Source organism: Salvelinus namaycush, chromosome 1 (genome assembly GCF_016432855.1).
Source record: "Salvelinus namaycush isolate Seneca chromosome 1, SaNama_1.0, whole genome shotgun sequence".
Lineage (NCBI taxonomy): Eukaryota > Metazoa > Chordata > Actinopteri > Salmoniformes > Salmonidae > Salvelinus > Salvelinus namaycush.
The window spans coordinates 28,944,681-29,062,212 of NC_052307.1; the positions used below are offsets into that span (position 1 = coordinate 28,944,681).

Sequence of the window (117,532 nt, forward strand, 5' to 3'; positions counted from 1 at the left end):
TGTGTGCATCCCTAATACGAGGAAAGTAATCACTTAAATATCTGGGCGCAGGACCATAAATACTCCTGTAAACCAAACCTAGTCTAATCTGGGACACCCTAGCCTCAACAGGCAGCCAGTTTAGTTCCTGAAAGCAGCTCCTGCCTATGTGAGTACGTGGACTCACCTTCAAAACTACCCTGATCAACTTATTCTGGGCTATTTGGAGCTTCCCCTTCATAAGTTTAGAGAAGCCCCCAAACCAGGAAGTACTAGCATAGTCAAAATGGCATTGAATGAGGGCAGTAGCTAGCACTTTCATGGAGTCCTTGTCAAGCAGCTTGGACTTTCTAGCCAAAAACGTAGTCCTGGCATTAACCTTCCCTAGCACCTTATTGGCCATGCTCTCACCTCCCAAGCTTCCATCAAGGATACATCCCAAGTAGTTAACAGAGGTTTTAGTAGTCAGCACCTCACCCCCTAACTCCACTCTGAGTTTGGAATGAGACTAACGTGAGGTAAATAATAATTACAGAGAATTTGATAAAGATAAGTCTTCAGTTTTAATGATGCCAAAGACACGACACTAGCTACAGTACGTCATTTGTTTATATAGAATTTATACAACGCAGATTGTTACCTTTCTGAAGAAAAAAATATATAATGCAAGTTTCAGCGAGAAGCATAGCAACATCAAGGCAACTTTGTAAATGCTAAATGCCAAACCTGCCCATTAGCTGCTGAGTAATTTTTAAGGTGCCAAAATAGAAAATGTTTCAGTAGGCCTATCTTAATGTTGTCTTTGTTTTATGTTTTATGATTGTTTCAGTGCTTGCATTCAACAAGCTTTGGACGAAGGACTTCTAGAGAGCCGCCATCTCCAAAGTTCACTCAAAAAGGCAATAGTTCTGAATTGAGTTTGATTTTTATTTTGTTGTTTTAATCATTTCGTATTGTTCATTCTCTTTTAACCTTCCATTGGTTTAAAGCTCATTGTTCAGTTATCACTTGGCTCATGTACATTTCTGAAGTTGCCCCTTTAAACTCCTACGGTTAACATCCCCATAGTGTTCACATTTCTCATGTAAATGTTGTACCTGCATAAAAAAGATTAAACAAACAATTTATTTGGGAAATATTCAATCTTCCTCTTTTCTTCATTAGTATGCAGATGATTTCAAACATAATATTGTAGCAGTCTGCCTACTGTTTCTTTGTGAAAGATAAAAAAGTAATTTTTCTGTTAAGACATTGAATACACGTTGTTTAGTATATTTTGTATGTTTAGTTCTCTGTGAGAAGCAAGTTAATTTAAAGATATGTGATTTGTTTTATGTAGATAAGATATTTCATTGTTAACACACAAAGTAACTAAAAACCCGATCTAACTTGCATATTCATGAAGAGTTTGCAAAACTTGCATGTTCGGCACAAGTTTCCCAAAATATTTTGCCAGAAGTTCACAAGTTGCTGCAAATTTGCCGCAACAGTTTTCCACAAAACTCATTTGCATGTGAAAATTTGAGTTGGCGGGAAATTGGCCAAAGATTTGCCACAATTGTTTGCCAAAAGCCAAAAGCCATCGTAGATGGTTTGAATCAGGTACAAATCTGACTCCTGGCCATGCGACTTGTGTCTGAACGGTCAAATCTAATTGATTTGCCCTCAATAGTTTATTAAAACTTATTTGGCATATCTTGTTGCTTGCTAGCTACTCTGACAGCTTGACAAGAACATGCGATAGCTAACTAGTTAATCGTTTACAAACAAAGTAGTGAATGTGCTAGAAAGCTAAACAGCTGCCTAGCTAGTTGATTGCTGTGGCTAGCCAAAAATGACTTGTTTTGAAAGTTGGGTCATCTTATCCTTTAAAAGCATTCTTATACTATGATTTTGAACATTCAAAGCAACTTTGAAACGTCCATTGCAGGCATTGCTGTCACTTTAGCTTGCTACATAACTTCTGAGTGATAGGAAACACGAGAACCACCACCAATCAGCCTACACCACTGTGCATGCATGCACCTATCGTTACTATGACAATTAGCGTAGCCATATCAGCAAGTGACTGCTGTCTGAACACACACATTCGATTTGGTCTCTTGTAACTTGCTGTTTGGACAGTCAGTATTCCAAAATGGATTTGAAAAACAAAACTGATTTGAGCATTAAAGCTTGCAGTGTGAACAAGGCTTAATAAGCCTTGACAATGATTTTGAACATGGATTGGGAGATAATCATCAAGTCAAAGCAGAGAAGGGATGTAGATATATACACTGCACACTATTTAAAATAAACATCCCCTCCTTTCATCAGTAACATTCTGCCTTTACACAAAATGTCCTCAGGGTTGGGTAGGTTACTTTCTTAATGTAATACACCCTACTACACTGAACAAAAATATAAACGCAACATGTAAAGTGTTTCATGAGCTGAAATGAAAGATCCCAGAGGTTCGCTCAAAATTTGTGCTCACATTTTATACATCCTTGTTAGTGAGCATTTCTCCTTTGCCAAGATAAACCATCCACCAGACAGGTGTGGCATATCAAGATGCTGATTAAACAGCATGATTATTACACAGGTGCACCTTGTGCTTGGGACAATAAAAGACCACTCTAAAATGTGCACACAACACAATGCCACAGATGTTTCAAGTTGAGGGAGCGTGCAACTGGCATGCTAACTGCAGGAATGTCCACCAGAGCTGTTGCCAGATAATTTAATCTTCATTTCTCTACCATAAGCCGTCTCCAACGTCGTTTTAGAGAATTTGGCAGTACATCCAACCGGCCTCACAACCGCAGACCACATGTACACGCCAGGCAAGGAACATCACATCCGTGTTCTTCACCTGCGGGTATCGTCTGAGACCAGCCAGCTGGACAGCTGATGAAACTGTGTGTTGCCACAACTGAAGAATTTCTTCACAAACTGGCCACTGGCATGCTGGAGAAATGTGCTATTCACGTGTGGGTGAGCGGTTTACTGATATCAACATTGTGAACAGGGTGACCATGGTGGCGGTGGGGTTATGGTTGGGCAGGCATAAGCTACGGACAACGAACACAATTGCATCTTATCAATGGCAATTTTAATGCACAGTGATACCGTGACGAGATCCTGAGGCCCATTGTCGTGCCATTCATCTGCCGCCATCACCTCATGTTTCAGCATCATAATGCACGGCCCCCTGTCGCAAGGACCTGTACACAATTCCTGGAAGCTGAAAATGTCCCAGTTCTTCCATGGCCTGCATACTCACCAGACATGTCAACCATTGAACATGTTTGGGACGCTCTAGATTGACGTGTACGACAGCATGTTCCAGTCCCCGCCAATATCCAGCAACTTCGCACATGCATTGAAGAGGAGTGGGACAACATTCCACAATCAATAGCCGGATCAACTCTATGCGAAGGAGATGTATCGCGCTGCATGAGGCAAATGGTGGTCACACAAATACTGACTGGTTTTCTGATCCACGCCCCTAACTTTTTCCATATGCTATTGGCCCATTGTTTCTGTTGTTGACTCTTTAATTAATATCTCAATAATTTGCAGTTGTTGAAGTCTATCAAACATGTGCGGGTTTGAGCAGTTGTCCGTTAGGACTAAGGAATTGTGGTTCAATCACCGCAAATTAGATTAAGTAATCGAAGCCTCACTCCGTGGTTTTCTTAAATTAAACTTGCTTTTGACAGTATGCATGGAGGAGTTTAAAAGGGAGGAACTCCCTCAAACTTTTATTCCATAGTCTGGGATCTGCACTATGCAGCTGTTACAAGAGCGCATTTCGTACAAACAATGATTGATAGGCAGCTTACACTTCTTCAATTCAACCATTATTGGTTTATACACCTATACATTTGTGAACAGCCATCCACAACAACAACAATCCGTAAGGTGTGATTCACACCATTGCTATGCAATTAGATATCAATAATAGGCTAACATAGCAGGCTTAAAAGAAATACTATATCCCCTACATACTGGTCTTGACCAGAATAAAATAAATGTCAGGGGAGGTTCTTCTACACTGTTCAACTAATCCAGTAGATGTGAAGGAGGAGATAAGATGGAGTGTCGCCTTGTTAAGTCCCGTCACAGGATCTCTTTCCATTTCCCCTGAAAACCGGAACATCCGATTGTTGGGGACTCAGTAGAGGCGTGATAGCCGTACAGTTTTGCCCATAGGCTAAACCACTGTTGCCGACAGCAGTTGCACCATTGGAAGACATAGCTTGAACTGTAGCCTGAAAAAGCCTTTTCTTTCTCTTTTCCCGCGATTAATCATTGATCAAACGTATTTGGTGTGTCATCATATAGTAGTCTCTGACTTGTGGTCAGACTCACTCAGGCCAGACAAACGTATAAACTTCTGCCTTTTTCAATGCTGATTTGAATGTCATTGAGAAAGGTGTTAAAATATTTTTTTTGCAAACATCCTTTCTGAATTTAAAAGTAATCCTTGACCCAGTTTTTCTAAAATTATCTGATCAGATTTCAGCAATCAAAACAAAAAAAATGTGATTCTGATCCTCCCGATAGGGATAATGATTTGGTCATCCAATATGACCTTTAATGAGGATTAAATATAATTGTTAGGATTTCAAAACTCAAGGATTTTAGGATAGATTTGATGCCATGTTGAAGCACCTTTGGGAGCGATTACAGCCTCAAGTCTTCTTGGGTATGACGCTACAAGCTTGACACACCTGTATTTGGGGAGTTTCTCCCATTCTTCTCTGCAGATCCTCTCAAGCTCTGTCAATTTGGATGGGGGAGCGTCACCACACAGCTATTTTCAGGTCTCTCCAGAGATGTGCGATCGTGTTCAAGTCCGAGCTCTGGCTGAGCCTCTCAAGGACATTCAGAGACTTGTCCCGAAGCCACTGCTGCCTAAAGGTTGAACGTACGTATCGCTAGGATCGTAAGAAAATCCATACGTAAATGTTAGGATCGTAATTAAAACCATGCGTGAAACATGAAATGTACAAACCCTATGTTACGACTATGAATGAACATTTACACGTTCAATTCTAACTGTACGTTTCCCTTTACTCGGTTACAGATATTTTTTATAGGTACAAACTTTTGTCAGTAATGTGGCATCTGCAAAGGACATGAACCGAACGTAGCTAGTCAATCAAGCAACTCCAGCCCAGACGTTAGAGTTGCTTTGCAGCTTCCCGGTTTCATTTCCAAAATAAAAGTCTAGAGCTTGTTTTAGAACTGCATTCAATAACAACGTTATACCAGTAGATGGCGTAGTATAGGCTTTGGCCTTCAGCAAATTACTTGTGTGAGAATGATAGACACAGAAGAGCCTTGTTTAGATTCTAGAATCAAATCAAATGTATTTATAAAGCCCGTCTTACATCAGCTGATATCTCAAAGTGCTGTACAGAAACCCAGCCTAAAACCCCAAACAGCAAGCAATGCAGGTGTAGAAGCACGGTGGCTAGGAAAAACTCCCTAGAAAGGCCAGAACCTAGGAAGAAACCTAGAGAGGAACCAGGCTATGAGGGGTGGCCAGTCCTCTTCAGGCTGTGCCGGGTGGAGATTATAACAGAACATGGCCAAGATGTTCAAATATTCATAGATGACCAGCAGGGTCAAATAATAGAAATCACAGTGGTTGTCGAGGGTGCAACAGGTCAGCACCTCAGGAGTAAATGTCAGTTGGCTTTTCATAGCCGATCATTCAGAGTATCTCTACCACGCCTGCTGTCTCTAGAGAGTTGAAAACAGCAGGTCTGGGACAGGTAGCACGTCTGGTGAACAGGTCAGGGTTACATAGGTTGAAACTGGAGCAGCAGCACGGCCAGGTGGACTGGGGACAGCAAGGAGTCATCAGGCCAGGTAGCCCTGAGGCATGGTCCTAGGGCTCAGGTCCTCCGAGAGAGAGAGCGAGCGAGCGAGCGAGCGAGCGAGAGAGAGAGAGAGAGAGAGAGCGAGAGAGAGAGAGAATTAGAGAGAGCATACTTAAATTCACACAGAACACCGGATAAGACAGGAGAAATACTCCAGATATAACAGACTGACCCTAGCCACCTGACACATAAACTACTGCAGCAAAAATACTGGAGGCTGAGACAGGAGGGGTCGGGAGACACTGTGGCCCCGTCCGACGATACCCCCGGACAGGGCCAAACAGGCAGGATTTAACCCCACCCACTTTGCCAAAGCACAGCCCCCACACCACTAGAGGGATATCTTTAACCACCAACTTACCATCCTGAGACAAGGCCGAGTATAGCCCACAAAGATCTCCGCCAAGGCACAACCTAAGGGGGGGCCCAACCCAGACAGGAAGATCACGTCAGTGACTCAACCCAGAATAACTGCCTGAGCTGTAAAATAGAAAGTAAATATCATTTAGGCTAGGCCTATTCCGCTACCTAAATATGGCGTGTTGTTGTGTGTTATTTAATGGACATATAATTGCATAATTTATTTTTATAGCCGCGTGGGGCTACTGTGGTGATCATGTAACCTAATGAATCACACTTTTTTCTAGTATTTGGGAGCATGGACTGTAGGCCTTATATTAGGCATTTTGACTGTTGTATTAGTGAATTCCACTCTGTATGTAGGCTTGTTCTAGCCATTTGCGTTGCACAACCCAATCACACAGAGGCTATATCCATATCAATGAATGAGACAAAACAAAATAAGTCTTGGCTATAACCTGTCCTGAGCGAAATAGCTAAGGGGTCCCGAATGGTCAAGACTATCTATAGCCTATTCTTTTTGCCAGATCGGTTTTCCCTATCAGCCACTGCACGGGCTTCAACTATTTTGTTTAAAATTCATTTAGAGGCTATATTTAGAAGCTAGGGTCTCCTTTTAAGGGGAGCCCTTTAATAAAAAGTTATAAAACACAAATAGAGTTATAAAATTATTCCGCAAAACACCAGTTCCCAAAATGTTAGCATAAATTGCAATGCCTACAAGTTGAAGGCCTATTTTTTATTTGTGTTGGCCTAAATTCAACATCGAATTGTTAAAGTGATAGGCTAAAGAACTTGAGATATTTGATCATTTTGAATACACACACAAATTTCAATAAACAAATGGATGACTGTTCTACTGTCTTTGATTTAGTTCCTATTTCAACTCAGACAAATGACTGAATGGATGACATACTGACTGACTGAACTGAATGAAGGATGAATTAAATGTTCAAATATGTTGGAATGACGAGTTGCACGCATCATGCATGCTGTGCACTTTATTTGGCTAGTAGGCAAATAGGCCTACATTAGGGTATAATGACTCTATGGCTGCATTCCTCTAGAAGGGCATCTTCTGAGGCTGAGCGGTGCTTTTCCAAAGGCGCATGGTGTTGTGGTGCTGCACGGAGATCACAAGCTCTTCAACTGGGCAGCAGTGTAGCGATGGAGGGAATAGCCTATACGGAGACTACCTAAGACCACAGCGACAGAGTTATTGTAAAGTGCCGGACTAAGCTTATGCCAGACTTAGCCTACGTTTAACCAGTGGTGTAAAGTACTTAAGTAAAAATACTTTAAAGTACTACTTAAGTAGTTTTTGGGGGTAGCTGTACTTTACTATTTATATTTTTTACTTCAGTACATTCCGAAATAAAATATTGTACTTTTTACTCCATACATTTTCCCTGACAACCAAAAGTACTCGTTACATTTTGAATGCATAACAGGACAGGAAAATTGTCAAATTCACACACTTATCAAGAGAACACGTGGTCATCCCTACTGCCTCTGGCCTTGTGGACTCACTAAACACAAATGCATCTTTTGTAAATAATCTCTAAGTGTTGGAGTGTGCCCCTGGCTAAAAACAAGAAAATGGTGCTGTCTGCTTTGCTTAATATAAGGAATTTTAAGTAATTTATACTTCTACTTTTACTACTTAAGTATATTTTATCAATTACATTTACTTTTGATACTTAAGTATATATAAAACCAAATACTTTTAGACTTTTACTCAAGTAGTATTTTACTGGCTGACTTTCACTTTTACTTGAGAAACTTTATATTAAGATATCTATACTATAATGGGATGGTGCAATATTGAATTAGTCATATTTTGATAAGGTGCATGCATGGGGATGCCCATGCTTACATTTACATTTTAGTAATTTAGCAGACACTCTTATCCAGAGCGACTTACAGTAGTGAGTGCATACATTTTCATGCTGTAGAGATACACCTAGCGGACTGAAACTTCACTGTTGTAGGCATAATACAGCTAGTGCTATCTAGACTTGCGCTGGCAAACAAATTTTTGCTAAGCACGACACATGGAGGGTTTATCTGATCACACAGTATAGCCCATAGATATCATGTTCATTAATATGTATATGCTACAAACATATTGTAAATATCCACTGTATTAACCGGAAAGAAATGGCATTTCAATTTGCAATAAACACCCACTCAAGGCGACAATGACTGATTATCAGTGGGTTAACAAAATATTGGCTTAGCTGATAGGCATACACTAGATCTATTCAATACAAGGAATACAGAGATATGAGCAGGTGGAACAAGATATCTGTTCAGTGAAATATGTTTGAGTGAGAGTTGGAGAGAATTAAATATCCAGCTCATGACAAAATTGTGCCTTGTCACTGTTGAGCTCAAAGCTCCAGTGGATAGAATCTTTTTTTATGATATGTAATAGCTGCCGGATCTACAGTGGCTTGCGAAAGTATTCACCCCCCTTGGCATTTTTACTATTTTGTTGCCTTACAACCTGGAATTAAAATAGATTTTTGGGGGGGGTTTGTATCATTTGATTTACACAACATGCCTACCACTTTGAAGATGCAAAATATTGTTTTATTGTGAAACAAACAAGAAATAAGACAAAAAACAGAAAAGTTGAGCGTGCATAACTATTCACCCCCTCAAAGTCAATACTTTGTAGAGCCACCTTTTGCAGCAATTACAGCTGCAAGTCTCTTGGGGTATGTCTCTGTAAGCTTGGCACATCTAGCCCCTGGGATTTTTGCCCATTCTTCAAGACAAAACTGCTCCAGCTCCTTCAAGTTGGATGGGTTCCACTGATGTACAGCAATCTTTAAGTCATACCACATATTCTCAATTGGATTGAGGTCTGGGCTTTGACGAGGCCATTTCAAGACATTTAAATGTTTCCCCTTAAACCACTCAAGTGTTGCTTTAGCAGTATGCTTAGGGTCATTGTCCTGCTGGAAGGTGAACCTCCGTCCCAGTCTAAAATCTCTGGAAGACTGAATCAGGTTTCCCTCAAGAATTTCCCTGTATTTGGCACCATCCATCATTCCTTCAATTCTGACCAGTTTCCCAGTCCCTGCCAATGAAAAACATCCCCACAGCATGATGCTGCCACCACCATGCTTCCCTGTAGGGATGGTGTTCTCAGGGTGATGAGAGGTGTTGGGTTTGCGCCAGACAACGCCTTTTCCTTGATGGCCAAAAAGCTCAGTTCTAGTCTCATCTGACCAGAGTACCTTCTTCCATATGTTTGGGGAGTCTCCCACATGACTTTTGGCAAATATCAAACGTGTTTGCTTATTTTTGTCTTTAAGTAATGGCTTTTTTTCTGGCCACTCTTCTGTAAAGCCCAGCTCTGTGGAGTGTACGCCTTAAAGTGGTCCTATGGACAGATACTCCAATCTCCGCTGTGGAGCTTTGCAGATCCTTCAGGGTTATCTTTGGCCTCTTTGTTGCCTCTCTGATTAATGCCCTCCTTACCTGGTCCGTGAGTTTTGGTGGGCGGCCCTCTCTTGGCAGGTTTGTTGTGGTGCCATATTCTTCCCATTTTTTAATAATGGATTTAATGGTGCTCCGTGGGATGTTCAAAGTTTCAGATATTTTTTTATAACCCAACCCTGATCTGTACTTCTCCACAACTTTGTCCCTGATCTGTTTGGCGAGCTCCTTGGTCTTCATGGTGCCGATTGCTTGGTGGTGCCCCTTTCGTCGTGGTGTTGCAGACTCTGGGCCCTTTCAGAACAGGTGTATATATACTCAGATAATGTGACAGATCATGTGACACTTAGATTTCACACAGGTGGGCTTTATTGAACTAATTATGTGACTTCTGAAGGTAATTGGTTGCACCAGATCTTATTTAGAGGCTTCATAGCAAAGGGGGTGAATACATATGCACGCACCACTTTTCCGTTTTGAATTTTTTTTGAATAAGTTCTTTTTTTCATTTCACTTCACCAATTTTGACTATTTGTGTATGTCCATTACATGAAATCTAAATAAAAATCTAATTAAATTACAGGTTGTAATGCAACAAAATAGGAAAACCCCCAAGGGGGATGAATACCTTTACAAGGCACTGTATAATTAATCAGGAGATAAATGTTCTGGTGGCAAGGATGTCTTTGCCAGCAGTTGTCTTCCGTGAAAGAGTTAATAATACCCCTTTGAAAGATTTCTGTTTCTCCCAATCATCTAACTGCAGACATCATCTATCAGGCCCATCATCTCTCAGGCCGTTCTCCAACGCCAGGACACCTCAATTATTTAACTCTATTGCCATCTACTGGTGGTACGAGTTTTTGGTGTTGAATGAAAATGGTTGAATGAACGTTAGCATATTATTATAGCTTGTAGGCTTTGTTGTGGGGATCTTAATGCTTGTGTGTAACTGACACTTTTGATATTCTGGATTCCCCTTTATTGTCTATGCAATTGAAATATAGCTTAAAAGGGAAATAAAAGTATTACCAAAGTGTTTAATTTAGTCTGGGAGATGATGGGCCTGACAGGCTGACCAGACCGGTCACGTCGCATGCGTGAGCATTGCAAAATAAATGTACACATACATGCTATTCAATCATTGCACCCACACTGCTAGCACGCGTCAGCGAGCATCTGCGTGGCCAGGCGCTAAAATAGAAATTGGTTCTATTTGTGACGCTCAACGCGCTGCAAGTCCGTCCTCTGCCATCTTCTCATTGGTTTTTAGGAGCATATACCCACGTGGGTGATTGAAAGATGAATTTAGGTCCACACTCTGGTCGGTTGTAGTAATGCTGTAAAGTTGGTTGCCAACAGCCATATAAAGTCCAAAGAAGAAAAAGAAGCCTGAAAGAAGGAGGAGAGATGACAAGAAACAAATTCAGTTTACCATTTTATCTGTGGATTAATTGTTCGGAGTAGAGGACCTTGTGCATTTAAGGTAAAATAACAACCCAATGTTTATATACCAGGATAAATTAGCTAGCAACAGCAAGCTAGCTAGCTAAATTGCCATAAATGTTTAATGCTTTTTGACCTGTACCCAAATTAATATAATTGGTTCAGAGTTGTTTTTATTTTTTTTTACCTGCTTGTCCTGATCACTTCTGGTGTGGGTGAACAAAATCAACGTGCGCGGATGGCATATGCACTTGTCCAGTTTGGTCAGCATGTGAGAGTCTGGGAGATGATGGGCCTGAGAGATGATGTCTGCAGTTGGACCCCTCTCGTTGCTCCGGCCAGTGTGTAGTTTTGTCAATTACCCACCCCCTAAAACTGGTAGAGGACTTTTCTCAGCACTGACTCTCGTGGAAAAATGAAATGGAAATATCTATAGGCCTATTTGCAATTTAGGACTGTGTTACATGATCACCAAGTTAGTTAGTGCTGACTGTCAACATAGGCTGCAGGCTAGGTTATGATACAATAATATACAGGTCGACCAATTTAATCAATGCAGAATGATTTACTCACCAAAATCCAATGGCATAACCTGACAGTTATTACATTGCATAATATTCAACTATGGTTACATTTTAATCAGGCAGAACCTAATTTGTGCAGCGGTAGCCTACATCCAATCAACGAGGGCTAAAAAAAACGGTGTTTGTCTGGCTGAACACACGCTTGGAAGATCTGAGCCAATCAACCATAGCAAACAATTTTCAAGTGCCCAATCATATTCCAGTATATATACCAGCCTGCTTTCCCAGGAAGTTGATGTGTATGTCAGCTAAGCAGACCTTTAGCTACTTAAGTTATCGTTAGTTTACAAACGATAGTGGATACTTAAAGACTGATACTTTTTATTTAACATTACACATAGCTTGTTGTATGATTTCTAGTCAAGAATGGTGCAATGTGGTGAGTACGCAGACGAAGATGCTAGTATTTTTGCAGTAGCCTAATTATTGAAAATGCTGCCTGTAGTTAGCTAGCAATCCGGCTATGTCTTGTGTATTGGGTGACCTTTTTATTTATTTATTTAAATATATTTAGCCATATAGCTACTCTTACTAGTTGGTTGAATTAATTATTTGGCTACTCATTTAAACACAGCTAGCTATGTTTAACGTTAGTTAAAGAATGCCTCCTAAGTTTTTCGTTTGACATGCACACAACTTACACAGCTATCAAAAATGAAACAATCATACATTTTGTGCAGTGGTGTAAAGTATTTAAGTAAAAATACTTTAAAGTACTACTTAAGTAGTTATTGGTGGTATCTGTACTTTACTTTATATATTTTTTACAACTTTTACTTCACTACATTCCTAAAGAAAATCATTTAATCCATTTCCCTTGACACCCAAAGTACTCGTTACATTTTGAATGCTTAGCAGAAAAGGAAAAGGGTCCAATTCACACGTTTATCAAGGCAACATCCCTGGTCATCCCTACTGCCTCTGATCTGGCAGACTCACTAAACACACATGCTTCGTTTGTAAATTGTGTTGGTGTGCCCCTGGCTATCCGTAAAAAAAAACATTATGGCGCCATCTGGCTTGCTTAATATAAGGAATATGAAAGTATATTTTAAAAGTACAAATAATTAAGTCTATTTTTGCTATTTACTTTTGATACTTAAGTATATTTAAAACTGAGTACTTTTACTCAAGTAGTATTTTACTGAGTGACTTTCACCTATGTGAGTCATTTTCTATTAAGGTATCTTTACTTTTACTCAAGTATGACAACGGGGCATTTTTTTCCACCACTGATTTTGTGTGAACTGCTCCTGATTCTGCCTCTCTCCTACACAGCTGTTCCTCGGCTAGCCCAACTGGAATAGATGGGGAATGTGTCACTTGAGAATGGAGGATACCATCATCAGTGATGATAGCTGCATTAACGGTGTGGTGGCGTTACAGCAGTGGCTGTCTCCTTGTCTCCGGATGGGGACTGCTGCTCTGCCTGCTCCTGTGCTCTCTGGTGGCGCTGTTGGTGGGGGTGGAGGACCAGTGCTGTGCCACTCTAAAGGGGATTGCCCAGTTGCACTGCCAGCTATGGGGTGAACTTCCGCTGTCCAGTCCACCAGCCTCACTGTCCCTTTCACAGCCCTCGATCTCCTGCCCCTAAGGGCCAAGCCCAGTATAGGTATGTGTGAAGTTATCATGAATATATTATACTTCTGGTTGTAAGAACTAAAAACATTGGTCGGTGGTAGTACACTGTTCAAAATAAAACACAGTTGTCACATAATGGGGCTAATTCATTTATGGAGTGCATTGAGGGTGGGGGTAGTGGTGGGAAGATTGATACTAGAGCTCTGATGTGGTTTTCAAAGCACTAAATCAAATCAAATTGTATTTGTCACATGCTTTGTAAACAACAGGTGTAGACTAACAGTGAAATGCTTACTTACAGGTCCTTCCCAACAATGAAGAGAGGAATAAAAGCGATAATACAACTTATAAATGCGCAGTAAGTAACGATAACTTGGCTATATACACGGGGTACCAGTACTGAGTCGATGTGCAGGAGTACAAGGTAATTGAGGAACATGTGCAGTGAGCTCAAAGTATTGGGACAGTAACACGTTCTGTTTTGGCTCTGTACTCCAGCACTTTGGATTTGAAATGAAATAACGACCGAGACTGTATTGGGTGACCCGTTTAGAAATTACAGCCCTTTTTGTACATAGTCCCCACATTTTAGGGGACTGAAAGTATTGGGATAAATTTACTTGTATGTGTATTAAAGTAGTCAAGTTTAGTGTTTGGTCCCATTTCTTGCATGCAATGATTACATGTAGCTTGTGACTACAAACTTGTTGGAGACATTTGCTTTTTTTTGGTTGTTTCAGATTATTTTGTCCCCAATTGTAAATAATGTTTGGTCGCTTATTAAGAATAGATTGTTTCTAGACACTTCTACATTAATGTGGATGCTACCATGTTTATGTTCATACAAATATTTACACATGTTAAGTTTGCTGAAAATAAAGCTGTTGACAGTGAGGATGTTTTTTTTTTTTGTTTTTTTCTGAGTTTACTTCCCCACAGCCAGATTAATTTGTGGAGACCATTTTTATGTCTCTGCGTGCAGTTTGAAGGAAGTTGCTAACTAGCGTTAGTGCAATTCCTAACTATCTTTAACACAATCACAAAGCTAACTTTAACTTACTTCATAGTGCATGCAGACATACAAATGGTATCCATGAATTCATCTGTCTGGGGAAGTAGATAAAGGCCCAAAATCCCAAAGTATCCCTTTAACACACTTCTGACAGCACAGCCTGGTTATGTAATATGTGTGTGTGTGGTTTGCAGAGGCCCAGCTGGAGGCCAAGGCAGCGCTGCAACAGGCTGTGGAGATGAAGACGTGAGGGAAAAGGCCCACAAGTTACTGGTGCATGCGCACGACGTGAACCCGGACTTTGTGGAAGCTCTGACAGCGCTGGGGACCATTCTGGAGGAGGAGAATGATGTTGTCCAAGCAGACCACCTATATACCAAGGCCCTGGCCATCTCACCATGCAACGAGAGGGCCCTGGTTAGCCGTGACCGCACACTCCCCCTGGTGGAGGAGATCGACCAACGCCACTTTGGGGTTATTGACAGTAAAGTAAGCAGGATGATGTCCATCCCAAAGGGTAACTCTGCCCTTAGACGTGTCATGGAGGAAACCTACTACTACCACACAGTGGCTATAGAGGGCAACACACTCACTGTCTGAGATCCGCCACATCATTGAGACTCGCTACGCCGTGCCCGGCAAGAGCCTCCAGGAGCAGAACGAGGTCATTGGTGTGGACGCAGCCATGAAGTACATTAACACCACGCTGCTGTCCCGCGCTGCGGCCATCACTGTCAATGACATCCTGGAGATCCACCGGTGCGTGCTGGGCTACGCAGACCCTGTAGAGGGTGGGCGGCTGCGTACCAGCCAGGTGTTTGTAGGGCACCACATCCCACCCCACCCACAGGACCTGGAGCGCCACATGCAGGAGCTGGTGCAGTGGCTCAACTCTGAGGAGGCCCTGCAGCTGCACCCTGTGGAATCCGCAGCGCTCACCCATTACAAGCTGGTCTATGTGCACCCCTTTGTGGATGGGAACGGGCGCACGTCACGGCTGCTAATGAACCTGGTGCTCATGCAGGCACGCTACCCACCCATCACCGTCCGCAAAGTTCAGAGTACTACACTGCTCTGGACACAGCCAACAAGGGTGATGTCTGACCCTTCATCCGCTTCATAGCCAAATGCACAGAGATCACCCTGGATACCCTGCTGATTGCCACCACTGAGCACACTGTGGGGCTGCCTGGCTCCAGCCACCACCAGGCCTGTCCCAACTGTAAACAAACCATCCCTGTCCATAACAGTGAGGGGACGGGAGTGAGTGGCGCCTGACTGTTTGGCTTTGTATTTCTCTTTATTTAGATTTGCTAATTTGGGGTTAATCTTGCTCTAAGTGTAAAGATATGTCAGTTGATTTATGGATAAATAGCAGCCATGTGTCAATGATAGCATGACCTTGAAAATGATTACTGGGAGAATGCATCTTTACAGAAATTAATATTCACATATCTCATAGTTTGTTTCCTCATACCAGGTAGAGGTGCAGCTGTTTGAACTAATTATTACGTATGTGCTTTGAATAGAAAACATGTTTTCTGCTTCAGATTGTTGTCTGTAAAGGGGTAAGGGTCAAATGTTTATAACATCGAATAAACATAAGGGTCATGAACTTGTTGGCGCACAGACACAAATGGACCCGTTTCCTATAATTCTGAATTTGCATTCCATTCTTCTGAGTTATTTTGATGACTGAATGCGTTACATTAACTGAAGGTGTTACAGTATGTGTACATGTCTGAGAAGATTGAGTTGTGATTCTACTTTGAATTGTCCCCATTATGGACAAGAAATACAGTGCACAGTAGATCACTTGCTGTGTGCTGATGAACAGTGACGATTCAACATGTAAAATGTTCTGTGGTCAGGCGATAGGCAGGCCAACAGTCATGTTATTCTGTCTTGTCATTTTGAGAACATGGTTTGCATCAATGTACTGTACAGTATGACCCAGTTGGATGAGCTACTCTCTTTCACTGAAGCACTTTCATGTATTACCTGTTGAATGTGATTTCCTTAGTTTCAAAACTCAACATCTATTTGAATTGCTTTAATAAACTTAAGGTCAAAAACTGCAACAAAACCACAAGATGACATTTTTACAACACTCAAATGACAAGTGTAAAACTTGGAACAAGCAGTAAATAAAAGAATCACTGAACAAAAGTAGACCAAGTTCAATCTCCTCACAGGGTTGTGTTGACAATTTTGTAAATAAAAAATAAGTTTTACATTTGTGTTCTCGTAATAAAGAAATGTGAACACCGTGACAATGATTTCAAAATTACTACACAATGTACATACATCATATTGGACAAACAGAAAGCAACTTCTAAAGCTCAAACATTTGTAGTCTCTAACTAGATTAGGCCACTGTGGTGATAAAATGTCGCTAGATATAGCTAATAATTCTCAAACATACAAAACTATGGCCAATCACTTGGAGTGTGTGAATTCTGAACACATGACGTTCCCCACTCATCCAAACAGGATTACTGGGCTACAGAATTGTTAATGACCACATTCATTTGAAAGGCAAAGGAGACTTAGGAATTTAGTTCAAACCTTTACATTCCCATGATGTAATTTATTGAACTGATCAAATCTGCCTACAATATGTGGACATGGAGGGCTCTTGCAATCAAAATAGCTGCATAGATTTTCTTTCTCTCAACAATGGTTGATTCACTTGTGGACAAGACTGGTTAGAATGAGATGACAAAAGCCAAGGCCCTTTAGTTTATTCCCTACCCATCTCATAGCTTATTCAATACCTTAGACAGGAATGAGCAAATTGGAAACAATCTCTGGAATAAATGAGAATACACAAAAAAAGTATTCCCTTCTAACCTTTCAAGTAAGACAGCCTAAACATGATAGGCAAGAAAAATGGGGCGTTGGGTTTTAATGACAAGCAGTCAGACAACCTTAAATTACAGTGCCATCAATAATGAAGTCTCAGTAAGAGAATAAAGGATTAAACTAGTCTTAATGTGAGCACAGAACTGGTCAGGAATGACTTCTGGCCAGCGCATATGCAAATTAATTATTTGTACAACTGCAGTTATAGGTCATATTGTGTAAAGCAAAGCATTAGTCATTCACTGCATGGAAACAAATATTGTTGCATGTAGGGCAAACAAAAGATGAGTGGTATGTTGACACCTTAAGTTTCCTTAACACAAAAAAATCTTTCATTGTTGTAATACATATTTACACATACATCTCAATGTCAAGTTCTTGCATATAACTTTTAAAACATGAGTCACAAGCTGGGTTTTTTATATATTTTTTTATCCCTTTCCAAAACAGAACACACGATAAGTATTATTTACATACACATATGATACGTCTTCTATAAAACACCTTTCCCAATTAAAAACAAACTGAAATTGTTAATTAAAATAGGCACTCACACTTGTTCAAAAGGATGTGGTAATATGGGGTCTGGGGCCAGTTGAGCCAGGGAGATAAAGGCTTTCTTACAGAAAGTGACAAGGAAGATGGGGGCCATTGGTGTGGAATAAAGGGGAGTCAAAAATGTACAGCACAATATCTGCCATCTCTTCTCAAGGACACAAGATGGCTTTCCATACAAAGGCAGTTTTTATTATTTTCAGCCCATTTTCACTTTTTGAAAAGCATTTTTGCAAAGTCTGAATTAGACAAGGGCTTGGCTTGTGCTTCAATCCCAGCATCTCCAGATGCGCCACCTGTGGGTTTAGGTGCAGTCCCATTCTCTGCTTTACTTTCTGATCCAGTCTGCCGATTTAGTGAACGAGGGAGTAGTGAGAGCTGGGTGCGCCCTTTTCCCCTCCTGAAAAACAAATCCAAAGGAAATCAGACCTCTCAAATTCAAGTTATTGTTTCACATCTCTTTAGTGGGTGAGAATAGCAGTTTCAAAAAGTAGCTTATGTCTTATGAGTTAGATATAGGAATGAGTACCATGTTAAGGGAAATATCTTTGTCTATTAAATTGTTTTAGGTGCCAGTGTGTGTGAAGAATACATTATTGCTCGATCGTTGGGCAACTTACGATCCATAGACCATAGACCGGGGCATCATGGCTCCCACGGGTCTGCTGAAGCCAGGCTTGTCGGCAGTGTTTCTGCGAGGCGGGTTGCTAATGGCAACAGAGAGTGTGTGTTCCTGTAGTACTGTGCCATCCAACTTCAGCACGGCCTGAGAGGCCTGAGCCTCATCCCCAAACTCCACGTACGCCAGACCCTGCAGACACCACACAGTAACACATTAGACCAGCAAAATCGAATGACCAATGTGTCAATGGAGCTTTTATGTTTGGATTAGAGATTTGACAAATAGAATATTTAATTAAACTGAATTTGTTGAAATCAGTTTTCCATTAAAACCACGTGAATTTACATTGCATTGAATTTACATTGCCGCCAGCAATGGTTTGGGTCTCACGGTGTGTCCCTTTCAGAAGGCTAAGCATTGCACCTCAATTTCACCTCGCAAAGTTCACATTACATTTTCTTTTCATTTAATTTCGCAAAGTATTGCCATAGGAGGCTGCTGTCGCTCGCCTTTCTCTGCCATTTTTCCAACTTCATGACGTAGTGGTGGAGAGTCAACTCCAAAATAATTGACTCCTTGCACATCGACTCCCAACTTCAGTAAAGCAGGGCCTACCATCAATGAACAGGTTAGAATATTGAGATGAGCGAGATGCAACACTTCGCTCTCACACAGTATCTCCGCGTGTGCACGGGTTCACTTCATGCTGTTCTCCGGGTGGTGGTAGCCAATACACCAAAACAAATGAAAAGTTGAGCCTTGCGCTTCAACACTGTGGAAATTGACCTACTATACTGTTCACTTTCTGCATCTACAGAAAAAAAAAACAGTTAGTGCTTTTACTTAATGTTAAGGATCCCAATTTCGTTTAAAATGTTCACACCCCTAGTTGGGGCTCCAGAGTGGCGCAGCGGTCTTAAGGCACTGCATCTCAGTGCTAGAGGCGTCACTACAGACCCTGGTTCGATCTCAGGCTGTATCACAACTGGCTGTGATTGGGAGTCCCATAGGGCAGTGAACAATTGGCCCAGCGTCATCCAGGTTAGGGTTTGGCCGGGATAGGCCGTCATTGTAAATGAGAATTTGTTCTTAACCGACTTGCCTAGTTAAATAATAGTTTGGATGTTTTATTCACATTACAACAAATAAAAGACTCGAGCAAATAACTATTCTTAACATCTGGATAGAGAAAGGATTATGCTTCACCTTGGGTTTGCCTGAGCGGTTGGTGACCAAGCGGATGTCTTTAATGGTGCCATGATCCTTGCACAACTCCTCTAGCTGCTCCTTGGTGCAGGAAAAGGGCAGGCCCGAGATAAAGATCTTGTGTTTCTCTAGGTTTGTGTTGTACTTAAACACCTAGAGGAAGACAAATTAAGTTACTTACTAGCCACATGATGAACCACCATTCCATTCATCCACCTCTAAATGCAAACTAACACATGTGGGTCTCTTACCTTAAAATCAGGGTTCTTGTTTTTATCCACACAGGGTGATACGAACATGGGCCTGCCTTCCACCTCTTGCCGGTCCATCTTCAGGGCCTCGAGCACAGACGCCTTGCCCTCAAACTGTACGTAGCAGTACCCTCTGAAGCCCTTGGCAGCATAGACGGGGCGCACCGACTGGACAGGACCACAGGGCTCAAACAACTTCTTCAGCCTCTTCTCTGGATCGTCCATGGTGAAGGCCAGGTTACTGATAAACACACTGCAGTCGTCCTTGCGTAGCTCGGGGTCGTCTTCCTGGGTCTTCCATACGGTGGCTGGTGCCACCTGCTGGCCCCTCTTAGCACCAGGGGGTTCCTGTCTGCGGCCGGGGGGGGCTCTCCTCCCAAACAGCCCACTCTCTGTCCCAATTAACCCAGCACCACCGCCTCCCCCCCTGAAGCCTTGGTCGCTCTCCCCTCTGTGCCTCTTTGGAGGTTGCTCTGTCGCACAGAGGTGACAAAGATTGAGCAAACACACAGGATAACTTCTATACATGCCACTTTATTAGCATAAGTGGAGACCAAGCAATAATATTCCTATGTTAAATAAAGGTATGATCTTCATGCTTCTCCTTACCCGATTCCTCTCCCCACTCATCCTCGTAATTCTTGTCCTCTGCCTTCCTCTTGTCACCAGGCCTGCTGCCTTTCTGGCCCTTCTTCTGGTTCTTCTTGTCTGCCTTGGCCCTCCGTCGCTGTTCAGTCTTCTCCTCCTCCTGTCGAGCCACATGGGCCTCTTTCTCTGTCACCTGAGAGGGACAGGGATGACGTTATGAACCTGACAGTTCCAGTCCTCAGGAACCTGATTTGTGTCACAGTTTTGCCCCAGCTAACACACCTGAATCCAATAATCAACTAATCATGATCTTCAGTTTAGAATGCATGTTGATTAATCAGCTGTGTTTGCTAGGGATGGAGAAAAAGTGTGACACGAATCAGCCCCCCCGAGGAGTGGAGTTGCCCACCCCTGTGTTACAGCCTGAATTTAAAATGTAGTAAATTTAGATGTTTTGTGTCACTGGTCTACGCACAATGCCCCATTAAGTGGAATTTAGCTTTTCAAAATGTTTACAAAGAAGAAAAATGGAAAAGAGTTAAGTTTGCAACCTCTTATGGCAAACCTAAAGCACATTTTTACTCCTGAACTGATTAACAAGTCACATAATCTGTTGCGTGCAATAAGTGTTTAACATGCTTTCTGAATGACTACCTCATCTCTGTACCCCACACATATCATTAATTATCTGTAAGGTCCCTCAGTCAAGCAGTGAATGTTAAACACTGATTCAACCACAAAGACCAGGGAGGTTTTCCAATGCCTCGCAAAGAAGGGAACCTATTGGTAGATGGGTAAATATAAAAAAAGCAGACATTGAATATCCCTTTGAGCATGGTGATGTTATTAATTAGACTTTGGATGGTGTATCAATACACCCAGTCACTACAAATATACAGGTGTCCTTCCTAACTCAGTTGCCAGAGAGGAAGGAAACTGCTCAGGGATTTCACCGAGGCCAATGGTTACTTTAAAACAGTTTGAGTTTAATGGCTGTAATAGGAGAAAACTGAGGATGGATCAACAACATTGTAGTTACTCCACAATACTAAATTAATTGAGAGTGAAAAGGAAGCCTGTACACAATAAAAAATATTCCAAAACATGCATCCTGTTTGCAACAAGGCACAACAAAATGTGGCAAAGCAATTAACACTTTGTATTCAGGACAAAAAGTTATGTTGGAGGCAAATCCAACAACACATTACTCTCCATATTTTCAAGCATAGTGGTGGCTGCATCATGTTATGGGTATGCTTGTAATTGTTAAGGACTGGGGAGTTTTCTAGCAATGCTCAACAACCAATTTGACAGAGCTTAAAGAATAATGGGCAAATGTTTCACAATCAAGGTGTGGAAAGCTCTTACAGACTTACCCACAAAGACCTACATCTGTAATCGCTGCAAACGGTGCTTCTACAAAGTATTGACCCAGGGGTGTGAATACTTATGTAAATGAGATATTTCTGTATTTCATTTTCAATAAATTTCCCCCAAAAAACAAAACATGTTTTTACTTTGTCATTATGGGGTATTGTGTGTAGATGGGTGAAAAAATAAATCAATTTCGAATTCAGGCTGTGCCCCAACAAAATGTGGAATAAGTCAAGGGGTATGAATACTTTCTGAAGGCACTATGTCCACAGGCATAACTAGCAGCAGTGTTGTTTTGAGTGTTGCTGTGTCATCCTACCTTGGACCTCTGCTCATTGACTCTGTTCAGCCGTGTCTCAGTCTTCTGCACCGCTGCATCCCAGTCCTCCAGAGAACCTGGAGGTGACACAGAACACACTGCAATGAAACATTCACCTTACTCTCAGACTAAGGTTTACCATTACAGTGTTGTGTTTTCAACAAATAAGCCAATCCATCCCATTAACTGACACTCCAGATACCTGTCCACTTATTGAGGGGATTTGATTAAGCCGACTCGGGAGCACGGTTGGTGAGAGTTTGCATCCGTGAAAAGTGATTACATTCATTTTGGAACCAGGCTGCCTCCCGGGCCTGACCTGGGTGCCACGCTATGGCCGACGGCGAAGTCGGCGCAAAACAAAAGTGACACAAGTTAAGTACGTGGAGTAATGAGTAGGATTCTGTGTTTTCACATGCTAAAGTGATTGTTTGATAAAAACGCTTTCTGCCTTCCCAATGAAAACTAGTTTGAAAATACTAAAATATATTTGAATGGAAAATAGATGTTTCTGAACCATGAATCATGCTGCCTTGTTTTACAATATGACCAAGAGGCACAAAGTACGGCAAATTCGCACCTCCCTTGCCGGCTTTGCGGTCACGTGACGGGCCATAGTCCAGTGCAACCCAGACCAGCTTAATCGAATCCCCTCATTCATGACATTTCCATCACGTTGACTTACCCTCAACCCTCTCAAAGGTGAGCAGGACCTCGCACACATGCTCTGGGTAGTCGGAGGTACACTGGACAGCCCTGTGGAGGGCTTTCCTGCAGTGGAGAGCGTCTCCGTACGACCTGCAAGAGTCAGAAAAGATCGCACACAAAATCAGCATCAGATTTGTCACTGATAAATCAATATCGCTAACCTTTAAATCAACAGTTTATAGGTGACGACTAAAGAGTGACCTCACTGACCTCTCCAGGTTATAGTACTCCAACCACATGTTGGCGAATTTGGCGTTCCCTTTTGTCATGATGCTGTCCCACAGTTCTCTGGCCTTCTGCATGTTCTTACAATGCAAGGCCTGGTCAAAGAGAGGAAAGAGGTGGTATAAAAATCACATTTTAATTTGTATTGATGCTGTTTTTGCACTGATAGAAGCAAGTGAACACAAAACGAGTGTCATAATCTTCACCCTTACCTCTATCTTTGCCCAGACCTGCATGATAGTACAAGAGGGGTCTCCACTTTCACTAAACCCTTAAAAGGAGCAAGACATGGTGGTGAGTCTCCAACACAAACACACAAAGACAGATGAACAGCACACAGGTCTACTTACTCTCTTCCACATCCTGTTTCATATAGTCCAGAGACCGGGTGAAGGCTGCCCGCAGCTCCTCCAGCTCTCTGCTCGACTCTGGAAACACATAATGCCATTATCAATAGGGGACTTCTTTCATGTATACACTTGTCTCCACTAATAAGATCGTATTACTTATGTTACTTTGCATTACCCAATTTTAAGGTGCTTTCACCTTTGCTGAAATCGACGCGCCGCCTCAGGTAATCGAGGTACACTTCCCAGATATTCACATAATCTGTGGCTTGTATGAAACCAGCATTCAGGGCCTTTTCAAAAACATCTGTGGAAGGAAAAAGAGATGATCTTCATAATTCCAGTCTCATGGGCAAAACAACTCCTGTAACCAAGTTCACCTATTTTCATTGAAACATACATTAAACAAATGTCTTAAAATATTTGTTTACATCCACTCCACGCATAACAGATATCAGTGCTGCCACCATAACCCTCCTGTGGTCCACTGGTTACCTGAGATAGTGTGGTGGTCGGCCCCATGCCTCTCCAGGGCCAGCAGGTAGTTCTTCCACAGGCCCATTGTCCAGGAGCAGTTCCTGACCGCACGGTCGTGAGAGGACAGGACGAGGTCTTTGATCTTCAGTTGGCGGTCCTGAGGTAACAGCAATTTGATTCAGTAGAGTATCCGCATATTATTTTTGATGATATTATATTGATTCTATGTCTCCAAGTATCGAGAGATATATATTAGTACTAGTCAAAAGTTGACACCTACTCATTCAAGGGTTTTTGTTTATTTACTATTTTCTACATTGTAGAATAGTATCCAAAAAAGGTATTACACAAATCAAAATATATTTGAGATTCTTCAAAGTAGCCACCCTTTGCCTTGATGACAGCTTTGCACTCTTGGCATTCTCTCAACCAGCTTCACCTGGAATGCTTTTCCAACAGTCTTGAAGGAGTTCCCACATATGCTGAGCACTTGTTGGCTGCTTTTCCTTCACTCTGTGGTCCAACTCATCCCAAACCATATCAATTGGGTTGAGGTCGAGTGATTGTGGAGGCCAGGTCATCTGATGCAGCACTCCATCACTATCCTTCCTGGTCAAATAGCCCTAACACTGCCTGGAGGTGTGTTGGGTCATTGTCCTGTTGAAAAACAAATATAGTCCCACTAAGCCCAAACCAGATGGGATGGTGTATCGCTGCAGAATGCTGTGGTAGCCATGCTGGTTAAGAGTGCCTTGAATTCTAAATAAATCACTGACAGTGTTACCAACAAAGCACCCCCACACCATCACATCTACTCCTCTAGGCTTCTCGGTGGGAAACTCACATGCGGAGATCATCCGTTCACCTACTCTGCGGCTCACAAAGACACGGCGGTTGGAACCAAATATCTCAAATTTGGACTCATTAGACCAAAGGGCAGATTTCCACCGGTCTAATGACCATTGCTTGTGTTTCTTGGCCCAAGCTAGTCTCTTATTTTTATTGGTGTCCTTTAGTAGTGGTTTCTTTGCAGCAATTTGACCATGAAGGACTGATTCACACAGTCTCCTCTGAACAGTTGATGTTATTTGAACTCTGTGAAGCCTTTATTTGGGCTTTAATCTGCAGTGCAGATAACTCTAATTAACTTATCCTCTGCAGCAGAGGTAACTCTGGGTCTTCCTTTCCTGTGGTGGTCCTCATGAGAGCCAGTTTCATCATAGCGCTTGATGGTTTTTGCAACTGCGCTTGAATAAACTTTCAAAGTTCTTGAAATTTTCTGGATTGGCTGACCTTCAATGTCTAAAAGTAATGATGGACTGTAATTTCTCTTTGCTTATTTGACCTGTTCTTGCCATAATATGGACTTCTGTATACCATCACTAGCTTGTCACAACACAACGGATTTGCTCAAATGCATTAAGGAAAGAAATTCCACAAGTTAACTTTTAAAAAGGCACACCTGTTAATTGAAATGCATTCCAGGTGACTACCTCATAAAGCTGGTTGAGAGAATGCCAAGAGTGTGCAAAGCTGTCATCAAGGCAAGGGTGGCTACCTTGAAGAATCTCAAATATAAACTATATTTTGATTTGTTTCACACTTTTTTGGTTACTACATGATTCCATATGTGTTATTTCATCGTTTTGATGTCTTCACTATCATTCAACAATGTAGAAAATAGTAAAAATAAAGAAAAACCCTGGAATGGGGTGGTGTCTAAACGTTTGACTGGTACTGTATATATAACCAAATAATCACACTCACTACTTCCCAACTATATAACACAATAGTCAGATTCATTACTTACCAACAACAGCTGCAGATTCCAATAAAACTAATGTTACATCACGTTTTGAAGTTCACTTTCCTTGCTTTGTCTAACACTATCATGACTCTAGCAAAGAAATTGTGAGTGCAGTATTTATTTAGTTTTATATTCATAGCACAAACAATTGTTAGCAAGTTTCACACACTGACATTAGCAACGAGGGAAAAGGCCTGCCCCAGCAAGTGCAGTGGGGGGTTGCCTAGCAACACATGTCTGAGGGAGTCAATGTCTGTACTGCACAACAAATTCCAATGATTTGTGAAGATGTATAGCACGGCAGCTAAAATGGCTTTGAAAAATAAAGATTTCAGCTAATAGGGAGAAGTATCTAACAAAATAACTACATTATGGCATTCACTGATCCTAAACTATTTACCTCTAATAGAAATGTTGATACATTTGTGGGAAAAAGTCTTTAATTCTTAGCTGCAGTAGCCAAGACGAATGCCAGCTGAATTTTTGTAGAGCCGTCTTTCTGTATACTATCAACAGTAGCCTATTGCTAATTTTCAACTATGTTCGCTATTGAAAGTGAACTTTTGTAAATCACTTTCCCTCAAAATAAACAAGCTCAGCGAGTGGATTGATTAGTTTTTTTTGCTAGTCTGGACAGCCCGCATGTGAATTATATTTTACATTTACAATTTAGTCTGATGCTCTTATCCAGAGTGACTTAAGATAGCTAAGTGGGACAGCCACATCTCAGTCATAGTCATCAGCAAAGTCAGTGCTAGTAGGGGGACAAAAGTAAAGGGTTAGTCTTAGTTTACGAAGGTTCTTAGTTCTCAGTTCTTTTTGGGGGGGGGGGTTATTGAATGATTGATTTATCGACTCACCCATGTACTGCTCAATAAAATGTGACTTGCATCAAGTGTGGTGGTGCTTGAATGAACAGCCAATCATATTGCTCAAATATAGCATGAGTTTTCCACGTGTAATCTCAATGCGGTACACCAGCAGTTTTCTATTGGACTTCTACAAGGCATGTAAAAGTCGAACTGGAACACCAAATGCACTGAGAAGTTACTGGCCCGGTTGGCAAATGACTACAGACTTGATCCTCTCAGTCAGTATATGAAGTGAGACACATTTGATAGACGAATCGAAAGTAACAAATTCTAGTACCAAAATGTTTTTTCATGTTATAGTATCAAAAAAGTACCCACGTTTCCGTACACCGTGCAACACTATTGACAAGGAACTCAAAGACAGGAAATCTTCTATAATTTCTACCTGGGTGATATTAAGGACGTTTTTGTTAGGTAGGTGCAACCATGGGATAGCAGAAAGGTTTCACTACGGCAGCTACTGATATTCCACACCTCTGTAGATGTGTTGCTGGTGTAGGTGTTTTCACAACACTGCACACAGAATAATATACTGCCAAACTCCATTAGGCAGTGTCATGATTTGATTAATGTGTGGAAGCATATAATTCAGTTAAATCACACTTCCAATGTAATCAATTCCCTGAGTATATGCAGGAGACGACTAGATTTAATCACAGCACTTCTACCGCATATAGCTACCTTGATGGCTTTCTTTATTTCCTTAAATTATATTAGTTGCTGAGCCTGGGTTCCTATGTGAGACACAGCAAGTGCCAAAACTGGGCTTCTTAAAGAGAGCCTAATGGATTACAGGTTAGGAACCATATGATTAAAAGTAGTTTTTTTCTTCAAACTAGTAAAACGCCAAGGCTCTGATGAATTACTCTATGTCTGTGTTTGCTATCGCAGCATCTAATTACCATCCCATTAAAGATATTCAAAGGCCCATGAATACATTTCAGGAGCTGCTGGAGAGAGAGGGAGACGGCTGGCTGTGAGTAATTAAAATGGGGGGGGGGGGGGCACTCACCAGGTATTTGGTGTACTTTGCCCACATGTCTGGTACCAGGCAGTTTTCTGACAATGCCCGCTCAAAGATGATTTGGATCCGTGCTGGGTCACCCTCCTTTTGCTCATAGTCAATGTAAGTCTGATACTCTGCCAGCTTGGGCGGCTCGGCTATCATCTGAAACACAAATGTTGGCATGTTAAAGGCATTGAGCAGACAACCATGTCTAGAATACAGACTCACACAGACTCCACAGAGATTTCACACATAGAAAAAAGCTTTGCTTAAGCACATAATACATAACTTTACTACTAATCTACTGCTACTTTCTAGGCAGTGTAATCGAATTGAATGCTTAAAATCCATTAAATCCTTCCAAAACAAACAGTATGGTACAAATGTCCAGACTAGAATACAATCTAGGTAAGTACCAGAGTCTCCTCATAAGGCTTGCTCTTCTCCATTTGTTTCAGGGCCCTCTTGTACTTCTGGGAGACTGTATCAGACACCCCCTGGTCAGACCACTCCTCATACTCTGCATATGTTCCGTCCATGTCTGCAAAAGAGCACAGTTATCATTAGGAGAAACCTTTCACACTCAACCCCTGAATATGCATACAACAGCCAGCCACATTCTAAGTGTGGCTAAGAATGAAGGTGATTATATAAAAAGCATCCTGTGCGTTTATTACAATGACTTGAATGGAGACACACCAAAAGTTCCAAATCTCATTTATTGGGATATTGGCTTTTGAAATGTTCAGAGTTCTTCCTCATTTGACCAATAACACACAGCCATGTAAATGCTTGACCGGTTTTCTTTCTCTTTGTGCCATCATCTTGTGGGGGTACAAAACACTGACTGACAGGCCATAGATAAGGAGGGATTATACACTGAGCTTTGGCACAGGTCATAGAAGAGAGAGATGGGTTTAGCCGTTCCAGAAATGCCTCCGGTGGCCGTTCAGCCGTATCAGAAAAAAGGCAGCAGACAATGCCAGACCATTTATCTCTTGGCCAGTCCTGCACTTGGATGAAAGGTTGGTCAGGGACCACATTACTGGGCCTGGTGAGGATGAGTGCTTTCTCTGTAAACCTCTGTTTAGTCTTTGAAAAGCCACATAGTAAGAGAAAGCAACACACCACAACTCTCCTGACATTGCACTGGCTCTCCACATCTCTGTCCTGAAAAGGTCTTTGCAATGGGTACCTCCCAAGTCTGCCATGATGGACTCTTAAGGACATGCTATTCCATCCAACCGAATCCTCTCCCCTCTGTACAGCACCACCCCCAGAGACGAGCCTTACCCATTAAGGGGATGGACAGCTGGCGGCGGAACAGAGTGTGGATGCGCTCGAGCTGAGTGTTCAGAAGCTCCTGCTGCTCGCAGGTGGGAACGCTGCCAGGGGGCGGCTGAGGAGAAAGCAGGGAGAAAACAGATTCAAAATCCAGCAGAGACTGGTTTGTGTAATATCAGATTGAGTTCAAATAATGCGTTTTTTGTTTCTGCCTAATACTCAGAAATAAGAAAAACGTACCATCATTCATTTAGCAGATGTTCTTATACAAAACACTAGTGATTGGGAAATCGATAGTTACATAGCGGCATATAATTTTAGGCGATAAATCATCATATCGTATTGACAATATCGCAATAATTATTGCACTAGTTTGCTGTACGTGCACCAAAACACAAGTATTTTTCCTTCATAGCTTGTTCTCCATCTTCTTTTCAAATAGGGAGGCAATTTGTTTTCGGCAATTTTATTTCCATGACTGATCAAAACTTGTTTTCTCATGGCTCTCTTGTCCTTCTGCAGCAGACATATGGTCAGCAATATGTTTGGAACATCAAATCACAGTATCGAATCGCAATACATATAGAATCGTGAGAACCGCAATACATATCAGCACCTAAGTACCGTGATAATAACGTATAGCAATTCCAAGCCCTACAAAACAGCCTAAGAAATAAAGACATGGGGAGGTATAGAGAAATGAGTAGCATGTTGCAGCTACTTGAGATCATTATTCTTCAGGGGAGCTCACCTGAACAGTTGCCAGTATGGCATTCTCAAACTCCCTGTAGGCCTCCCACACGGTCGCTCCCTTGGTCATGTGCAGCCCCACGGCTGTCAGGGCTCTCTCGAAGATGGACCTCACCTTCTCCATCCCACCAGGCAGTCCCATGCCCCCGATAGAGTATTGGGCATATTCCAGCCAGATTTCAGGGCCTGAAGGCCACACAAGAATTGCAATGTTTAGTTTACAATAACATCACATCATATAGAATCGTAACACCAGCCAATGAGTGGGGGCAGAACTCACAGATATAATCTTTCACAGCCGTCTCAAAGAGCTCATAGACTTTCTCCCGGTTCGGCTCCTCTTCTGTTAGGTGGATCTCATCCTTGAGCCAGTCCAGCCAAATCTCTGCAGGAGAGGACAAGTCAGCTTTGCATACAGTTCACAACAACATTCAGTATGTTCAAAACAATGAAACCATCACAACTTTCCACAGGAATGTGTTGAAACAGTAAACCTTGTTCCAAATGATTAAATCATCATCCATAAAAGGCCAATCAAATCACAACAAAAAGAGCAGCAGACCTATTTTCAACAAGTCTTAAATGCTGACTAGACCTGGCGTGCGCGTACGCCATCGCGCGCAAGTTGATTTTAATCCACCCACTCCAGACATGATCAGGACACGCAGGTTGAAATATCAAAAAGAACTCTGAACCAACTATATTAATTTGGGGACAGGTTGAAAAAACAAACAATTATGGCAATTTAGCTAGCTTGCTGTTGCTAGCTGATTTGTTATGGGATATAAACATTGAACTGTTATTTTACCTGAAATGCACAAGTTCCTCTACTCCGACAACTAATCCACAGACAAGTGTAAATCGAGTTAGAGAGATTACTAGAAACTTCTTTCAGGTTTCTTTTTCTGACTTTATATGGCGGTTGGCAACCAACTTTAAGGTGCATTACTGGAGTGTGGACCTCAGCTCATCTTTCAATCAACAGTATATGCTTCTAAAAACCAATGAGGAAATGGGATGGGCGGGCCTTGCAGTGTGTCACTCGTCACAAATAGAACCAAGTTATATTTTAGCGCCTGGCTAAGCAGACGCTTGTGAGCAGTGTGGGTGCAATGATTGAATAACATATGTGTACATTTACTTTGCAACACTCGCTCATGTGACGGGTGGTGTGGTCAGCACATTAGATGTAATCCAGTCTACTACATGAAGCACTTCAGCTCAATAATAGAAGTAGTAATGCACAAAGCTGTCTGCAACACCGCATCTCCAGAGGGCATCAGACAACAACCAACCTTCAGTGAGTGGGAAGAGCTCACTCATCTTCTGCCTTGCCTTACGCAGCCGAGGCAGCTCCCCCTCCTGCCTCAGGAGTTTTATGAGGTCCACATGACAGTTGTAATCAAAAGCATTGATGGACAGCTGAAAGTTACAGAGTATAGAGTCAGACCAACAGCCATTGGGGTGCATTTACAAAGTGTATTTGGTAAGCAAACAAACTTACAACGTAACTAACTAAACAAGACTCCACCACTTAATTGTGTAGTAAGTATTGTTTGTGCAATCAACCAAATACTGTTCAATTTTGTTGCTGACTGTCTAACTAGCTGCAGCTCGCAAAAAAGGGCGCGTGTTTACAGCTGCTGCAACCACGTTGTCGTTGGGGAAATCAACTTCGCAGAAAGCATGGATTTGCTGGCTATCTCGCTAACGCTAATGTAACTAGCTAGCTAACTCCCTAGAAATCCGTATTCGATATTTACTAAATTCTTAACTATTATATTATTGTGGCTAGGTAACATGCTAGCAAGTTATATATTGAGTCACCATTAGCTAGTATAGTAACGTTACATAGTCAACGTTACTCCAACGACGCTAGCTGGCTAATAGTAGCATGTGAACTACCGTTAGCTCGCTAGCTAGCTTTCGTTCTTTTCAATGTAAGCGGTGCAAGTCTGCAAACAAGCCAACTTGCTGTTTGTGATGTGGATTGCTTTCAAATCTCAATGTAACCGACAACGTTGTTGACAAACGTTAGATAAATGGCTAGCTAGGTTTCCATTAATTTCTCAAACAAAGCTAGAGTAAGTTAGCTTAGCTAGCTAAATTTGCTAACGTACCTGCTCCTCCAAACGCTGAATTTCGGCTTCAGTCTCTTTTTCGTCTTCTGATGAATCGTCTATTTCATCGTCGGAATTTTCAATTCCCAAACCCTCCTCTTCATCTGAATCCATTTCATTTTCCATCCCTGCCTCTTCCTCCATCTCTTGCAACTGAGTTTCCTCTGCGTCCCCCGTTGCTGCCATGTTGGAACTTTGTCTGCCTGGTAACAGTCAGTGATAGCTTTCCAAGGTGAGAAGGGTGCAACTGCATCCCGTAATTCGGGGCGTTCCTGCATGTGGGCATTCCTGCACCTGCAGGAACCCCTCTTTATAAACTCAGCAAAAAAGAAACGTCCCTTTTTCAGGACCCTGTCTTTCAAATATAATTAGTAAAAATCCAACTAACTTCACAGATCTTCATTGTAAAGGGTTTAAACACTGTTTTCACTGTTTAATGAACATGCACCTGTGGAATGGTTGTTAACAGGGGCGGTTCTAGACCATTTCAACTGGGGGCCAAGCTGGGGCCAGTTGTACTGTTAGAGGGGCCAGTTACATTAGACGTTATTGTTGTAATATCGTTTTCTTCACTGCATTGCAGGCATTAGCAGGCAAAAGACCATGTTCATAATCATCATTGTTGCCACTGTCTAATAACGGATTTAAAAAAAGAACGATAGCAAAAAAAACATGTAAAAATACCAAAATTGGGTCCAAAATTGTTGTCACAGGAGCACCCCCCCCCCCCCAGAACCGCTAGTGGCCGTTAAGACACTAACAGCTTACAGACAGTAGGCAATTAAGGTCACAGTTATGAAAACTTAGGACACTAAAGAGGCCTTTCTACTGACTCTGAGAAACACCAAAAGAAAGATGCCCAGGGTCCCTGCTCATCTGCCGGAACGTGCCTTAGGCATGCTGCAAGGAGGCATGCAGATGTGGCCAGGGCAATAAACTGCAACGTCCTTACTGTGAGACGCCTAAGACAGCGCTACAGGGAGACAGGACGGACAGCTGATCGTCCTCGCAGTGGCAGACCACGTGTAACAACACCTGCACAGGATCGGTACATCCAAACATCACACCTGCGGGACAGGTACAGGATGGCAACAACTGCCCGAGTTACACCAGGAACGCACAATCCCTCCATCAGTGCTCAGACTGTCCGCAATAGGCTGAGAGAGGCTGGACTGAGGGCATGTAGGCCTATTGTAAGGCAGGACATCACCGGCAACAACATCGCCTATGGGCACAAACCCACCATTGCTGGACCAGACAGGACTGGCAAAAGTGCTCTTCACTGACGAGTCGCGGTTTTGTCTCACCATCGGTGATGGTCGGATTCACGTTTATCGTCGAAGGAATGAGCGTTACACCGAGGCCTGCACTCTGGAGCGGGATCGATTTGGAGGTGGAGGGTCCATTATGGTCTGGGGCGGTGTGTCACAGCATCATCGGACTGAGCTTGTTGTCATTGCAGGCAATCTCAACGCTGCGCATTACAGGGAAGACATCCTCCTCCTTCATGTGGTACCCTTCCTGCAGGCTCATCCTGACATGACCCTCCAGCATGACAATGCCACCAGCCATACTGCTCGTTCTGTGCATTATTTCCTGCAAGACAGGAATGTCAGTGTTCCATTGAGCACGTCTGGGACCTGCTGGATCGGAGGGTGAGGGCTAGGGCCATTGCCCCCCAGAAATGTCCGGGAACTTGCAGGTGCCTTGGTGGAAGAGTGGGGTAACATCTCACAGCAAGAACTGGCAAATCTGGTGCAGTACTTAATGCAGCTGGTGGCCACACCAGATACTGACTGTTACTTTTGATTTTGACCCCCCTTTGTTCAGGGACACATTATTCCATTTCTGTTAGTCACATGTCTGTGGAACTTGTTCAGTTTAGGTCTCAGTTGTTGAATCTTGTTATGTTCATACACATATTTACACATGTTAAGTTTGCTGAAAATAAACGCAGTTGACAGTGAGGACGTTTCTTTTTTTGCTGAGTTTACTTCTATTGGTAAATTTTTAAGTTACTACTCCAGTACATAGGCAGAAGGGCTCCAATACAGTCAATGACAGTAATGCACCATAACATTGAATACCAACCGCATATAAACCCCACAGAAGAGGTGGGGGCAACAATGTAGCTAGCTATACTTTGTACACACCGGTAGAGTGTCCTTTGCCCTTGCCTGTCGGGCACTGTTTTCCCGCAGTTCTGTTAAATATGGCAAGGGAAGGTGTTAAGCAGGAGGGAGTGAAGGAAACTGAGTGCTACCTTAGCCAGCTAGTCCTAAGGAGGACACCGGTACATGGAAGGCAGGGGCGACACCGTATTCTACCCTTACAAAAAAGATTGCAGTAAGTGCAGTCGACTGGTATTTTGGATGCAGTAATTGCAGAATAACTGCAGTTATACTGCACTGTAACTGCAGTTACACTGCAAAATTACTGCAGTAAAAAAAACATTTTGGATGCAGTATTTGCAGTATACTGCACTCTAACTACAGTTATACTACAGTGTACTGCAGTTATACTGCACACTGACTGCAATTTTTTTCCGTAAGGGTAGCTAGTTAACTAGCAAGCTAACTAGCACACAGTGTAGCCTCCACCTCCCACCTGCTGTGTACCGGAGAAGTTAGCGGTAGGCGACACTGGTAGACAGTGTACTTCGCTCCTGCCTGTTGGGCAAGGTTTTTTCCAGTACAAAGCAGGCCGAAGGCAGAGGCGAAACCGTGTGCTAGCTAACTAGTAAGCAAGCTAGTTAGCACATAGTGTCACTTCCACCTACTGTGCTAGCAGTAGACAGTGTCCTTCGCCCCTACCTGTCGGCCACTGTTTTTCCCGCAGTTCTGTTAACAACGGTTAGCAGGTGTTCAGCAGACGGGATCGAAGGACACTGTCTACCGGTGAAAAACTCATAATACTTTTATTTCCCTTTTGACCCACATTCAAAAGTGTCACACAAGCATGAAGATGTTGTGCTCGAGGGGGGCGTTCATGCAGGAACCAATGGGATGCTCGAGGGGGGGGGGTTCCTGCAGATGCAGGAATGCCCACATGCAGGAACACCGTGAATTGCGGGCTGCAGTTGTTCACTATTGTCCAAGGTAGAGCCTGGCAAGTGAACACACCCCCAGATTCTATGCAAAATTCAAAACGTCATGTAATCTGGTACCTTGCCAAAATATCAGACTTCATAGCTTAGGTGCTCTAATGTGTATTGGTCAGATAGATAGCGAGACTGAGGGGCATCTTCGTGAAGGTATGGTGGTTGAGTGAGGCTCTTTACATTGAAGATTCCCTTCGACGCTTGCTTTCATGAACCAGAGACTTCCAAAATCCCTGGTTTTGATGGATGAGTATAGGGAGTGATGGATGAGTATAGGCAGTGTGGTTTCCACTGTGTAGGTATCCAGCTCTGTCTCTGGCTTTGTGGTGAAGCTGAGGTGAGAAACTTTCTCATTAGGCTGCAGGACCCGTGGACAGATAGACATGACAGATAAGGTGAGGAGCATGCAATGTGTGAGATGTGCTGGCTCAGCATACACCAGGTCAGTGGCCATCTTTAGCCTTCCATTAAGTAGCCACCGGTACAGGATGTCACACTCATCCTGTGGCTGAGGCGGAGCTCCTGCAGCCCAGAGAGGGCCCAGAGTAGGTGGTCCACAATACAGGGCTGGTTCCAGGCCACAGAGAGGACAGATGTGGTGAGAGAGATGGAGATGGGCAGGGACTCAAAGAAGACCATCAGCCCTGGGCGAGGACAGCAGCAGCCCTCGGGGCAGGGGGATGTCACAAGGCAGGCCAGGGGAGACACACACAGCAGTATGAGACCATAGAGGCGCCACGGCATAGCTCATTAGGAGGAGTGGGGGAAGAGAAGGAGAGGGAGGAGAAAGGACAAGGCAACGTGGAGACAAGCACCAGCTGCAATCTACCTACTAATGACTACTAAATCCTTTGGATAAAAACTACAGCAGCATGCACTGCACTGTCATTGTAAATCTCTAAGAAATAGTCTTAAATTCAGATACACAACCTGTAACTACTACCGTACTTAATAAACCATAATTGACCATTCTTCCAAGGCTCTGTTTCATCCGCTCTTCCCAAGAAGTTGGCCAGCCAAGACGGCTATGATCGATCCATTGTGTGACTGGCTCTCCAGAAACCACCGTCTTTGAGAATTTCAAGCAGCCGCCCATCAAAGTTTGACGATGCCCTTAAGATGCTCTATTACCTGTTTTTTATCCTCTTCATTAATTCATTTTCAAGGGCAGAGAAACAACACTGAAGTCTCATAATAACATAAGAGAGGTAGAACCATGAAAATAGAAACACAGCAATTGTCTCTTTCAGGAGCAGACCTCCCTCAGGTAGCATCCCCTCTACGATTAACATCCAGGTCATAGGACATCCTCCAGCATCCTGCCACTCTGAGAAGCTGCACTAAATGAAGCCAAGCCAGACAGACGCTTTGGGTGGTCATGTCATTTGGCTGTGTGCCTTCCGTTTTCCCGGTAGAAAGAGTGAGAGTGCAGGAGTAGTATATTGCAGAATTATTTAGCACCTTGTTGAGAAAGAGGGAATCTGACCCTGGTGCGAGGCTCCCTCGGGGCTCCATATTTCAGGCTCTACAAGGTTTGCACTTGCTTTTGGGCTGTTCTGCCTTCTTCTTTGATGTTTGCTCTTCAGTAACTTGGCTCTGAATAACTGGGATCAAACTTCCATTTTTCACTTTGAAAACAAATTGGTATTTGTCAATCATTCACCCCCTTTCTGTGGTAAGATATTTTATGATCATTAAATCAAACGTTTAAGATGGTAATCGATTCTTTCTCTGTTTTAACTATGTTCTTTTCAAATAAAGATGGAAATCGATACTTCATCTCTACGTTTTAACTGTGTTCTGTCTGGCAATGTAAAAAGCCGGTGCTTACAATACTTAAAACATTCACAGGAGGGCAGCATTTGCCTATCTTTAAGAATCCCTGGTACAAAATCATATACAGTAGAAGTGATCTGACTTGATCTGAGCTTGTGTGTACAAATCAGTGTCTTGTATTCAAATACACTCATGTTCCATTTCAATGCAAAGTACATAATGTAGCTGGATTGACAGCTGTTGAAATATTGTTTGAATCTTGTAAGGAAGCTAGGGGGCAAGACATCAAGGCTCTGGTCCCTTTCACTGGCTTTGTGTTTGGGCATGACATTACATGGTGGTGCCAGCCTCCTTGAACTGGCAAATCACCAATGTGGATATGCAGGTGACACTACGGACACATTTCCCATGTAATGTGTGAGTGGACAGAGTATTTCAAAGTTTGTCACCAACATATTTAGAGTATATATAATATGAACAAACATACAACTGTAGGCACATCTGTCAATGCAGACAAAGTACATGCAGTGATGTGCATGTCACTATAATTGTCCTTTTGCTTTTTTAAATTTGAGAACAGACATAAACCAGAAAGCTTTTCTTCAAACATATTCTTGGGTAGAAATAAATGAAAATGAGGAGCTCCAAAGTTGTATTTAATGTACATGCAGTATGCCTCATCCCTTTCTTCAAAGGCTGTTTTTACACACCCTGTGACCAAACATGCCAACACTACCATTCAGAGATGGCCAAACTCCATATGGCAATTTATACTGAACAAAAATATATACGCAACATGCAACAATTAAAAATGTTCTACTTTAGTTCATATAAGATAATCAATTTAAATAAATAAATTAGGCCTTAATCTATGGATTTCACATGACTGGGCAGGGGTACAGCCATGGGTGGGCCTTGGAGGGCATAGGCCCACCCACTTGGCAGCCAGGTCCAGCCAATCAGAATTAGTTTTTCCCCACAAAAGGGTTTTATTACAGACAGAAATACTCCTCAGTACCCCCTCCACCTCCCCTCAGACGATTTCCAGGTGAAGAAGCCGGATGTGGAGGTCCTGGGCTGCCATGGTTACACGTAGTCTGCGGTTGTGAGGCCAGTTGAACGTATTACCAAATTCTCTAAAACGACATTGGAGGCAGCTTATGGTAGAGAAATGAACATTAAATTATCTGGCAACAGCTCTGGTGGACATTCCTGCAGTCAGAATGCCAATTTCACGCTCCCTCAAAACTTGAGACATCTGTGGCATTGTGTTGTGACAAAACTGCACATTTTAAAGTGGCCATTTATTGTCCCCAGCACAAGGTGCACCTGTGTAAAGCTTCTTGATATGCCACACCTGTCAGGTAGATGGATTAGCTTGGCAAAAGAGAAATGCTCACTAACAGGGATGTGAAAAATGTGTGTACAAAATATGAGAGAAATAAGCTTTTTGTGCATATGGAAAATTTCAAGGATTTTTTTATTTCAGCTCATGAAACATGGGACCAACGCTTTAGAGGTTGCGTTTATATTTTTGTTCAGTGTATGTTTTAGAAACACTTAATGAACATGGTGAAATCTCACACTCAATGCAAGTCTTTTACACAATTTCCAGAAAAACAAATATCAACAAAATCTCTATTGAAACTGGACAAAAATAAAATAAGATCCATTACCAAACAAAATGACCATAATGTACAGCAGAGCTGAGGGTCACTGTAAAACAATCCTTAAAGGGATTCAGGAGAATTTGGGGATTTTAATTTACTTGAGTAATGTAAGTCAATTTTTAATAAAAACTTCCACTGACCTTTGTAACCACATACTCGCACCTGCAAATCACAGTTGTTTTGATGTTCGGAAAAATAGATAATGTAATACAAAAACAAAAGCAGCTCTACCGTCTATCCATATAGCATTAGCAAATTCTCTTCAATATTAATCCACAAAGCACCCAGTGTGACGTGTATATAATTGTAACATTTCTAATGAAGTAAAAGAGAAAAAGAAGTCCATTGCTAAAAGAAAATACATTTTCTCACATCAATCATTTACTGTGTTGAAATCAACTGGCCAGGTTATCACCATAGAGTTAGCAAACAGAAATAAGCTTGGCTTTCTATCGTTCACAGAAGATAACTTTCTTTTTTCTGTGTGATCTACATCTCTTTAGTTAAGCTTAACTGAGCAGTACAATTTCCCAACAGTAATAACATGCAAACATCCTATAAACACTGTCTTGGTATATGTTTTGATATGTCGCTTTGAAAGCTATCAATTGATGAACAAATCTCATATTTCACAATGACTTTTCTACAACAAGGAAAGTATAGGAGGAATAAATTATCAGATATATCAAAAAGGAGTCAGGGCTGAAATTCATTATGTTTTTAAGGCCTGATAGTATGCTCTTTAGACCTAATTGTACAGTATCTGTATGCTAAAAGGTATCCACAAGGTCAGATTCCACATACAAGTTTGGCACACTGCAGCGGACATACCCAGGGAGTTCCCTCCGCACAAGAAAAGGTTTCTCTCTCCTTTTTTTGCTAGTTTACATGGTTGGAGCCCCAACCTATACTTAGTGGTTGGCCTTCCTCAGGTGGCAGGTGCAGACCATAGGCTGGCTGGTGCTGGGGCTGGAGCATTGCTGCACCTCCTCAGCCTTCTGCCCTTTGTGCTTAGGCTCCACTCTCCGCGTCTCCTTCTCCTCTACATCCTTCACTTTCTGGACCTCCTTCGGTTTGGGCTCCTTGCCCACCTTTTCCCCCACCAGCGCAGCAGAAGGGGTGCGCAGATTCTTGGGGGTTCCCTGGATCTGGACCCTCCTGGCTGAGTCAGGCCCGCCGCACACCCTAGTCTGGACCTCACTGGAGGATTTGACTCCTTCCGCCGTGTGGTCCATGTACTTGCTGGGTGAGTTGGCAGGGAGTTTGTAGGCCTCCAACTTGCGCTTTTGGCTCATGGTAGCGGCACAGCAGATGATGAAGATCATGACAATGAGGAGGGAGGTGACCACAATGATGATCAGCATATTATCCTGGAGGAAGTCCACCACCCGGGTGACCATAAAGTCCTTGAGGCGGATCATGGTGGTGGTGATGGTGTTGGTGATGGTGCTGACCAGGGTGGGGGCTAGGGTAGTGGTGGGGGAGACAGGGGAGACATCAACGGGGCCGACATCGACGGTGGGGGCGACATCGGCAGTGGGGGAGACATCGACGGTGGGGGAGACATCGACGGTGGGGGAGACATCGACGGTGGGGGAGACAGGGTGGTGGGGGCTATCAACGGGGAATATAAGATCCGGCTCCCCTCCGTCACCACTGCCATCCATGGAAATGCTGTAGACCATTGGCACATGCCTGGCACAGCCATGGCCCCAGAGCATAACCAGACTCACACATGACAGGTGAAGAATCAAGTGGTGCCTCATCTTTCCTTCAGAATCCTGTAAAGACAAGAGGGAGACTTTCAATAGAACCTTTCTCAAAATTGCAGATGGTTTAGAAATGTTTTGATTTCAGGAAGATAGGCTTTCATTTTCTGCATCTGTATTACAGCAGCTACTGTAGGCCTACAACAAGCCTCCTTTCCTCTCTACTAAGAATGCAGGGGCAGTTGGGTTTCTAGTATTAGTATGAAGAAACATTCATCTAATGGTCTGATACAGTGTGATGAGGGATTTTGTGTCATAACTCGGAACAAAGTAGAATTAGCTCTGGTGTTGTGGATTTTCCCAATGACCAGATTAATATTTTTTATTTCTTTATTTTATTTCACCTTTATTTAACCAGGTCAGCCAGCTGAGAAAAAGTTCTCATTTACAACTGCGACCTGGCCAACATAAAGCAAAGCAGTGTGACACAAACACAGAGTTACACATGGAATAAACAAACGTACAGTCAATAACACAATAGAAAAAATCTATATACAGTGTGTGCAAATGTAGTAAGATTAGGGAGGTAAGGTAATAAATAGGTTATAGTGGCGAAATAATTACAATTTAGCATTAACACTGGAGTGAGATGTGCAGAAGATGATGTGCAAGTAGAGATACTGGGGTGCAAAGGAGCAAAAAAAGAAATAACAATATGGGGATAAGGTAGTTGGGTGGGCTATTTACAGATGGGCTGTGTACAGGTGCAATGATCTGTAAGCTGCTCTGACAGCTGATGCTTAAAGTTAGTGAGAGAGATATGAGTCTCCAGATTCAGTGATTTTTGCAGTTCGTTCCAGACATTGGCAGCAGAGAACTGGAAGGAAAGGCAGCCAAAGCAGGAGTTGGCTTTGGGGGTGACCAGTGAAATGTACCTGCTGGAGAGCGTGCTACGGGGGGGTGCTGCTATGGTGACCAGTGAGCTGAGATAAGGCGGAGCTTTACCTAGCAAAGACTTATAGCTGACCGGGAGCCAGTGTGTTTGGCGATGAATATGAAGCGAGGGCCAGCCAACGAGAGCATACAGGTCGCAGTGGTGGGTAGTATATGAGGCTTTGGTGACAAAACGGATGGCACTGTGATAGACTACATCCAATTTGCTGAGTAGAGTGTTGGAGGCTATTTTGTAAATGACATAGCCGAAGTCGAGGATCGGTAGGATGGTCAGTTTTACGAGGGTATGTTTAGTAGCATAAGTGAGGGAGGCTTTGTTTGCGAAATAGGAAGCTGATTCTAGATGCTTAATGTGAGTCTGGAAGGAGAGTTTACAGTCTAACCAGACACCTAGGTATTTGTAGTTGTCCACATATTCTAAGTCAGAACCGTCCAGAGTAGTGATGCTAGACGGGCGGGCGGGTGCGGGCAGCGATCGGTTGAAGAGCATGCATTTAGTTTTACTTGCATTTAAGAGCAGTTGGAGGCCATTGAAGCGTTGTATGGCATTGAAACTCGTCTGGAGGTTTGTTAACACAGTGTCCAAAGAAGGACCAGAAGTATACAGAATGGTGTCGTCTGCGTAGAGGTGGATCAAAGAATCACCAGCAGCAAGAGCAGAATCTAAGTTTAATCACTACAGAACATCCACAATATTTCTCCCATTTTACATCTTGTATTACATCTATTTTAACTGTCTGTAGTCATTACTTATTTGGGGTGGAGTCCGTCAGTTTGGTTGAGGTTTTAATTTGCATAGAGAAGAGAGGCCACCCATCCACCACACCAAAGAGGGGAGGAAGCTATATATGCCACAGGGACCAGGGAGGCGTGGGAGACTTGTGACTGTGGCCTCTATATTTACACTGGGCTGCAGCAGGCTAACGACAGGTTACAGGCAAGGATCTGATGGGTTATTTCTGCTCATATGGAAGCCTGCATTCAGCCTGCCTTAGGAACGTGTGGACTTACAGTATGCTCTACAGACAAAGAATCAAAGTGTCTAGAGCATCTAATGCAGTTCAAATTCAGTCTCAACATTACCTCGCAGTCCAAGCTCTCTCTAAATGTAATGTCTTTCTGCCTCTCTCCCCCTCTCTCTCTTTAGCTCTGGTGAAATGATAATAAGAATATTTAGAGACTTGAAAATCAACTATTGAAGTGTTTAAAAAGGCATAGAACGGAGCTGAACTCAAATCTGTAACTCAGCACCTTCACTGTGTCTGGAAATACATGTAGTGTAATTACTACTCACTCATGACGATGACTGGCTTCTAATCAGCCGCTTGTTACAATCAACCTCTGCTTCCTTACTCCTTCCTATAAATGCTGTGCCCATATGTGATTGTGTGGTCATCAATATGCATGTACAGTAAACCACAGTCATACTAAAATGGATGGTTATCTTGATCTCCCCACCCATGCATGTGTAGTCAGGGTGGCTACAGAGCCATATGCACTCTGACTGGACCATGGTATTAACCAGCCATAATTACATCTTCAGGAATAGTCATAATTTCTATAATCACTGTAGGCCCTCCACTGAAAGACCATCTAAAGAGAACCATCCTGAATTCCTCTCTCCATCTTCACCTACAAGCTACAGGAACAACAAATAAAACAACTGTATTGGTCATGTACAAAGTTTACAGCATGTATAAAAGGTGCGGCGAATTAAATGCTTGTGTGCCTGTTCCATCAACATTGCAGTTCAATGATCAATATCAATAATACGAGTCAAATACAAAATAACAAGTAATAGAAGAGGTAGTGTCGTAGTAATAGCCTTGTATGTACACGGTATGATATACAGTATAGATACAATAGGATAATATACACTGAATGTGCTGTCAATTATGACTGTATTTACAACTATAAAGTGGGTAGTATCTTGGTCGCGCAGTTGGATAAATAGCATACAATAGAACAGCAGAGTTGACTGTGTGTGCTTGTATGTAAGGGTTGGATGTGTGGATGTATATATAATCTCTAGGGTGCAGGTCGTCTCTTCGTGCTAATAGTCACTAAGGTGCAGGTCTGTGCCGGGAGACAGCTAGGGTTACCAATCACTTGTGTGATTGTGACTTTTTCCCCTGTAATTATTAAGACCAGCTCTTTGTGACATGCACCATAACATCTCGTTAAAGGTTCTATTCGCTCCAGGTCTTGACTTCTCTAACTTTGATATATATATATATATATATGAGGAACTTTATGTTTATCATGTTCACGCTACACTTTTCTTAAAACATTTTCTGATGTCTTCACTTAAAAAGGAAGTCCACAACTGTTAGATGACAAACGAAAAGGCATGTAAATGCAAAAAGAAAACATCTCCTCCTTGTCAGTCTCTAAACCTTAAATTGACAGGTTTGTCATCACTGTACAGTCTACAGCAATCAAAACAACTTGATTCTTGTTATACATGTTCTAACCATGAATTAAACTGAACAAAAATGTAAAAGGTCAGTACTTACAGATTGTATGTCTGGCTGGTGTCTCCTCTGGACTGAATGGTACTGGGATTCTAAACAGCAGAGAAGGGGAGAGGGAGCGCAAGAGAGAGAGAGAGAGCAGAGAAGGAAATTGAGGGAAAAAGAGAGAGAGCATCCAAGTTTCCACCCTTCTCCTATAACTTGAAGTATACTGAAAGTTATTTCTCCAGTTCTAAAAAACAAAAGCCTGCTGATTGCAGAAAGATGTCCATCCCTCTACATTTCCATCTTCTCCTGCTACCTCCCCCAAATCCTCCTCTCCTTGCAGAGGGACATTGGTGGATGCTCACACACTTTGGTGGATGCTTTGGTCAGTCTAGAAAGGGGGGACAGTTAGGGGCTGCCATACTGAATATATTTTCCTTGTCTGCTCCTAAACATTACATATGATGGGAGATATTGATGAGGGGGACTGGGACATCTTTGTCCACTACAAATAGATACGTCTAATTATTCACAATCCCTGATTCACTGGTTCATGTGGCAATCCTGTAAGTTGAGCAATGAGGTCAAATACAAAATGAGGCTGAAGTGTTGTCGATGTTAGTGCAGGACGAAAGCACTGGAGCAGCAGCACAATATGTGCAGGACTTTATTATCAAAAGATGAAAATAAAACACTTCCCCCTTACCTTTACTCATAGTTGAATCAGTATTCTCTAAAATGGAAAATAACACATTCTTTGTACATTTTGAAGGTTAGTGGGTATTTTAGTTCTCCACAGGGCGAGTCCCTAGGTTTCTCTGCCTCCCACGGAGTCCTCTAATTACGTGTTCCAGATTACAGCCCGTCTCCACACGGCCTACAGGACCAGCTCACAGGCAGAGGGCCCGTCTTTCATCATATCACACACACAAATCTAACGTATAAACTTTATGGTCTGCTATAAACACGTGCCTCAGAACTCACATCCCTGCTGGCGCTGCAGGGCTTTTGTTCTGCCTACGGCTGTTTGGAGCACCTCGTGGCTCAGCCTTGCCATAATAAGATTTGAAATCATAGGTTGAACAACTCAGTTTGACAGAAGTTTTTTTTCTCCCTCTATTGATGTATTTTTTGAAGGTTTTGTTCAGTAAGTACAGGAAAGGTCAGGTGTACACATGTTTGGCCATAGTGATAGATTTGTATTTCTCAGAGTAATGCTGAAAGTTAATGCTTTTTCTGTATGAGAACAAAACATTTGCTATGTAGTTGACAGACTCAAAGCTCTAGTGTTATATATTGTGAGTTTGACTAGTGTTACAAACCTCCGTCAAGGTCTGGGATGGAGCTGTTGAGAGTGAGGTTGTCCCCATCCTCTGCTGGACATCAGGGTTACGTTGCTTTTGGGACGTCTGGATCTCCCCTGGCCTCAATCAGTAGTACTGGTGGGGACCATTGCACACCATCTCTGTGCTCTGCCCCTGTAGCTGCTGGCCCGTGTCTGTACCTGCTGCCCCTCAGCTTGGTCAGGATGACGGTGCTAACAATGAACGTCATTACAGCAGCCAGCACAGCGATGGTGATCAGGCACTGAGACCTACCAGTCACTGGACGTCCTGGAGGATTTGGACATCCATTCTGTGGAGGAGTTGATGGCAGTGGTAGGGTAGGGGGTTGGATGCAGGGCTGTTGAGATGGGGGTTCGTTTACCGCTCACAGTGGTGTGGGCGATCTCAGTCTCATGGCCCGTCTCAAAGGTTTCAGTTCTCATTGTTTGCTGGGCAACGGAGACAGTTGTGTTTTCTAGCAGGTCTTTGGTGAGGGCTACAAGGGGCGTTGTTTGATGTGGTAGCTCGGACAGGTTTGGGGTCTATGGGTTGCTACCTCCCTGTGGCTAGGTAGATATTTTGAGACAGCCTTGCTTGAGAAGCAGCAGTAAAACAAGAGCTGGACATCTCCCGGGCCTTGGGGGAAATATAGTGGAAATCTGTAAAGTGAAACGACAACAGCAAATATTGAGACTGAGTTGTACAATTGTTTCCTTGCACACAGACGTTCATCACAAGCACCAAACTTTAAGAGGCATAGATGTGCCCAATTCAAACCATGTTATGAGAAAATGATTAACTTGTTATTCTGTAATATATTGTGATACATTACAGAACACTGCCAAGCACAATTACCCAATACTTGCAATATGCATTTGCTTCATATTTAAGCTCATGTGTTGCTCATCAACATTACACCACTTGAGCCTCTTTAAAGAGATCCATTTCCTTCACAAAGAATATCAGTGACTGAAATAATCATCTGATACAACCATATGTCAATCTACCCAATCAGTGATGTTGCAATGTTCCCTCAGCATTTCAGACAAAACCAAAGAAATCAATAAGTGGAGACTGTAGTAACTATATATATATATTTTTTTTTTTACACTGACAAATGAGGAATGTGGGGTATGGTTTCATACATAGGTTTCAGACACAACGAAAGCAAGAATCTCCTGATAAAGAATAACAAGTCTGAGAGAACACTAAATACCTTGGCACATCTCAGATATTGCTTGTTTGAAGATGGCCAAGTCATGTTTGTTTTTTGCAGTCCTCTGCCTCACTCATGAACTCGACACCAGATGACAAACTTCTTTTCATTTCTTTATTAATTTTTCTGATAATGAGTTGTTGATACTTGAAGCAGGAAAAATTAACAAAAATGTTGAACAGACCTCCACAAGAGGCTGAATTCTTGTTTGTTTTTCTTCTGTAATTCATTTAGGTCTTTTTGTATCTATAATACCTGTGACAGAATGGAGATTCTGTTCTGTCATGATGCATTATGGCAAGGACAGGGAACGCAGACAAGAGGAAACATTTAAAACCCACCATAACCAAACACCAGCTCAAAAACAAAACAATTAAGAAAAAGTACAAAGAAAAATACAATTACATGGTCATGTTATTTACAAAGCTTTCAATCATATTCTAGGCCTTTATTTCAAAACATCACATACATCTCTACATATTTCGCCAACCTACAGAGTCCCTTTGAATCGCTATTCACTAATATTCCAAACATCACAGCTCTCACTGCCTCGAGTGGTCCAAGGAGGCTCAGTAGAAGCACTGATGTACATACAGGACACAAGGCCCAAGACAACCTCCCCTGGCCCTGGCCAATCCATATCTCTACAGCACAGTAGAACACCTTGGAGTCATTCTCAACCCCAATAAAATATTCCACAACACCAGACGGTGCATATTCTGTGTCCAATTGCATCCATGGTTATAATCTTAGATACTTGGATTCCAAGATGGATTGATGAAAATGTACATTTCTCAGTGCTTTCTATGCCTTTCTAGCCACTCAGGCAGCCCATTCACTCCCTATCCTGCTAAATAACTCACACCATTCTCAAACCCTGTCTTCCATAAGCACTTCCTGTGCACACCTCTGCGGCACTTTCTGATCTATTCAGTGGTAACAAACTTTAAAGGCTAACATTGAACCTTAACCCACCCCGTCTGGAAAATAAACAACAAAAATAGCAACAGAACCTACTGTATTATCGTAGTTGGCAACACCATCAAATATTCAGATGATCCAAACGACTCCTTGTTCCTCTGATTCTCTAGTGATGTGACAGAGTATTTAAGGGTAGCTATTTAAAATTCTGCTAAGGAAGTACATAGTGGGATATCTGCAATGGGAGAGCCGGAGAAGGAAGCAAGGCTAAAACATACAGTATTTAAATTACTAGCATCATCACCACACCATCTAATTCTGTTATCATCGGCCAGAACCTTGGTCACACCCTACGGTGAATCCATTTCATATATAAAATCCCTCTCACATTCCCTATCTGGGAAAACAAAAAGCTCCAACAAGGACAAAGTAATACGAGGCACATATTCACACATCCTGAAAGCCTTGCCTCTCCACGTTACATCTTGTCGTCCATTGTTAACAAACAGAGGTTCAACGCAGGATCAAATTGTTTTAGTTTCAGACACACCCATCACTCACTCTGGTCGGCTGTACTGATATGGGCCAATGAGATGGTGAATAGTGAGCATCCTAGCACACGGACCCTGAACACAAGGGCATGGTTCAACATTGGGGTTTATGACTGCACAAACGACACACAAACACCTCAGAGGCAGAACAAGTCTGATATACTACTAAAAGCCTGTGGAAATGTTAACCAGCGACATAACCCACAATTCCATTGGTCCTTCTCTGGGCAGCACACAGGTCATTGGCACACGAACCCGTACAAAAGAAGCACCCCAGGTGACTGCATGTCATGAGTCAGTAGCACTGTGACTTACAGTGCAGAGCTTACAGTACATACATACCATCTGTGTCACAGGGAGGGGGGACATACTGACAAACAAACAGTGGCAAACTATGACAAATTTCTGTTTCATAAGACTGGAACTAACAATGTTGATGGCAGTGGTCACCTAAATGATTGAAAGGGATTTTTGGATTGGGGCATGTGCATTGTAAACTCCAAACAAGAAACCAGTTTAAGGTGAAATCTAAGGCTACGAGAAGTACAGGTGACATCTAACCTGTCATTTGTATCTAGTTCACTAATACCCTTTCTGTTCCTGTGACACAAAATAGATGGAGATGATGAAAACGGTGTTCAAGTCGTTTACTGTGATAGATGCATACATACGTTATAGAAGGTATCAAATGATATGAAAGGACTTTGTTTGCTGCTTGCTTAGTAAGACAAGCTAGAGATCAAAAGATAGAGAATGAACAGTGGAGCATTTCTCTCTTGAGTAGAATATCTATTGCATGCATTAACTCTGGTCAGGAGATGTTAGCAAGTGTACAGACAGTGGTCCCGTTACGATGTAGTCCACTAAGAGGGGAGGGTAAGGGTTGAGTTTCAGGAAGAAAAAAAGAAGAAAAAAAGGGAACCGTCACAACACTTACAGCATGAATCATGTCACCACTTCTGTTGTCTTTGATATCTAACAGCTCTATGATACATCAGGATCAATTTCTCTGAGTGTTTGGTGGTCTGTCAGTCAGTTTCTCATTGATGTCTTTTACAGTATTTGATTGATTGTTGAAATCCCTCTCCTTGCATTACCAGCTTATTGCATTGTCCCTTAGAGTTCGGATTTTGAATCTTCCCAGAAAACAAAAGAAAAAATATATACCGTCAAGGAGGTGTGTAAACAAAACTCCTTTAAAATTTGGCAAGATAACAAGTTGGGGTATGGGGGAGACAAAATACTGATACCTACATATAAAAACATTTTGGTTTACCCAAATAGGAACTGTTCACATTGGAATTTTCAAGGTCACAATCTTAAAAAGGAATTTGTAAGAATTTTCATACAAACAAAACTAAACTGCCACTTATTAAAAGGAAAGGAAAGGTTTGCCATATTCCATCTGTTTTATCTGAGGGTTAGGGGCTGGCTAAGAAAAAAGTTACATCTCGGAATGTTGCTTGGGATCGTTACTAGGCAGGTTTCAGGCAGAACACTGTCATCTAGATTGCCAGTGACATGTCCCGCCCACCTCCCCGCCAACGGATCGTCCTGAATTGTGTCGGGGCGAGGGGAGGGTCCTTAAATGGCGATCTTGGACATCTGCTCCTCGAGTTGGATGATTCGCTTCTCCTGACTGCTGACCAGGTCCTTGAGAGATTTGATTTCTTTCAAGATCTCTTCCAGCTTGCCTTCGTTTTTCTGAGGAATACAGAGACAGGAGCAAGGCATAAGATACCTTTTCTGGAGAGGTTTGTGCCAGTCCCCCTAACCCCCCGCCGGTTAGGTTTGGTACATTGTCATCTAAAAACAAACATACACTGTTTATATCCACTGAATTTCCCCAGATCCTTATTAAATCCTCACATCAGAGTCTATCCCTGCTGTCTGCTCTGCAGGCAGGCTATGCTGCAGGCAGGGCTCTAGTACCCTGTGGCACCCTGGGGGTTAACATGGCGTGCCTGCCCAGTCTGCTATGATTACAGGCCAGAGCTGCAGATAGAAGCTGAGGCCAGGGCTGGGTCCCACACGGGCGTCTGTGTTGTGGACGAGGTAGGGCAGGACGCCCAGAGGCAAAGTGCCCAGAGCACTCTGCCTCTGGGCAGGGGGGGACAATTTCTAGTAACCACCTTATGAAGCCAGGCAGCCGCCCCCTTCTAAATCACACCCTGCCAACATAGTGCCCATAGAGTTTATTTTCATCCTGCATTAAGGCAGGGCTAGTGTCAAACGCATGTTAGTTTGCAATTTTGTCATGTAAAAACTGTCACACTGGCATTTTCCAGCCCTAAAGCCATGTTCAGCAATTTACCAGTCTTCTATCAGCTCGCTTACACTCAGATGGATGGGGTAGAAATTATCCAAAGTGCTAATTTCAGGCAGCGCTGATAAGGATATTTATGACCAACCAAAAGCTGGTTTTAGCAGTAACGCAGTTGGTTATGTCATGAAATGTGACAGTGGAAACGCATCCTATCCAGGCGTGACGCACACTGCCCATATGAACATGGAACAAGAGTAGCTTAATGTGCTTTTGGTGCCTGTTTACTTCGTATGTAGAAACATTAAAAAAAACATGTTTTCCCCACCATTTTGTTTTATTTGATTATAAACCAAGTATAGCCTCCCTTCTCAATGAAGGCTTTTTCTTTGTCTGCCCAATGCAATCGCGAAAAAGTCAAGACTGAAAAAGTCAAGATTCACCTTCCTGGAATTATGGTGACAACATCTGTGGCGCGCTTGTGATGCAACTTCTGGAGATGTGTGAATGCGATCTGACCTCCAAGATGGTTCTGATCATGTTCATAAAACATCATATTTGGGAGCAGTATAACGGTGAGTGGACATTCTCCCTTTCTCTTTGTCCAGCGACTGAAAAGTTTGGATGTGTGTAAAACCCTCCATAGTCTGCGTTGTTTTAATATTATATGACCATGGGAAGCAATGATGGTGCCTGTTAGTGTATTTAGACATAGCCTATTTAAAAACAAGTTTGTTAATTTTGTTTAGAATTTGATTCAAATGTTCTCTTTTTAGTGAATTTAATATCTTGCTTATTGACAACATTTGGCACATCCATGCTCAGCCATAATGCAATTTACATTATTCTATGCATTTATTTCCACATTGTTCTAAGTAATTGCGTAGCTTCAATGTGGACTGCAAACAGGTTCAATTTAACATATTTAGCAAAGATGGGATAGGTCTACATTGTTATTTTGTTTCTGTAAGCTGTTTAACAAACTATAAATGGACTAACATTGTAATTTGAGTTGATTCCAAGGCAATACATAAAAAAACATAAATACACAACTTGAAGCAACCACACTATTTAGCCATGGAGCACGTCCTGATTTGCCAGTGAGGGACCAAGCCTCGACACACCTTTAACTTGTTTATTCATCAAAACCCAGCCCTTTCGCGCCACAGCCGGTAATTGTGCTTGTGAAACACCCCCGGACCTATAGTGCTACCGCCCAGCGCTTAGATTGACCATTGCATTAGGCAGTGGTGTAAAGTACTTTAAAATATTTTTACTTAAGTCGTTTTTTGGAGTATCTGTACATTACTTCTACTTCACTACATTCTTAAAAATTAGGTACTTTTTACTCCATACATTTTCCCTGACACACAAAAGTACTCATTACATTTTGAATGCTTAGCAGGACAGAAAAGGTCCAATTCACACACTTACCAAGAGAACATCCCTGGTCATCTCTACTAGAGGCGGACTCACTGAACACAAATGCTTTGATTCAGACTGATCTGAGGGTTGGAGTGTGCTCCTGGCTATCCACAAATTTTAAAAAACAATTGTGCCATCTGGTTTGCTTAATAAGGAATTTTAAATGATTTATACTTTGATATTGAAGTACATTTTTGCAATTCCATTTACCCTTGATACTTAAGTATATTTCTAACCAAGTAGTTTTTACTGGGTGACTTTCACTTTTATTTTTATTATTTCACCTTTATTTAACCAGGTAGGCTAGTTGAGAACAAGTTCTCATTTACTTTCACTTGAGTCATTTCCTATTAAGGTATTTTTTACTTTTACTCAAGTATGACAATTGGGTATTTTTTCCACCACTGGCATTAGGTTTGTTAAAATAGAGCCTTCCATGTTCCATGGCCTTAGCTGCAATGTGCCAAGGCCAGGGCTAAACTAAAGGCCATTAATGACTGCGTTTCAGTGGTGAAGGACGGGGTAGGCATGGTGATCATCAGACTAGTCCTGAGAAAGCACTGTAATCATACAGATGTAGATACATACTGTAGTGTTGGTATACTGATCCAGTCTGGTGTCAACTTTCACTCAAATCACATTGCACATACAGAAGAATATCCTGGCATCTGGTGAGTAGTACTTTGTTCACTGAATTGTATGCACACAAGAGATTGTAACAGTCTCTAGCATACAACCCAGGCATAGTCCTCCCAAGAGAGACAGCAGTACTCACTATGGATGGAGTGGATGAGGCAGACTTGTTGACTGTGCCCGTGTTCTCCGCATTCTTGCTCAGCTTGTTGTCCAGGATGTTCTTCTTGACCACCTTGAGGTCGCGGTTCTTGCCAGGGACGTAACCGTTCTTCAAGGAAATGAGGATGGGCTCGCCGTTCCTCCCCTCGAACCAATCCTCCGCCTCAATGGCACAGTCTGGTCCTGCCGTGTCTGGGTACAGGTCATCCTGGAACAGGTCAGACTGCAGGGAGAGAGAAAGAGGGGTATAGAGACGGCTGTTAGAGAACACTGGACCAAATGCATATAATAGAGCCTGGCCTCAAAACAGAGTTTGAGTTAAATGTGGCATTGATTGTTGAAATCATTCGTATATTGAGTGTCTCTAGATCAGAATGAAGAAGCTCACCTTTCTTGGCACAGTCATAATGATCGGTTCACACTTCCTTTCGTGCAGTTTATAAAACCTGTCAACATAGAAGTACAAAGAAGCATATTATCCACAACATCATATAACAGACCGGTCTAATATCCTTTCACACACTGCAGCCCAGCCCAATGCACTTCTACTTCCATGACACTGGCAATACTCTCAGGGCAGCCTCAGTAAACATGGAGCTGTATAAAGGCATGGTACATGATTCTGATTGGCAGGGCCTGAGGTAAACAGATGAGAGCTCCCCTTCAACATCTGGTTCTGTACTGCCTCCTGGTGGACATAGCTGGCCAATAGCTTCACATCACAAGTCAGGTCTTCCTCTTAGACCCTCATCATAGACCCAGCCAAGCACCAAAACACCTGGTTCAACTAATCAACTAGACATTGCTGAAATGAATCAGGGGTGTGCCCGTCAAAGCATAATAACCAGATGAGCAGCCCTAAAATGGCTGATCTGTTTCTTTATCCAGCGAGCCGTACCTGGCGATCTCACACTTGTTGACATCCAGGCCTCTCTTGGGCATATATCCCATTCCCCTCTGGGGCTCCTTGGTGGTGAAGGTGCTGAGGTAGTGGACAAATGGGGCTTCGTCCGTGATCTCAAAGTAGCGAATGCTGCTGTCACCCTACAAACCACAGAAACAAGATAACAGCCTTCTGTGTTGGGAACAGTACAACGTTTTAGTAGTGCCTTTACGGCTAACACTTCATCATGCCTAACTTCATGGATCAGAGGCTTGTTGTAAGTTACATGCACAGCAGATCAAATGGATGTGTATGTAATATTTGCCGGAGAAACTCCACTCACCTTACCACACAGGTAAACCACATTGGTATCTGGGTCATAGAAGGGCAAGAGGACTCCATTGCTGGTGTCCATCTCATGCACTGAGATCGCCTCATCCATAGCTTGCTGTAAATGAAACATCGACATAGTCAGTTACTGAGCAGTGCAATAAAATCTTTAAAATCAGGGGCTGCGTCCCAAATGCCACCCTATTCCCTATATAGTGCCCCTATGGGCCCTGGTCAAAAGTAGTCCACTATAAAGGGAATACAGTGTCATTTGGGACGAAGCCCAGGAGTAGTGATGGTGAGGAGGACGAGGTGACCCACCGGGTTCCACAGGGCTAGCTGTCTCTCACTCATACGGCTGAAGCCTGTGGTGAACACGTTCCCGTCCGACAGGAAGATGGCCCTCATGGGCCGCGCCCCCTCGTGTGCCTTCTCCTTCTCCTGTGACAGAGGGTCAACAGTCAACATACTGAGGATACATCCTAAATCATCTCCTCAAAGAGATCCCTTTCAAATTAGGAAAAGAGTAGTCTCCCTAGGCAGATGGGTCGCCTCCCACAATGTTTCCAATGTTCCAGCATACACGTCAGCACGTACTGTAATAAAACGTCAGTTTGGCATAGAGGAACCCACATCCCAACACAAAATAGTAGCTAGCAAGATGGAGATTACGGAGGTTATTTTTTAATGAGTGCATTTTGAAAGTGTCTTGTTCGAATCAACTACCTTCACTAAAACCACCGCAAAAGGTTTTGCCTGCTAACTTTAGTTTCGTATCACGACATTCTGGCAGGACTCACCCCAGAATTGTTCTCGCTCTCTCAAAGTTACCAAAAGAGTCCGTCATATCTACCAGACCCTAGTCACTGCTGTTGCCTAGGCCTGGGTTTACTAAACTAGGAAATGGTAACAAGTTGTTGAGATGAGTGGAAACATTAGTAAGATTGCAAAATTCCAGTAACTTTCCCAAAATGTCCAGGTTTATCAGAATTCCCAGTAGGATTCCCGGATTTCCTACTTATTCCGTCCTGATTCCAGGAATATTCCAACCGGGATTTCAGGAAACGCTGGGAATTTGATCACCCTATAGAGCAGCAGGTTTGTTAGTGAAAAGTCCTGTCAGTGGTAGAGTTGAATACCGGTAAGCGGTATCCCGGGACTTCCCGACCAACTCCTTCCAGTTTCCCTCGAAAAATTATCGCAGTCCCGTGGACCAATAATCTCAAATGTTTATGCCGCACTAATGCAAAAATACAACATTTGCACTTGCGAATAACTGCATGAACCAGACATATCAAGTCTCTGGCTTCATACATCAGAATAGTCATCACAACTCTAGCACCCCTTTTGAATTGAACGAAACCTTCCATACATATTTGCCCATTATAGAAGAAGTGCTTGGGAAAGTGACTTCTTGGACCTGATTTCCCCACGATACCATGGGACGTCACTGAAAAATATAAACAGTTGAGATTGATAACATTTCAATTCAAATCAAAATGTTATTTGTCATCTGCTCCGAATACACCGGGTTTAGACTTTACCGTGAAATGCTTGCTTACGAGCCCTTCCCAACAATGCAGAATAAAACATATATAATAAAAATGAAAAATAGTAACAAGGAATAATACACAAGAATGGAGCCATCTACAGGGAGTACCAGATCAATGTGCAGGGGAACAAAGTATCTGAGGTAGATACTGTATGTACATGAAGGCAGGGTAAAGTGGCTAGGCATCAGGATACATAAGAGTCAAATATAGAACACATTAGCAGCTGCATATGATTAGTGTTAGTAAAAAAAAAAACACACGCACAAACACACTTTTTTTATTGAGGAACACAAAGAAAGTACAAATAAAGTAAAAGAACCAAAAATGATCTGTCAGTTACAGCACACATCATACGTTCACCTTTGACAGCCCACATTCTCTCCAACAAGGGTGTAGGGAGCCGGTCCGGTTTGATTTCAGTTGAGGTGTTATGAAGAAACATAACATTCTTCCAACAGAATTCTCTCCATGACCTTGAGTTGGTAGAGCTTTGTTGAGTCTCATATGTTTAACCATGTTTCATCAGTTCTTTCAATGTTAAGTTCCTCCTCCCATTTCTGTTTAATATAGTTTGTAGATTTTTATTTGAGGATTGAATACCCAAGTAAAAATTGGAAATGTTTTTTTTTTGATACTCCAAGTTGTATGAGTTAGTGAATACTTGGATTAATTTTTGAGGTGCTCGAGGGTCAATCACTTTTATCTCCCTTAAGAAATAGTGTCAAACTTGTAGGCATCTGTAAAAATCTTGTTTATCTAAGCCAAGTTTTTTTTTCTTAGGTCCTGGAAGTTATCTAGGTCCCCATTCCTTATAAATGTACTGAATGATGATGCCTTTCTGCGTCCACTGTTTAAATCTGCTGTCCTGACTTGCAGGGATGAAGCTGGGGTCGTATACGGGCCAACTCAGCAGTTTGACCTCTCTGTCTAAATGAAGTTGCTTAACTACCCTAAACCATGTCTTAAGATAAATTAATCCACTGATTTTGTCTATTGTATATTTCTATTACCCAAAACTGACTGTATGGGTGTCTCTGTATGGGTGTCTCTGTATGGGTGTCTCTGTATGGGTGTCTCTGTATGGGTGTCTCTGTCAAAGTACTCTCCACGTCTTTCCATTTGGATTCGTATTCTGAATTGCAAACACACCAGAGGTCTCAATTGGGCTGACACAAAATAATCGTCTTTTAGGTTTGGTAAGGCCATACCCCCATAGTTTTTTGGTAATTGTAATGTTGTGCATCTAATTCTTGATCTCTTACTGTTCCAGATAAACCTTGATATCCGTTTATCCCTAAACTGTTTAGGTGGGATTTCTATGGGCAGTGACTGGAACAAATACAGTAACCTTGGCAGGATGTTCATTTTGATTGTTTCAATTCTACTACTAAGATCCAAGGGAAGTGAATTCCACCTGTCCAGGTCATCATAGATTGTCTTGTTGATGTGATCGTTATTCATGTCATAAAGTTTGGGTGTATCTTTTGGTAAATTTATGCCAAGATATTTAATGGATGAAGAGGTTCAGTGGAAGTTATACCTCCTCTTCAGCTCTTCCTGTGGGGTAGAATTATATACTAGGGTCTTGTGTACATTTAGCACACACAAACATTTGGAACATATTCAGGGTCAAACATCCATCAATCTTGGTACACATGAGCCTGGGTCTTTAAGGAATTACAGAACATCAGCATACATGCATATCTTATGTTCTGTATGTGTGTGTTCTGTGTAGGTGTGCATATGTAGTGTATGTAACTGTGTGTGTGTATATATAGCCTTGCGAGTGTGTGTATATATAGCCTTGCGAGTGTGTGTATATATAGCCTTGCAAGTGTGTGTATATATAGCCTTGCAAGTGTGTGTATATATAGCCTTGCAAGTGTGTGTATATATAGCCTTGCAAGTGTGTGTATATATAGCCTTGCGAGTGTGTATATTTAGTCTTGCGAGTGTGTGTAGTGTCTGTACAACTTTTAGGATCCGAGGGCCCATGCCAAATCTTTTCAGCCTCCTTAGGGGGAAGAGGCGCTGCCGTGCCCTCTTCACGACTGTGCGGATGTGTGTGGACCATGTTAATTAAGTCCTTAGTAAGCTTACAAACATGGGTTGTCAAACTATTTTAGCCTTAAACGTCAATTATCTAAATGTCTGAACTTTCATATTGGCATTTGTTGTAGCTTAGAACCTATTTTACATCTGAGGTTTTTGTGTTGTGTCCAACATCAGTTGAGACACAGCATACTCTTTAATAAAGGGTGGGCATCATGATTGGCTGATAAATGTACTAAAATGGGAATAACATTGAAATTTCAACATTCAAATGTTTTTTTTAAGATAATTTACGTTAAAAAGGTAAAACAATTACATATTTTTGTATAAAAAAATGTAATTCAAGAAATTATCAAATAGCTTTTAAAATGACAAACGCAACTGTTAATCTTTTCCAGCGATGAGGACATGGATGTCTCATGGTATGGTATGCAAAATGGGTCAACTTTGAGCACCTCTCTCTCCTGAATGTTTTAGCATTCAGGTCTAAAGTCACTGACCACTTCTTCCATGGGCAAACATATATGGAAAGTTGTTTAAATCAAAAGGGATGCTGTCAAAAAGTGATTGAATTCAAATGTACTTACCCAATAACGAAAGCGAGTGAACGAATCTTAACTAATCAGATTCGTGGGATTTGATCAATCGTGGCGCTATCCATGGCGCTGAATCTCCACTACTAGGCCTATTCACTTGTTTGTTTAGAGGAGAATTGGATATGTTCCCTGTGACAAAGTCACCACAATAAGCGGGTTGGGCCGACCAACCAGTGCTCCCACACATTGGCTAACCGGGCTGTCTGCATTGTGTCCCGCCACCCACCAACCCCTCTTTTACGCTACTGCTACTCTCTGTTCATCATATATGCAGTCACTTTAACCATATGTACATGTACATACTACCTCAAATCAGCCTGACTAACCGATGTCTGTATGTAGCTTCGCTACTTTTATAGCCTCGCTACTGTTTATAGCCTGTCTTTTTACTGTTGTTTTATTTCTTTACCTACCTATTGTTCACCTAATACCTTTTTTGCACTATTGGTTAGAGCCTGTAAGTAAGCATTTCACTGTAAGGTAATTCACTGTAATACCGGTTGTATTCGGCGCACGTGACAAATTAACTTTGATTTGGTTATCATAAAGTAAAAACAGCCACAATCTTCCGAAATTCCCCTGATAGCCAGGTGCAAGGGAGCGAAAAGGGCCAACTGGCTGACATCTTTCAGTCAAAGGTACACTAACTCAAAATGTAGTTTTCACTAGGTTGTAGGGTAATAACCTCAATATTTTAGGCCTTCATTTAAACTAGGCTACAACAACTGAGTTGATTAAATTGTGACAAATAGCCTACAACAAGAAGCCTTTAGATTCTAGTCTATATTTCACCAATGACTGTGGTATAATCATTTTCGCTGGTATTATATGCCTTTAAATTTCCTTTATGAACGGGAATACCGGGTTGGATCCAGGACGGTTGCAATTTTCTCAACAATTTTTTGGGGTAAAATACTCAAACCTAGTCAGTGGTGCTCACCCCTACAATCTCTTCCTTGCGGGGGTCGATGACGCGGATGGTCTTGTCCTTGCAGGCGGTGCAGATGAGGCTGCCATTGCGGTTCCAGCAGGCGCTGAAGATGACGTCAGGGTGCATGTCCTCCAACTGGATCATGGCCTCGCCCGTCCCCACGTTCCAGATGATGACCAGGTTGTCACAGCCTGAGAAGAGAGGAACACACACATTTAATATACACACATTAATATACACATACTACACAAAAGAAAAAGGACAACGCCAAATAGCACTGATATGACAAGATAATACCATCTACAAGTCGTAGCTCATTCTGGTTTTGTTTTGACATGGAGGATAAAAACAGGGTAAACGGTCATTTTAAAGTCAATGAGGACAGATGTGCGTTGATCAGGCATCAGTGTTTAGGGGAAATGACGCAAGCTCACAGCAGGTTGCCCACTTCTCTCAGAGCGAGGAGAAGATTAGAGGGGGCAGAGAGCAAGGGGGCCGGTGACGCCACAGATTACAACCACAAAAGCAGAGGCACAGAGGCTGAACCAGAACTATAAATGATAACATGTAAGATGTCCACCTCACACAAGTCATCCAGTCATGACATGTTACGAGAAGGGTTTTAAAATGGACAGGAGGACGCCACTCACCAGCACTGAGCAGGACGTTGCGTGCCGTGGGGTGCCATGTGATGATGCCAACCCTTTTGGAGTGTCCCTCCAGGACCACCACAGGCTCAGACAAGCCGGTAACCAGCCCGTTCTCAGGGATCTGCCACACCTGCAGACAGACACGGGTCAAAGGTCAGGACCAGGACATAGCTAGGGTCATCATAGGATCATATACTGAGGTCAGACATATGGTTGCAGTTTCCCTGCTGTTAGCCTGTGTCATGAAGCTCTAAAATGCTGGACCACAGAAAGCAGTACATTCACATGAACTAACTTGTCTTTTAGATTGGCATCACTGTGACATGAAGTCAGTAGATCACACTTACAACCAAGAGACTGAAGGGGGAAACAGAGACCCAAGGTTACTCATCATATTGATGTTTTCAAATCAGAGTTTATTGGTCATGTACACAGATTTGCAGATGTTATTGCAGGTGCAGCGAAATGCTTCTGTTTCTAACTTCAACAGTGCAGTAATAATACCTAGCCATACACACACATCTAAAAAGTTTAAATAAAGAAATATCAGAAAGAACAATGCCAGAGTCCGGAATATATAAATAAATATAATGGTGTATGTAGACAGTCTATGAATAGAAAAGGTGTGTATAGCAGTTCTATAGGATGAGCCATGACCACAACACAGTACATACATATAAAGTGGGTAAAACAAATGTGACCAGTGTTCAATGACTCGATGTACATAAGGAAGCAGTCTATAAGGTTCAGGGCAGGGTACTGGGCGGTGGGCAGCTAGAACAGTGACTAAGGTTCAGGGCAGGGTACTGGGCGGTGGGCAGCTAGAACAGTGACTAAGGTTCAGGGCAGGGTACTGGGCGGTAGGCAGCTAGAACAGTGACTAAGGTTCAGGGCAGGGTACTGGGTGGTAGGCAGCTAGAACAGTGACTAAGGTTCAGGGCAGGGTACTGGGTGGTAGGCAGCTAGAACAGTGACTAAGGTTCAGGGCAGGGTACTGGGCGGTGGGCAGCTAGAACAGTGACTAAGGTTCAGGGCAGGGTACTGGGCGGAGGCCGCCTAGAACAGTGACTAAGGTTCAGGGCAGGGTACTGGGTGGAGGCCGGCTAGAACAGTGACTAAGGCTCAGGGCAGGGTACTGGGCGGAGGCCGCCTAGAACAGTGACTAAGGTTCAGGGCAGGGTACTGGGCGGTAGGCAGCTAGAACAGTGACTAAGGTTCAGGGCAGGGTACTGGGTGGAGGCCGGCTAGAACAGTGACTAAGGTTCAGGGCAGGGTACCGGGTCGTAGGCAGCTAGAACAGTGACTAAAGTTCAGGGCAGGGTACTGGGCGGAGGCCGGCTAGTGGTGACTAACAGTCTGATGGCTTGGAAATAGAAGCTGTTTCTCAGTTTCTTGGTCCTAGTTTTGATGTACAGTATCATCGTTCTAGAATGGTAGCGGGTGAACAGGCCGTGGCTCGGGTGGCTGAGGTCCTTAATGATCTTCTTGGCCTTCCTGTGACACTGGTGCTGTAGATGTCCTGGAGGGCAGGGAGTGTGCCCCTGATGATGCGTTGGGCTGACCGTACCACCCTCTGGAGAGCCCTGCGGTTGCGGACGGTGCCGTACCAGGTGGTGATACAACCCATAGGATGTTCTCAATGATGCATCTGTTGAAGTTCGTGAGGGTCTTAGGGGCCAAGACAAATTTCTTTGGCCTTCTGAGGATGAAGGGGTGCCGTTGCACCTTCTTCACCACACCGTCTCTGTGAAGGGACCATTTCAGGTCCAGTGATGTGCACGGCGACGAACTTGAGGCTTGTGACCCGCTCCACTGCGGCCCCGTCGATGTGGATGTGCCCTCTCTCTCCGTGTTGTCGCCTGTAGTCCACGATCAGCTCCTTTGTTTTGTTGATGTTGAGGGAGATGGGTAAGGTGGAGGAGATAATGGTCCTGAACTAGCACCTCAAAGTACTTCATGACGACAAAAGTGAGTGCTACGGGGCGATAGTCATTTAATTCAGTTACGTTTTATGTACATAGTGAGTAGCTTACTTCCTAGTGAGAATACAGCCAGGAGAGACTACTCAAATATGGTAAACATTGCAGAATCAGAAAATGTACCTACGGAAATGAAGACTAAAGTTTAAAATCATTATCTCTACGAACCCTGACAGCAGTAGACAGACAGTATGAAGGCAGTAGTCACACCGCTGCACTGCTACACTATCAGAGCTCCTACTCTCGCTGCAAAAGGTTACTATGGATACAGAAATCTCAGAAACACAGTTCATCACAGCACTTAATCTAAAGTCAACATTACTTTTAGAGAACCTATTCAGAGTGCCTTTCTAGCCGCAAATGTTCTGAAGAGGAACCTTTGACGGTTCAACTTCTGTAAATACACTTGGAACACCGTTCAGAGAGTTGCATGGGGAAGCCAATGCCTACAGGTGGGGAAGTGATAGAAGCATACCTAAGAACATAGCACACACTCTGATCACTGCCATTCACAGCCCAAATAAGGACATATAGTATAGCACCAGCCTCAAACAAGTTAGTGACCTCAGCCCTATAAAAAGGCTAAATCATTCCCCACATCTCTCTGGGTCTAATCTAATCCAGACTAGAGTGCAAACCCTGCTTGCACGTACCCTTCGCTACCCTATCACCGTCTAATTCTGCACCCATCCCTACGCTGTCAGTGTCTGGCCTTTCACAATCAAAACTGGTCCTCTGTCAGTTGGAGTCGGTGTATACACTGTACATATGCAGGTAAAGTGTAAACAAACATTATTGTACTACTCCACTGAGAAGGACAGTCTCTGCTGAGGCGTGTGACTGTAAACCTTACCATGACCGTGCAGTCCTCCGAGCCGCTGGCGATGACCTGGTCATTGTGGGGGCACCAGTCGATGTCCAGTACAGGGCCCGTGTGACCACACACTGTGGGGTAGGCCTTGTCAATGCGGCCCGACTGTGGAGAACACACACAGAGACATGAGATTAAAACACCAGAAACACTGAGGTGTATGATCCACGGGGATCTGAGGAAACAACCTGATCTCAGCTGAACTGGAACCATGAAATCACAGGGTTAGAGTGACCAATCAGAGACTATGTACAAACCAATTGGCACTCCAATCACACAGAGACACAGACACAGAGAGAGACAGACACAGAGAGAGACAGACACAGAGAGAGAAAGAAAGAGAGAGACAGAGAGAAACAACATTCACATTCTCCCTCTTAGAAAATGAGTTTCCCCATCATTCAAACCTTGGGCAGAATCATTGTTAGACAAATACAACTGTGGCGTAGCCTGAAAAGGGGGGGGGGGGCATGGGGGACTGAATTCTCAACCTCCACAAAAGAGGGAGAATGAGAGATGGCGCGGATGTGAAGAAACCATGCATAGCCCTGTGACTGTGTTGCTGTGTGAAGGAGGCCAGTGACTGAGGCGAGGAAAACAGGAATACCCCTCCAACCAAAAGAAGCGGCGCTCCATCAGGTACAAACCAGACATTTTGACTAGGGCTGAGCATTGCCAGGGACCTCATGATACGATACTTAGGTGCCAATATGTAGTGATTCTCACAGTCGCTGTCCACGGTTCTGAAAAAAAACTTTAGCGAGCCCTAGAATTAGCACCTTTACCTATGTCGCTATGTGCATACTAGCAAAGTTAACCAGCCTATTGGGATTAAGACCATTTCTGACCATTGTTCCAAATGGTCAGAAAAAAATATTGTAATCTAACAGCAACTGTTTGGCACATAATACACACAACACTCGCTCATATATCCTCCTTTTTATTAATCTTCAGTCGTTTCCACAACTAAGTCAAATGTCTTCCACAGATCTGACTTCCACTTTCCCGCCTGAGCAACCAGTAAACATTCCCCCGTTTCAAGTTTTTTTCCACATCCTCCGCATCCATTTGCGGTCGACATTACCGTGTTCATTGTTTGTTATAACCAATTTATTGATGTGATTATGATATGGCCTGACCTATAGCCTATTGGTCACATGCATGCAATGTTTACATGTTTCACAAAGAGAGCAAGGGTTGAGGGAATAGGTCATGTTTTTCGTAAACAAATGAGGGATTTCGGTAACAAAACTTTTCAGAAATATGATAGAAACTAAAATCGCCAAATTGATGATGCTGCTTCAGCACGTACAGCGCAATAAACACTTGCTTTTCTCTGGTGCCTTTTTGCTGCAGTAGGGAGGAGAGCGAGACAACATGCACCAGTCAAAGGCACTCAGTCTTTTTTTCTTTTTAACAGTGTGGCCATCGGGGTCATTCTTGATTCATTTGTGTGTATTAATTATTTAAATCAAACAAACAGTGTGCTTAAAGCATCAGACAGGCTCAGTGCATATGTAGTTAATTTTATTGAAACACTTAGGGTGTGTGTCTATAGTGCACTCGAAAAGTATTCAGACCCCTTGACTTATTCCACTGTTACGTTACAGCCTTAATCTAAAATTGATTAAATTGTCCCCCCTCAATCTACACACAATACCCCATAATGACAAAACAAAAACCTGTCTTTAGTATTCAGACCCTTGACTCAGTACTTTGTTGAAGCACCTTTGGCAGCGATTACAGCCTCGAGTCTTCTTGGGTGTGACATTACAATATTATGGCACACCTACATTTGGGGAGTTTCTCCCATTCTTCTCCGCAGATCCTCTCAAGCTCTGTCAGGTTGGATGGGGCGCACAGCTATTTTCAGGTCTCTCCTGAGATTTTCGATCGGGTTCAAGTCTGGGCTGTGAGTCTTGGTAATTCCATACTTCCATTTAAGAATGATAGAGGCCACTGTGTTCTTGGGGACCTTCAATGCTGCATACATTTTTTAGTACCCTTCCCCAGATCTGTGCCCTGACACAATCCTGTCTCAAAGCTCTACAGACAATTCCTGCCCTGTCAACTGTGCCTTTCCAAATCATGTCCATCAATTGAATTTACCACAGGTGGTCTCCAATCAAGTTGTAGAAACATCTCAAGGATGATCAATGGAAACAGGATGCACCTGATCATGATAAGTTCCTTTTTATTTTTAATACATTTGGTAAGATTTCTAAAAACCTGTTTTTGCTTTGTCATTATGGGTTAGTGTGTAAATTGACGAGGACTTAAAAAAAAAAAAGTAATACATTTTAGAATAAGGCTGTAACATAAAAATGTGGAGAAAGTCAAGGGGTCTGAATACTTTCCGGGAGCACTGTATATGGAAAAATGTATTTAAACATTTCGACAAATCGATTGGTCTAAAGAACAGGACGACTCTTGGTTGAACAATATTTATTTTTAGTTGGGAACAGCCCTAAAATGAAGGCATGTTGTTGGTAATAACGTCCTCATAGACATGCCAGCAGATGCTTCGTTTCTGCTCTTTAAAAGGAAACCCTGAGATAACCTTGAATCTGAGCCCTTATATAAACACCCTTATACAACAGGCCAGATGACCAGAAACAACCAGCTGTCATACAACACACACAACAAAAGGAGCCAGACAAACAGAAGGCTTTCCTGGCCACCCAGCTGACTTTGACTACATCAGCCTAGCCTGGGAGGGCGGGTTCTATCTTGACCTCTGACCCCAAGTGATTGGAGGATCCGGTGCTCGCCACAGTGTGAAGTCTGAGTAGCGTGAGCTCTGAAAATGCTGTGGAGGTTAGGGTTGGATTTGGGAGACTGACACGCCCTTTTCTTTGCTCCCGTTTGTAGAATCCCCAGCTGGACCACCATAGGGCCTGACAGTCAGATGATGTCACAGGCAGAGAGAGCCCTGCTGTAATGGCTGCAGCCCTATTTAAAGTACAATGGATTGCCTCATGAATATCACTCACTGCCCACAGCCATTCTAGCACCATGACAACAATGATTTCAGAGGGGCTAAATATAAGTGCTACATATTCACGGGAAGAGAGGAGCTTTCCAGTTCTCTGTAGACATTAGACAATTCTTACAGGCCCTGTTTTTAGTTATATACTAGAGCCTTTAGTTTAACGTCAAAAGTCAAGACGAATGTTTAGAATGACCATTCAGATAAGTTAAGAGTGTGAAGTCAAAACAAACAGATTCAAGTATGAAGAAGCTCTGTCCTCATGGAGCTGTACTAGAGGCGGAAGTAGACAGAGAGAGGTTACAAACAATGAGTGGGCGGTCTAGGCCCTATGTCTAAACGCTTGTGTAATAGCAGGCAGTAGACAGGCCACTAGGACTCAGACAGCCATTCCATACCAGGATATGAGTCAGTATGTTGTCGGAGGACTCCACCATCCTTTCCCTGCCTACTGTGCCACTGAGGAAAACAAAGGACTGGCCAGTTCAACTCTGCTGCTCACATGTCCCAATACAGTCCTGTTGTTGATATTACTAAGCAACATGACTGACTCACTGTCCGATTTGGCAAGGACTAGATTATATGACAGTGGGTAGTTTTGTTAAACTGGCCTATATAAATAAATATATATTAACTCCGTTAGTCACAGGCATTATTAAGGTTTCTCAAATAAAGGAACCATATGAGCCTATTAGGTTAAAACGTGATTACAAGTGGTCAGTGTGTCACAGTAGTTCAACCACTAATTTGGAGAAAGGGATTTTATGTTGGGAGTGCCAGAGATGGACATAATGGGGACAAATCACCTAGTCCATAGATGACGGACAGTCCTCCCTACAGCTCAGAGTCCCTCACAACCTCACCTGACTGACAGAGTTGGGCTATGACACATACTCAAACTCCAAGCTCAGCGACCAAAGTCCAGTCTACGGGAGTTTGCCATACATGCGTCTAAAATTTCAAGACCTCCATGCCTCGCCTTGTCCAGAGAACACTCCCGGAAATAATACAACAGAATACTCCGCACCTGTTCTGGGCCTGTGAGTAACATGCTGACTAGACCGGGAAACACGCGTCCAGACGCAGTCAGGACACGCAGGTTGAAATATCAAAACGAACTCTGAACCAACTAGATTCATTTGGGGACAGGTCGAAACATGAAACCTGCTGATGCTAGCTAATTTGTCCTGGGATAAACATTTAGTTGTTATTATATCAAATGTACAAGGTACATTTTTTCCTGGATCTTCATCGAATTTTGACCCATTGAGTCACAAAATCGTGTGTTCCCTACTCTGACAATTAATCCACAGATAAAAAGGTAAACCGAGTTAGTTTCTAGTAATCTCTCCTTCTTTGGGCTTCATATGGCAGTTGGCAACCAACTTTAGGACCTCCGTTCATCTTTCAAATCACCCACGTGGGTATATGCGCCTAAAAACCAAACGAGGAGATGAGAGGCGGGACTAGGCGCATCAAGCAGACTCTCGTTGACACGCGTGGGCAGTTTGGATGAAATTATTGAATAACGTGTACATTTATTGTGCAACGCGGGCGGTGTGGTCAGCATGTCAGGGATACGCTTCTCTGAATACTTAGCCAGAGAGGAAGGAAGACAAGCAGAGCAGGGAGGGAGTCGGTTGTGGAATCAGAGAAAGGTTGGCATGGTTCCAAGCAAAGTGGCCCATATTGCAGCAGTGGCCTGAAAGTGGTTCTCAAATTCCCCTTGGTGGGGGGGTGGCCTGTAAGCAGCAGGATGTGCAGCAACAAAAGCCAGAACTCCAGTGTGGAGGGACGTAGGCTGCTGGGGTGTGTGAGGGAAAAGGGCTGTCTAAACCTCTATCAGCAGAGGACCAGGAGTGACAGAGGGATATAGGCTAGGCCTATACAAGGACACTGCTCAGTACATCCATTTCTTCTTTCCTGCTTAGGCCTTGCCCAGGTAGACAATATAATGTAGACGCAGAAAGTAAACAGCCTAGCGGGTCATTCATGTTGAGCTGCAGATTTCCAGTAGTTTATTTGACCTTTATTTTAGCACGGAACCCCATTGAGACCAAGGTCTCATTTTTGCAAGAGAGCCCTGCAGCTGCCAGTAGATCTGATTGTTTATTTACAGGAACAACGGTATGGAGATGGCAGACTATGACCTGGGTGTGTGCAGTAGATTGGCCTATATGTGCTGACTGTGAATGACAAAACACTGCTATATTATACAGTAGTATCCAATAAGTGCTGTAGTTCTGCCTACCTGGCTCACTGGTATTTCCTGCTTGAAATAGTCATGTTGTGTCCTCCAGTTGCCTGCCGGGTCCACAGACCCCAGAGAGATTAAGGCTGTGCCCCAAATGGCACCCTATTCCCTATAGTGCACTACTTGTTTTGGCCAGAGCCCTATGGGCCCTAGATATGGGATAGGGTGCCATGTGCACAGGGTCTGGGGAGAACATCACCACTCTACTCCAGACTCATATTCCTCAGAACATTTCACATATAAACTCTGGCTGTTAGACATCTCACACCCGTGTTCAAATTATACACTTTTGTCAACACTCTTTTGTTGCTCTTTACCAAAAAAAACACAGCAGTACAGTACAGGCTCTCACCCAACCAACATAATCATCTACATGGTTGGCTTGTGAAGAGAGGACATTGAGCCCAGCAGCAGTGATGGCAGCCCTGTGTGTTCGGTATCTGTGAGTGTACTGGAGTGCGAGTTAGCCGGGCCAAACTTGCTCTAGGACTGCAGTAGGCCTGTTACCACCACAGTTCACAGGGTTGCTTGCAGGCCTGTTACCGTCCCCAGGTTTACAGGATTGCTTGTAGGCCTGTTAAACCCCCCGGGTTCACAGGGCTGCCGACAGTGCCGTCCAGCGGGCCTGAGAGCCTGTCATTCCAGACATTCCACACCTCAGCCACAGGCAGCTCTGGTATGGCTGTGACTAATGAGAGCGAGAGGGACCAGGGGTGTTAATCTTGTTTGTGTCTGCTATACACAATAAGGAATTCCACGGTCCGAGGGAAGTACATGAGGATCTCGCTTCAAGCCTGAATAAATATTATTTGATAGCGTTGTGATTATCTACATAAGGCTGGATAACGGGGAGGTCACGGATGGTTAGGAAAGAACTGGCAATCAACAGATCACAGCCAAAAATGTTTCAACATTTCTAAGGCAGGTACGGGCACCACCATGCTGCCTTTTTTGATAAGAGCACAACACATACACGTAGGCTCTCTTACTCTTTACACCACGACTGTTCAACGCATAATGAAAAACAGGCTTAGAGTAAACAAATCAACCTCCTAAATTCTAAGTACTACTCAAGTAGTTGGTTTTAGGTATCTACTTCACTATTTATATTTTTGACAACTCTGTACTTTTTACTCCATACATTTTCCTCTGACACCCAAAAGTACTCGCTACATTTTGATTGCTTAGCAGGACAGGAAAATTGTCAGATTTACACACGTATCAAGAGAACATCCCTGGTCATCCCTACTGCGTCTGATCTGGCGGACTCACTAAACACATGCTTGATCTGAAAATTGTGTCTGAGGGTGAGAGCGTGCCCCTGGCTATCCGTAAATACAAAATAAAAATGGTGGCGTCTGGTTTGCTTAATATAATGATTTTGAAACTATTTACACTTAAGTACATTTAAAACCAAATACTTTTACTCAAGCAGTATTTTACTGGGTGACTCACTTTTACTTGAGTCTTTTTCTATTACGGTATCTTTACTTTTACTCATGTATGACAATTGGATACTTTTCCCACCACTGCTAAATTCAGGTTAACAGGTAACTACACTACATTATCATTGAGATAATAAGGAGCAGTAAGGAGGACTGGCCTGTGGCAACCTACCTTGGCAGGTACAGTATCAAAGACACAGCCAGCCCTGAATCTTATTACACTGTCATAATATTTACCCCCATGTCATCCAGTAACCACAGCAACTATGTGCAACTGGAAACAGTCCGGAGAGGAAGGTGCAAGGTGAGCACTTGCCAAAGTTGAAGTTAAGGTGAGTGGATAGGCGCTGATAGAGAGAATAGTGCTCTAAGCTAGAGACCAGGCAGAGTTGTAAGAATCCCTACATTTAGGAACACAGTGAACAGCCCCTTTACATGCCTGCCTGTTAAAGTGACATCACATAACACTTCCACGACACAAGGAACACAGAGTTACTCCTGAAATAGACCAAACCCGCAGAGCAAGGAACGGTTAGCCAAGACCGCTGATCATCATCTCCATGGCAACCAGCCCGGTGGGAGAGACAGGAGACAGGGAAGGAGTGTGCTTCATGTAGACGATGTGGGAGTGGAGATATTTGACAGCCTGTTGAGCAAAACACCGACATGAGTAGAACGGGGCTGAATAGCGCAGTCAATCTTGATGCGAAATTGAGGCAACCCATCAAATAAAGCCTAGGCTAGATTGAATTAAGCATTCAAGACTAATCTCAGTCCCTAACGGTCTACACGTGTTTTGATGTTAATGACCAGAACACCCAGGGACCTGGACTAGGCTCTGTGCTCTATAATATCCTGTGAGAAAACGTGTGTCAAGCAAGCAGACCTGTTGCGTAGCAACAAGTGAAGCTGCACAAAATGTGCTTGAACCTCATAACAAGATACACATTTTTTATGGACAATGACACCAAAAATAACACTTTCAATAACTAAATCAAAGAGAGGCGTCACGCACAAGCGCATCCTTACAAGCAGAACATGTGACGCGTGTAAAAGCCCTCCTAGAGCATGCTTCCCTCAGAGCACCATGGATATTTTTACTTTTCCACTTCCCTTTGTGAGTTTATGGCCTTGAAAGCACAGCTGAGTCTACAGCCTGCAGACCAGTCAGACCCCGGGCTGGTCTCCATGATTTACTGCAGCACAGAGGGGAGGGTACAGTACAGTCAGGCTGGACACCACAGTTGGGCCCTCTCTCTGCTCTGACTAAATGGCTGGAAGTCTGCTCCAGCTTTAACACAGTAATGGAGGGGTAAAGCAGAGGACAGCTGGCCAGGCATGAGTGACGGCAGGGTAGGAGCCAAGACCAACATGTGGTTGCCCAGTCCCAGTCAGGTTGGGAGAGAGCCTGCAGGTACACAGAGAGAGGGAGTGAGAGAGAGAAACTGGACATCTATTGCTTATGGAAAGTGTTTGTCATAGAGATCAAAAGAGGAACGACTCCTGGGCCCACCATTCTTACAAAGCCCACTAACAAAAATATTTACAGCAGTGGTCACCAACCGGTCGATTGCGATCTTTAAGGCATTCCTAGTTGATCACCTACCGCTGTTGGTGGTACCGCTGCTAGGTGCACTCAGAAGTCCTGTGCACCGGGTAGGCAAACAAAGTGTTCCCATTTTTAACCATTACATTTGTCTGAAAAGACCAAATCTGCCTACACGGCGGACCGGGAGATGTGTGGCTAAATCGAGAGCGCCTACTGCACTGGCCAATCGGATAGCTCAAATCACCGTGCCTACCTACAGTTTCCACGACCCCGGCCACAGCAAATGTTGATACTAGCCGACGTGAGATTTCTTAACTTTTAAACCCATGACCAGAGAAAGACTCAAAGAATACAGCTAAGAGCTGTTTTTATGAGTGAGTTCATGTCCACGTTTAATTCAGCACGGTCACTGTTTTTATTCAACACTACTACAAAATATAACACGCTTCTCTACTTGCAATGAATGAGTAGCCAAGTGTATCGATAGCCCTGTGTTTTTAATATTAGCAGCTTGTTCTGCCTATTTTAAGTTCGAGGAGTATTTTGTCAAAGTATCTGGTCAAAGGAACAATGTGAATTTGTGCCCGAGGCAGATGCTACTTGAGTTTCACCATAAGGTGGAAGACTGTCCCCTCGCTCTGGTCTGTCTCACCGGAGGAAAGGAGAGAGCATGGACCGTGAGAGACGGACCCTCTGCTGCTCTCACCCTCTCTCCGCTGAGACTAATGCCATGTTCAAAACAACTGGGAACTCTGAAATCTCCGACTTCCCATTTCAGTGCGTTAAAGAAAACTGGGAGCTCGAAAAAAATATGTTTTTAACTGTCATCCAATTCGGAAACTCTTACTAATAATACAAATTTGCAACAAGCAAGCATAGTCCTAAACCTTCGATTAGAAAACCAATGACACTAATAGTCCCTACTAACCAACAGAACATGGCAATGAGACACCACTTGATTCAAGAATCTCTCATCTAGGTCCCTCTCACCTCACCAGCCTATCCCTGAAATCAGAGAACTGGCAATGCTAGCAGCCAATGGAAAGGCAGAGAGGAAATGGTCCTGGTAGGCCGTCATGCGGGGAGCAGTGAATGGCCATATATGGTCAAATCTGCAGTCAGCAGGACAGCGGCAGCAGTGGTGACAGCAGTAGCAGAATAGGGATCCTGGAATAAAGATTGAGCAGTGGGGGGAAGACCCTTATAATACCACCCTTTGCATGTGTAAGACTTAGGGTGTGTGTGTGTGTGTGTGTGTGTGTGTGTGTGTGTGTGTGTGTGTGTGTGTGTGTGTGTGTGTGAAAAAGTACTTATGTGTGAGCACAGTCCACACACCCAGGGATTTCTGATGCTAAAAGATTGATGATTGGTCCAAACAGAACATGGTCAAATATGAGTGTTTGAACCACTGGTTTAGAACATGAGCCCATATACAAAGGAGTGCCCATATTGTAGTTTTAGCCCAAAAGATTACCAGAATGGACAGATTAAACCTATTGCCTCAATACGTCTGAATAACTGTCTTTTAACAGTTCTAGTCCGAATGGGCCTGGCTGGGAGTAGGCCTGGGACAAAGGCCCGGAGCAGCTGGCTGCCCACACAGACTGGGAACAGCACAGCACGGGCAGATGGGCCAGCCAGCCGCACGGTCACATGGGCTATAGTGTGAGTAGGTGTGTGACCCAGCAAAAGAGCAGAGAAGGCAGTGTGTGTGTCGGACAGATACACGTAGAGACATTGATCTGAACCCTGCAATGAGGCTGAGAGGTTACAGGCTACCTCTGAACATCATGGTGTGTAGGGGTTGAGTCCCAGCCCAACAGCCATTTACAACCCTGAAACTGCAGTGTTTATATTAATGCAGTCTAACTTCTCTGTTGGCAGAGTAATATTTTCCACACTGCCATAGAGATTCGTGTTCTCTAAGCTTATATGGAGATAGCAGCCAGATGGATCCGTCCTTTCTCTAAAAGATTACTGTCCCGTTTCATTTTGACATATTGTGGAAACAAAAGCCACAAGCCAAATATTTCAAAACACAAAATGGCAATTTGAAACAATATTAACTCTTCTTACTTAGCGTTTCAGAGCATGGCCTGTTGATAGGACATTAAAAGAAAATCTCCCACACGATTCCAAGGAGATTAGTCCATGCAGCTGTAACAGTGTTACTTCCGTCCCTCTCCTCGCCCCAACCTGGGCTCGAACCAAGGACCCTCAACACATCAAACTGCCTCCCACAAAGCATCGTTACCTATCGCTGCACAAAAGATGCTGCCCTTGCAGACCAAGGTAAACAACTACTTCGAGGTCTAAGAGCGAGTGACGTTACCGATTAAAACGATACTAGCGCGCACCGCTAACTAGCTAGCCATTTCACACCAGTTACACTGCCAGCCAGTATCTAGGCAGATCTGAAAACAAGAGTTATTTTTTTACACATAGCCTGAGGAAATTACCCTTTAATCTGCGCATAAAGCCATCACGCTCTCCGTCCACTTTTAATCCACCAGTCAAAGCAGACGATGTTCTGCCAACACACACTTACTGTACAAAGTCAGAGACAAGCCCACAGCAGAATCATCTGTCAGAAGACAGAGAATCAGAAGCAGATCTGGGACCTGGGAGTGGGACAGGCAGGCGGAAGCTGTATTGTAAAGCTGTGTCAAAGCCAGAGTCAGATGACAAGGCCCACTGCCTTGCTCACAGACCTGTCAACATCACAGACAGACAGACACATAAATCACTTGCTGTATGTCACACAGGGTATATCAAGCCCTGGTTGGCTGGCTGACACTGGGGCACTGCTGGACCAGAAAAATAGTAACACCACCAAGCAGTGTGTTTGCGCGCATGTTTGTGTGTGTGCGTGTATGTCTGGTGCAGCCAGACATATACTAAACACTAATGACAATGTAATAACACCTAATGGGGTTACTGCGGGACATTCCAGACCAGAGTGCCCCCCCCCCCCTACCCCCGTTGGGTTCAACGAGTGTCTGACCTAAGTGGTCTGAGCTCTTCAAGGACCCTTATATGGAGGTGAGCAGCACAGGGAGGTTCCGTCCCCAGAGGCCTTTGGTTCAGTTTGTGTTGTACACAACGCTATGATAAATGAGATAGCCAGCCAGCCTATGTGAGGTTTCCTAACCCTCAACTCAGGGAGAGCTGACAATCATCCCAGTGGTACAGACACTAACATTGTTCTCCCTGTATGCAAAACAGACATTTTCACTGGAAAACCACCTTGCTGCTACAAAAGGGCAAAGCTGAAAGCAAAAGCTTGTCTGGATGGCCTTTGGTGTCCATGTGGAGTACCCTAGCTTCCAAAGGCACTGTAACACTCCCCGCCCTGTCCTCCTTGGTCCCCATGTATGCATTCATATTGTGTCCATGTCTCAGACGTCATCTCCTCCTCATCCTGCTTGTATCAAATATCTGACGCCAGTTTGGATGCTTTCCTCTGAAAATACCCTAACACCCCTTAAGTAATATGATCCTCTTACATCATCGCCACTTTAACGACACTATGACACGTGTCATCCCGCCACGGAGGACGTAGGCGAAAGCCAACAGGCAAAAAGAAGAATAAAGGTGGATGATAGCTGCTAAAGCATCCTACGGTACTGTTTTGTCCCTCCCTGAGCAAAGACGATAAATGAGATATGAGAATGAACTGTGAATCTTTTAAGACTGGGTCATTTAGAGTCCCGTCATTAAAGCTGAACTGCCTCTGGGCTGACAGGAGCTTCTTTCTGTTCAAAATGTAGAAGAGGTGAAAAAAAGACTTGTCACTATTAAGAGAATGAGTTGATACAAAGACAGCACTAATAGACCCCTTTCCAGTACGCTTACGTCACGCACGACTCTTGGCTGCAGTAAGAAAGCCATCTCTGCCCATTCAACATAGACTAGATTTACGTTATTACTCCTAAACAAAAATCACTTTTTGGGGTCTCATACGCTTACAATGAAGCTCTGATTCTTGCTTGAACAGTCTAAGATTATAATTTGCTTGTGATCTTTGCAAAATAAATGATGGCTGCAGCAGTTGTTAGCTAGAATGCTAACGCTCACTGACATAGGCTGTAGCAAAAGCTAGCCAAAGAGCCATTTGACTGGGTGAAGTGTATATTTTTTTATTTAACTAGGCAAGTCAGTTAAGAACAAATTCTTATTTTCAATGACAGCCTAGGAACAGTGGGTTAACTGCCTTGTTCAGGGGCAGAACGACAGATTTTTACCTTGTCAGCTCGGGGATTCGATCTTGCAACCTTTCGGTTACTAGTCCAACGCTCTAACCACTAGGCAACCTGCCGCCCCACAAGTATAATTCAGTTGGTTTACGATGACAAACATTATATTAAGCAGGACATTCATACGCACCTTAAAATCCAAAAGTAGTTGGAAACACACTCATAAGCAACATGTACAGAGGCTGTTTTTTGCTGGCGTTCTACAAGAACTCCCCTGTGTTCTGCCACCAACTTGCACGCATCCCCCTCGTGCGGCAATGTTTGTAAACACAGAAATGTCTCTATAGGATCTTCCCCAGAATATAGAGTTTTGTACCAAAGTGTCAGTCTCCCACATCTGGGCCAGTCAGTCTGTAGTCTCTCTCCGCTGACCACCACAAGCAGGTACTGCTGCCTGCACTGCTTAGCAACCCAGCCTGTCAAAATCCATCTTCATCTCACCCACTCAGCCAGGCCACCAGAGACCACAGTCACGCAGCTAGAAATCCCCCCGTCCTCCCTGTCCTCAACCACAGCCTGAAACATGCCTCCGTGATGCTGCTACTTCTTCCTCATGAATGATTAAGGAAAATATGACCGCACACAAAAAGTTGTGTTTGTAAACTGCATGGTTGGAATTTGTAGGTGGCCAATGTGTGATTTCCCCTGGGTGTGTGAGTGTCTATGTCAGCAGTAAATTGTGCTGTGTGTGACATGCCTGGTTGTTCCCGGCAGACAGGGCGTGTTGAAACCCAGGGAGCGTTGAAAGCCTGGCCCAGGCCAAAGTGTGTGGGATGGAGCAGGGTTGAAGTATGTTTCAAAGCCACAGACAGTGAGGATAGGTCAAACTAGGCCATAGTCCAAATCTGTTCAGGCAGCAAGTGCACATGCCCATATGTGTCACGTTCCTGACCTGTTTTCTGTTGTTTTTGTATTTGTTTAGTATGGTCAGGGCGTGAGTTGGGGTGGGCAGTCTATGTTATTTGTTTCTTGTTTAGGTTCATGGTTAATTAGCCTTATATGGTTCTCAATCAGGGGCAGGTGTTTGACGTTTCCTCTGATTGAGAACCATATTAAGGTAGGCTGTTCTCACTGTTTGTTTGTGGGTGATTGTCTTCCGTGTCAGTGTTTGTACCACACGGGACTGTTTCGTTTTGTCTAGTCTGTTCCTGTTCGTGCGTACTTCGTTTTATGTAAGTTCTCATGTTCAGGTCGGTCTACGTCGTTTTTGTTATTTTGTAATTTATTCAAGTGTACTTCGTGTTTCGTCTTGTCTAAATAAATTCATCATGTATTCATCACCCGCTGCATTTTGGTCCGATCCTTGCTCCTCCTCGTCCGAGGAGGAGAACGACTTAGACGCCCGTTACAATATGAATGTAGAAACCCTCTGTCGCTTGACATAAGTTTCCTTGTGAAACCCACTGATAGATCCACACAATGCAGTGTTTATAGTCAATAATCCCAGACTCACCTTGTGAAGAGGGAGGACCAGGAAGGCCCCGCCTCCGCTGGCCTCTATGATGATGGCGACAAACTTGGGGTTGACGGCGCAGAACGAGCTGTCCCATGTGACCCTCGACACTCTGATGTCGTCGTAGCACTGGTCATTCTTCAGCGCCTGGCCGAAGACATGACGGAATTTGCTCGCTCGCACGACTCGCCTGAACATATCTGGGCAGTGGACGGAAGGGGGGGTTAGAGAGAAAGTTGGGGTTTAGATTCAGTGGTCACAGTCAAGGATATAAAAGACAAAACCAAGCAAATTATTTTAGGATAAGAATCTAGGCCTATAAAATCTAATCACATGAAATGGAAATTCTTTCCCCTGGTTACTCTGAGCCCCATTCCCCTCCCAGATATGAGGCTCAGCCTCATATGCATCCAATACTGCACCCTAATCTCTAGGGATGGCAATTGCCAGGGACCTCCAGATATGATATCATCACGATACTTAGGTGCCGATACAATATGTATTGCGATTCTATACTGTAATTTTATTAAGATTCCATGTTCCAAACATATTACTCATATACTGCAGATGGACAAAGGGGAGCCATAAAAAAAGTTTTGATCAGTTATGGAAATAAATAAATAAAAGTGCTGAAAACAAACTGACTCCCTATTTCAAAAGAAGATGGAGAACAAGCTATGAAGGAAAAATACTGGAGTTTTGGTGCAGGTACAGCCAACTAGCGCAAAAATAATATTGTGATAGTCAAAACGAGACACGATAAAGTAAAAAAACGAGACACGATAAAGTAAAAAAATGATATCCCGATATGTAACCGTATTGATCCCACCCCCATGATTACTATTCTCCATGGGCCCTGGTCAAAAGTAGTGCACTATATAGAGAAAAGGGTGCAATTTGGGACGGAAACTAATGTAATGTTCTCCAGCAGCATTACAGTACAGACAGAGGAACCATGTGGCAGATCAGACTAACACTCCTTCCCCATTCCTCTGTCATACGACCAGGCTGACATTCAGCAGACACGAGCCAGCGTGGGAAAGTTAGAGTTGAGCAATGAGCATAACTGTATCATTCCTTTGATCCACCACCAGAAATACAAGAACTACGCCTACATTGGCTGTTGTGTACTTCCTCATACACTGGCAACGAGGAACCAGATAATTAGGATAAACTTGCAGAGCGCTGAGAGTAGGGCTGGGCGATAAATTCAAATTCCATGTTTTAGCGCGATGTTCCAAATGTCTATCGCAAGAACAATTTTCTTTCCTTTTTCATTTTTACGTGTATGTATTTTTGGTCTCGTCTCCTTCACCCCTTCTGTAAACTTTAACCACACAGGTTAAAGTGTAATCACAGTCTAATAAAACCAAGAGATAAGTCTTGGCTTGACAGGGATTAAAGGGCATCTTCAACCTCTCAGATACAGTGGCGTGAAAAAAAGGGTTTGCCCCCTTTCTGATTCTCTATTTTTGATACTGAATGTTATCAGATCTTCAACCAAAACCTAATATTAGATAAAGGGAATGAGTTTACAAATAACATGTATTTTATTTCATGAACAAAGTTGACCAACACCCAATATCCGTGTGTGAAAAAGTAATTGCCCCTTACACTAGGGCTGGGCGATATACCGTATTTTACTATACACCGGTATTTATGCACGAACTGGTTTGGGTTTTTACCTTGCCTTCTATAACGGTATTTGAATGTTTGGTTTGTTAAATGTGATACGCTGTGTGTAACATCCATTTTTATAGTTTACTCAGTCATCCCTCTCCGCGCTCTCTCTCCATGCCGCTTTCCACAGACCTAGACCCACCCCGTCACTCAAGAAGCACATTTGTTGTTGCTTGACCACGAGACACTGTCGTTCAGTCTGCATGGTCAATACAGCACATACAACAATGCTGATGACAACGATGTTGTTTCCACTGTGATCTAAATATAAATCCACAAGTGTTCTATAATTACAATATTAGTTTGTGTTTCTTACATTTGCAAACAGCTAGTTTGTATTTTCTTAGCAAGTTAAGCTAAATCGTGTTAGCCACTAATGCTAATCACTAGTTAGCTGGCTAGCTATACTAGCTAATAAAAAGTACTGAGTCAGAGCAAACGTAGCTAGCTAATACAGCCTGATACCAGTACTGGTGGAGGCTTAAATCAGCATGTCGTTTGTGCAACAGTATCTTCTAAATCAAAGAGGAATAGACAAAGCATGAATATGTTGGCTATATGAATAAAGATTTAATGTAGCCAAAGATTATAGGGTCCCCTAAGACACTGTTAACTAACCTCCAGACGAGCTTCAATGCCATACAACTCTCCTTCCGTGGCCTCCAACTGCTCTTAAATGCAAGTAAAACTAAATGCATGCTCTTCAACCGATCGCTGCCCGCACCTGCCCGCCCGTCCAGCATCAATACTCTGGACGGTTCTGACTTAGAATATGTGGACAACTACAAATACCTAGGTGTCTGGTTAGACTGTAAACTCTCCTTCCAGACTCACATTAAGCATCTCCAATCCAAATTTAAATCTAGAATAAACCTACTTCTCAGCAAAGCATCCTTCACTTATGCTGCCAAACATACCCTCGTAAAACTGACCATCCTACCGATCCTCGCCCATGTCATTTACAAAATAGCTTCCAACACTCTACTCAACAAATTGGATGCAGTCTATCACAGTGCCATCCGTTTTGTCACCAAAGCCCTATATACTACCCACCACTGCGACCTGTACTCTCTCGTTGGCTGGCCCTTGCTTCATAAGTGTCGCCAAACCCACTGGCTCCAGGTCATCTACAAGTCTCCGCTAGGTAAAGCCCCGCCTTATCTCAGCTCACTGGTCACCATTGCAGCACCCACCCGTAGCACGCGCTCCAGCAGGTATATCTCACTGGTCACCCCCAAAGCCAACTCCTGCTTTGACTGCCTTTCCTTCCAGTTCTCTGCTGCCAATGACTGGAATGAACTGCAAAAATCACCGAAGCTGGAGACTCATATCACCCTCACTAACTTTAAGCACCAGCTGTCAGAGCAGCTCACAGATCACTGCACATAGCCCACCTGTAAATAGCCCATCCAACTACCTCATCCCCATACTGTATTTCTCTCTACTTGCACATTCATCATTCCAATGTTTAATTGCTATATTGTAATTACTTCGCCACCATGGCCTATTTATTGCCTTACCTCTCTTATTCTACCTCATTTGCACACACTGTATATAGACTTTCTATTGTATTATTGACTGTACGTTTGTTTATTCCATGTGTAACTCTATGTTGTTGTATGTGTCGAACTGCTTTGCTTTATCTTGGCCAGGTCGCAGTTGTAAATGAGAACTTGCTCTCAACTAGCTTACCTGGTTAAATAAAGGTAGAAAAAAAAAATGTAAACCCTGAACATCACTTTGGATCCTACCCTGTCACAATAACTCATCCATGGCATTTTCATTCATTGTCATGTCAAACACTGTATTCAAAGTGCCCACTATTATTTATATTCTAAATATAGCATTATAATAAACATTCTATTTCCATGATTCCAAAAGCTCACCCAAGTGTTTTGATCGAAATCACAATTGCAACATTTGGTTAAAGGCATAGTATTTTTGCCCAAATCGTGGCAGTGTGGAAATTATCTCAAATGAGCGCAGAAAATGCAGAAATTAATGGAAACGCAGGAAATTATTTTAGGTTGAAGTTGAATTGAACAGTATAAAACATTCCAAATGGATAAAGACCCATTGAAAAAAATGTAGAATAGGGTCACGCACTACTCAAAGAAAATTTAGAACTTTTATTAATCAAAAACATCAAATAAACATCAAATACCATCATAAATTTGAAAAATACCATATGATATTTTGGCCATATCGCCCAGCCCTACCTTACGCTCAATAACTGGTTGCACCACCTTTAGCTGCAACGACCGCAACCAAATACTTCCTGTAGTTGTTGCTCAGTCTCACATTGCTGTGGAGCAATTTTGGCCCACTCTTGCATGCAGAACTGTTCTCACTTAGCAACATGTGGGTTTTCAAGCATGAACTTCTCGTTTCAAGTTATGCCACAACATCTCAATTGGGATCGCTGTGGAGGAAGTGTGATGGTTTGGGGACGCTTTGCTGCCTCAGGATCTGGATGACTTGCCTGAATAAAAGGAACAATTAATTCAGCTCTGTATCAGAGAATTCTACAGGAGAACATCAGGCCGTCGCTGAGTGGAAGCAGTTCTGCATGTAGAGGTGATTTAAATTGATGAATGACGATGGATTAATCTAGTCAGCAACCAGGAAACCAGACCCACACCAAGACCCTCCTCCTGCCACTCAACAACAGAGACAAAATATTGCTTTTTGCCCCCCACACGGACAACAAGCAGTTTCAACTCGATATTTGCGTTTGAGCTGACATAAAATTGGTCGTACGAACACAGAAACACATTAAGACATTTTACTGTAATAGAGGAGAACTTAGCCTTTGTAATAATACCATTTATGTTTCAACTCCCAAATGTACAAGCAAGCTGACCCTACGGAGTATCAATGAACATGATTGTGGAAAATGAATGCTTAGTTTGTCACGAGCAGCACTGCGGTTAGTGATCAAAGAAAATGTTGTCACATGCTCCGAATACAACAGGTGTCGACATTACCGTGAAATGCTTACTTTACAAGCCGTTAACGAACAGTGCAGAGTGAGGAAATATTTGCTAAAAGAAACTAAAGTTTTAAAAAAGTAACACAAAATAACAATAACAAGGCTATACACAGGGGGTACCGGTATCAAGTCAATGTACAGGGGTACGGGTTAGTCAAGGTAGTAGAGGGCATATGTAGAGTGTAGTGCTACGGGTCGAGTGAGTGTAGAGTTAATTGCTACGGGTTGGTAGTCATTTAGGCAGGTTACCTTGGCATTCTTGGGCACTGGGACTATGGTGGTTTGCTTGAAACATGTTGGTATTACAGACTCGGTCAGGGAGAGGTTGAAAATGTCAGTGAAGACACTTGTCAGTTGGTCAGCGCATGCTCCGAGTACGCATCCTGATAATCCGCCTGGCCCTGCGGCCTTGTGAATGTTTACCTGTTTAAAAGGTCTTACATCAGCTATGGAGAGTGTGATCACACAGTCGTCCGTAACAGCTGGTGCTCTCATGCTTGCGTCAGTGTTGCTTGCCTCGAAGCGCACATAGAAGTTATTTAGCTCATCTGGTAGGCTCATGTCATTGGTTGTGACGCGGCTGGGCTTCCCTTTGTAATCCGTAATAGTTTGCAAGCCCTGTCACATCCGACGAGCATCAGAGCCAGTGTAGTACGGTTCAATCTTAGTCCTGTATTGACGCGTCGCCTGTTTGATGGTTCGTCGGAGGTCATAGCGGGATTTATTATAAGTGTCCGGATTAGTGTCACGCTCCTTGAAAGCGGCAGCTTTACCCTCTAGCTCAGTGCGATGTTGCCTGTAATCGTCATCAAAGCACTTAATGATGAAGCCGTTGACTGGAGGTGGTATACTCCTCAATGCCATCAGATGAATCCCAGAACATATTCCAGTCTGTGCTAGAAAAACAAACTTGTAGCTTAGCATCTACGCCATCTAACTACTTCCGTATTAAGCGAGTCACTGGTATTCCCTGCTTTGGTTTTTGCTTGTAAGCCGAAATCAGGAGGATAGAATGATGGTCAGATTTGTTAAATGTAGGGTGAGCTTTGCACACGTTACTGCATGTGGAGTAAAGGTGGTCTAGAGTTATTTTTTTTCTGGTTGCACATGTAACATGCTGGTAGAAACTCAGTAATTAGGCTTGTTCGTGAATAAAGTTATTTTTGAACGGATCTTTTCGGTGAACGTTGGGAACTGAATCACATACATACAGCTACTAGTGTTTTTGTGGCTCAAAATAACAAATTACCTGCAAATAAATAAAAACAAATCTAAAGAGGGTGAATCCTCATTGCAGAAATCAATAGTGGGGAGAGTGCGTCATTCTGCTCCACACTCAGAGCGATCTATTCATTTATCCATGTAAAAATGTATTTGAATGTGGATTTCACGATCTGATATAATGGAAGACCCCTTTTGGGGCTTTACATTGGAGATTAGCACATTTTCCTTGGTTCTAGATTGATTTTAAGCATTTTGAACGAGGAGCCATTTGGGAGCCTAATGAGCCGCAACGGAGGCTCACCGAAGACTAGGAAAGCCCATCACTAATTGCGGTACCAGGTACCGCTGGCAGCATTTTAGCCACAGACTTATGTACCTAGCTGTCTAGTCTGTTTTATATACTGAACAAAAATATGAAACTCAACATGTGAAGTGTTGGTCCCATGTTTCATGAGCTGAAATAAAATATACCAGACATTTTTCATAGGCACAAAAAGGGTGAGCTAAGGAGTATTTCTGTCAGTATTAAAGCCCTTTTGTGGGGAAAAACTCATTCTGATTGGCTGGGCCTGGCTCCCCAGTTTCTGCACCCCTGAGAAATCCATAGATGAGGACCTAATTAATGAATTTCTATTGACGGAATTCCTTATATGAACTGTTACTCATTCGAAACTTTGAAATTGTTGCGTTTATATTGTTGTTCAGTGTAAATGTGCAATGAGCATAAAATAAGCATTTGTGTAACAAATTGGCAACATTCTCATTCATGTAGCTGGTTCAGCTGAAATTCTCACCCAGTAATTAAATATGTTAGCAGATGAGGGAGCTTTGGAAAAAACACCTTTTCAAAAGTCAAATCTGAGCTGCCAATAAGCAGCAGCCTCCAAAAGTGTGACGATAACCTATTACCAGGCAAAAGTAAATGGGCCACGTTGTCTTAGTTTTTAACTAGGCCTACAGTTCCTTTTGAAACAGAAAAGTGAATGCTGCCATCACTCCATCATTGACTGCAAAGAAAACAAAACCCACTGCTTGCAGACAGGTGTGATACTGCAGTGTGGATCTGTTCTCCTGGTTGCTGATTAGATTAAGTCATCGTTGAAATTCATCAATTTAAAATCACCTCTAGACCCGATTTGGCAACTAAACACTGACTTAACTTCAACAGATCAAATACGGTGTTGCTGAGGCAACCAGGTAAGGGAGGAGAAACTAGGTCCTACACGATAGAGCCAAATCACTTCTCCGGGACATCTGTAACGTCTACATCTTTGTAGTTTTAGTTTAATAGCCTTCGGAGTTAGAGTCTCACTTAACTGACCTCCCTGAACTTCAGATCTGTGTATTCTAGCTCTGATCTGCTGATATGATGCAAGACTGCCTGGCCACACCAGGCTATCTACAATTCACACACTTTACTACCCATTCTAATTCACTTGCGAAGAAGGGCATGTGGTGGTGGTGTGTCTGTCAGGCAGGAAGTTATTGATGTGGATGGGAGTGGCACACTGACACAGGCAGATATGCAACACTACTCTACTGATAATAACCCTTGTGGAATACAAGCCCAGATCATGGTGTAGGTTAGGTTAGACTTAACCTCCCATCACCAGCCTCAACATGCTACAGGCACACAGCTCACGTATGCCCCCCATGCTGGAGCTAAAAGAGGGAAGAACCTTGGCAGTAGGGCAACCAACAGTGTATACATTAACAAATCAACCACCATTTCCTCTTGTCCAGTCCCTAGTCCACAGAGTCATAACCAACTAGAGGTCCACCGATTAATTAGGGCCGATTTCAAGTTTTCATAACAATCGGAAATCGGTATTTATGGACGCCGATTTAGCCGATTTTTTTTACACCTTTATTTAACTAGGCAAGTCAGTTAAGAACACATTCTTATTTTCAATGACGGCCTAGGAACGGTGGGTTAACTGCCTTGTTCAGGGGCAGAACGACAGATTTTTACCTTGTCAGCTATGGGATTCAATCTTGCAACCTTACGGTTAACTAGTCCAACGCTCTAACCACCTGCCTCACGAGGAGCCTGCCTGTTACGAGAATGCAGTAAGCAGCCAAGGTAAGTTTCTAGCTAGCATTAAACTCATCTTATAAAAAACAATCAATCACTACACATGGTTGACGATATTACTAGTTTATCTAGCGTGTCCTGCGTTGCATATAATCGATGCGGTGCGCATTCGAGAAAAAGGACTGTCGTTGCTCCAACGTGTACCTAACCATAAACATCAATGCCTTTCTTAAAATCAATACACAGAAGTATATATTTTTAAACCTGCATATTTAGCTAAAATAAATCCAGGTTAGCAGGCAATATTAACCAGGTGAAATTGTGTCACTTCTCTTGCGTTCATTGCACGCAGAGTCAGGGTATATGCAACAGTTTGGGCCGCCTGGCTCATTGCGAACTAATTTGCCAGAAGTGCAATGTAACAGGAATATTTAGACTTATGGATGCCACCGTTAGATAAAATACGGAACGGTTCCATATTTCACTGAAAGAATAAACGTCTTGTTTTCGAGATGGTAGTTTCCGGATTCGACCATATTAATGACCTAAGGCTCGTATTTCTGTGTGTTATTATGTAATAATTAAGTCTATGATTTGATAGAGCAGTCTGACTGAGCGATGGTAGGCACCAACATGCTCGTAAGCATTCATTCAAACAGCACTTTCGTGCGTTTTGCCAGCAGCTCTTCGCAATGCTTCAAGCATTGCGCTGTTTATGACTTCAAGCCTATCAACTCCCGAGATTAGGCTAGTGTAACCGATGTGAAATGGCTAGCTAGTTAGTGGGGTGCGCGCTAATAGCGTTTCAAACGTCACTCGCACTGAGACTTGGAGTAGTTGTTCCCCTTGCTCTGCATGGGTAACGCTGCTTCGAGGGTGGCTGTTGTCGATGTGTTCCTGGTTCGAGCCCAGGTAGGAACGAGGAGATGGACGGAAGCTATACTGTTACACTGGCAATACTAAAGTGCCTATAAGAACATCCAATAGTCAAAGGTATATGAAATACAAATCGTATAGAGAGAAATAGTCCTATAATAACTACAACCAAAAACTTCTTACCTGGGAATATTGAAGACTCATGTTAAAAGGAACCACCAGCTTTCATATGTTCTCATGTTCTTACCAAGGAACTTAAACGTTCGCTTTTTTACATGGCACATATTGCACTTTTACTTTCTTCTCCAACACTTTGTTTTTGCATTACTTAAACCAAATTGAACATGTTTCATTATTTATTTGAGGCTAAATTGATGTATTATACTCAGTTAAAATACGTGTTCATTCAGTATTGTTGTAATTGTCATTATTACAAATAATTGTTATATATAATATTATTTATATATTTTTTTTTCTTCTTCTCTCAATCGGCCGATTAATCGGTATCTGCTTTTTTTTGGTCCTCCAATAATCGGTATCGGCGTTGAAAAATCATAATCGGTCGACCTCTATAACCAACACAAACAGAAGCACCTTCTCCTGTTAACTTCTTATGGCTGCAAGCCCGACGTCGGTACACTTATGACAACAGCCAGCTCAAGTGCAGGGCGCGAAATTCAAAATATATTTTTCATCCCCTCTGTTCTCATGCTTAAGGCTCAGCCGAGGCCACCCTTTTAGGGAATAGTAGGTTAAAGATATTCTCCGATACTTTTGTATACTTTTTAGCCAGTAGTTCTGAAAGTAGAGCCCACGAGCCAAAAGTGTGCACCACGTCATTGCGCGCTCTCTGGCACTACTGTGTGTGATTCTTATTATCTGTCACTCAAATGTTGAGGGGCCGAAGCTCATTGGCTAAACTAAATTGCTAGGGGGCTGGCCCACGTCGGGGTAAAGGTAGGGGAAAAGCAGCTTCCAGAAAACAGGCGCTTTTAAAGTAGGGATTTCGTGGCTAATTGAGGTAAGGCAGTAATTCTGCTCAGAGATTAGCCATGCATGAACTAAACATTGATACATCCAGCCCAAAGCAGGAGGTTTAAAAAAAAAAAAATAAAAAAAAAAAACTTACGTCACCAAAGGTACCAGAGCATGTCTAATAGTAACACACACAAAACAAACCCTTTGAGATACTGTTCTGGGATACTGAGCAGAGCAAGGAGGACGATATAAGGAGGGTTATCATGCATGGATAGATAACATGATGCTTCAGCTTTTTCCACAGAAAACTCTCGGTGAAAAGTGATGCCATAACAGCGAGTGAGAGAAATACCATAACAGCTGTATGGAGCAATATGGCCACAACACAACACTTAGGCTAACGCTTCAAGATTTGTTCCATGCTCCTCTATGTCTTTTCACACAATATGATTGTGTACTGCTGATATATAAACTGATTGAGTGAAAGAGAAAAGAAAACAGGTAATGTAAACAATCAAGCGTATTGTCCTGCCAAAAGCATAAACACACTGTAATGAGTGAGATCGGACAGGCATTAAGCCAACTGGGAGCTGTAGGGAATTAGCACAGAATTTAGACAGAAACTTGGATAGAAAAAATGCCTAAAATGTCCTTAATGACGTTTTGGCATGGCGGCCATGTCAGCCTGCGCAGTTTGAGCCCTCTTGGTGTGGTCTGAAGGTTGCCTAATACCCATCAGCTTTAGGTTCAGTCACAGCGGGCAGTTTTCCCCTTTTTCACACCGTCATGCCGATCTAGACCGTACTGTACTAGCGCAGTAGGCCTACAGCTCCTCGAACCAAGCTGAGGACATACAAGACCCCAGTCTCGTATGTCCTCATTATCCAAGACTGAGGGAACACAGAGAGGAAACAGCCTGCTTACAGCAGACCAGTAGAGAGCATTGCAACAACCTGTATGAGTTTCCATCAAGCTGCCTGAACCTGCAGATTCCATACGGACAGCTTGCGATCCAATGCAGATCACACACACGCCAACTCCAGAAATAACACTATCTTAAGAAGGTATGATAAAGGAAGACATGTAGACGCCAGACATTTTAGTCCTCTATGGTGCCAAGATGTCAGTGTGGTAGAAATTAAGCACAAAACAGCTTTATTCAGGAACAACCCGTGGCGTCCATGTTTAAAGCTTTTGTTTAAACCGGGTTTGATGGCACCATATGGTCCCTTGGCTGAAGGAAGCCAACTCTAGAATGGGGAGGCAATCATTGACTGGTAGTCCACTGAACAGCAGAGCTCACCAGGGTCCTGGCTCAGTCAGAGCAGAGCCCGGTTGGTCCCCACAGTGTGTGAGGGACCATGGCTAAACAGTCAACTAAAATCAGTCTCGTTAGAGCGCATAGATGCCGAGTGGGTACATTTGATACCCGTTCCATTACGACAGAGGTACAGTTAAATAAATAAAGTCAACAGGGTTCCTCTCCGTCTGCAGTGATTCATCTGCTGCTAACAGACAACACATTCCAGGTCTACTACACATCATACACAGATGGATGAGTAGGATGAAGCGATGCATGGATAATGAGCGTTTTGTTCCTGCAGTGACAGGACCTCCACCAGCAGAGCAGCCCCAGCTACCCTCCTGCTCATCACAGGCCTCGTCTGTCCAACCCAATGAACTATAGACCCCCCTCATAGTCAGACAAACATCCTGCTGTTCCAGTTTGGTCTCCACACTGGTCTGCCTGACCTGAATGCATAATGACCACAATCTCCATCCCTGGCGAGGAGCAATTCATGCTGGGACATTCTGCTATGTGTTACGGCCCCTGCATCAGGGGTCAATGCAGGGCCATGGCTACAGATATTGGCAGTTGGCAGATATGCTGCGAGCTAGGGGAGGCTGGGACATCTTTGACTGAGACAGCGAGAGCGAAAGCGCGAGCGAGGGTGGAGAAGCGTTTTCTCAGTTCAGTAAGGATGTGCTTGACAGGCTGGCTCTGTTTGGCCAAATGAACCAGTTGTCAGCTTTAGCCTAATTTGTGAGTCAGCCATCCCTATAGTTGAGACTTGGTCGAGACTGAACGCCCTGCCAAGTCACAGCAAGGTCTCCAGGCCATGTTTACAAACACTGAGACGCTGCTTAGCAACATCAGTAAAATACCAGCCAAGGAATGTTTAAAAACGTAACACATGAGAGAAGGTGCAGCCATAGACAAATAGCACAGTGAATTAAACCGTATGTCCATGAGTAGTATTTGAAGGCAAGCTGCTGTCAGATCAGTTCTGTTGAACAGGTATTATATCACATAGAGCGGAATGCACAACTTCATGCCATGAATTAGGCCTCACACTTTTCTCCAAACAAAAAGACAGGGAACGTTTTGATAAAAAGGCTATTTGACCTCTAAAACTAAGAAGAAAAAAAAGTTGTTTCATGGCATTATGCAAACTTCTCCACACGTAAAAGAAAACATTGAAGGGGCTACATTAGGCTACTGCTCTGAGGACAACAGAGAGCCGGACTGGCAGTAGATTTGACTGGTGTGATATACAGTACCAAAGTTTGGACACACCTACTCATTCAAGGGTTTTTCTTTATTTTTACCATTTTCTACATTATGTAATAGTGAAGACTTCAAAACTATGAAAAATACATTTGGAATCATGTAATAACCCAAAAAGTGTTAAGCAAATCAAAATATATTTTATATTTGAGATTCTTCAAACAGCCACCCTTTGCCTTGATGACAGCTTTGCACACAGCTTGGCATTCTCTCAACCAGCTTCACGAGGAATGCTTTTCCAACAGTCTTGGCGTTCCAAAATACGCGGAGCACTTGTTGGCTGCTTTTAATTCACTCCGTGGTTCAACTCATCTCAAACCATCTCAATTTGGTTGAGGTCGGGGGATTGTGGATGCCAGGTCATCTGATGCAGCACTCCATCACTCTCCTTCTTGGTCAAATAGCCCTTACAAAGCCTGGAGGTGTGTTGGGTCATTGTCCTGTTGAAAAACAAAATGATAAGCCCAAACCAGATGGGATGGCGTATCGCTGCAGAATGCTGTGGTAGCCATGCTGGTTAAGTGTGCCTTGAACTCTAAATAAATCAGACAGTGTCACCAGCAAAGCACCCCCACACCATAACACCACCTCCTCTATGCTTCATGATGAGAAATACACATGCGGAGATCATCCGTTCACCCACGCCGTGTCACAAAGACAACGACGGTCGGTTGGAACCAAAACTCTCAAATTTGGACTCCAGACCAAAGGACAGATTTCCACCGGTCTAATGTCCATTGCTCATGTTTCTTGGCCCAAGCAAGTCTCTTCTTATTATTGGTGTCCTTTAGTAGTGGTTTCTTTGCAGCAATTCGACCATGAAGGCCTGATTCACACAGTCTCCTCTGAACAGTTGAGATGTGTCTGTTATTTGAATTCTGAAGCATTTATTAGCAATTTCTGAGGCTGGTAACTCTGCAGCAGAGGTAACTCTGGGTCTTCCATTCCTGTGGCGGTCCTCATGAGAGCCAGGGTCATCATTGCGCTTGATGGTTTTTGCGACTGCACTTGAAGAAACTTTCCAAATTTAAATTTTCCGTATTGACTGACCTTCATGTCATAAAGTAATGATGGACTGTATTTTCTCGTTGCTTATTTCAGCTGTTCTTGCCATAATATGGACCTGGTCTGTTACCAAATAGGGCTATGTTCTGTACACCCCCCTACATCGTCACAACACAACTGATTGGCTCAAACACATTGAGGAAAGAAATTCCACAAATTAACATTTAAGGCACACTGGGATTTTACAACTGTGGTATGTGACAGTGATAGCCAAGTGTGCGGGGGAGGTTAGGTGTGTAACAGAGCTCGGTCAGACAGTCTTGCATGACGGAACGCCGTAGCCTGGCTATCCTATCCTCTACAGGAGGATATCACATACTTCCTGCTCCACAAAGCATCCTCAGTCACCACTGGTGGTGAATAGATTAAATCAACCAGTTTCCAGGCTGGACCTGCACTACTGTATTCAGTCCTAAAGGGGTCTCATTGAATGCATACGTCAATGTTCACAAATACAATAGAGCACCAACATGAGTAGAGGTACTGATGCTTGATAGGTTAAAGTGATCCTTTGGGATTTTGGCAATGAGGCCCTAAACTTCCTCATACTGGACAGACATAAAAGTGGTATCAACGAGTTCATCAGACTCTGGGGAAGTAGATAAAGAGCCTCATTGCCAAAATCCCAAAGGATCCCTGTAAAGGTTAGCCAGGGCTGGGTTCTCCGATAGCGATGGAACATAGGCTTACGAGTGTTTAATTGATGCATCGTTCCTACAATGGCAGAAGATATAACATGTTTCCCAAAACACCACGCGGACAGAACCTTCGCTAAGTGCATCGTTGAAGTATGTGTCAAAACTGATAGGATTGAAAGATAAAGCTGATCCGAGAGCAGCGCTCTCTATTAAAATATTGCTTTAACATTATAACTATTCCACAATACTGATGACAGATCAGCTCCGAGCTGCATCAAGCTAACTAGTGGCAAGAGCCGACCAGAGTCTGGGCCTCATCTGCCTAGTAACCCCACCAGCTGGGCGACAGAGGGTTGTTACCAATCTGAGTCTCAGCCATGTGTCAGTTCCTGAGGGTGCCTTGTCATTCCCTCTACTGTCTCCTGGGTCATGTGGTTCACTGATCGTAGAACAGGCCAGTCAGATCACAGGGGAGGGGTCGACCTGCCCGTCTCCTTGACACCCAGCAGGGCTGAGACTGATGTTGAGAGACAGAAAGGAGGACCACCAAGGATCACACCATGGCTTTGGCTGCCACTGATAGGCCAGGACCCTCAGCCTAAGGAAATGATTAGCAGGAAATGGAACCAGTGTGACTTTTTTGAATCCTTCCCTGCATACCACTACTCCCCCCACACACACAGAGAGAGTTTGAGGGATAACCTGTATTGATTTCAGTTAAAGCTGCAAAAAATCTGAATTTCCTGGTTGCTCAAATTTTAATAGTTTGCGACTAAACAAGCTGTCGTTGTGTAGAGAATCATTGTGCCATCTAAACCGCTGTGAAATATATTTTCTATTACCCAAAATATTGTATTTTCAGTTTGAAGCTGGTGTCTAAAACAGAAAGTAAAAGACAAAAACCAAACTTAACGGGAAGAATAGAAATAGTGTGCATAGAACAGATCCGCTTCTTAAACTTGCTTTCAATGAGAATGACAGATCTATAACTCTGATTTTTATGTGAATTTGATCAGGTCGCCCAAAAAGTTACATATTGCAGATTAATGTTGCACAGCTCTTTCTGAGTGGTAAACTGAATGGGTTACATGCCAGAACACACCTGATATTTTATCTGTTTCCAGTTACTTCCTTACAGATATGATAACTAAGAGTTTCACACTTCTCTTACCTGTCCATGCAGGCCCCCTGTCCTGTGTCAGTGTCACACAAAGTGCCTTATGAACCAGGGAAAAGAATGCACACAGAGAGAACTGGCAAAATGTCACCGACAGACATGGCAGCTCTGCTTCTAGCTTCTAAGAAACTTTGTAGTGTTTTGGGGGGGGGGGGGTTGTGAATTGTTAGATATTACTGCACTGTTGGAGCTAGGAGCACAAGCATTTCGCTACACCCGCAACAACATCTGCTAAATATATGTGTATGTGACCAGCAAAATTTGATTTGACCGAGCATAGCATGTGAAGTAAAATCAGTTATAACTGAAAAACAGCCTATTCCCCCTTTCCTTGAGAGCACAGAGTTAGAGGACTCCTCTCCCCTCCACCAAACAGTCAAAGAGGAGTGCTGGGGAGTGGGGACTGCTGCCTTCTATTAAACCAAGGCACATTGTTATGCTCTGACATAAGGCTGGGAAGCAGTTACTGAAAAGAGGTGAAGAGAGTCAAAAAGAGGAGCGCGAGACCTTGTAGTTGCCCGGAGAGAACGCCTTTTATTTCCCTTGCAGCTCAGTCACAATCTAACACCATACATGGTTATGTTCATGCATCACAATTAGGCCTACTACTACAGGTTGTTTTCTGCATAGAAATTCTCGGGCAGGCAGCCTATTGTCTGAACAGTAAAACTAATTTGGGATGGAATAAGGTTCCATTTAAACTTAAGACTAAAGCCAGACAGGTCCATTTGATATTTTCTACATCTATTTATTTTGAAATAAGATCATCTTTGAGAACTAACAAGTCACCAAAATAAAAGCAAGACGAGAATTTAAAATCCCTATTTATTTTTTTTACAATGTTTGAGTCACTCAGCATACGGCATGGCATAATGTATTATTGCAGGAAATAGGCTTTAAAACGGCTAAATTTTGTCACTGCGGCTAAAAGGAGAGCCTCAAATTTCCAGTCAGTGATTGCACCATTGGCCACGCCCATGGTCACACCCCTATCACACCCCATTTTGATGCAGAAGAAAACCTGGTTCTAACAGCATGGTTACCTCATTCTGTCTACGGTTATCAGTGCCAAAACTGGTTTGTCAATAAGAAGCCTGCCCCACTAATACGGCCCAACCCAGACAATGTTCCACAGGGATCGCTGCAAAACAATACAAACAAGGAAATAGAGACAGTATCAGTCTGAGGTAAAGGTTGGTTTACTGATCAATCTGAATCCTGAGTAAAGGGAAATTGTACACAGACAGGGAAATGAGGAGGAAGGGCCGTATCCTGTTTGATCCCAATCCCCCCACCCACACTGACAGATCAGGTCAGCATCCTCTCTGCTTTAAAGTCCCATCATGCCTCTCCCTCTACCTGTGAGAGACACTGACAATATAAGACAAGGGACTTTAAAAAGTACATGGTACAGTACATGGGGTATTGGCAGGAGGTCAACCAAAGCTAAGGTGAACAATGTCAATCCAAATAGAATTCACAATTTTCTTTCAACATACCGTCACTACATAGTGGTTACTTGGGAACCAGACCGGTGCTGATGTTATCAAGCACTCAATTTCATAGCTCACTGCAGGGATCCCAGCAAGATTTGACCAGGAAATCCCAACAACACACACAGGCTCTATGTGAAGAAGCGAGGGGTAAAGTCAGCCAAGGAAAAAGATCAGAATTAGAAAAGGATCAAATATGATGGAACCACTTCATAACACACATCATCAAAATTTGAATCTGTTCAATCACTAGGCTATATTCACATTTCACAACACACCTTGGTACTGATTCAAACTCAAGAGAAAAACTTGCCAAAAGTGGCCAATAAAATAGGACACATAAACAGAGGAAGAAAAAGAGCAATGACCATGTTTTTCAAACACCTGACATGTCAGAATTTAACCAGCAATGTGTGTGTTCTTTACAAGTTATGAAAGATGTTCCATTTGGTAATTTTGTCAATTGAAAGCTATTTGCCCAGAGGATACTAGTGATTTACAAAGTTAAGCAGAGAGCTTATTTTGTTGACAGATAATAGGCCTCGCTTCCTCAACTGACAGGACGAGTTAAACGGCTATGACATCTCAAGGAAAGCAATGTCACAACCTATTTGATGATGAAATGCATAATAACTACACCACATGCTATAGCTGTATGGTATTTGTTTGCCATCTGTTTGTCAGTGAGTGCACATTAAGTATCCCTAATTAAATAACTTACCAACAATTAACCACATAGCCACCACACTGGAGTGGAGGCCCCTCTCTTGCCACAGAGTCTGCCATCTATGTTGTCCCAATGCTTTTCTTTCTGTACCATCACCTCAATGCTCTCCATGTACTTTTGCCACACAAAACGCATGGAGAGATACCAAACATGAAATCCCTTTCCTGTAACCAAAGCCACAGTGAACCACTGTAATCAAATTCCATCTACATTCCACCGCTTTTCTTAAATGAGATAAGGAGCTGCTTTTTCACCCCTCTCTGCCCCTGGGTGACCATGTGGCCTGTGCTCTGCTTGTTGTAAAATACCATGCGGGTACAATGTCTGCAGCGCAGTTCAATGGAATGTTGAATTATTTTACAAAACATGGGTCTGGGAGGACAAAGGCCAAGAATAATGTATCCTGCAAAATACAGACAAAGCCAGTGCAAAAAGACAAAACACTGGAACTGATCCACTCATTTCCCTACCTATCTAGGCTTGGACGAATCAGACATTCAAACGGCACATCAAATGTCAAGTAAGGACAAGGCAGCATTCGCCATTTCACCTTGTTTTTAAACTGGAACGTCAGAATCTGATACAGGATCTTGCCAGGGTCTAGCCTAAACTATAACAATGAAAGATGTAAAACGTCTCAAATGAAGGCCTTCGTCTAAGCATGTACTAATCCCACTTCATTCCAAGACTTGAGAGCCCATGCCACCAATCCTATAAAGCTACTTAAATCAGGACAGGCTTTAGACAGACCACCTAGGCCTAGGTTAAATGTTCCCATCACAGCACAGGATTTTAAAGTGCAAGGTTCTGTTGTGTTACATCCGCCAAGACAATGAACCCCAGTAAATGAGGTCAAAACATAAAAATAAGCTGTGGGCAATAGTTGTGATGAAACAATCATTATTTTGACCAGAAGAATACACCACAGAAATCATGCTGAATGGTGTGCTCATCCAATCCGTGCATGATCCTGGTCACTTACCAAATAAGTCACATCTACAGTGCATCCAGAAAGTACTCACACCCCTTGACTTTTCCCACGTGTGTTAGAGTATTATGTATAGATTGTTGAATCCCACCTAAGTCAAAGTGAAAGAAACATTAACTTTTTGTTTCTTTTTTTACATCTTGATTACATGTTAGAATCATCTTTGGCAGCAATTACAGCTGTGTGAGTCTTTCTGGGTATGTCTTTAAGAGATGTGCACACCTGGATTGTACAATATTTGCACATTATTTTTTAAATTCTTCAAGTCCTGTCAAGTTGGTTGTTGATCATTGCTAGACAGGCATTTAAGTCTTGGCATAGATTTAAGCAGATTTAATTCAAAACCGTAACTAGGCCACTCAAACTTTCAACGTCATCTTGGTAAGCAACTCCAGTGTGTATTTGGACTTGTGTTTTAGGTTATTGCCCTGCTGAAAGGTGAATGGCTCCCAGTGTCTGTTGGAAAGCAGACAACCAGGTTTGACCTGTGCTTAGCTCTATTCAGTTTTAACTCCCTTGGTGATGACAAGCATACCCATAACATGATGCAGCCACCACCATGCTTATAAATATGAAGAGCGGTACTCAGAGATGTGTTGTGTTGGATTTTCCCCAAACATTACACTTTGTATTCAGAGCATAGCTGATTTCTTTGCCACATTTTTTGCAGTTTAACTTTAGTGCTGTTTTGCAAACAGGAATATTTGTATTCTGTACAGGCTTCCTTTACACTCTCACTTAGGTTAGTATTGTGGAGTAACTACAATGCTGTTGGTCCATCCTCAGTTTCTCTCCTATCACAGCCTTTATAATACTATGTAACCGTTTTAAAAACACCATTGGCCTCATGGTGAAATCCTTGAGCGGTTTCCTTCCTCTCTGGCAACCGAGTTAGGAAGGACACCTGTATCTTTGTAGTGACTGGGTGTATTGCTACACCATCCAAAGTGTAATTAATAACTTCACCATGCTCAAAGGGCTATTCAATGTCTGCTTTTACCAATAGGTGCCCTTCTTTGCGAGGTATTCGAAAACCTCCCTGGTCTTTGTGGTTGAATCTGTGTTTGAAATTCACTGCTAAACTGAGGGACCTTAAAGATAATTGCATGTGTGGGGTACAGAAATTAGGTAGTCGTTCAAAAAATCCATACTACTTATTCTGACTAAAGAAAAATGTATTCTTAACATATGTAGGGGTTGAATACTTAACATTGCAGCTTTTCATTTTTAATTGTAAAAACATAATTCCACTTTTACATTATGGGGTATTGTGTGAAGACCAGTGACAAAACATCTCAATTTAATCAATTTTAAATTCAGGCAGTAAAAACAAAATGTGGAAAAAGTCAGGGAGTGTGAATACTTTATGAAGGCACTGTAGAGACAGACACATCACATGATATTTTGCCATCACCCTCAAGTTCAACAAATCTCAGAGCAGGTTTGGCAGCACACAGAAGAGGGCAAAGGAAATGCAGCGGACAAAAATACCATTATGCTGCTTTTAGACGAGGGACGCAAAAACCATCATACCAGTCGGTATAGCAGGACAAGAAAGCAAGAAAGAGGGTGACGGCAAAAGCAAGCCAGCACAACTGTATGCATTGCTATGGTGATTTCAGTAAACAAACAGTGCAAATCAACATCCAGTACAAAACAACGTTATGGCAGATGGCAAAAGTTGAAATATTTGAACTGGCGGCAAGTCCCGTCTACCGTGGCAGCTGACGACATTCACCACCAGCCTCAACGGCATTTACCACGTGCTCTCATGAAAACAATGACATCCGGTTCGCCGTCTATCTCATACCATCTAAACGCAGCATTACAATTGGCATCCCACAAAACAGGAGGAGGATACTATTAGCAAGTCACCAACACCTTTCCATGATGGGTCATGTTTACGGCACCAAGGTCCAAGTGCCTAAACAAAGAGACCGTCTCCATCCTATTTTAAACACTTATGTAAAACTCCTGCTGGCTATGCTGTTAATCACTGAATGGGATACATTTATCATATGCCTGTGTGAGGGTTAGGAGTTACAAAAACTGCTTGTCATAGTGCATCATGACTGAATCATTAATGATGTTGGGTATGATAATCTCATCTTTAAATCTTTAGTAATGTTGTATACAAAATCTCTGAAAGTCATATCTAAACATACCCTATGTTTTTTAAAATCATATTTGTACTTTAAATCCATGATTAGACCAGCTTTTGTCTGTTTTGCTTCTTTTTTTTTTATCTTTTTTTTTTACAAATTGCCTAGTCTGTTTATTTCAACAAGTGTTATTTCTGTATATAAAACATGCCCGTTTGGTTTAAAAACATCTGCATAAAATAAATGTGTTAGTCCACAAATGAACAACCAGCAAGAACTCTGAGCACAGAGCAGGTGTGCATGATGATTTGACAACTCCACAGGGCAGAAAAAAATTGGCTGAATAAACCACCAAATGTAATGTATAGGGCTGTAGGCTTAGTTAGTTGCTTATGTGTACTCCAAATCGTTATCAAAATCCTATTTAAAGTTGAAGACTTTAATTTTCCTGTAGAGGAGTCGTCATAACCTCGTCACCTTGGGGATATGGACTCAGCTGCACTTTGCACAAAGAACCTGACACTAACTTAATGTAGAACATGGTTAACAGAGCTTTGAATTCTAAGTTACCAAGACAGAATTGCTACCTGAAAATGTGTGTGCTCTTGTGTTCTCGTGAATTTCTTAAGGACCTTCATCTTGGAATCCATTCATACAAATGCGGTTGGAGAAGAGGGGTGTTAGAGGACTCAACGTCGCCAACCCCACTCTCCACGAATCCCAAACCACCCCCCGCCCCTACCAAATCACTCAGAGGGCCATTCGTTGTCACGTGTTGCTGACGAAACTCAACAGGGTGGTGACTTCCAGAGAGTGGCAAGGGGATCAATAAACCAATCAGCTTCGGGGGACATCGTGACTTGAATGGTGCAATTAATGTTCCACTTTTAAATAATAAAACAAGTATGGCATTTTAATTAACAAATTGCTTAAACTCCAACCACATCGTGGTGCATGTCGGGATAGCACTTAGCTCTGAAGCCTACAGCCTTGATAGCTTGGCGGAAGAGGCTATCGGAGGGTCTAATTATTACCCTCGATAATGTTCACTCACTCAGCTTTGGGACACTTGTGCATTATGGTGGAGGCGCACATGAATGCGCAAATGGAAGGGAAAGGGAGTGATTTGGGATCCAGTACCTCTCCCTGCTGCATCCTCTGTAGCCTAACACTTACTTGCATCGCACGCTTAATTTCCCTCCGCATTCTGACCCACTTCCTCTCCCAGCTGAGCTATAGGAGGCAGGGGAGAGACTTCTAAGGAAACGACGGTGTGATCTGAGGGGCCAGCCAGCCCGAGGTTGATGTGTCCTGACATCCAGACCAAACATGACCGTGGTGTTAACATGCGCCCCTCAGGTCCGACTGACAGCTAGCAATGGCCAGTCCTGCACCCATGACTCACACTCAATCTCTCCAATGGAAGGGAACTCCCAAGCTACTTATGAACAAAACTAATTGAATAAAAGTGTGTTGAGGATCAAGGCTAATAATTTATAGGCAAGTCAGTTTGTTCTGAAAACCAAAATCCAGTAAAAATCTAATTGGCCTGTTAAAGGTCAAAATGCTACTTTAACAGACTGAAAAGTGTAAATGCTGATAAAAGCTATGGCTGTTCAACACATCTAGCCAAGTCACACAAGTAGGTTGGCATTATACATGGACATTCATGGTGACCCATCACCGCCCGCCGCTGCTAGAAGGCAAGCAATAGAGGCATGTTTATGGGGATCAGATACAAAAGGGGGATGCATAACGTCTTTATGGTCTCACTAAAATATCTCTTTCTCCACTTAATTTGACCCAATCGGTCGTTGAAACATAGCTGCGTCGGTAGCGCAGCTGTGCTTTGCCTTGACCCCCCTTCCCTTTTGCTGAGCATTATTCAGCTGCAACTAACGTTAGGCTTGCTAGTACATTATTCATTCTCCCTTGGTCCTCCTGACTACACCAAACAAATTCTAATTACAGAATATTATTTTTCCAGACATAACATAAGACAAGTCTCATCTCAAGAAAGCGCCGTCAGAATTACATTTATCGTTATTAAGCCTATTCCTCTAACTATTTAAAATAAATAGTGGTGCAATCATTGCAACTATGTTCTTAAATTATCGACACTTCTGCGGGTATAATGCGCTTCGGTCAGGGAATTATTTTATCAGTGGACAAAATACTTTGATTTGATTGTGCTCAAAATTGTTGCAAACACACCAAATGACATTGTGAGCTGAACGCTGAATGAACCTCGACTCTCTGAATCAAGACTTTCCAGTTACCTAAATATTCTCCCATTTCGTTCAGTTTGAGGCTAAATTAAATTACCGTCTTCATCCTCTTTTTAGTGGAACCGCAGGTTAGTTTGATTCATCAGATACGATGACGTTGTCGTGGCTAATATACCCCACCCCAACTGGCTGCTCGACTGACCATTCATTCCGCATGGAGGCTATCATAAATATTAGAGAAACAAGGTAGCTAACTAGCAGACATCACCTAACTTAGCTAGGTAGAAAACTCCTTGACGTTGAAAACGTGGCGATCCTAATTCAGCTAGCCAATGTTAACTGTACTAGCTAGCTAACGTTAGCTTTCTTAACTGAACCCAAGCAATTGCCTCGCTAACGTCACTTAACTAAAGCGTAAACGGCACAGTTGAATACAATCAACCAAGCATGAATGTCGCTTACTGTGTGTACAATATTAGTAAAGATAACGCAACAAGACGTACCTTCCAGATCAAAGAAAAAATAATATCCCTGACTGTTGAATTATCTAAAATAGGACTGCCGACGTTTATCCAGCTGAAGCCGCTGACAACTCGCCTGTGCTCTCTTTTCCACTGTCACTGCTGCTCCGGATACAACGCCCTCCCCCTATCCCCCTATCCCCGCCTCAGTTATGGCATGCCCAGGCATTTTTGGACAAGAGCACCCACGGTGGTGTCATAATACCCATAAAACCTAGCGGTCAAACTGGGAAATGGGGCCAATCGTTTTTCCCTTAGAGAATTTTAGAAACACTTAACATAAGGTCTGTGCTTCGTGTAAGCTTACCCTGGCATGACGTTTTGATAACCATATAAAATCTCTCTCGGACAAGGTGACTTTTATCAATATATTCAGCTCTTTTTACTCTCAGATTTGAAAATCTAATTAGCATCGAAGTAGACCTCATGCAAGACTACAAATCCCTGCAAACTCTTGCACGTCATCTCTAGCTGACACCTTTGCTAATTGGTAGTGTCAATTTTAAACTTGTACAAGCCATTTCAAATAATTGTCAATGTAAAGAAATGCATTACTAAATTTAGTTGATAGTTGATCCAGAGATTCTTACATTTACCTCGATTCGCCAGTCTCGTCCAGATCATAATGACAAATGTAGTTCTTTATGATAGCCACATTAGCAGCTAATTAGCGTTTCATTTTTGGAGGGTAAATGCAGGCGAATAAATTGAAAAGTCACTTTGTCCTAGAGAGATTTACACAGTTATCAAAACGTCACTCCAGGGTAAGCCTCCAGGAAACACAGCCCTTATTTTAAGTGTTAATAAATTCCCCTATGGGAAAAATGTATGGTGTAAAAACGATTGGAACTATTTCCTTGTTTGACTGCTATGTTTTATGGGTTTTATGACTCATACTGTGGTACTCTATAGGTGAGCAGCAGCCAAAGCCACCAATCATTGTTAGAGCTGGGTCTGGTATAATTAAGCAGTAAGGCCGGAGGGGGTGTGGTATATGGCCAATATGCCACGGTTAAGGGCTGTTCTTATACTCAACGCAGAGTGCCTGGATACAGCCCTTAGCCGTGGTATATTGGCCATATATCACAAACCCCCGAGGTGCCTTATTGCTATTATAAACTGTTTACTGACGTAATTAAAGCAGTAAAAATAACTTTTGTCATACCCGTGGTATACGGTCTGATATACCACGGCTCTCAGCCAATCAGCATTCAGGGCTTGAACCACCCAGTTTATAATAATACATACAGCATATGTATTGTTTCAGTGTGATAAATGTTAACGCCTGCCAATATCAAACTTGTGGAGCAAAAACCATTGCATAATCCCCCCTCTCTGTTCTTTTAATGGCAGACGTTAAACAATTTAAAGACATGGGAGTGGTTGGTGAACTGTAGCTATGCAAATGTCATCCAGACTCATGGTGTGTTACTATAACAGCTACCTCTGCAGCTGTTGACAAAATATTATTTTAGGCATTTTAGCTATTAGATTTAATAGATCATGAATTGAAGATCGAAATTGGGGAGAAAAAGAGTTGTCCAAAAAACAAAAATGGACCTCAGGACTTTTTTTCTAGTTGCCACAAGATGGCATCATTTTACAAAGCCACATTTAGCGGAATAAGCCACATCCTACAAATATTACAAATAGCAGCTTTATCCTATCAGCACACCAAATGTTTACCCGAGCCACGTTGCTTAGGGCCACTAGATGAAGGTAGATCTGAGGGTATTGGGATACATCGCATAACTAAGTAAAAAATATATAAACAAATTATTTATATACAGTACCAGTTAAGCGTTTGGACACACCTGCTCATTCAAGGATTTTCTTTATTTTACTATTTTCTACATTCTAGAATAATAGTGAATACATCAAAACTATGAAATAACACATGGAAAGTGTAAAACAAATCAATGTTTTACATTTGAGATTCTTCAAAGTAGCCATCCTTTGCTTTGATGACAGCTTTGCACAATCTTGGCATTCTCTCAACCAGCTTCATGAAGTAGACACCTGGAATGTATTTCAAGTAACAGGTGTGCCTTGTTAAAAAGTTAATTTGTGGAATTTCTTTCCTTAATGCATTTGAGCCAATCAGTTGTGTTGTGACAAGGTAGGGGTGGTATACAGAAGATAGGGCTATTTGGTAAAATAGCAAGTCCATATTATGGCAAGAACAGCTCAAATAAGCAAAGAGAAACAACAGTCCATCATTACTTTAAGACATTTAGGTCAGTCAATACGGAAAATTTCAAGAACTTTGAAAGTTTCTTCAAGTGCAGTCGCAAAAACCATCAAGCGCTATGATGAAACTGCCTCTCATGAGGACCGCCACAGAAAAGGAAGACCCAGAGTTACCTCTGCTGCAGAGGATAAGTTCATTAGAGTTACCAGCCTCAGAAATTGCAGCCCAAATAAATGCTTCAGAGTACAAGTAACAGACATCTCTACAACTGCTCAGAGGACAGCGTGAAATCAGGTCTTCATCTTAAGATTACGCCGACAGAGGGCTGCCTCGCTTCTAGTCCTTAGCAAACTTTGCCAAATTGTGTTTTTTAATGTATTATTTCTTACATTGTTAGCCCAGAAAACCTTAAGTGTTATTACATACAGCCGGGAATAACTATTGGATATCAGAGCGACGTCAACTTACCAGCACTACGACCAGGAATACGACTTTCCCGAAGCGAATCCTTTGTCCGAACCACCCAGGGCATTTGAACTGATTCCAGAGGCTGACCCAAAACATCGCCGCCGGAGAAGAGGCAAACGGCTTGGTCTTCTGGTAAGACTTCAGAGGTGCGTACAACACCCACCGCTTCTGAGTATATTAATTGATAATGTCCTGTCTCTAGATAAAAAGGTAGACAAAATTAGGGCAAGGGTTGCTTTCCAGAGAGACATCAGGGATCGTAACATACTCTGTTTCACAGAAACATGGCTCTCGGGATATGCTGTCGGAGCCGGTACAGCCACCTCTATTCTTCATGCGTCGCACCGGCAGGAATAAGCATCTCTCCGGGAAGAAGAAGGGCGGGGGTGTATGTTTCATATTTAACGTCTCATGATGTAATTGTAACAACATACAGGAACTCAAGACCTTTTCTTCACCTGACCTAGAATTCCTCACAATCAAATGCTGACCGTATTATCTACCAAGGGAATTCTCCTTGGTTATTGTCAGAGCCGTGTATATCCCCCTCAAGCCGATACCCTGACGTTCCTCAAGGAACTTCACTGAACTTTATGCAAACTGGAAACCATATATCCCGAGGCTGTATTTATTGTAGTTGGGGATTTTAACAAAGCAAACTTGAGAACAAGGCTACCTAAATTCTATCAGCATTTTGACTGTAGTACTCGCGCTGGTAAAACACTGGATCACTGCTACTCTAAATTTCGCAATGCATACAAGGCCCTCCTTTTGGCAAATCTGACCACTCCATTTTTGTTCCTCCCTTCCTATAGGCAAAAACTCTAACAGGATGTACCCGTGCCAAGGGATATTCAACCCTGGTCTGGCCAATCGGAATCCAAACATTTAAGATGTTTTGACTAATATTGACGTATACGCTGATTTGGTGAGTGAGTTTATAAGGAAGTGTATTGGAGATGTTGTACCTACTGTGACTATTAAAACTTACCCTAACCAGAAACCGTGGATAGATGGCGGTATTCACGCAAAAATGAAAGCGCGACCCACCACATTTACTCATGGAAAGGTCCATGGGAATATGACCGAATACAAACAGTGTAGTTAGTCCCTCCGCAAAGCAATCAAACAAGCGAAATGTCAGTATAGAGACAGTGGAGTCACAATTCAACAGCTCAGACACAAGACGTATGGGGCTGGGTCTACAGATAATCACGTACTCCAAAAGGAAAATCAGCCACATCACGCACACCGACGTCTTGCTTCCAGACAAACTAAAACACCTTCTTTGCCCGCTTTGAGGATAATACAGTGCCACCGACGCGGCCCACTAACAGGGACTGTAGGCTCTCCTTCTCCGTGGCCGACGTGAGTAAGACATTTAAACGTGTTAACCGTCGCAAGGCTGCCGGCGCAGACGGCGCCCCTAGCCATGTCCTCAGAGCATGCACAGACCAGCTGGCTGGTGTGTTTACGGACATATTCAATCAATCCCTATCCCAGTCTGCTGTCCCCACATGCTTGAAGATGGCCACCATTGTTCCTGTACCCAAGAAGGCAAAGGTAACTGAACTAAATGACTATTGCCCCGTAGCATTCACTTCTGTCATCATGAAGAGCTTTGAGAGACTAGTCAAGGATCATATCACCTTACCAGTCACCCTAGACCCACTTCAATTTGCTTACCGCCCCAATAGGTACACAGACGATGCAATCGCCATCACTCTGCCCTATCCCATCTGGACAAGAGCAATACCCATGTAAGAATGCTGTTCATTGACTACAGCTCAGCATTCAACAGGCCCTTGGTCTCAACCCCACCCTGTGCAATTGGGTCCTGGACTTCCTGATGGGTCGCCCCCAGGTGGTGAAGGTAGGAAACACCTCCACTTGACTGATCCTCAACACTGGGACCCCACAAGGGTGTGTGCTCAGCCCCGTCCTGTACTCCCTGTTCACCCATGACTGCGTGGCCATGTACACCTCCAACTCAATCATCAAGTTTGCAGATGACAACAGTAGTGGACTTGATTACCAACAACAGCGAGATAGCCTACAGGGAGAAGGTGAGAGCAGTCGGAGTGTGGTGTCAGGAAAACAACCTCTCACTCAACGTCAACAAAACAAAGGAGATGATTGTGGACTTCAGGAAACAGCAGAGGGAGCACCCCTCTATCCACATCAACAGGACAGCAGTGGAGAAGGTGGAAAGTTATGTTCCTCGGCGTACACATCACAGACAAACTGAAATGGTCCACCCACACAGGCAGTGTGGTGAAGAAGGCGGAACAGCGCCTCTTCAACCTCAGGAGGCTGAAGAAATTTGGCTTGTCACCTAAAACCCTCACAAACTTTTACAGATACACAATTGAGAGCATCCTTTTGGGCTGTACTTAAAAAAATATTTTACCTTTATTTAACCAGGTAGGCTAGTTGAGAACAAGTTCTCATTTACAACTGCAACCTGGCCAAGATAAAGCAAAGTAGTTCGACACATACAACAGAGTTACACATGGAATAAACAAACATACAGTCAAAAATACAGTAGAAAAGTCTATATACAGTGTGTGCAAATGAGGTAAGATGGAGGGAGGTAAGGCAATAAATAGGCCATGGTGGCAAAGTAATTACAAAATAGCAATTAAACACTGGAATGGTAGATGTGCAGAAGATGAATGTGCAAGTAGAGATACTGGGGTGCAAAGGAGCAAGATAAATAAATACAGTATGGGGATGAGGTAGTTGGATGGGCTATTTACAGGTGAGCTACGCGCAGGTGCAGTGATCTGTGAGCTGCTCTGACAGCTGGTGCTTAAAGCTAGTGAGGGAGATATGAGTCTCCAGCTTCAGTGACTTTTGCAGTTCATTCCAGTTATTGGCAGCAGAGAACTGGAAGGAAAGGCGGCCAAAGGAAGTATTGGCTTTGGGGGTGACCAGTGAGATATACCTGCTGGAGTGCGTGCTACGGGTGGGTGCTGCTATGGTGACTAGTGAGCTGAGATAAGGCGGGGCTTTACCTTGCAAATACTTGTAGATGACCTGGAGCCAGTGGGTTTGGCGACGAGTATGAAGCGAGGGCCAGCCAACGAGAGCGTACAGGTCGCAGTGGTGGGTAGTATATGGGGTTTTAATAACAAAACGGATGGCACTGTGATAGACTACATCCAATTTGCGTAGAGTAGAGTGTTGGAGGCTATTTTGTAAATGACATCGCCGAAGTCGAGGAACGGTAAGATGGTCAGTTTTATGAGGGTATGTTTGGCAGCATAAGTGAAGGATGCTTTGTTGAGAAATAGGAAGCCGATTATAGATTATTTTTGGATTGGAGATGCTTAATGTGAGTCTGGAAGGAGAGTTTACAGTCTAACCAGACACCTAGGTATTTGTAGTTGTCCACATATTCTAAGTCAGAACCGTAAAGAGTAGTGAGGCTGGACGGGCGGGCAGGTGCGGGCAGCGATCGGTTGAAGAGCATGCATTTAGTTTTACTTGCATTTAAGAGCAGTTGGAGGCCACGGAAGGAGAGTTGTATAGCATTGAAGCTCGTCTGGAGGTTAGTTTACACAGTGTCCAAAGAAGGGCCAGAAGTATACAGAATGGTGTCGTCTGCGTAGTGGATCAGAGAATCACCAGCAGCAAGAGCGACATTATTGATGTTTCCAGAGAAGAGAGTCGGCCCGAGAATTTAACCCTGTGGCACCCCCATAGAGACTGCCAGAGGTACGGACAACAGGCCCTCTGATTTGACACACTGAACTCCATCAGAGAAGTAGTTGGTGAACCAGGCAAGGTAATCATTTGAGAAACCAAGGCTGTTGAGTCTGCCGACAAGAATGTGGTGATTGACAGAGTCGAAAGCCTTGGCCAGGTCGATTAATATGGCTGCACAGTATTGTCTCTTATTGATGGTGGCTATGATATCGTTTTAGACCATGAGCGTGGCTGAGGTGCACCCATGACCAGCTCTGAAACCAGATTGCATAGCAGAGAAGGTACGGTGGGATTCAAAATGGTCGGTAATATGTTTGTTAACTTGGCTTTCGAATACCTTAGAAAGGCAGGGTAGGATAGATATAGGTCTGTAGCAGTTTGGGTCTAGAGTGTCTCCCTCTTTGAAGAGGGGGATGACCGCAGCTGCTTTCCAATCTTTGGGAATCTCAGATGATACGAAAGAGAGGTTGAACAGGCTAGTAATAGGGGTTGCAACAATTTCGGCAGATCATTTTAGAAAGAGGGTCCAGATTGTCTAGCCCGGTTGATTTGTAGGGGTCCAGATTTTGCAGCTCTTTTAGAACATCAGCTATTTCGATTTGGGTGAAGAAGAAATGGGGGAGGCTTGGGCGAGTTGCTGTGGGGGGTGCAGGGCTTTTAAACTTCTTCCATTTTCTAATAATTGCACCAACAGTTGTTGCCTTCTCACCAAGCTGCTTGCCTATTGTCCTGTAGCCCATCCCAGCCTTGTGCAGGTCTACAATTTTATCCCTGATGTCCTTACACAGCTCTCTGGTCTTGGCCATTGTGGAGAGGTTGGAGTCTGTTTGATTGAGTGTGTGGACAGGTGTCTTTTATACAGGTAACGAGTTCAAACAGGTGCAGTTAACACAGGTAATGAGTGGAGAACAGGAGGGCTTCTTAAAGAAAAACTAACAGGTCTGTGAGAGCCCGAATTCTTACTGGTTGGTAGGTTGTCATACAATGTGATTTTCTGGATTTTTGTTTTAGATTCCGTCTCTCACAGTTGAAGTGTACCTATGATAAAAATTACAGACCTCTACATGCTTTGTAAGTAGGAAAACCTGCAAAATCGGCAGTGTATCAAATACTTGTTCTCCCCACTGTATGTATGTATGTATGTATGTATGTATGTATGTATGTATGTATGTATGTATGTATGTATGTATGTATGTGTATATACACATACCATCTATTGCATCTTGCCTATGCCGCTCTGTCATTGCTCATCCATATATTCTTATTCCATTAATTTACTTAGATTTGTATGGATTAGGTAGTTCTTGTGGAATTGTTAGATATTGCTGCACTGTCAGAACTAGAAGCACTTCGCTACACTCACAATAACATCTGCTAACCATGTGTAAGTGACCAATAACATTTGATTTGATGGGCGAATTGCTGCAAAGAAGCCACTACTAAAAGGTCACCAATAAGAAGAAGAGACTTGCTTGGGCCAAGAAAAACGATGAGTCCAAATTTGAGATTTTCGGTTCCAACCACTGTCTTAAATTCAAGGCACACTTAACCAGCATGGCTACCACAACGATACGCCATCCCATCTGGTTTGCGTTTAGTGGGACTATCATTTGTTTTTCAACAGGATAATGACCGAAAACACTCCTCTAGGCTGTGTAAAGGCTATTTGACCAAGAAGGAGAGTGCTGGAGTGCTGTATCAGATGACCTGGCCTCCACAATCACCCAACCTAAAACCAATTGAGATGGTTTGGGATGAGTTGGACCGCAGAGTGAAGAAAAAGCAGCCAATAAGTGCTCAGCATATACAGTTGAAGTTGGAAGTTTACATACACAGGTTGGAGTCATTAAAACTCGTTTTTTAACCACTCCACAAATTTCTTAACAAAATATAGTTTTGGCAAGTCGGTTAGGACATCTACTTTGTGCATGACACAAGTCATTTTTCCAACAATTGTTTACAGACAGATTATTTCACTGTCTCACAATTCCAGTGGGTCAGAAGTTTACATACACTAAGTTGACTGTGCCTTTAAACAGCTTGGAAAATTCTAGAAAATTATTTAATGGTTTAAGAAGCTTCTGATAGGCTAATTGACATCATTTGAATCAATTGTGTGTACCTGTGGATGTATTTCAAGGCCTACCTTCAAACTCAGTGCCTATTTGCTTGACATCATGGGAAAATCAGAATAAATCAGCCAAGACCTCCGGAAAAAAATTGTAGAGTCTGGTTCATCCTTGGGAGCAATTGCCAAACGCCTGAAGGTACCACGTTCATCTGTACAAACAATAGTACGCAAGTATAAACACCATGGGACCACACAGCCGTCATACCGCTCAGGAAGGAGACACGTTCTGTCTCCTAGAGATGAACGTACTGTGGTGCGAAAAGTGCAAATCAATCCCAGAACAACAGCAAAGGAGCTTGTGAAGATGCTGGAGGAAACAGGTACAAAAGTATCTATATCCACAGTAAAGCGTGTCCTATATCGACAAACTTAAAGGCCGCTCAGCAAGGAAGAAGCCACTGCTCCAAAACCGCCACAAAAAAGCCAGACTACGGTTTGCAACTGCACATGGGGACAAAGATTGTACTTTTTGGAGAAATGTCCTCTGGTCTGATGAAACGAAAATAGAACTGTTTGGCCATAATGACCATCATTATGTTTGGAGGAAAAAGGGGGAGGCTTGCAAGCCGAAGAACACCATCCCAACCGTGAAGCACGAGGGTGACAGCATCATGTTGTGGGAGTGCTTTGCTGCAGGAGGGACTGGTGCACTTCACAAAATAGATGGCATCATGAGGAAAGAAAATTATGTGGATATATTGAAGCAACATCTCAAGACATCAGTCAGGAAGTTAAAGCTTGGTCACAAATGAGTCTTCCAAATGGACAATGACCCCAAGCATACTTCCAAAGTTGTGGCAAAATGGCTTTAGGACAACAAAGTCAAGGTATTGGAGTGGCCATCACAAAGCCCTGACCTCAATCCTATATCAAATTTGTAGGCAGAACTGAAAAAGCGTGTGCGAGCAAGGAGGCTTAGAAACCTGCCTCAGTTACACCAGCTCTGTCAGGAGGAATGGACCAAAATTCACCCATTATTGTGGGAAGCTTGTGGAAGGCTACCTGAAACGTTTGACCCAAGTTAAACAATTTAAAAAGGCAATGCTACCAAATACTAATTGAGTGTATGTAAACTTCTGACCCACTGGGAATGTGATGAAAGAAATAAAAGCTGAATTAAATCATTCTCTCTACTATTATTCTGACATTTTGCATTCTTAAAATAAAGTGTTGATTCTAACTTACCTATGACAGGGAATTTTTACTAGGATTAAATGTCAGGAACTGTGAAAAACTGAGTTTAAATGTATTTGGCTATGGTGTATGTAAACTTCCGACTTCAACTGTATATGGGAACTCCTTCAAGACTGTTGGAAAAGCATTCCTCATGAAGCTGGTTGAGAGAATGCCAAGCTGTGTGCAAAGCTGTCAAGGCAAAGGGTGGCTACTTTAAAATATATTTTGATTTGTGCAACAATTTTTTGGTTAGTAGATGATTCCATGTGTTATTTCATAACTTTGATGTCTTCACTCTTATTCTACAATGTAGAAAATATATATGTATATATTTTTTAAACCCTTGAATGAGTAGGTGTGTCCAAACTTTTGACTGGTACTGTATATATTGGACTTATGGATCAGAAAAGCCTGTGATTACCAAATACTTTCAGCATAGAAATCATTCAAATATATAGTGGTGTAAAGTACTTAAGTAAAAATACTTTAAAAGTACTACTTAAGTAATTTTTGGGGATATCTGTACTTTACTATTTATATTTTTGGCACCTTTTTACTTAACTACATTCCTTAAGAAAATAATGTACTTTTTACTCCCTGACATCCAAAAGTACATATTACATTTTTAATGCTTAGCAGGACAGGAAAATGGTCCAATTCACATACTTATCAAGAGAACATCCATGGGCATCCCTACTGCCTCTGATCTGGCGTACTCACTAAACACAAATGCTTTGTTTGTAAATTGTTGGTGTGCTCCTGCTTATCCGTAAATTAAAATAACAAGAAAATTGTGCTATCTGGTTTACATAATATAAGGAATGTGAAATGATTTGTACTTTTATTTTGATACAGAAGTATATTTAAAACCAAATACTTTCAGTAGTATTTTACTGGCTGACTTTCACCTTTACTTGAGTCATTTTCTTTTAAAAAGGTATCTTTACTTTTACTCAAGTATGACAATTGGGTACCTTTTCCACCACGGTACATTTCTCATTCATCCACATGGTTCCATAATATCTTTCTTCATCCCCACTTACAATAGGCTGTCACATAATGCACATTTCAGATGATAACTTGTAAAGCTCCTACCTTTTCTCACAGATGGTTTCCTCTCCAGTGCCTTCTCTGGGGACTTCTTGGGGAAGTCAAAAGCCGCCAACATTTGAGCCACCTTCACAGACTGGGCTTGCTCCGAAACCCAATCAGGCTTTGCTGCCAATGGCTTTGTCAAATCTGGATGCTTCAGCTTTTCTTGTAGTAGAATGTTCTCCTTTATGAGTTCAGAAACAGGCCTCGATTTAGGAGTATCCTGGTGTTTGTCACACTCTGAGGCAGTTTCGTCGTTGTCCTGGGTAGACTTTTCATCATAATGTACTGCAGTGGTGCGCTCTGTGACTTGCTGTGACACAGGCTCTGTTTTTAAAGTCTCATTTTGAGACTGAAGCGTCTCATCCATACTCCCTTGGCTTTCTTCTGATAGAGCCATCCCAGTTCCTACTGAGGCCGGGGTAGCCTCTATCACTACAACTGGGATGTCTGTTATTTGACGAGGGTCCTTATTGGTCTTAGCCTCCTCCATAGAATCATCATGCAAGGCCTCTGAGGTGCATAGGCTAGGTGTTGTCTTCCCCGCAGTGATATTTTCTGTTTGTGATGGAGGAATCTCAGTGACAGGGATAGTGCTGGGTGATTCATCCATTTTGTGCAAAGGCAGGGGCTCTGTGGTTTGATCATCCTCTTTGTTGCAGGATGTAGACTCTGTAGACTCAGTGATGACCTCAGACATTGAGGAAGATGCAAGTTTTTCTGCGATGACAACACTCCTAGAGGAGGGCCTGCCCTCAACAGGTGGACTCTGTGAGCTCTCTGGTGACTGCGTTTCAGTTGGGCGTGTATTTTCCATCGTCTTCTCCTCGTTTTGGGGCGAGGAAACTGTTGTTGCCGAGTCCTGCTCTGAACCTTTACAGTCAGCCTCATCCATTGGTGTGGATGTCCCCACTTCTCGTTCAGTGACAGATTCAGTCTCTAAAAGTGAAGCTGGTAGACAGATTATATCTGTGGAGTCCTGAGCAGTTTTCCCTGCCTGCTCACTCTTTGTCAGACTTTGTGGATGATCCTCCTCATGGCAGGGCTTGGTGTTAACTTCTGCTCCAGGGGGTCTCTCTGTTGCACATACAGAGGATGATGACGACATGGTTTCTTCCTCAACATCGCACTGTAATTCAGGGATATTCTTATCTGATGGAGCTGTCTTTGCAACATCAGCAGATGATTTTGGTGTTGTTTTCATTACGACATGTTTTGGTGTTGTTTCCTTCACGGCAGGTTTTGGTTTTGTTTCCTTCACTGCTGATATTGGTGTTGATATGGCCCCTGTCTCAACACCCTGTGGATAAGGCTTTGTCTCAGATGTTTTCAGCTGGTCATGGTCGTCAGACTGGTCCCTTGACACAGAGACCACCTTTCTAACTTTGGAGAGATCTGGAGACGCCTCATTTTTGTTTCTTTTCAGTAGCTTCTCCAAAATAGAGCTTGGCCCTACTACAGGCACCATGGGCAAGTCTTCTTTGTCCCCTTGATTGGGAGGGTCAATTGTAGGGGATCCTGCCCTGTCCAGCTCACTTTGTTTGTAATTATCATTCCGGCCAGACTGGAATGAGATGTCACATCTTGCTGCCTCTGACGCTTTATTCTCTTTCTCAATGTCACCCTTGTTTTCATCGTCATGTGGCTTTACCTTTCCCACTGTTGGATGGTCATGGTTCAAGGTCCCACCCACAACTGACAGACACTTTTTCCCTTTGGTCTTTTTCAATGATGATTGATGTTTAGTCTTATAGGGACCCGTCAGTTCTCTCAAACCGCCTACAGCTCCATCAGTGCACTTGGTGTCTTCATCCTCAACTGCCTCGGAGGTTCCATTTTTAATTTCCTGGTCTTTCTGAACAGGCAACTTCTTTCTTCCTCCCTCTTGTTCGACGTTATCAGTAGTTCCCGTATTAGTCCCACCCTTGCCAACTTCTACAGAACCCTCCTTCTTGTATTCCATGGTGGCCTCACCCATTGAAACTGTGGCATCAGTTTTCTCCACAGCTGTATTATACATCTGCCCAGTAACTTCCCCTAAAGCAGAGCAGAGGTTTTCTTCCTGGTTTTTCTGATGTGGCGCTGTTCTCTCATCTCGACGATACATCTTAGCAGTTTTACCCTCCTTCTTCTCCTTATCCCTCACGTTTTGGGTGGATTGTCTGGGTATTCTGGCCTTCTCCTTACTCTGTGTGTGACTCTCTGGGCTCTGGCTATTGTCCGGATCCTGTGGAGTCAGTAGAGCAGTCCTGCCTCCCTCCTCTCCTCCAGCCCCTTCCTCTCTCATCTCCCCCTCCGTGGAAGGACTCACCCTTTTCTGAGTGCTAAGGTTTTTCTCTGCCGAAGGTATTATTGGCTCCCTGCCTGGGCCTTCATCCAGATTCTCAGGGGCTGCTTTCCCTGGATCCTCCCCGGCGTTACCGGCCTCCTCACGGGGTGTTCCTCCCTCCATGGCACCGCCTGTGTCCCCACTTGCATCCCCCAGGTCGATGCAGGGCCCCCTCTCCTCCGCTTCTCCACCGCTGACCTGTTTATCTTCCTCCACCTTATCTTGATTCTGCCCCATGCTAGTCTGTGGAGAAAGACAAGCCATTACCATCCTCACTCTTATGTAGCAGTCTACAACTGGCTTTGGCATGCCAGTCCACCACCGTTTATCTAACTGTAGACACTGTGCCCTGCTCTCCCACTGTGCCCTGCTCTCCCTGTCTCTCCCACAACCACTTTATTTCACAGCGGAGTGTATGAATAAATACATGTCCCACTGAGAACAGGCAGAGGTGGAAACATCAGCTGGAAACATGAGGTAGAGACAGGAAAATGAGCAGTGTAATTAGATATCAGGCACAAAGCCAGATTCATTTACTGTGAAATAGCTCAAATCTGACTATGTGTAGACACAGTGCAGACATTATATACCACTATGACATTATGTGAGCTAAAGGAGAGCAGAAAGTCACACTAAACAGAAGTAATTTACATGGTCTGCTCTGGCTAAGCGTCTTATGACCACAATCACTCTAGATTGTTCATGTTCTTGCAATGTTAACCCGTATTGGGTCAACTTAAGAAAAATACATTGGAGTCACAAGATTTAACTGAAACCTCCCTCATTTTCCCTCTGAGGATGATCATGTCAGCAGTCAGCACGTAGGACCTTAGCCAGGATTGTCAAATTCTGATATATGTAAATGTGGAGGTAGGACATTAGTGAATGAAACAGCAGCCTAACAAAGTGATTAGATAATCCTGAAATAATATTTAATAGTAGGGTGAACAGAATGCAGGATATAGCCCTTTGATTCCAGGCTCTTAGATGGTCAGAGGGAAACCTGATTCGACTGCAGATGAAGCCCAGGCACATAAGGCCATTCGATATCTAAAGCCACAATGAAAATAATCCCTCTCTCTCTTTGGGAGTTTATGACGTTTTTGATAAAGTTGCTAGAGACTATTGTCTGCCTTTTCTGAACAAAATGTCTTTCCCAAGATTGGATTAAGTTATTTTTGTTCGATTATTGCAATTCAACCAATCACCGGATATTTGCTCTCACTAACAGTAGTTGACCTATTCTATAAATGAACGCCGGAAATCCAATACTGTATTTCACATATTTTAAAGCAGGATTTTCATACAATAACTTACTGCTTATACATTTTGCTTTTCTCTTTGTTATTCCAGTATTCCATCCATTGTTCTTTAGCAGGCTGTTGTAGGGGTATTATCAATCTTAAAAAGTATATCTGGTGTTTGTTTCTTGTGTTTAGCTAATGTTTTTAGTTGTTTGCACATGAGTACGTCCAATAGCTACCATTGCTACCCATAAGTGATCTAGGCCTCCACTCCTGTTGCTAGACTATGTCAGTTTGTCCACCATGTTACAGAGCTAATTTTCTCACACTGAACTGCAGGGGTAAGCAGAGAAAATAATGAAGCACAATGGACAGAGCTCTAGAACAAGAGTCTGTTTCCTGTCAATGCCCCCTTTCTCTTCTCTCCCTGTCTATCACTGCTGTGGCTGCTGCTTCCTTATCGTATGACTGCTGAACATTTACCAGACAGACAGAGACATGACTGGGTGAGAACATCTTATCTAACATTCACTCGCTGTGTAGAAATACAAACATGTTGAAAAAACATTGAATTCTCTGTGCGTGTATGCATGCAATTTGAAATGAAAATTACAGAACAATATATTAAAATGTTGAAATACATGTTTACATTACATGGTATATACATTATATATATATCACTCAGCTCTAAGTCCAGTGTTAGAGTATTGTAGCTGAAATGAAGATAAGTGTAGCCTACCATCATTTTTCCTCTAGAGAGAGAAGGTTTCAGACTTGATAGTTTCTATAGCATTGGCACTGTACATCAAACTCACTATGGAGTCACAGCTAAACTGAACTCCTGTAGACTGTATAAAATAATTTCTGTGTTAAAAAAAACGTTCCTTACATCACACTCCAGTCATGTGAACACTGATTACTACAAAGGCTCACCCTAAAAATACCCTCAGCTCAGACCCCTGAGAGTCCTGCAGGCCCCATTAGCACCATGAGGAGGACCCCTGCCTCAATGCAGCCCATCGCTGGCTACAACTACCCCATTGTCCTGCACCCTTCAGCCGTAGCGCCCAAGGCAGATCACTTGATCGCCTTGTGTTCTGCTGCTCCAATACACCCTGAATAAAGGGAAGTCAAACCAACAACAAGCCAGGAAGCACATGCAAAAAAAGTTATTCTAGTCTTACAGTAGCATCCTGAATAAAGGCAGTTTACAGTAGGCTACCCATTCCCAGCACTCTGGTAAGCTGACTGGTGCAAGCTGGACTCAGGGGTAGCATAGTACATTTAAATCACAAACACTCTAATTAGTATGATATGTTACATTTCGTATGGTATGTATTAATTTGTGTATGTCCATCATCCATTTCGTATGATATGTTACAAATTGCAATTTGTACAATATGCAAATAAAATTAATGTGTTACTATTTCCAATTTGTTGTGGCTAACGTTAGCTAGGTGGCTAATGTTAGCTAGGCTAGGGGTTAGGAGTTAGGTTCAAGGGTTAAGGTTAGCTAACATGCTAAGTAGTTGCAAAGTTGCTAAAGTTGTTCGTGATTAGATTCGAACATGCAACCTTTGGGTTTCTAGACATTCACGATATACACCCACCCATCAACCCCAACCAATGACCCTACTTTAATTTTTCCCTTAAGTAACCTGTCTCATGTAACCATACCAAACGTAACATATCATACTAATTTGAGTGTCCCGGATTTACATTTACTATGTTACGTCTAGTCTATGAGACCAGTCTGACTGGAGAGGCAGCCAGGGTTAGGCCTGGCTCCTTACAGTCACTACAGTGAGGTGTTGAATATAGTTTTGATCTGTCCTGTTTGTGTAAGAGCGAGACGGACACTCACCGGTTAGTTGTCTCCCAGCCGATTGCTCTCCCAGGACTGACAGAGCACTCTTTGTTGGTTGGTTATGTTGAGTCCTCCCTCAACTGCACTAGCAAGGGAGGCTTATATTCCAGCCTTGGGACGTCACAGCACATTTGCCTAATACAATAAGTGTCTTGTCAAGGTTTATCAATTAAGGCCAAACTCCCAGTTTCTAATTTCCATGCTGTGGTGAGATACAAAACACACTGAAACCTGTAAAATCTATAAATCCACCATGCAGAGCCCTACTCCTCATCAACTCATTCAAGATGTGTTTATATTGAGTTCTAGAGCACCTTTCCCCCAATTCTGGACATATTGAGCTGTTCCTTACTAGACGTCTGATATCCCCTTATCATGGTCAGGTATAATGCATCCACAATGCTTCAGGTATAAGTTGGAACAAAGCATAGGCCTACACGAAAATAAAAATAAATAGCTTGTTAGCAAAGAGCAATTTCTCAAACAAGAATGTTGGTAGAACTGACTGAGTGGGGAGGAGAAAACTGAAAACTAGCTGTTATTGGCAGAGAGGTTTGGAACTCTCTTTCTTATTGGTGTATTAACTAATTTACCACCTGGTGATGTCACCAGGCAGGCCAAGACTCCATCCCACCAAAACAGGCAGTCTTTTCAAAGAAATCTCATTTTTATCTGCACTGGACCTTTGAAGACCCAGATTTAGAAACATCTCTGAGCGTGATCTTCACTTGTAGGGATATTCAATAGGGCACAGACAGAGTAGGCTATGATTGTGAGTGGATTTTTCAGAGCAGAGTTGCTAGTCTCCTAGGAAACAGCATGAGGGGTCTGGTTCAGCAGACGAATCCCAACACCATGAGCTATAGAACTCCTTAACCTATACAGACTGTTAAGATGAGGAACGTCCTCTTCCTTACCCAATTGTGTTTACATACTCCTACCATGGCCTGCCGCATATGAATACACGCCAGAAAACTGTTTTAAAGAGGGAGAGCGTGAAAGAATGTGCATGTGTGTGTTTATGTGTGTGAGAGGGTCAGAGGGTGAGTTCCTCTCCTCTGTGTAGAGTATGGCTGCAGTAAATGGCAACCCAAGGCCCCTGACTAACCAGGAGGGAGGCAAGAGAGATGAACAATAGCTGAGAAATGTCTCTGTTTTCCCCCGGTCTCCATAGTAACTTCCAAAACAGGATACTTACTCAGATAATAAAACAAAGGGGGAGGTATGGCAGCCAAGAATTCACCAGCAACATATGCTGCAGGAGCAGGGGAAGAAGGGCCAGCCGACAGCCAGCTAGCATTGAGTCTGAGGGCCAGTGCCACTGGCAACCGGTGCCTGTTTGCGTTTGAATAGTGTGATATTACACTCTAGGGAGTTTGCGTCATTGCAAAATGATGCCAACTCCTCATCAACACAATCCACCTCCCACCATTCTGAAATCTGTGAGCATAGCAGTCGGCCCAACTGCAAAGGGAGTCAAAGTGAGACTGCTAACCTGTTTGCTGACCAAGGATGACATTTGACGCTGTCTACCACCTTTTACGGCCTCCCATCAAAATCAGCACAGAACATTATCATGGAGCTCAAATGAGTTACAGTTACCTGAAGATCTGATCTCATTTATGTTTTAAGGGAGTGTAAAAAAAAAAACATATAGCAAAATATTAAAGTCTTGTTGTTTTCAGACAACTATACCGAACAAACATATGAACGCAGCATGTAAAGTGTTGGTCTCATGTTTCATGAGCTGAAATAAAAGATTCCAGAAATTTTTCAGAAGCACAAAAAGCTTATTTCTCTCAAATTTTGTGCACAAATTTGTTTACATCCATGTTAGTTAACATTTCTCCTTTGCCAAGATAATCCATCCACCTGTCAGGTGTGGCATATCAAGAAGCTGATTAAACAGCATGATCATCACACAGGTGTATTTTGAGCTGGAGACAGTAAAAGGCCACTCATAATGAGCAGTTTTGTGACACAACACAATGCCACAGATGTCTCAAGCTTTGAGGGAGTGTGAAAATGGCATGCTGACTGCAGGAATGCCCACCAGAGCTTTGCCAGAGAATAGAAATTCATTTCTCTACCATAAGCCACCTCCAACCTTGTTTTAGAGAATTTGGCAGTGCATCCAACTGGCCTCACAACCGCAGAACACGTGTAACCACGCCAGCCCGGGACCTCCACATCCGGCTTCTTCTCCTGCGAGATCATCTGAGACCAGCCACCAGGACAGCTGATGAAAATGTGGAGTATTTCTGTCTGTAATAAAGCCTTTTTGTGGGGAAAAACTAATTCTGATTGGCTGGGCCTGGCTCCCCAGTGGGTGGGCCTATGCCCTCCCATGCCCACCCCTGACTGCGCCCTTGCCCAGTCGTGTGAAATCCATAGATTAGGGCCTAATTCAT

The 117,532-nt window shown here is 43.0% G+C and overlaps 3 protein-coding genes, 1 long non-coding RNA gene and 1 pseudogene across 5 annotated transcripts; 2 read left to right on the forward strand and 3 right to left on the reverse strand.

The window, feature by feature from the left end:
- The first annotated feature begins 11,932 nt into the window (after positions 1-11,932).
- LOC120026200 lies at positions 11,933-14,476 on the forward strand. The gene is made up of 3 exons (XR_005473067.1): positions 11,933-12,074; positions 12,974-13,307; positions 13,578-14,476. It is a non-coding gene; the product is annotated as an uncharacterized LOC120026200 (long non-coding RNA).
- A 2-nt stretch (positions 14,477-14,478) lies between these two features.
- Positions 14,479-16,555, forward strand: LOC120051293 (annotated as a pseudogene).
- Positions 16,327-31,862, reverse strand: LOC120026052 (squamous cell carcinoma antigen recognized by T-cells 3-like). 2 transcript variants are annotated; one of them, XM_038970955.1, is made up of 19 exons: positions 31,665-31,862; positions 30,840-30,966; positions 29,825-29,929; positions 29,546-29,730; positions 28,804-28,909; positions 27,927-28,051; positions 27,517-27,672; positions 23,844-23,982; positions 23,548-23,655; positions 23,352-23,429; positions 23,214-23,272; positions 22,987-23,096; positions 22,754-22,866; positions 22,069-22,145; positions 20,397-20,568; positions 19,788-20,260; positions 19,537-19,689; positions 18,329-18,519; positions 16,327-18,108 (listed from the first exon to the last, which is right to left on the reverse strand). In XM_038970955.1, the coding sequence occupies exons 1-19, from the start codon at positions 31,848-31,850 to the stop codon at positions 17,919-17,921; spliced, it is 2,853 nt and encodes a 950-aa protein (XP_038826883.1). In that variant the 5' UTR covers positions 31,851-31,862; the 3' UTR covers positions 16,327-17,918. The 2 variants fall into 2 exon arrangements, with proteins under 2 accessions (XP_038826883.1, XP_038826804.1); XM_038970876.1 differs by having other exon boundaries at positions 23,527-23,655.
- A 6,178-nt stretch (positions 31,863-38,040) lies between these two features.
- tmem119a (transmembrane protein 119a) lies at positions 38,041-45,276 on the reverse strand. Its single transcript, XM_039002502.1, has 3 exons — positions 44,655-45,276; positions 43,390-43,439; positions 38,041-39,991 (listed from the first exon to the last, which is right to left on the reverse strand). Exon 3 carries the CDS (start codon positions 39,974-39,976, stop codon positions 39,122-39,124), a length of 855 nt encoding a protein of 284 aa, XP_038858430.1. The 5' UTR covers positions 39,977-39,991; positions 43,390-43,439; positions 44,655-45,276; the 3' UTR covers positions 38,041-39,121.
- Positions 45,277-45,979: 703 nt separating this feature from the next.
- coro1ca (coronin, actin binding protein, 1Ca) lies at positions 45,980-98,999 on the reverse strand. Its single transcript, XM_038971125.1, has 11 exons — positions 98,895-98,999; positions 75,620-75,819; positions 61,656-61,778; positions 58,824-58,953; positions 58,183-58,364; positions 53,363-53,482; positions 53,055-53,159; positions 52,727-52,872; positions 52,217-52,274; positions 51,809-52,051; positions 45,980-49,049 (listed from the first exon to the last, which is right to left on the reverse strand). The coding sequence occupies exons 2-11, from the start codon at positions 75,815-75,817 to the stop codon at positions 48,930-48,932; spliced, it is 1,425 nt and encodes a 474-aa protein (XP_038827053.1). The 5' UTR covers positions 75,818-75,819; positions 98,895-98,999; the 3' UTR covers positions 45,980-48,929.
- Positions 99,000-117,532: the final 18,533 nt, after the last annotated feature.

Bases quoted from the DNA above. Each gene is read 5' to 3' on its own strand.
- LOC120026052 (XM_038970876.1), bottom strand. From the start codon at position 31,850: ATGGCAGCAACGGGGGACGCAGAGGAAACTCAGTTGCAAGAGATGGAG. The intron at 23,273-23,351 runs GTAAGTAGACCT...GCTCCTTTTAAG, and splicing joins GAAACAGGATGTGGAAGAGA to GGTTTAGTGAAAGTGGAGAC. The intron at 20,261-20,396 runs GTAAGGAGAAGC...TCTGTGCGACAG, and splicing joins TGAGTGGGGAGAGGAATCGG to AGCAACCTCCAAAGAGGCAC.
- tmem119a (XM_039002502.1), bottom strand. From the start codon at position 39,976: ATGAGGCACCACTTGATTCTTCACCTGTCATGTGTGAGTCTGGTTATG.
- coro1ca (XM_038971125.1), bottom strand. From the start codon at position 75,817: ATGTTCAGGCGAGTCGTGCGAGCGAGCAAATTCCGTCATGTCTTCGGC. The intron at 53,483-58,182 runs GTGAGCACCACT...CCTCTGTCACAG, and splicing joins GCAAGGAAGAGATTGTAGGG to GAGAAGGAGAAGGCACACGA. The intron at 49,050-51,808 runs GTGAGTACTGCT...TGTATTCCTCAG, and splicing joins CCTCATCCACTCCATCCATA to AAAAACGAAGGCAAGCTGGA.